The 124,554-nt window shown below is 39.3% G+C and overlaps 1 protein-coding gene across 3 annotated transcripts; it reads right to left on the bottom strand.

The window, feature by feature from the left end:
• Positions 1-57,435: 57,435 nt before the first annotated feature.
• MME (membrane metalloendopeptidase) lies at positions 57,436-115,353 on the bottom strand. 3 transcript variants are annotated; one of them, XM_067302219.1, is made up of 23 exons: positions 115,250-115,353; positions 111,477-111,646; positions 109,996-110,031; positions 100,564-100,725; positions 98,870-98,950; positions 98,012-98,107; positions 97,788-97,906; positions 96,685-96,750; positions 92,750-92,884; positions 90,233-90,334; positions 87,009-87,145; positions 86,816-86,909; positions 83,558-83,686; positions 81,986-82,084; positions 80,561-80,641; positions 79,468-79,571; positions 75,052-75,110; positions 69,664-69,783; positions 68,822-68,955; positions 66,577-66,642; positions 62,992-63,087; positions 62,478-62,554; positions 57,436-58,861 (listed from the first exon to the last, which is right to left on the bottom strand). In XM_067302219.1, exons 2-23 carry the CDS (start codon positions 111,634-111,636, stop codon positions 58,762-58,764), a joined length of 2,253 nt encoding a protein of 750 aa, XP_067158320.1. In that variant the 5' UTR covers positions 111,637-111,646; positions 115,250-115,353; the 3' UTR covers positions 57,436-58,761. The 3 variants fall into 3 exon arrangements, with proteins under 3 accessions (XP_067158320.1, XP_067158319.1, XP_067158321.1); XM_067302218.1 differs by lacking the exon at positions 57,436-58,861 and adding an exon at positions 60,659-61,069; XM_067302220.1 differs by lacking the exon at positions 57,436-58,861 and adding an exon at positions 60,975-61,065.
• Positions 115,354-124,554: the final 9,201 nt, after the last annotated feature.

Raw genomic sequence — 124,554 nt, 5'->3', positions numbered from 1 at the left:
CATTTGTAGCACAGTCATGGGCTGATCCTGGCTCAGCTGCCAGGCCATTGGGGAAGCAGGCTACAGTGAAGAGTTGTAACGATCCAGTTCTGTGAAGTCAATAGAAAGGAAATACTCAGTGGTGTATGGGCACCTGGCCATACAGAGTTCCTCCTCCATGTCCCCCGTGGTCTGGGGTGTCTGCATGACACCGTGCAGCTCCGGGCACAGGGACTAGCTGGAGACAAAGAGCGATGCACTGGCGCTGGACCCAAGCCAGTATGAATGTTGGTAGGCTGGGGAGGTATCTAAGTCAGTAGTTTTTCGCATGGTGCTATCTGGCATTAAAAACATCCACTTGTGTGATGGCCCGGTAGGTCAATGCCATTCTTTATTGCAGTTTCTTCCCAAGAAGCTTTCAGAACTGCGTTATGTAGTAAAAACAGGAGTCTTGTTTCAATAAGGGTCTCACAGATGCAACTGTCTGCTGTTTTGATCATTTGGGAGAGAACAGTCTATTTTCTAACTAAAAAGCACTTTTTCATGGAGGAACGGAACCAGACACTGGCTTCACCCATTTAAACTTTGGGTCTGAATTTCTAGCTTAACGCTTGTGATACATTTGGAAGGAGTGATCCAAACCTTTTCTATCTTTAGGAAAGTTTGGAAGCTCTGTGCCTCGCGGTGGCAGAATTTAGGCTAGTATCTCCTGGGAAATGGATGCTTTCAACCTTCGACTCCCAGTCTGTAGCTTGCGTGTTGACTGCAGTAGCTAGAGAGGGTTTCGAGGCACGAGACTGAATGTGCAGAGGCTGTGATCTGCTCTGCTGAATGCTGCATGTCATAGATGCTCGCACTGCATCCAGGTACATTTATTTGTGTTAGTAGAACCTAGAAATTCTTTAGAAATAACTGCCGTTAAAAGTGCCTTGTAATTAAGCAAGCGGTAGAATCTCCATCACAGGCCATGAGAAAGCTATCTAGGCTTTATACTTAAAGGATGTTTCTAGTTTTAATGGAAATTAATTTAGACAAATTGTATGGCAGGTACAGGAGGTCAGAATAGATAATTACAGTGGTCTCATTTAATAATCTAATAATATCCAAAATTGAGGGGAAGGCACAGTTCAGAGGGGGACTGCTCTTTGTGTGGAAGTGTGACATTTGAGTAGTGAAACTGTCTTCTGGCAAAATTTTCAGGCCAAAGGAAGATCTGGCTTAGTGATTTTTCTATCTCACTGAAGTCCCGCCGAGAGATTCAAATGGCATTTTGCTTGCGTTGCTTCCGTTTTAGTGGTATAGGATCAGTGTGTGCCACAAGCTGTTAGTGGTAGAATATGCTGAGTTTTAAGATCTTGGATGGGAATACTCAGTGTTCAAAGATCTTGTTATCTAGTGCAGGTGAGAAGGTGAAGAGCACTTATGTCAACTGCCGTTGACTTCTGTTCTTGAATAATCTCCAGTGCAGTTTGTGGGCCTGGACAGGGAAAACTGACAAAGACTGTTTTAGATCTATGTGCAAAGGTGATGCTGTAAAAGAACTTTTCAGTCTACAAAACCTTAATTCTGATAGTTTGAAGTCAGAAATTGGTTTGGGTTCTTAAATATATGTACGTCTTCAATGCATGAAGCATGCAGGAAATCACGAATTGTGAGCATGGGAGCATTAAGATGCCTGTGTTACCAGCTGCCTCTGTGTAGAGAAGCTTGAAGATGTGGTAGAGTATTTTAAAGATTGGAAGCAAGCATTCTATTTAAAATTTTTGAATTAGAGAAGGATCTAAGCAAAAGAGATATTACTTCTTGCTTTTATGTTCATAATTATAGAATAAAAAAGACAAGTAAAAAACATAAAATACTGTAAAAGTCAATGGTACTTTTTTGCAATTTTAATGCATCTGGATTAAATTTTTTTTTTTTTCTATTAAAGCAAGTTCACCAGGCAGCTTTACAGAATGACCATTTGACCATCTCTTTTTTAATTCACTAGAATCTCCTTCTCTGGAGATATTCAAAAGCCGCCTGGATGCAATCCTGTGCAATGTGCTCTAGGTGACCCTGGTGGAGCAGGGGGGTTGGACTAGATGATCTCCAGAGGTCCCTTCCAACCTCAGTGATTCTGTGATTCTGTGAAACAGAGAGGATTTGAACTTTGGAAGGAAGAACTTGAGACCCAGAGGAGTTGAGTCCATATTACCCTTGCAAAACAGGGAAGTGAAGAATATTCCCCAAGAGTGCCCTGCGGTCTGTTTTCCTGCCAGGTGGCGTAGGTTCCAGTCCAAGCACAGTGCTGTAAGCCAGTTTCTCTTTTAATACCAGGTTAGAACCTATGTCTAATTCCAGAAGCTGCTGGGGCTATTTCCATGTTTACTGTTAAGTTTGTGGTTAAGATCTTCACAGAATTAGGAACCGTTCTCTAAGTAGATGTCAAAGATGCTTGAGATCTCAGGTCAAATTTCTGTTTCTTTCCCAGATGATAGGCTGTTTGTATAAGCAACAATTTATCCATTGCTCAAAATCATTCATATTGCTTCTAAATCTACAGTTTCTAAACAGTAGGAATCCAGGGCAAGGACAGAAGTGGAACAGAAAGTTAAAGACACTGTTTATCTGATAAATTACAAGCTAGTACTTTTTCTGTGTGCTAAATAAAAGGTTAAGATGAGTCAGAGATGGACAGACATTGCCATCCAGTGAAGTCGTCTGAGAGAAACTCATTATTTTAAAGGAGCTATACTGCATTCCGTACCAGGTAATATTCCTCCTTCTAATGAATTTTATATCTATTTGGGAATTACTATTGTGTCTTTAATTTATTTATTATATATTTATTATGTCTCAGCTTTTAATCTATTTGTTTAACTTAATGAACCTCATTTTCTTCCACTTAATGAAAGGGATATAAACAAGAGTACATTCCTTTGGTGATGAAAACTGTAATTAGGGTGCAATAGCTGTCTGTTGCAGGTGGTGTCTCATAAGTACTAGGCTGAATGCATCCCTCGTATAACTAAAACGTCTCCTCAGAGGAATTATACTAGAGATGAATTTGTCTCATTAGGTACAAATTTTTCTCCACCCTAAAGCAGTATATTTTGGTTAAATACCACCCACTTTCTGCTGTGGAATTTTGATCCTTGGCATAGAAAACTTGAAAATATGAACATAACTATGGTGGCTATTTCTATTGTAATTTGTTTGCTCCTCCTGACTTTTTTTTCTTTGTTGTGTGAAGGCCAAATCATCAAAAAGTAAAAAATAAAGAATGCACTCCTTTGATGCTAAGGAGAAGAGGCAGGTGACAGCCGCATCTGTGAGGGGCTGTCACACTGCAGCCCAGCTGTGTCCATGGCATAGTTGGGCCTCTACAAATCACTGATACTGCTGTGTATGCATCGGAAAGCAACCACGGGAGGCTGGACTGGCTAACAGGGGATGAGGCCAGGCTTGCTGACTGCCACACGACAGTCTGGGATCAGTACGGTTTCTGGAGGAAAATGGGCAACCTCTTTGGGATGCTATAGGGAGCCCAGAAGTGTGCGCTGCCAATCCGGTGGTGATGATCCTGCCATGAAGATGGCCTGGCACATCTAGAAATATGCCATCCTAACAGCTGATCCTCCCATGTCTGGAGGATGGTGTCGTGTCACCAGAGAACATTAGTAATATGAGTCCAGTTCTGGTATGACGTGACAAGTCTGATCTCTGGTCATGGTCTAATGTGATGATACTTTCAGAATTATAGAAAACAGCTTGTCTCATTTTAAATATATTCTGCAGAAATGATTGCAATGTTGCAGTAAATGTAAGCTGGGGTAGTACGCTTTAAATAGCAATGCTAAAACGTGATGCTGATTAGCAGGAGGAGTGGCACAGTTTTGGAGAGCTGAGAATGCTTTCTTCAGTAGGCTTGTGTACTGGATAAAATTTTGAAGGACTATTTCAAGAAATCCAAGCACTTTCTGAAAACGTCTGTCCTTAAACATCTCTGGACATCTGTTACCTAGATTGTGAGCAATATTGTATAGAGCCAGGATTTTTAGGTGTATAGGCGCCTAGTGCAGAACAGCAGTCTGCAATTTAGACATTCATAAGGCCATTCACTTGTAAGTCCTTACCCAAAGTGAATAAAACTCTCTATGAGCAAGGCTGCAGCTTTTTGAAAATCCATCTAGTGAAAGGGTTTTTTTAATTGGTGGAGAATCTGTTGCAAACTTAAACTTGTTCCAGTGCTAATTATTCACAGTGCTTAAACAAACATTTCTAATCTATGCTCATCTAGCTTTAGCTTCCAGCATAGGATCGTGTTTATTTGTTTGCTCAGTTGAAGAGTTTCTCTTATGACATTTATTTCACATAAACATGAAGTTATAGCCTTCTCTTTGGCATTCTACTTGGATCAAAGCCCTGGAGTCTCTTTTTAAATTTTTGTATTCCTTCCTGGAGGTCTTCTGTGAAGGCCATCAAGTTTTCAGCATCTTTCAAGAACTGTACATGCCAGAACCAGTTGCAGTAAGTCAGGAACAGTTATTTCAGTGGAAGACGTAGAGAAAATGTGATTTGCACCAGACTGAATTTATAAATATAATGTGTGAGGGCATTCGATCTTTTTGTCTGCAATATGACACTGGAAGCGTCTGTTCATTTGGATATCCATCATGTCTCCCAACTATTTTTTTGTTGTTGTTGTTAATCCTTTCTTTATAAGGGGGATTTCCACTTTAATAAATAGTTTGCATTATTTTGCCCAATTTTGATATCAATCTCTTAGGTCAAAGCTATCTCTATTGCTGCATTTACTCTTTTAAATATTGGCACGTCCTTGTTTTCTTTCAGCCCAGTGCAACTTTCTAAATTATTGAGAATTCAAAAATTAACTATCAGGGCATCTGTCTCAGCCAGTTCTTTTTAAGCTCTTGGATGAAGGTACCTGTAGATTTGAATGTTTTTCTCTTTGCTAATGCTTCTTTAATATCTTCTCAAGTTGCTGTATGAATGAAATTTCATCATTTGGTAGTATGACTGTCTTCTGGGTTTTTTTGCTAATTCAGAACAGAATAACTGACTGCTGGGGAACTCTTACAAATAATGACAAGCTTTGGTGTATGTCCTTTCCTGATTCCTGAACAGTCAATCAAATGGCAAGGGCCAGGAGTTCTCTAGCACAATGGAGGGGGGGCTCTAGATACATTGCGTGCATGGCTAAATGTTGTTGGAAACTTTGACTGTTGTTAAGATTATACATTCACTGTAAGGAGTGATGTTTATCTCTTTTGCAGAAGACTGAGTGACCTTTATGAAAATGAAAAGCCAGTGCACTGAGAATGATGCGAGTGGTATTATTTCCATTCGTTATTTTATACTCTTCTTATTTCAGAAGCTCAGACATCAATTAGCAGGAAACAAAGCCAAACAAAGATGTTATTCAGTTCAAGTTCTTTCTCTCTTAAAAGAAAAAAAGCTTTTAATAGAGATTTCTAACTTCTGTAGTATTTTGTTTCTTGTACTTTCAATAGCAATTGAAAATGGATTCTTTTTCTCTAAAACTTCCTTTTCAGCTATGTTCTCTCCTAATTGTAAGGAGATATAGATTAAAGAAACAGTTTGTATGTTTTCTTCACTAAGGATCTCTACTTTTCTGGTATGTCTTGCCATGTGTTTTTAAACGCAAAAATGTGTTAGGAATGCTGAAAGATATTTTCACTCTTTCTCATCTAATGCATATATTTATTGCCTAGCAGGAAAAATCAGAGGAGGGAATAAGCAGAAATTTTAGCCCAATAAAGGCTGGCAGTTCACATCCTCGCTTAGCAGGCCTACATTACTTTCTTTTTAATTTATGAAAGACTGCATACATTATAAATCTGTTGAAAAACCTGCAGAGAAAGGTAATAGCAACAAAAATGAAATGGAAATACTACTTTTAATACATCAATTCTTGTTTATTCAGAAGCCAAAAAGGTTTCTCGTTACCTTTATATGATTATTTGCTGGAATATCTGCTGCCCCTGCTTTTAACAACAGTATCAAATATGCTGTTTTATATCTAATGGTATTTATGTTCTTTGCAGAGAAACATATATTCTGATAGAAATGCACTGCAAAGAGTTGAAAAGATTTGGGAGAAAGTTTGTTTCTTCCATTCTTCCTTATTGGCTGAGTAATTTGGGTTTTTGTTTTTTATAGAATCAGATTCATCATTGTATCAAATGTAATGTATCAAATGTGATGTATCAAATAGGAAGTGAAACAATAGCCAAAAGAGTAATTTATGTATGGACAACAAGATGGAGGAGGCATTAACTTTAAGCATTAGACTGTTTGAAACACAGAAGTAAATCTGTTGAACAGTGTTATTTTTAAAAGCATTTGTTCCGGTTTACTTTACTTACCCTGCAGTTTCCAGGCATTCCCCTGCTTCCCCAAGTGCACCCCGTGGCATGAGCAGCACAGGGGAAAGCAGGGCATAACAGCTGCTGTGAGAACAGGCAGCCGGTAGAAGAGGGGTGTTCTCGCATCCTGCCCTTTGCAGGACACGGGATCAGGGGGAGCACGTGGCGGATCACATTCCTGGATTTAGGCACCTGCATCATCCTTTCCAAAAACACAGTTTGAGTCGCTCTTTCTGTCCCTGAACAGTAGCCAGATATTTTAGCAAACTTTTATGTAGGCTTTAGTGCTTATGCAATTATAAATCCTCCTAGTAAAAAATGTATTTTGTAGCCTAAAATGTTTTTGTCAGAGGATTTTCTTGGTTAATTTCCCATTCTCGTCTTAAATAAGATTAAATTATAAAAGAACAAAGCATTTCATTCAAAAAAAGAGTAAAAAACATTGAGAGCAGTCAGAATTCCCCCAGAAGCATGTTGTGTCAGTTTTATTCTTGGACCGACTCTCATTTATATTTGTTTTGATAAGATTTTAACGCAGTTACTATTTGCTATGAGGAAAGCAGTGTTCAGGACCCTCATTCCACATGTATGAGACAGCGCGACAAAGCGATTACACTGGTTACAGATCTGCTCAGACATGCAAGAAATGGAAGCAGAAATAAATTGAATTTCTATCAAAGATTATCTTTTAAAGTCCTATATTAATCAAGACAGAAATAAGAAATGAAAATGGGCATGCCTGCGTTGGCCTGGCTGAGCGTGGATTTTTTTTAATTTTTATTTTTATTGTAAAGAAACATGAGTTTCTTCCGTGGCTCCTCTTGCAGGGCAGAATTTGGCAGGATGAGGGAATACAATCAATTACTAAATCTGTTTTTTTAAGTCAGTGCGGATCTGGGGTGTAACAGCTGAAGTTGACAGAGCTTCTCCAAACGCGTGTGAGCATGGGAGTCGGATTTCTGACTACTTACCAAGAGTCAGTCCATTTAAAGCTAACACTGGAGATAAAGGTTGATTTAAAACGTGCTTCAGGCTTCATATACTTTGCCGTAATATCTGATCTTCTGATAGAGGCAATACTGAGTAAGAAAGATGGTAATTAATACCCTTGTATTTTTTTTGTCTTGAGGCGATGGTATTAAATATGTAAAACGTGTGCATAGTGTCCTCAGGGGTTAGGGATGTGTGCTCTGTTTTGAATTCATTTAAATAAATAGTAGCTATATTGACCTGTAGCGTTCCACCCTTTCTCCTGTAGCTTGAGAACCTAGTTATGCATAGTGTTTGCATAAAATGAAGCTTTTGCATTAATCATCGGTATTTGCTAAACCTAGAAAATAATCTTGTTGTTGCTTTCTGTTTTAATCTGAGAACATTGAAGTGGTTTCAAAAACAATTTTTGCAGCAAACTAAATCAACAAGCTGCTGCCTGACTCTGAATGTTGCTTTACGGTATGGAGCTACAATACTTCTAGTTACTTACATTACTTTTAAAATACATTTACACTGGGCAGTGAAAAAAAGAGAAATACTTCTTGATATGAAATGTGTGATTGTGTTGCTGTGTCCTTGGAGAAACAGCACTTGGCTTGCTACCACGCACATATAAAAATGGAAAATACCATTTTTACTAGTTTAGATTATTTTAAACTGGAGCCTGTTCACTGGAGTGTAACATCTCCCCCAAATTTGATTCATAATAATCTGTGCTGATTTAAGCCAGGTCTTAAGGTGCTGGAAAGGGAGAAAAGCTGCAGCAACATGGAACATTAAGCGGGATAAGAATATGAAAGCTGAAATGGATCATCCGCTAAGGTACTGCGCACCTTTCTTGGTACCTGCCGCCATTTTTCATTAGCTAATAACCTCTTAGCAATGCTGTATGCAAAGAGATGCCTTTCTGATGAAGTACTAAAATTTCAAAATGGGATTTAAACTGGAGGGGGGAGGGACTAATTTCCAAAGAATATTTCAATCAATACTTTGCACAGCATTTAAATAATTATGCTCTGTAAATGAAAATGCTGTGTTTGAGAGAACAGTGATGTTTCTGTGCAGATGAAAATGTTGGCTTTTGCATATGTGGCAGAAGGAATTGAGAGGATGATATTTATCTTTCCTATTCGAGGGAGGAGAAATGTTTTCTGAACTTAGTTGCTGCAGCATGTACCCAACCCGTAAAGCGATGTACAAGAGCCCCTAACAAATGATGTGCGTGCTTGATATGACAGAGCTATAAGCTGCAAAGGCTGCTTAACAGAAGCTGCCCGTAGCCTAACAAAATTTCTGTCCGGTCTGACTCTGAATGACAGCATCTTCTTTCTTTCAAGAAAATCATTAACATTTCTAGATCTCCATGAAGTTATATAATTGTTGTTGTAACCAGTCGTTAGATGTTGTCCAGCTAGGAAAAGCAGTATTTGATGTCTTTAGAGCTGCCCAAAGGTTTAATGTTACAACTTGAGAAACATTGATCAGACTGTGAAAAAACTCCCCCATCCTTCTCTGAAGGCTTTTGTGCTTCATATATGGGCAAGAAGAGTTTTAATTAAAAAAATGAGGAGTTGCATATGCTCTTGTACCCTAAAGAAATATCCTCAGATAACCATTCTGCTGATATAAATGAGGTGAAAAGTAAGGATAAAAAAAGGGATAAAGCGGACAAGGGCAAAAATATTCCAGAGACATGTGAGTAAGGAAGTAAAGAGATAAAGTAAGGAATTGCAGAGGAATTCTTCTTTTTCTGTTTCCATAACCCCAGCATGTGCTTTTAAGGGGGGGGGGAATTACTGGTATATGTAGTTTTTATTTTGAAAAGCAAATCCTCAGCAGTTTCCTTTCTGCGTCTGGCCTCCATGCTGCAGCCTCTCAGTGCCAAGCACAGTACCAAGGCAGCTTTACAGCAGGAATGCTGCTAGACTTGACAGCAGGAGCGAAGGGAAGGAGCTTGATACCCGCGTCCAGTAAATTGTCCCTTTCATTTCCTTGCCTAAATGTACTTCATTTTTTTTTATTCAAAAGAAGCGAAAGTGTGTGTTTCCTTTGCCAGTAATTCAAGCCCAAATATTATCAGGCCAGTAGGATGCAAGCCTTTCTCTGCTGTAGGTCTCTTTGCTGGACTCGTGCAGAGGGATTCACTTCAGTGCTGAGTGAAATGATCTGTATCTCTTAGATGGTTTTGGCAGCAGCTTCTCTTGCACATAACAGAGATGCTAAATGCTTACCAGGATGAATAAATGCAAGCAATGGCCAGGTTCTGCTTCTGAATGCAAAGCTATAAACATGGATAATTTTCTGAATTTCATTTGCGTTACAACAGTTGTAAATGAGACCGAAATTGTTACAATCACTGGTCAGCCATATCAATTACGTTTTCATTTGATTTAAAGTGAAAGAATTGGGAGAAAAATACAGGTGTAACTTGTAGAAAACAATGCCATAATCATGGCAATACCCAATCTGGATTTCTTATCTGTTAAAGCCTTTGCCAGGGTTAACACTGTGTCTGGAGACTGCAATTGCTGAATGGATACGTTCTAGAAAGACCTGTAGTTTCTGTCAACCAAAACTTTTCTGTGTAATTCTGAGTAGTTCGTTAGCCCACAGTTCAGGAGCTGTGCATGTGGAAAATGCTTTGTCAAGGTAGCCAGGACGTTTTCCCATTTCGTATCAGACTGACAGCCCCAGGCTCCATTGGCCTCTAAGGTTCCTCATGGTATTCTGGATAGGTGTTGGAGAGGTACGGTCGTCTTCCCTTATGGCTATGGAGCAGGCCAGCAGGAGGTACTTGTTTTTGTCAGACAAGTAAAATGATTATTCTTTCATTTTGGAAAAAGTCTGTTACAGAATGTATCAGATTTCCTATGCAGCAGGAAAAGACCAGGTAAATCCTATCTTTGCCTTCCGGAGGTAAGGCACCAAAGCCAGTGCTTCTTTATTATGGTCAGGATGTTGGTAGTACAAACTAATGTCATATGGTTCCAAGTGGTTTGAATTTCAGTTCCAGGTATTGCTAAAGGAGGAGTGGGAACACGGTGGGAAAGAGCGAGGGCATCCTCCCAACTTATCCTCCCGACGCCACAGCCAAGATCCTGCCTGCGGGAGAACCCCTAGAAAGTCACCCTCGGGGAGGTATTCAGGCCCCATACAATAACAGCAATTCAGACAGGCTTTGGGTTAGTCTAAAGATGTGCAAAGCTTGCTGCTAAACTCCAGTGAGTTTGGGGCTGGTTCTTATCAAAGCAGGCTATGCTGGAAAATAATGGCTGATGGAGGGATCTGAGAGAAGGAAGTTCACGGGTAATTGTCGCTTTAAAGTAAGGGAGAAGGATGCAATAGTAATAGGTAACAAGAAAACTACTGTGAAGGTGCTAGAGGTTCATTACCTATCTAATGGTTTGTAATTAAGCAACTTGTAGATAGTAGCCACTTTTCTGCATAATAACAATGCAATATTTTGCATTTAATAGCAGAATTATTCTCATCTCCAGGTTCCCAAGGAAAAATAGGATAAATGAGTTACTAGCTCAGGAGCTGTCTGAAAAAAAACTGTCTAAATTGCATAACAGATGAGATGGAGCCTTTGAGACAGCTTCTTTGAAAAATGTGTCTGCTTGCTGAGTGATCTCTAGCCATCCTGGATCTGGGAAGCCAAAAGGCATTCCCTGTGTGCTATAGCAAAGGTGCATGCTTCAACACACTCTGGATGTAGAGACAGACTAGTCAAGTAGAAATGAGACAAGTAATAGATAGCCAGGTCAGCCTTTGCGGACAAAGAAAGAACAAGAGATTTGGGGGAAATTAAAAAAAAAAAAAAAAAAAAAAAGTCTTTGTTTCTGATAAGTATGGAGAGCAAGCTTATTAGAAGACATGGATGTCTTTTTCCAGGAGCTGGACTTTATACAGCTGCCTTCCTTCAGCCGAATGTTGCAGGTTTGTCTATTTTTCCACTGGAAATCAATCCGGCAGATATGCTAATGTACATCTCTGACACTTGTATAGCTGCACGTTGATGACAACAAACTGTATAAATCCAAGTTCCGTGGCAGGTAAATACTTTTGTAGAGGATGTGTGATCAGAGCCAGATCTTTAGGATAAAACTGAATGTAGCACCATTTCTAATGAATACTTCCTGACGTTTCGATGCTCCTCTTATTGGCATGAATTGAATTTGGCTGTTCCGTCAATCAGCTGTAAGATTAAAAAAAAAAAAAAAAAATCCCTTAACTAAAAATGCCTTTGTACAGAGTATCTGCAAAGGCAAGATGCGTCTTCATCAAGCTTTATGAAAAGAATCTAGAGTACTTTGTATTATAATAATATAATATGGGGGGCAGCACAGCCCACAAATGCAAAGAGCCTGCTGCTTCTCTTGCTTAGAACTGATGTAAATGCAGTAAATGAGAGGAGAGCAACCAAATGAAACATGCTCCGCTTGCCAGTGCGAAGAATTAAGTGGCTTGTAGGGCTTTGCATCGAGTCGATTGCTGTTAGTGCTGGCAGCAGCCAGACAAGGAGGGAGAGGCAGATCCTTCTGGCTCTACCCTCTAATGTTAGCATTCACCTGCAGAGACTGTTAGGTCTCTGAAATAAAGGTTCCATGTTTTAAGATTTTATCCTTTCCAGAGATAGAGTAGTGTGGAAAGACTTGAGGGAGCTCATGTGTGTTTTCCTGTACTCTGAGGATGCTAACAGATGGAAGCTTGCTTCTTGCCTATACTTTTTAAGATCAACACTGGTTTAGAGCAACAAGCTTTAATCATGACAAGAGGAGAACAGACTGGTACATAGATGTCAAAAATAATCATAACAGTAAGCACACTTGATATTTTTATCACATTACACTGAACTAAGTAGGATTACTTAATGTGTAAGTCCATTAAAGCCTTTATGGCTTCCTCTGAATGTGAATTATCCTTTTAAAGCTGGAATTAAAACTGAGGGCAGGAGCTGCGTGCTGCAGTACTCTTGTGTTGGAGGACTAAAGAATCACAGAAGGGTTGAGGTTGGAAGGGGCCTTTAGAGATCATCTAGTCCAACCCCCACTGCTCAGGCAGGGTCACCTAGAGCACGTTGCCCAGGCTTGTGTCCCGAAGGCTTTTGACTGTCTCCAAGGATGGAGACTCCGCAACCCCTCTGGGCAACCTGCACCAGCGTTTAGTCACCGTCACGTAAAAAAATTTTTCATCTTCATTTTTTTGTGACCATATATTGTTTCAATATTCTAATATTCCACAGTGTCTCAGTGAATTACAAAAAAATTACCAGTTTTGCAGCCACAGCTGTATTACATTCAGTTAAGTGAATATTCTTGTGCCTGCGTTATGTGCACAATAGATGCATGTATGTAGATGATGGCTTGAATGGTAAATCTAGGAGAGGGGAAAGGCTGGGATGTTCTTAAACAGAAAATAACAAAGAAGGAATAACAAGGTTCATTCTAGACCTAGAACCATGGAAGGATCCAAAAGGATTTGTGTTTAGTTATGCCATTCCAGTAAAACACCAGGGGAGAACATTCTTAAACCTTTTAAAGCTCTTTTTAGACTGCATTGAACATGAATCTTCTGAAAAACAGAGAAAGCACAAGTCAGGAGGAATACCTTCAACTGCGTCATCTGTCAGATTCTAGGCCCTCTGAAATCCTTTTATTTTTGGACTTGGCATTGCTACTATTTTTTAGATAGGAATCTTGACTCTGGTTGAAAGCAAAAGGATACTAAAACAGTTGGTATTTTTTTCTTCCCAAAAAGCAACAAGTTAAGCATGTGTTTTTTGTTTTGAGTTTTCTTTTTCCTTCACTTCAAAAATTGTCTGGTCTTGTCATTTTGCTCTGAATTGCTTCTCTTTATGGATTTAATTCCAAATACTGATCCAGGACAGTGGAAATATTAACAATTTTTTTTTTTTAGTCTAGGAGAAGGCAGCTGCCAATATATTCAGCTGCTGGCAAGTAAAGCATTGTCAGTAAGTCTGAAATATTAGTAAACAAGCACTTATGTTACCGGTAGCCAAGTTTAACAAGATCTCCACTTATAATCCTGTCACTTTTTGTGAAAGAATATGCCATTGCTGTCAGATCCATCTGTTAGATTGCACAGCTTGTGCATACAAATCACTTAGTCTCTCACATACTGAAAGATTTTGGAGAGACAAACTGACAAGGAAAGATGAAGAGAAGATCTGTTAATAAATAGTTTAGAACTTGATTTAGTGTGATTGATTGTCTGGCTGAGAGCAGGCATTTTATTATGTTGTATGTAGTTGCAAAAAATCTGGTTATTTGGCCCAATGCAAACACAATTTGTTGTAGTCTATACAGATCAGATGTTAGCAGCAGCTTGGTTCATCACGAAATGATATGAAAAGGAGGCAGAAGGGAGAAGTTTGGGAAAAAACATGAAAGAAAAGGGTATAAAAAGGCATAAATTTAAACATACTTCTTTCAGAAATAGACAAACTAATCTGATCCCTTGCTGTGGAAATCACTACTGCTGTGGTTGGAATACATTTTTACTGAAGCAGGGGCATGGAAAAATTAACAAACATTAGAGAAATTACAAGGGACAAATATATAACCCTAATAATACTTTATTACTATTTATCCCATTTCATCTAAGGTTGAAGAAAATTTCTTGGGCAAGAGAATTTGAATGTCTTTGAATGTTCTGTTCAGCAGAAACAGGAGAGCATCGGATTCTGATGTACTTAATGGGGGGAGTGTTAAAATTGTGACCTAGCAAGAGGATCATGTTCCTGTTCCTCTTGCAAAAAAGTGAACTTCTCTAGAAAAATAGTTGGGAAATCCACACTGGTTATCATGACATTTCAATTATCATCTTAAAGAAAAAAATGGCTTGACTAATTCTAAAACCAATTCAATAAAAAAATGGATCCTACTGCTGCTTTCCTCCATAGTGGTGAAGTCGTCTCCTGTTGCTGTCAAACCTCTCCGCTCGCTTCCTGGATACGAATGAGCTTAACAGGCATTCAAAGGCCACGCGGAAAGGACTGGCAGTGCAATGGGATCAGCCTGACAGCAGAAGTGTGGTAGGACACTGACAGCATCTGTCCAGGGTTTTAACGTGGCTCTCCGAGCAACGCTAACATGCTTATGGAACTGGGCAGAATAATTAAGCAGCTGCCAAACATACGCTCATTAAACTTGAATAAGTTGCTTGCTCAGACTTTAAGGATATATCCAGCTTTGTAATTTTTGCATAGCAAATTCAAGTTATATCAACTGTCAAACAGCAATGTCTTCACTTGCAGACATTAGCTGTGACAATCGCATATATGCAAAACAGACTTGTGTCAGCAACTGTATTTTCATCCCGGTGCCTTTAGCAGTTTGGGATTTTTACTTATCTGTCAGTGCAGGCCTGACTAATGCTGCTAGCTAGCATAAACTGAAATGGATCCTTTAATTTCCATGGGACCAGTTCAAACCTAAATCTATTTAATCGATCTATTTGGAGTGTCAGGCTTGAAAGATTTAGTGAAGTTGCATGTTCTCCAGTGTCAAAATTTGTTTAGAATTTCTTCTCCCTTGTCTGTGTCCTGGTTTCTCTCCTTTAATTATACTATGCTATTGAGGAAAAATTATTGAGTTATAAAATGCTTTGTAATCCTTTTGTCATGAAACAGACTATTGAGCTAAAAAATATGATTATTGAACAACTTCCATTTGATTTTAGAAAAATAATAGATAAAGCTGTTTTCCAGTCAGATTTCCCCTTCAGCTAACAAACATCCTGCCTGAAAAGACCACATGTGAAGACCTTGTGGGTTTTTTTGTGATACTTGCTTGTCCATATGGCCTCTCTGTGCGCCAGCCCTGGCATATGCTGCTTTGCACTGGTGACTTCATTTTGTTGTCAGCATTTAATACACCTGTTCTTCAGTAGGGATAGCATCAGTTGTAGGAAATCAAAAATCGTCTGTCAAAGCATTCAGCTACTGTCTTCAAGTGCCAGAGACCAAATATACTTGCTTGGTTGGTGTATATGAACCTACCGGATCCTAGTAGGAGACTTCAGGTAGCAGTTCCTCTGTACCTGCCCCTGGGGGAAGCATGTGCCTTTTTGCTTGCCTTCGCACCCCTGGCTGCGGACAGAAAGAGCCAAAGGGGGCTGAATTCGGGACAGTACAGACAAGCCTTACATCGAACCAGGTGTGCTTGCATCTTCAGGAGTTATGGCCAGCCCACCCAGTGGGTGGGGGATTCTTCCCATCCGATCTTCGCCCCTGTTCCAGTTGAGTGAGCAGGTGATTGTGGGTACAACCGGTCTCTGAAGGTTTTTTTTCAGTCTCTAAGTCGGAGACTTCTTCCTGTGTTCTTTTATAAATGGAAACAACTTCGTCTGTGTTGGAGCAAGCTGCAGTCAGTATGGTTTCAGCTCTCAATGGGGTGTATTTTACTTTCTGTTTGATCAACCTAATTAACAGATCACAGCCTCCCATTCTGGTTTTGACAGAGGGCTTTACTGGAGCCTTGAAACTGGTCCCTTAACTTATGTCATTTTTTGCCCCTCAAAGAGTTGTGAATTTGTCTGGCATTTTTTACTTCACCCAAGCAGAGAAGAGGAACTGTTCTGGCTCTGCCTGGTGTGGGTGGGACCTGAGAGGGGGAGGCCTCTGGGAAGACCCAGCTGCCAGGTGTCCAGGTTGCTTGTTAATTTGAGTAAGGACAGCAGCGAGTGCAGAGACAGCACCTGCGTCTGGGCAGGGTTCCTGCTTGCCTCTTGCTAGTTAATGATGTTAGGGTAGGTGTGAAGTTGAAGCTGTCAGCTGTGTGGCTTGAGCCTGCCAAATGAAGCAAGCAATGTTTATTAAAGCCTGGTAAGATTAGCATATGGAAGCATAATTTACATCCTGGATTGCAATGGAGATATGTCAAATACTAGATCTGCTCAGGAAGGAAGAAGGTGATGGAAAGTGTCCAATGTCACCTATTCCACAGAGGAATAACGTCAGCCCATACAGTCATGCTCCAGTGGCTGTTGAGACTGGGAGTTTCTAAGCAATTTTTATTTTATTTATTTTATTTTTTCATTCTGGATTGGAGCATTCAAGGTAAGACTTGATTATTATTTTTCAGCTTCTTTGTAACTATGGAGACCAGAAGCTTTATAAAGCGAAGCAGAAGCTCTCTAGGTACAGCTGGAACTAGCTGAGCCATTTCTGTCTCTTTTGGCCCCTTTTCAAATCTTTTAACTTTCTGAACCCCACCACCCCACCCCTCAAAAAAGGCATATGCAGACTATTATATTTCAGAGAAGTTAAAATACAATGGAATAAACATGAATGAATCTGCATTTGAAACAAAGGCTAACTTTTCCCACAGCCGCTGCTCTGGGTATAGAAGGTATGTGCCAGCAAAATCAGGATGTACGGGAGCTGTTTTGTCAGGCAAGAACCCACTTCTTTTTAAAACAAAAGTAGGAGAACCTGTATCTGGAGATGACAGTAACTGAGGAAATGGGAAAAGTGGTGGAAAATGTCTAGTTTGCCATTTGCATTTGAATCAGTGAACTGTTGGGTAGGGATAGAAAAGTCTAGATTGCATATCTTCCTAGGATTAAATACTATATTACAGTGATAGGATTACAATGTGCCAAGCCCTGTTTGAAGGCAGGAACTTGAGATGGATAAATGCAGTGAAACCTGCACAAGACGCTGCCTTTGTTAAGCATTCTTGTGTCTTGAGTTCAGAATTTCACCCGATGTACTATGTACAGTCTTGCTTTATCTTTCTTAGATAATCAGCTTATATACCTTAATAATTCCCTGAGTACACATTTAAGTACTGTTTAATCACAGAGGATAACCTGTTTCCTTAGCATTTGCTTCAGGGGGTTGTAGTGTGTTTTAATTTTGGGATAAGGGATAAGGCAGCAGAGAAAAATGTTTATTATTCAGAGTAAAAGCTCAGTTTCAATCAGGTATTTGTGAAACAGGCCAGAGAGCCCCTGGTGAGCCCCTCGAGAGGTGGCGAGCGGAGCAGTCCGGGAGTGCACAGCGTTTGCCGATTGAAAGGATGGGGGGCACATAGCCACCGTGGAATAGCTGGAAAATCAGTCCCCTGAGGACAGCCCCTAGGAGTATTTCTCCTCTTAGTCCTTATCTGCATATGTCCAGCAACTGGCTCACTTTTCAGACTGCATCACTGAAGATAGAGCAGTGCCTTTCCCCTGTGCCGGCCAGGAAATGAGTTACTATGCAGTAAAGCATGTTTTGCTAAATTTATATAGTAAATGTGTTTTTTTCCTTGAGAAGGTGATTTGATGGTGCATAAAAAACAGGGAAGGTGCAAATATGATTTGGATGTAGAGAGATTGTTTACACCACACTGTGGCAACAATCCTTAACTAGCTGGGGGTGGGGGGGAAATAAGCTATTAATTCATTGCTATAGAGATGTGTGCAAAGATGCTCCAGAAACACACTGAGGGAGACAAGACAATATCATTTGCCTCACTGAAACCCCATTAATTTGTGATGCAGTGAGTTTTCACATGTCAGGCAATACAAATAATGAATATGGATGACTTTGTATAGGAATGGTTGCCCTCAAAAAAGGGAGGGAAGAAATTATTTGGGAATGATCATCAGTACCTCTGCAGTGCTACAGTTTTGTAAGATTTCAGCCCATGCAGTATTCATCTATTTTTGAAAATTGTTATGCACGAAGTTTTAGTAGCTATGGGAGAATTGTGTTGTTTTCTCTGTATTATACAGAATATTGAATTCTATGATGACGTATATGTGTATGGAATAAATAAATTGCTAGTTCATTGTAGCAGTAGTGCTAGTGCCATAAAACATACGTCAATAAATGATAGAACTGCTTTGACAGACTTGTGCCATGCTTACTCTACTAGCATTTTAACTGTAGAGAATGGGTTTCTTTATTTGTGAAGCCAGAGAACCACTTGCAGTACTGCTGAAGATAAGGCAGGGTGCTGAACTGGTTCACCAAGCAAAGTTGCCTGGTTGTAAAGTTTTGAGTATGGTTAACTACAACCGAGTAAAGACTTGGGGCACTACTATCCCTGTATCTTCTCCTTGGGGAGCTGTCTGCTTCACTTCAGTGTTTTCCAGGTGAACTCTACTGTTTGAGTTATTGTTGACAGAGCTACTAAAATCTTTCTTTTACTGAGAAGACATGAAAATTAACTGCAGTGATGCTGTCAGGTTGTGTAAAACAGGGTGTATGGTGTTTGACATCTTGTTACCCAGTTAGGACTCCTGATTGCCTGAGATTTGTTCTTGACCGAGCTGATGGGAAGGTCCTTGTTTACATTAATTACCCAGCTGTGGGCAGTGTCATGTTAGTGACTTTTTTATTCCAGAGTCATAAAGAGCAATCCCAAGTGTAAGAAATTCTGAATTTTACTGACAAAAGAGCAGCTTGCTGCACTTGTTTAAACATTTGGCTCATCATAGCAAATGCCCATCTTAGGAAGCTGCGTAAACGTGTCAGAGGATGAGGTCTTATCCCACCCATCAGTCCCTGAACTTGATGTCTTCAGTGGTGACATGAGTGACAATGACAAGAGACCCCCAGGAATGTGCCTTGTCTGGCGAGGTAGAGCAATACTTTCTGTAATGTGTTACCTACTGCAACTAGGAATGGCAGTTTCAAGCTCTATATTTTTTAATATTAAAATATTTACAACAGTTTGAGAGTTTCGACGTGTAATAAAATCCTGACCTGTTTTCCACCAAACTGCAATTGTATAGCCTTGGCTTAATAATATATTGCTGTCTGGAATCAGGTCAAAGCAAATCCATGTACATTGTATAACTTGAATAGGTTTATACAAAGAAAAGGGGATATAATATCTTAAGCCTTTTAGATAAGGGATAAGTACAATACCAGGAATTTGCTAATATTGTCTCATGCTAAATTTGGCTAAATGCATTTCAAGGTGCAGTATTTTTAAATGGGGCTGTTTATTTGATTGCCTCATTTGCTTTCATTTATTTGGGAGTTGTAATTGATAGGGATGCTAAGGCACTGTTACCCTGTGGTTGGATTCTGCTGTGGGCAGATAGTATTGGGATGAGCTCAGTGGATATATCAGGGTGAGCAGGGGAAGGAGCTCTTCCTCCTAGCCAGAAAAGCAACCAGGTAAATGATTTGCCAGAGTGAACAGAAATAGTCATGTTTTAAAGGCTGCACTGTTCATGAAAGTTAGTCAAGAACTCTAAAAAAGCTCCTTTTGTTATTTACTGGCCTGGAGACAATTCTCCAAGTGTTTTTATTTTAACAGCAGGAAGTTCCCTCCGGTGCCCCTGTCCCAGCCCCCCAAAAGTCAATAGACTTAATGTCAATAAATGAACTAAGAAAGAAGCTGTCCGTGCAGTGCCAGGGCTTGTGTTTCGTACTCTTCAGAAAGTTACCATTCAGTTCAGGTGTGATTTCACACTTCTCTGTGATTTTTGTCCAATGTAAACCTCACACTGTCGCCTCCCTAGTTTCCCCCCCACCCCCGCTCTCCATCGAATGAACCTGGAGTCTCTTGTAAATGTACAGATACATAGGTCATATTTGACACTGATGTTTCAGCAGCACTTACAGAAGAGGAATTGAACGCTGCTGGAGGTCCATGGGGCCGGTCAAACACGGCTGTGTCGCACAGCAGTGTTACAGGACGCGTGGGGAACACGGGCGTGCTGTGCCCTCGTGCCTGGAATCGCAGCCGCTCCAGCCACAGAGCAGGGAGCCAGTGCAGCCTGCGTGACATTTTCTGGGATAATATTTTTAGGTCTCAGTTGTGAGGGTTTTCTTATTTCATCACTCCACTTTTAGAGTCCAGGGCATAGGATAAAGAGACCAAACCTCTGATCCTACAGAGACTTACATATATACTTAACATTATGTTTTTGGAATAATCTTATTGAAATTAATGGGGTGCAACAGGTGGCGGTGGCAGTACTGCAGTGATGAATGAGCTTCAGGCGTTTTGCAGCAATAAGTGCAGTATGGAAGTTAAATAAAAATAGATCAACTAAAAATACACTGCACATCAGCAAGTCAAACAGGTCTTCTGTGCAAGCCTGACACATGACGCCTTGCCAATTATTAGCCCCATAAAATCATTCGAGGCCTCATGTGCCACGTTGGCTTTGCCAACGAGTAAAAGGAATAGAGCTCTTCTCACCTGTCGCTGCCATGAATGCAGTCCTGCCAAGCACGGGCCGCAAATTGTTTCCATGTGATGACTAGTGCATAGTCAATCTAAGATGAGTTGGTGCCACAAGAGCCCTCTTTATAGCTGGCATCTAGACAGTTGTAAGGCACAGGGCAAAGGCCAAACAAATAGATTTTTAAGACTCTTCTACTCTATGCAAGTCCTTTATGCTGTTGTTGCCATATGTATTGCCACATTTTCTAAGGTCATTGCATGATTTGCCTAAAATCTGAATTTTGTGGTTCTTGCTCTCCTTGTTTTTTCCCTGAGGAGACAATTGCATCTGCAGCATACGGGCTTTTTGGACAGAATTGTTTTTTCATAGGTACCGCTGCTGCGGAGTTGCGTTAGAGAGGACGGTGGGATGCCATGGTCTGTGACAATTCTTCGCTCCTGGGAGAAGTCACAGAAATGATCATCCAAAGAAGATTAAATTAAACTTCGTGTGAAGGATACTGTTACAGTGGGAAGCCTCTGGGATCCTATTTAATGAGCACCAATTCACCTGAGCTTATTTTAAAACGCACACAGAGCCATACTACCAAATCCCACACTGGCAAACAAACTCTTCCTATCCCGCTGATTGAGGTGCAGCACAGCGTTACAGGATGTGGACACCAGTCTCGTTAGACACACTAGGACATGGGCAGTGAGGTTTGCAATCACAGGCTCAAGGGCAAAGGAGCTGTCAGTGCTGCAGAAAGAGTGATCAAGGAAATGATCGGTACATTATAGATCATTAATAATTTTACACAGTTTAGAAAGGGATGTTAATATTTCAGTACTGAAAGATAAAGATATGACATGAGACACAATTAGTATTCAGTGTCATAGTTTGAATCTCGCATAGTATACGCAGTATTTAAAGTCAAAGTAATTACCTACACTACAAATTCAATTAGGATTCATTTAGATGAAAACATCCTTTGGTATTTGACAACATTTAAACTTGGAGTTGCTTGTTCAGAAATAGCTAACAGGAAAAAAAAATCAAATCCACTTAGGGAAGGTCTGAAAATTTCAAACGTATTTGGAACTAAAGTACCTCCTCTATTTCCTTCCTATGTGTATGCTAATATAAAGCGAAGCATTGGAACTTTACAATTCCCATTTTGCATGAATAATTTATTTGCAGGATAGATGAAAATATAGTATTTAAAGAACATGCCTGAATCAATTATCAGTAACATCAATCTCTGTGGGGATGAAAAATAAGTGAATTTGTGCTTCATTTAGGCTTTTAGCATGTTCTAAACTGGAGCTGGCAATTGGTGACACTTGTAATTATGCATGTAACACAGTGGAATATTCTGGCTTTAACATGTTTGGTGGCTGCAAGCTTTGCATTAGAAAAGCTGTTGACTAGTTCAGAGTGTCGGCTGAAGCAGCAAAGGCAGCGGGGCTCTGAGAAAGAATTAGACAAGAACTCGGATGCAGACCCGCAAAACAAACTTCTTCTTGCCAGTACTACACTAGTACATCAGAGGGGCTGCTTGCTTGCACGCGCCCAGGGCAGCTCAAATTCATTCTCTTCATGGATGTTGCTTTATTTTAAATTTAAACTTCAATATATTTTTTCCTGAAAAAGACTGTTTTTAGAGGGGGTTTTCCTCATAAAAATTTCCAAAAATATCTTCCTTCCCTTTTTGTCTTAGCCTTGGCGCTTATCTATGTGTCCTTGTAACTTAAAGCGTGATTTTAAAGCAGTTAGGCCAATGTGAAAGATAACACGCTCTTTATGAGGTTTAGAGAGAGCTTATTTCACTTCAGGATAAATTAAACAAGAATAAACTGTGTCTGACCAAAGCCTCTTCTTGAACTAGGAATTTCTGCATACAGTTTTGCAGCAATTAACTCAAACCAGACTAATTTAAGTGGTGAGTTTGTGTGTGTAAGTGAGGCCTTACAAAAATGGTCATTGGTCTTTATATTTTGGATGTGGATTTTATAAACCCATCTGGCTTGACTGACAAGGGAAAGCCAAATGACACTGCTTCTTTAACCTACACCCCTCCTACCACTTTCATTAACATTATGGATATTTCCTTGATTGTATATACACATACAGAACAAAGTAGAATAATCTAGAAATAAAAATAATAGATGCTTTTTCTTTTCTCTCTCTTTTTTGTTTTTTTTTTGGGGGGGTTGTTACTGTGTGCAACATTTGTTATGAATGTGCCATCAGAAGAGTCTATGTATAATAGATTTTAAAACGGCCAACACTAGCGCTAGTCACCTCGTTTGGGCACAGTTCTAGCATCCTTTCTCATTTGGGTGCTTCACTAAACATGTTGATTTCTTTGAGCAATGACAGATGAATTTTATTGTTTACCTTTTGCTCCATGAAAATAAGTGGAGGCTTAAGAGAAGTGGTATAACAGAAATGTAGAGCATGGAAACGTTTTCCAGGGTAGCAGCGTTGAAGAAATGTGTTGCAAAAGAGCAGTATTCCTAATGTTGATTAAACTGGGATCTTTTCTGGTGCGATTATTTTAAATCGTTTTCTGATGTGTGACTGTGACGTATTATCAAGGGAATGGAAAAGGAGCTGTTCCTCAAGCGTTTAACAAACAAAATCTGGCTAAGCATGTGTATCTGTGCATAGGTGGGTGGGAGAGAGAGGGAGAACTGACACTTTATTTTCCTTCCGTAAGCTGGCTCTCCAAGAGCAGACACTTGTGTCCAAGAGTCCAGAACAGAATAATATTCCTCCCATTTAAATAGTATAATCTTTTCTTAATAAAAACACTTATCTAACTCGCATTATTTTTTATCATTCTGATCTGTTTTCCCCAGGCATTACGTGCATGTCTGAGACCCGCTGGGCTGGCCTGGCCGCCCAGGACTGCGGTGTGGAGTTGCCATCTGCTGGCAGCCCCAGCCCGGGCCAGAGCAGCAGCGCGCACGGTGACGCAGCCTTGTGAGGGCTACTTGAGCAGGAAAGACCATTTTGTGCAGTGGGACCTGACTCTTAAGTCCTGGCAAAAGCTGGTTATCTCATTATGATCCCAGCAGTTCAATCTAGCCTGAGCCGTGCAATCAGTGTCACGAATTTTGTGTGCCCTGGCCAAACCGAGTAGAGATGGTGCAGTGAGGTTTGTGCCTGCTGCTTAGGGAACGGCCTGAACCTACTGCGTTAGTCAGATTTAACTAGCTCCAAACAATCTGTGGCTGCTCTAGAAAAAAGGAGGCTAATTAGACAGCATTGACCCGTGTTCGTTTGTAATAACAGATACTCGTTCTGAGGTATAGAAGGTAAAAGAACATAGATGGCAAATTCTGGGAACTCAGTCTGGAGTAAAATACGTTTTCAATAAAGAACAAACCTGCAGTAATGAGAAAGGAATAAAGTTAAAGGAACACCAAAATCTGTGTTTCTGTTTGTACATATTGCTTCCAGGTACTTAGTGATCTGAGCAGTAGCCAAAGTGCTAGTGCTCAGTCATTTTTGAGTATCTTTTGGCTTGTGTTCACAGGCAACGTGGATTGAGAATAATGCGGCTCTGGTGCCCTACTGAGTTTCATGTAATTGTAGTAAGGTTCTTTTAAATGGATAAAGATGCCCCAGAGTGAGGAAACACTCATCAGCTTTTCAAAGCCCAAGAACAACAAATACATCTTCTTTGAGAGAAGTTCAGCCAGTACAGCATATTTAGTTTCTCAAAATACTTTTTTTGTTCACGCAGCTCCGGTGTCTCAGTTGACTAAGGCAACAGAGCCCAATCTGGATTCCTTGTAGAGCTGAAGTTCCGTCGCCTGTCGCACGAGGGTACTGTAGCACTGGCGCAGGAGCTGCTGCTCTTCATGTTGCCTCTTCTGTAAGGACTTAGTGTTTACAGGTACATATCTAGCATAGTAAAGCTGTTTTTGTTGTTGCAAATGAGATTTTTTAGTCTGTGCACGAAAGTCCTGTAAAAGCTGTCAATTATAAGAGTATACTGCTGAATGTTTTTGAAAAGTTTATTTGTGGTTGGATGAAATTTGGGTGCATTTTAATGGCTTTTCAAGACTTGCAAAGTTTTTTTTGAATGAATGAATGATTTGTTCCGGTAATTTTAAACCACATATTTTCCCAGAACAGAGGATTCATTTAGAAATGAAAAGGTAAGCTATGAAAAAGGAAAGGAACAAAGAACCATTTTTTGTGTTCTCCCACAAGTTAGATGCGCTGCAAAGGATGTAGTTATCTTTACAGATGGTATAGAGTCCAGGCAAATTTATGCAAAAGTCACCTGGAAAAAGAGGGAAGAAATGTCTTTTGACTAGTTGTCTGTAAAATGCAACAGAATGTTAAACTAGTGCCTGCAGGAGCACAGTGTCAAATCTCCCACCGAGACTGTGCGGATTCAGCTCACGTTCTGAAATGGCAACTTTGCAGCGTCTAGAGCTCTTCGCCACTCGTTTGAATGCAGTTTCCTTTCTGCTGAGTCTCAGACGGTACAGTTCATTTCTCTGCTGACCTTACTATATTTTGGCTTTATCAGAACTTGTTTGTCTTCTGGCCTAAAATTTTGTCCCCTTTCACGAACTGCCAACCTTGTGCTTGCTTTTTCCAGTTTTTAGGAAAATGGAATCCTCATCCGTAAGGATAAGAGCAAAGATATCCACAGGATTTTTTGCTGGGGAAGGTGGAGTTTAGGGTGCATGACTTTAGGAAACAAATACTGGGGTTGGCTTACACTCAACTGTGTTGCCTTATTTTATTTTTTATTTTTTTTTTAATACAAGGGAAAACATAGAACAAACTCTCTGGAAAAAGTCCTTCATTTTGTTCTAAAGAGGCGGTGAAATCATCTTGCTCTGTCTTTATCCAATGTTTATGGTTAATCAAAATGATCAGATTAAGAAATAAATTATTTAAATCTTAGTTAAATGCAGCATTTATAAAATCTTTCCTGATTTACGCTAATGAATTTTTTTTTCCCCCCAGTTTGTGTTTTGCCATTGTATTCCTTGCTGGCATGATCTAATGTTCTTTTAGAGGACACGGCAAGACTAAATAAAAATATTTTCAGCCTGCGTATGACTTTGCTTAGCACATGAGCTGAAATCATACAAGCAAGCATTTGTCTTTGAATGCAGTATCTTCAATCTAGTAAGTTGTTTTCAACTAGGAAATTCGGAGCTGAACCAAGAATTGGAGTATGCATCACAGCTGAGCAATTCACAGTTACTGCTTTTGAGGAGTTTAAACAATGGAACAAACAAAAATGTTATTTAATATTCAGCAGATTCCATCTCTTTGTCTAGGTGCTGCCAGGGCATCGTGGCAAAGATCACGGACTTGAGAATAATGATCCCCAGTTACTGGTCTGCTCTAGGTACCCCTTGCTGGAGTGTCCTGTGTTGCTCTTGGCCTCTTCCCACTGCTGCCTCCTGAGCTCATCCACACACTGAAGGAAGCTTTTGCTGCCCATTTGAGTCTGAAATGGTACAAAAGGCTGAAGGGCTAAAGATTTAATCCTGAGCACTAAAGAAAAATAGGAAGGCTGTTTAAACTTTACTTAAAAGAATGATCCCGTTACAAACCAGGGAAAGACGGAAGCAGTGAAGTTACCTGTTGGTTACCTATTTCCCTCACTCTGCTGCCCCGAGGAAGGGGAAGGCCCCACTGCTGCCCTGATGCTCCTCCTGCTTAGCCTGGGAGCAGAGGGCAGGAGGCATCAAGCTGGGGTACTCTCTCCCGGCTCCCCTGAGCAGGGAGAGTACTAGGCATTCAGTTTTTTCCAGGCCAGTTAGACATTGCAAGTGCCTTATTTCAGCTCTGTCTTTGCTACCATTAAATTGGTTGCTAGTCTTCAGTTTGAGAATTTGAAAAAAAAATTTTCCAAAGCAGTGAAAATGGCAGGGTGCCTTATATTTTCTTTTTGCCTGCCACCCTACATCCAGCAGATCTGGAGCCAGAGGAAGATTTTTCAGACCAATATCAATGGAAGGCCAAGAGATGCAGGGTCTTGAACACAGTTGGCTGCTCGAAGATGGCTCATGGCCAGATGTTGCAAAAGAGCGCCAGGGGTCTGTGTCTCTGTTTGGGTTAGCTTGTGGCTTTTGCCAGCAGAATGGGGCAGTGCGAGAGGTTAGAAATCTGGCATCTAGTCTCTGCTGAACGCATCTTCCTGTGCCCACATCACAGTCCTCTGCCTTAGGCTGTTTGCTGTGTACAGGGTGCGCTACAGATTACATTTTCTTATTCTGAGATGTGGAATGGAAATAACTGTTGACTTCATGTTTTTGTAATAGTAGAAAAATCACATAGAAAATACAGCATGATAAAGCTGGAATTTTAACTTGGGCTTAGCAGCTTGGATAGGAAGTTTCAATTCAGTGCAAATCTGACTGACGCATTAAATGCCTTTAAATTATGAGGGAAATGTCAATTTTCTTCAGCTGTCACAGTAAAAGCCACAGCAGCAGGTTGCACTAATGTATAAATCTTATAATTCATCCTCCAGAAAGCTGACATTTTCCAAGTCATAAATCTCATAGTGATTTATAATGTATATGATTGGGTTAGTTTTCCTTCCTGAATAATAATCACTGGAGAGTAAGAAATTCAGCAGAGTTTTTGTATGGAATATCTGAAGCTCGTCCTGTCATTGACCCTGAGTTTAGTAGCTTTGGTTGCTGAGCTATTCCTGGGAGGTGTTTAGTATCCTGCATGCCGCTAAGATCAGTGGCAGGCAAAGGTGCACAGCGATCGGTAGGACAGAACTCCAGAGCTGCTTTCTGTCTCCAAATATCTGCAGTTAAGCATGCCGGGCTCTTTATTCACGTGTTGCGATTCACCCCATGTGATGTGGGGCAGGACAGTTGTCAGCAGTCTCAGCAGAGCGTAAGAACAGGCTGGAAATCTGTCGGGACTGTGCTGCTCATTGAGGCTATAGCTGCTGAAATGGCAGCTTTGCAATCTGGTATTGCCTTGCACTATCATTTCGTGGGGCAGCTTGCCTTCTAGTGATCTAAAGCTCAGCACTAAGAAATCCAGCTGAGATGGTTTTTCATAAATTGTCTGTCGGGCAGATTTATTCACAGCAATTATCCTTCTGCCAGTCAAAAAAGGTATTTACCAATCACACAGCAGCCATCGGAATGAAACTATGCAAAGACAAAAAAACCAAATCTTTATTTGACATTATTTTTACACACCAATGGGGAACCAATCCGGAAATGAAATTGCACGTGTAAATGTGTACATTGATAATGGCATTTCTGCAAGCGGTAATACTCCCCATTACATTTATGGCTTTATTATTAGATATTATTAGTTGAACGCTGAAATATCTGTTAAAGTGTTGTTCTTGACCGTGCCAAGAGAAATATATATATACCATGAGCCCTAGGAAACTGTGTGGATTTAAAGTTTTAATAGGTTAATAAATACAATTTCTTAGTGTCTCAATTTCATAGCTATCAAATAAGTCAACAATCGGTCTTTATTTTCATATGTAAATGTGAGCAGAAGGGAGCGTCTTAAGACTGGTATGACTAATAAGAAAGGCATCTCCCTATACAAGTCTATCCATACATATATATTTTTTGTGAATGCAGTAATCTGATACAGACTCACATATGTTAGTCTGTAGGCCTCAAGAGAGTATGGCAAAGCAATAAAATAATCCAAGGCATATAAATATGGCTTTTGATTTATTAGTAAGTTTTTTTTAAGGAAAATTGCTTTAAAAGAAAAAAATATGATTTTTTTTAAGCAAGTACTAATACTGCAAAACTATAAGGAGTATATTAGTTGGAGCATTCCTTTTGTGCAGATGAGCTGATATTCTCCACAGCGTCCCTCTAATATATTATAAAGCAGCAATGTAGCCTACAGTTATTTGTATGAATCATATGGGATTTCAAAAACTGAAAGCATTCCTTTGCCAGTCTGCTCAATGCTGCATGTAGATTTTCTAATGTTGTTCTAATACTTGATAGCTACATGCTTGATTAAAAATTACATAGATTAGAATGTAGTTAAACATTTTTATACATTTATTTAAACAATAAATACTGCCAATTCCCATAGGAAAATGGTCAGTATTTTTAGAAGGCGTTCTGAGTATTTATTGCTCCTTGAACATCATACTATAAATCACTCAAATGCAGTAGGAGCAGCATGGCAGGTATATCTGTATTGGCTTTACTAAGCTGATTGCATTTGCTTTCCCTGCCGTATTCCTCGCATTCCTCAGAGGGGACTGTATTATGAAGAGATGCTCTATCTGGTACAAAAGGGAAAGAGTTTGCCTCTTGCCGAGGTGATGCATGATTGTTTATAGCTAAATCTTTTCCCTAATGTACTGCCTAGGAAAGCAGCGCTAAGTCGGGGAGAGGATACGTGAAGCTAACAAAGCTCAGCTGTTTATCCGTGGCTCTGTCACAGCCGAATGGAGCAAATGCAGTGCGTTTCTACTTACTGTAGTCAAGTGAGTGTACTAAAATAAGACGGTGGGTGGACTGAGGAATTCGGAGATGTATCGGTTTCTGAGGTTAGATTTGTGCCCACCCTTCTTAAAGGAAAACAAACTGCCAGGAGCACATGGTGGTAATGCATCTGCAGGCCTTGTGGCCCTGGTGTTAAGTCAGCCCACTGGAAAGCCTCAACCTTTCACAGCGCTGTACAAATACGTTTCTGCTAGCATTGGCTTGATTTTTTTCTTTGCGTTCTCTTCTGATTGGAATCTGGCTGTAGCTGCCGCCTTGATGCTCGGCCTCCGTGGCCGCTCAGCTGCTCGGATGTTGGTGCCCAAGGTGGGTCGAGAGCGGACGCCGCGCCTGGGGCTTTTGCACGGCCGGGTGCCAGCTGCCGCTGCAGCAGCAACAGCCCCCCCGCGTCTTCCAGGAAGGTTCTGGTGCAGAAGCAGTTAAATGGCTTGGACGAAGATGTCATCACGTCTTTCTAACGATGGCAGGCGTATAGGATTCCTTTGTGCAAGTGTGGGAATAGCCAAAAGATAGGGATCAGTAGAATAATGCACTTCGGTTTTGTAATATGAGGTAGCATACTTTCGAACACAGCTAGGGACATTGTTCCTTCAAAGCCTTCACCAAAGCTTTGGCACCAAAACAACTAAACAGCCTGCGAAAGGTTCTCGCCCCTCTCCGCAGCTAGCTGTGTGCGCCACTGTGCTGGTGAACACCATGGATTTATGAACAACTGTATTCATAACTTCCAGCCAGACAGTGAATCCAAAAGCAGCCTGTCTTTTTTTTTTTTTTTTTTTTTTTTTTTTGGCAAAGTCCACATTGGTCCCAAGAAGACAGAATTTAATATTTCCTAAAACATTAGTACTGTTTTTCCCTTAAAATTGCTTTCTCTTCTGGAAAGACTCACAGCCGTGCTCAGTTCCTTCTCCTAATTTTGGCCCCAATTCACTTAAAGCACTGAAAATTTTTCAAGTATTTAAAGTGCATTTCTAACTTCGAACAGTTAATAGTACTGAAGTCAACAAGACTGTTCAAAGGATTGCTTTAAGTGAGAAAAAACTGAGTACCTCGGTGAACTGAAGGCTAAAAGAAGATACTCATTCAGCATCTGTGTTATGTGACTGACCACAATTAACCATTGCAGTATAAATCTGAATTTTGAGCATTTCATCATCCCAACACAAACACAGAGAAGAAGAAAACACAAATTATAATGTAATTTGAAACATAAAAATGAAGAAATTTTTTCTTATGTATTCTTCTTCAGCAGGCAAAAAAGCAGACAGTCAGTTATTTGCCATGAATCATTCTCTGACTTTTTTCTTAAGCATTGCATATTGTCCTTTTTTTTTTATGTTTTGAAACATGCTTTTTCTGGCTGTTGGACTGCGATCTATTATAGAATTTGTCTACTGTTGTTTAAAACAATGTGTTGTTTAAAATAATGTCTATATTAAATTGTCACACTACATTTTTATGCAGTTACAACTTTTATATCCTTAATCCTCACACTCTAGACTTGTGGAACAATGCTTATTTTGCGCTATGCTTGCAGCTAAATTAGGGTAGTAGTTATCAAAACTCTTGCAAATAGCAATGACTCTCTGTCCTTGCTTAAAGCAACTAGGCCTGGAAAGATCCCAATTTGCGAAGGTCAAATTGTCTTGTTAGGAATACATGGTTCCTGGTAGAAATTATTTCCATTAGATCAGATGTATATATATAATTAGCAGAACCACAACAGATAGGATTCTTACGGGAACAGCTATGCAGCCAATGAAGTTATTGCATCAGAGAGGATTTTTTTTTATAAATGTATTACGCAAGGAACAGAATCATATTTCTTTTTACAACAGATTGGATCCTATCCCCAAAAGTCTATTGTTCCATACCAAAGCTAGAAAAAGAAAGGAAAGCTCGCATTTTATTCTTGTCTCTCAGAATTACATAATACACTGAATCGTGCATAACACAGTAAAATGTTATATAGCCCTGAGCTCTATTTTAAGAGTATACCCATTCTGGATGAGCAATAACCAAATCAAGTTTCTTTAGGTAGTGCTTGGGGAAAGATGAGCATTTTTAAGGAGAATTGTCTTGCTCAAGAAAGCAGAAGATTGGCAAAAGCCAGCAGTGGAGACGGATGGCATATCCAGTACCAGAAAACTTCAGTACTCAAAGAACTTGCTGTTTCAGTTATTAGCATAATCGTTTGATCAAAATGATTTCTAGAAACCAGTGGAAGTCCTCTGACTAGTTTGAGGAATTTTATTCTTTGAGGGGATTAGTTGAGCCTGTATTGTGAAATATAGAGTTGTGTAGATGCGGTGAGCACTGTCACAAGCTCCAGGAAACCACCAGTGGGAATTTCTATAACAGCTTCACAGTGAAAGTGGCAGATGTCAGAAATTCTGCTGATTTTAAGATGATGCTAAAGCTTCTGAAAAAGATGTCACCGCAGGGTTGCTTTTCCAGCAGGAGAGAGGAGCTTGCAGTCCCAAGAAATCCTTTCCAGTCCTGTGTTCCTGTTGTAGAAAGTGTGAGTTTGATCCTTCCTTCAGATCACTCAAAGATTAAACTCTGCTGGTGGCAGGGACTTGTATGGAGCTCATGTAAGTGGGAAGACAAAGCTCTACGTTTCTGTTGTTTCTGCAGAGCTGAAAATGGTACAATAAAAAGCACTTGTTTTGAAGTATCTCATCATACATACAGAAACACAAGAACCTGAAAACAGAAAGTACAAACTGACTGAGGCACAGGTAGGTTTCAATATTTCTGTTAAGTACTTTCAAAATTATCTCAGGCATGTGCAAAAGGGAAATAGTTATTCACTGATGTCTTGTCTTCATGTACAGGTAGTACCTGCTCTCCTTCCTGACAGTAATGGTAGAGAATGTAGTGCTGGCTGTGGCTAATTTTTCAGGCTTTAGGAAGAGGAAAATAAGGTTTAATAGAAAAGGTCTGAAACAGGTTTGAATTGCAAAAGGAATAGGTAGTAGCTGGATCAGTGGATAAATGTCAGACCAAAATGACTCTTAGCATGGATAAGGACACTTCACTCTGCTCGGCTCTATCGTTTGGAGGAGTGCGACTAGATAATAGGCATATGATGGAAAAGAACAAAACTGGGGACCAAGTCCCCATCACTGCCTCTGAGGTGCAGACAAATCCTTGGTTGTATCATTGAATTTTTTAAGATGTTGGCAAATTGTACCTGGAAGGATGCAACAGTTGAAGTAGACAAACTGGCAATGTTTTTGCTGGAGAAAACACTGCATAATTTGTAGCATATTTGCAGAGCTTTTTTATTTTATTTTTTTTCCCCCTCCAGTTTCCCAAATATATTTGCAAGACCCTTGAGGAATGAAAAAGAACAAAGCCTCAGACAGTGGACAAATAACAGCATGATCTTTTGAATTTTCTGATTATTTATTTATGAAAAATACCTGCTTTTGTAGCAGTTTTTACTTATTTTCAATAAACTTTGTTTGAAAATGCTGGCATTGCATCTTTAAACTGAGGCAGTTTTGTTTTTCAGTTTTATGGAAAATAAAAATGGTTTATTATTATTAATGATCAGTAAATTACTGGGAAGCTCTGCTTCCCTATACCGACCACTATGAGTCTAATGCAATATTACATATGACCGAAGTTTTATGTCCTTAGAATTCTGGTAAATCTATTAGGATTATGGCAGTCTAAAACTGAGTATAGCAGTGATGGATCTGTTTAATATATGTTGAACAAATGAGTGACAGGAGAAATAGGAAAATAAAATATTGATCTTAGAAATTGATGGAAGCTTCATTATGTGACATAACTTGACCTCAGTTATTTTTCCTGTAATCACCTTAGAATTCATGCCAAACTCAAAAGACCAAAAAAATGGGGACTGTTTATAGTACGCAATGAAACCAATCTATACAAAGCTAAATTCATCATTGATGTAAAACAACTGTCTTCAGTAAAGTTTTGCCAGAGTAGAATGCTGCTCAATCACTTTGTGTATGTTAACATGGTTTCTAAGATACTCATCACAGCAATACAAATAATTGTATTTAAAATATTCCACTGCCATCCTTTTTTCCCCCCTCCCTCATTCCAGCTGAAAGTATTCTGCAGATGGATACAAGTTACGTGTAGCTTGGGGCCCGCGGTTTCCCTTCTTGCATATTTTTCCTTTAATAATAACCGGATATTTAATTGCCTTTCATAGGGGTATTTTGAAGGCTGTCTCTCCCAGCTGTTTTGTAGATGTAGCATTCAACGTGTGTCTGCACCCTTCTGCTCGGCCTCTGCAGTCAGCGGGCCCTGGGAGAGGGCAGGGACCTGAAAAGGACGGCGATCCCTGGAAAACAGCACCTGTGTCGAGGAACAGAATCTCCCTTGGTAGGGGCTGGGATTGCATTTCCCTTTTAACCAGCTCTAGTCTGGTTTTAAAAAAAATTAAAATTCAATTAAAATTCAATACTTGGGTTATGAACTTGCTTTAGAACAAGTTAGATCATGTTGGTTTGAAGAGCCAGCATTTTTTCCTCCTCGTACTCTAGAGTCTAACTTCGGTTTAATTCCTTTTCTGCAGGCTGATACAACAGCTCTAAGAAAGATGTGATCTCCACAGCCATTGTAAAAGAGGAACCAATTCTGAAGCAAGATGATAATTGAAATTAAATTTGTTTATATAAACTTTTTCATCAGTAATCAATAAGCACATGAGAAAGGAAAAATCTTTTTTAGATCTGCACAATGTGTTTCTGAGCACTGTCTCATTTTCTGGGAGAACATGATGAATTCCTCTGGACTATGCAAACATCCAGATTAGATCACTTCAAAACATCCTGTGCACCTGTTATATGTAACGGCCTTTGATCAGCAATTTGTGTTCTTCTAAATTTCAAAAACATGCAAGAAGAATCCCTATTTCACTTAATATCTAGGCACAGCTCTGAAACGAGCTTGCTGAAAGTTAAGCAAAACGTGGCTGAAGAAAAGCGTTTGGTTAGTGGTTTTTTGCTAATGTACGATGTGACCTGTGTGCTCCTCTGAATGTTGTGCACAGGATTTTGTTTCCCTAATAAACTTTGAGTGGGTTTCTCATGTTTATTGGTCAGAAACTGCAGCCGATATCACGCCAGGTGATCTCTCTATGGAGCTCCCCTTTCGTGCGATACGAGCTCGTGTGCAGTTCGTCTTTTTGGCACAGAGCTGGCCGTGTTTTTTTCTCTCCTACGTTAGAGACTGCATTTTGCAGTGATTTCTATTAATTCCTGTGCATTATATTCATGACAAAATCATTCTCAGATTATTTTGAGGAATGTGGCCCTTCCACAAATTTTCTTGTCTACTACCCACAGAAGTAAGGAGAACGTGACTGTACACGATAACCTTTCGGAGGGAAGACACTAACTGTATCTCTGTGTTCTGCAGAGTGCAGCATAACTGCTGATGCTTAGCAAATTGCTAATACCATTAACAGAAATACATATGCTAGTATTACTGAACTTGTTACTAGTATTACTGCTTGGTTTTTTGATAGGAGATGGAAGAGAGAAGACCTGGGAAATTAAGAACAGGCTGGATTCCTGTCATGCTTTAAATACGTGGATGCCCATGAATATTACAGGAAGAAACGCACAAACTTACCATACAGTGTTTCATAGCCGTTATGAGACCATAAAGCAACTTTTGCCCTTGTCTCATTGCCCCTTTCAAAAAAATGACCCCTCTTTATTTGGCTTTCTTTAAAATAGACGTGCCACTACAGGAATAGGAAGAGGTAACCTTGAATACCTTGAACTCCTGCCTTTTAAACAATTGAATGCATATAGCCAAAAACTGGCAGCAGTGACCAAGGCAGCTGCAGCACATTCCAAATATTGCTCTATTTAAAGCATCCTAAAGCTCACAAGAACAACTGCAGAGACAAACCCTAAAACCTGACAATAAATCCAGGCAGAGAGAAGAATGGCAGAACCAGGTAAGACGAACAGATAAATGTTAATGTAACAATGTATTCTTAAAATCCATAAACGTGAGTAACGTAACATGAAAATACTCAGCTATTTGTAAGGTACTAGTTCTTGTATGATACGCTATACATTTTACTTTTCAGTAAAAAAGTATGATCAATTTAAAAGCTAATTCTATTAAAAGCAATGAGTTTAAAGTAGCTTGGCTCTTCCTGCACTTCTGAATCATACCTTTTTTTTTGTAGTTGATTTGAAATAATTTTAAAATCATTTTTCCTGATTCTTTTTTGAAGTTTTTCTCCTTCTGAGAGACTAGTAAGAGGTGATTGACTGCATGGGTTAGACACTGAAAATGAGTGTGTGTCACCCATTAGTAGACATATAGCATAAACTTGCATTAAAACACTGAAAAATAGAGAATGTATGTCCTGCGGTTATCTTCAGATACCTTAAAAATAATAACTGCAGTTGGTCAGATGTGCCTTTAAGTTGATTAACACAAATAAACTGGTCTGTGTAAAAATGAGTTATACTTGACAGTATTAAATATACTGTCTGCATAGCTGAAACCCGAGTATAATGCTAGATGAACATTTAGTAACTTAGATTTTAAACCCACAAAGCTCAAGTGGCAGGGCAAAATGAAACTCTGATGAACTTTTCATTATAAGCATGTTTTCACTGAAAAGGAAAACAATGTATTTTATAAAAATGCATTTTATATTCACTGTCACTTTCTATTTACCTCACTCTTAAGCGGTTTGGATGGTAAAATAATGCTTAAATATGGTGTTAGCTGTGTACACAGTTATTCAGGTAGTACTCTTCCTCAAAGAAGTAACTGAAGTAAAACTTTTATACATCTTCATAGGTACACTAAAAGCTTCTAAAAATTCATCTCTCCCTTTTCTTGAACAGTTACCACTGCTATCTGAGAAGTACAGTGGAATTCTACTAAACTCGGATAGAATCGGATACTGAATGTTGACTTTTAATTTTAGTTTCCATAGCTATCCATGGAAATTATACTAGTCTCGATATTCCACTATGAATTAGTACTTGATCACATGCCTCCATAGAGATAGAAATATTTTGCACTGGTAGGATGTGTATCGTTAATTCTGTGTTTAAAAAATAAAATAAAATACTGTGGCCAGAATTTATATAGATGGACAAGGCTGGAGCCAGCTGGGGTGCTGGGACGATGGTGGGTACAACGCCGGCAGGCAGACTTCGTCGCCTCCAGGCACGCGTGCCCCGCACAGAGGGACAAAATGCCTCTGTGGTTACGCCAGACGTGCTTCGGCTGCACCGAAGCACCTGGACTAAGCGCCAGGATCGAATGATTTTAAATATGAAGCTGGCAAATGCCATCAACACAAAGCCCATCCATATTAGTTCTGTTATTAAATTATATTTTAGAGCACCACAGTTTGTAGTGGCAGAACTTATGGAACAAGAAAAAGGTTGCCAGCTGGGGATGGCAGCTGGGACTTGGGCAGCTAGAGTTTCTGACGTGGAGTCCGGGAGGCAATTTAATGTCACCGTCATTATCACAGAATTTGTTCCTAAAAAGCAGATGTGTATTTATTAGAGTTCTAATCCCTGTGCAGCGTATTCATGAACACAGATTTATAAAGTGTATCATCATCTTGTTTAAACCATGGAGTCTAAATGCCTGAACCAAGGAGCCATTTTGACTTGAGCCAACTAAACCAGCAAGTGGATTTTTTTTTTTTTTAAGAGTGATCATTTTCTTGAACAAACACTTCATTCAGTAGACCACTGTCACTTAATTGAATGGACATATTTTAAAGGTTTTAATTTTCTTCTCACATCAGGACCTCTCAGTTTACTGAGTTTTTTTCTTGCAGTGGCTTTTCAATATCACTCTCAGTATATTTTTTACACATTAAAAAACAATGGATGATATTGTCTACAAAACCAAGAAAATAATGCAGCTTACACAGATATAAATATATGCATCATATATTCAGTATATATTAAGTATGCATGTGTATATTTTATATATATTGTAGGGGCAGATACATACAAAGATAAGGAGAGGGAGGTTGCTGCAAGAATTTGCGATAGACGATTCTCTTCAAAGTGCCCCCCTGTAGGCACATAAAACCCCAGAAGAGACCGGGGCACCCTTTACCCCCACCCGCAGAATGAGCTTGCTGCTGCCAGGAGCAGGTGGCCCTGAAGGGTGGTGCAGGAGACAGGGGCACCTCCGCACGGTCGCACCTCCCCTGCTAAGCTTCTGCTGATTAGGTGGTGTCCAAACCACCAGGGGGTTACCAAGGGTTAACATGAGGAGTTCGGTGGTGTGTGTGTGTGCATATATAGCCGATACGAGATAAAATACAAGGAAAACTACCGCAGAATTCTCAGGCATTTTGGAGTAGGGAACTTAAAATTGTGAGAGCAAGCTTGACCAGCTTGTGCAAGGGAAAAATTCAGTTCTTTACCTGCCGAGTCATTATATTTCACCTAAGTTGGAGTCTTTCTGTCCAGTACCTGGGGGCAACTTGCCCTTTTCGGTGCAGTCAGGATCAGACGTTTCAGAGGTGAAGATAGTTCAGTGAGTCCATAGGCTTCATTTTGCTCGTGGAAGTGGGTAGGAGTTTTGACTGAGTAAAGGTGGCAAAACTAACCTATTTATAGTTTTGAATAAAACCTGGTAAAACCCAGACGAAAGAAGGGAGTGATGAGATGAAGTTTATTGCTGCATTTAGCTTGGAAATCTGTGCTGCTATACCCTGTAGCTGAGGGATCCTTGCCTTCATTAGGGTACCTGGGACTCACGTGATGAAAAATTACCAAACCTTCCAAGCTGCAGGAGCACAGAGCTCAGACCAGTTCATTCATCGCATGTGTAGAGGAACTCTGGTGTAGCACAGCACAAGTGCTGTGTGTTTGTCAGCCTGAGCAGTCTCTCTGTATTTATTTTGAGACAAATTCATGTCTGAAGTAGAGAAAAATGACTATAACAGGGGGAAAAGAAAGTAATTTGTAGCTAGAATGCCAACTTACATATATGTGTCACAGTAAGATTCTTTTATTTATTCTTGCTGCCATCCAGAATTGGTCTTTTGATCTCAGCGGGCTTTGGCTCAAACTCCAGAGGCAGGGGTTTGATTCCTTGGGTCTCTTTGAAAGCAATACTTGACTGCTACTCAACAACCCACATTTCCCTCAGTATTCTGCTTTCATTTGCATTCATTAAAACAGTCATTATAATGAAAGCTCATGTTTTAGGATTTTAGCTGGCCACCTGCAGAGATTTCTTTCTTTCCAAAGCACAGTTGCTTAGATGTATTTTGGTCCTCTGGGGTTTATCCCTCTCCCACCCCCCCTCATTCCACCTGAAGCTGAGAACAGGACAATGTGGATGCTCTAAGGCAGTTGAGAAAATCCTCTTTCTGGCTGTTGGTGTGCATGGCCTTGCTCCATGGTGAGGGTAAAGCTGATTGTCAGAGTTAGACTCACAGTAGTTTCCCCCTTAGATCAAATATTCGGACCTTGGAGTTTATCACCTTTTTCTGACGCCTTGCAAATAGGTTATCTGCTTTGATGTCTCACCCAGTCCATCCCCCAGCCTTGTGCGTATGTCATGCTTCAGTCTCTCTTGCTCGTGACATAAAATATAGTCTTGCAGGCAGTTGCTTTACTCTAACTAAAGTCTTGGGGTGTCTGTCCTATGACATACAGGAGATCAGAGCAAATGATCTCATGGTCATTTCTGTTCTTAAGCTATGAAACACAAGTACTCCCAGTGGCTCCCATGAAACACTATCCGTCAGAGCCAGCTGCTTGCTGCCTCATGACAAATGCTCAGCACAACGTTCTTGCTGACCCATCAGTGCTTGCTTGCTCCTCTTATCTTACTGCATTTGAACTGGATCTCATATAACAAAACACCATATTCAGAAGACTCATTGGCAAGACTCAGCAGAGCTCTGTCAAAACTCTTCCATGTACCCTGGTAGGATCCAGCCCTTTATTTGTATTAGGACCTTTAGAAAAAATGGCAAGCAAAGAGAAATCATTCCCCAAAGATGTAGCTTTACCTTATAAAGTATCAAAGGAGTAATGGTCTTTAAAGGAAACAGGTATGGAACTCCCTTGTGGCAAAAGGATACCAAAATTTCAGAGCAGGATTTTATCTTTGTGATATTTGGTTGCTTATCAGTTCTATATTTTATTTGATTTATACATGCAAATTTTCTATCTATATGTTCTCCTTCCCTCTTGGTAGACATAACATGGAATATCATGGTGAGACATACTTGTGTTGTGTGTAGCTTTAAAACAGTAGTGTAGAAAACCTGAAATTATTGAGTATCCCTGCAAGGTCTGTCAACTTGATCCAAACTCTGCAAGGTGTTGTGACTAGTTTTAGGTTATTTATTAATCCTTTCAGAAACCTGCTGGTCTTTTAACTGCAGAAGGATGTGCTTTAAAATGCCCTAACATATTGGTAACAAATATGATCTCAAAGGTTGATATGGCTGCTTTCTAGCAAGCTTCTGCTATTTGCAGAAAACTGATAGAATGATCTTTGAAATTCTGATACTGTACAGAAGCATATTTATATAAAGCTCTATTCTGCTTCCTACATACTTCTTGTAGAACCATCACTCTGCATAAGGCATCAGAATTCTCCATTGTCTCAATGTTATTTATTCGCTTGTCCTAGTAATAGTAGACAGTACAGGCAAAACATCACATGTTTGTGACTGGCCCAATTCAGCCGGATAGATGATACATTCTGCGAGACAAACTCAGAATTGTGGTTACCATGTCATTGGTTTGCACCACACTGGAAACTTTTATGATATTTTCTTACTTGAAGGTGGGGAAAACCCCATCAGCGGATAATTACATTGACTGTAACTACTTCATATCACTCTAGTGACTGGACAGGAGATGACTAAATCAGGCACCCTACACAGAAAGCACAGAGACGAGCTGTAAGCCCCTAGGGCACAGCCCCTGGCAGTCAGTCATCCCTTTGGGATGTGAGAGCTTATACAGCTTCCTCATTGCAGCCCCAGGCATGTTAAGGTTAAATTAAATGGGTATAATGTTAAATAATCACTCTTTTTTTTTTTTTTTTTTTTTTTTACTGTTGCCAACCTAGCAATACTTTTAGAAGGTGCTATACATGTCAGTGGATTGAATCTGCTGAGACAGCTGCTGTCAACAAAGTCCTGTACAGATGTTCTCCTGTATGACCTACGGAGACCAAGGACAGGACCATGCTTCTGTTTCCTCCCTTTACCCTGCTTCTTTTGGAAGTGCTAAGCCTTATACCTATCTGATTGCAGAGACTATAGTGTGGAAATCTTTGGGCTTTTGCTATGTGTTTTCATTAGAAGGCCTGCCAAGATATGGTGACTCCATGTTAAAAATAGTGGTGATAGACTATGTGGCCCAAGCCCACAGGTATCTTTTTGCTCTGTGATAATTAGAGTGCTGACATGTTTAATTTAATGAATTCAGAATCAGTCTGGTGTGACCTTTCTGAAAAAGACCATCTTCTCTCTTTCAGCCGAAGTCCCACTTTCACGTCTTGTTGTACCTATACTGCTTGGAATTGGCTGGATAGTGGGTTGTGCATTAATGGTTTACATTGTCTTCTCTTGATAGAAGTAAGTGACTTGTGTCATATACCATCCATCCTTCCTTTGGTTTGCATTGCTACCTTTTCTAATATAATTTTCTTTGTCCTACAGGAAAGAAGAATTTACAATGAAGCTGATTAAAAGAACCTGGACATTAAATTCCAGAACTTGGAATTGAAATTTCTAACCACTAAAATACATACAAAATATATAAAATGAGTTATTTTTAATATCCATACTGTAGACATGGTATACACTTTTTATCTACAACAAAGGTGTGAGATGCTAATTAGAGTTAGGAAGAATCATCAAACCAATTTCCCGATTTTCATATCATTCAGAATTGAGTGAGTGGTTTTTGGAGCCTGGTGGTAGGTCATATATCTGCCTGTTCTCCAGACTACTTTGTTACTGCCATCTTGTATTCAAGCATTTTTGGAAACTGTTCCCAGAGTTACTGGTGCAATGTAACACAAAAAAGTGCATTGAGCTCATTTGTGGGATGTGCCAAGCTGGGCAAGAAGTACCTCAATGTATTTGGGAAAGTATTAAGTGAGTTAGTCCCCATTTTTAAAGTTTTGTAATAAAAAATCAATTATATTAAACTCTAAAATATTGTGGCAAAATACTCTCCCTCTCCCAAGATCTGGAATGTTACTGTCTAAATAAGTTTTCCAAAACTACATTAATTTTGCTTTTTAGAAAAGCAAACAGTCACACAAACATACTAATATATAAATCAAAAAAGTCCTTTGGAGGATGAAAGGGAGATTGGGAATGCATCTTATAATGCATGACTCAGCCTTTATAAATCCTAAAAGCTTCCGGTTTTATTTAATTATATGTAGAAAATAACAAATTAACCACTGGTCTTTTGTGTTTAAATGGTGTTCAGAGCCAAATCTTAAACTTTTTTAGTTGGAATCCAGTCCGGTTCTCATCAAATTAAATATGGCTAGATTACAGTGGGAACTGAACTGGATCAAGATCGCTCTGAATTCCAGTTCCGCTTTCTGGCATGCTGGCGATCTCCCTCTGATGACACCAAGCAGAGCGCAGTACTAGGATATTGGAGAACAAAGTTAGAATTCAAATTCAAATTAAATAACTAGTCTGGAAAAAAAATGCAATGTAATTGGTGAAAATCCAAGTTCCACACCCAGCAGCAACTGTTAACAGCACAAATACAGGACAGGGAGCAACTGGCTAGATAGCAATTTTTCAGAAAAGAACCTGGGAATTACAGTGTATCACAAGCTGAAGCAATGTTATAATGTTGGTGTGAAAAGGCACGAATAACAGAAAAATAGCCTATAAAACAAATGAAATCATCCTCCTGTTCTATTCAGCAATGATAAGGCCTCCCAAGCCCTCTGATTTTGGCACCACACTTCAGGAACCAGTTGTGGGCCAATGCGAAGGAATGCGGAGGAGAGCAGCAAGAAGGAACTGAGGTGTGTGATGTTTAACCCATGAGAATATGAGCACGCTCCAGAGGTTCAGCCTAAAAAAGAGAAGACTGAGGAAAACATAACTCTTCAGATATATAAAAAACTTTTTGAAAGAGGAAGGGAATAATCTGTTGCCAGTGATGTACAGGGTAGAAGTAATGGGGAATCAGCAAGTGAGATCCAGGCTGTCCTTAGGGAAAAGGTAGAGCAGTACTGGAAGAAATTTTAAGGCATAACTGTAGAATCTTGATTACTGGAAGCCTCTGAGAACAGATGGACAAACATTGAGGCTTGCAGCAGGAATACAGCTAGCCCTGCCTTGGGGCCCGAGGGTGCCCGTTTGATGCACGGTTCTCCATGACTCTGGAAGCACTCCAGTTCAGCAGGGCTGTTTGTAAGAGAAGAGACAGACCTCACTGATGGTAACAACAGGCAAGTACTACTTTCAGCCTTAGGCTTTTTTTAGCATACAAGGAAACTCTCATTTTAATATTGGTTCAACTGAGAGGGAAAGTCTGTATGCAGAACAGCAGGGGAGATGCAGATCATGCATACAGTGCATAGATAAAGCTGTGTGAAGAAAGCCAGCAGCACTATTACAGCAATGAGATTGACCAGGGAGTTTACTGGTCAGGTGTATGCATCACAGTTTAATAATCCCCATCAAAATATGGACTACATATTAAAGAGGACTAAAGCCTTCTGTCACATATTTAGTGCTTTAATTTCACATGTTCTTAAAACCTCATAGATGTTTCCTGAGATACTTAGAGGAGGAATAGATATATGCCCATGAGAAAACCATTTCTTTAGTTTCATCTGTAGGGAAGAAGTGTGGACTGATTCTCTGCATTTCCCAGGTTTTGTGCTCTGTTGTGCAACTATCTGTTCACATGCAACTATCAAGGCAGTTCAGACTCTCACCTATTAAAAGACACAGACGATGGCTGGCAGGATCACATGCTTTTAGGTGAGTTAGACTGTACCATGCAAATAATAGTAGGATATTGCATTACATACCAAGATGTGGTGTAGTGAACTGTTTTCCTTGTATTTTTCTGCAGATACTGCAGTGTAGGCAGCATCAGCCTTGGTACAGTACTCTTATGCTTTCCTTCAGAAACTTGGCCTCACATGAGACATTGTTAAATATCAAACATTTACAATAGCTGATACCGGCTGAGGAACTTCAAACATTTTAGAAACAGGCAGGAATTAATTACTTGAGGGGCTTGGGGAAATATTTTTAGCCTTATTATGGGGAAAATTTCTTGGAGTCTATTGTTATGAAACAGAAACATGTATGTCTTTCAAAAAGAAAACATCAGACTTATTTGAAGTTGGGAGGTCTGTTGTACAGCGTAGCATGTCTAAAATCATAGCTCAGACGCACTGTGGCTATTCTCCAAATGTGAGATGGATGCAGGAAGAGGTGAGCACTCTGATGTGCTTCCATCTGAGTCTGATGCCTTAATAAGGAACAGTTTTTCCTGACGGACAGACCACTGGACTGAGACATGCAAGATCTAGTCTCTATTCCCAGCTCTGCTACCCAGCCTCCTGGTTGATTTTATACCAGGGATTTTGCCTTTTTTTTTTTTTAATTATAATTGGCTATTTTTTATTATATAGTGCCTTGAGAACTTCCAGTGACCTGGTCATTTAAAATCCAAAGTGATCATCAAATCACCCCAGCCACAGCATTCTCCCAGATGGCTCAATTTTGAGCCTGAAAATTTTTATACTAAAAAGTTTCAGTTCTCAGAAGACTAGATCACCAATGATTCAGTCCCCAGTAGCAGTAGAGAATGGATTGGGGGAGGCATGTCTTGAAGATCATAGCAAGGTGCATATTTAATGGAAAGTGAAAACATCTTAATGACCTCTTAACGGGGTTGGATAGAGAAGAGAGTTATTTCATGACTCCTGCTCAAGCAATGTGTATAATCTTGAGTAGATGAGGAAGGCACATCAATCAGACATCCTGTCTCCAGCTGTGGTCAGTGTCTGGTATCCTTTAGGGAGAAGAAAAAAAAAAAAAAGAGAGAAATGTATTTGGTCATGGTGCAACCACAAAAATTCCTTTGCAACTCCTGCGGTTATTAGCTGAAGCACTGAAGCCTGATATTCAGTTTTGGGGATTATCTTAAAACTGAGTTACGTGGTGTGAGTGAACTGACAACAAAGGGGGAAATACTATTTCACTGTGTCCTGAAAAGGAGGGGATAAAACCACAGTCTCCTGTAGAGATGGAGATTTCCAGCCTCCACGGCAGCTGCTTCCATGTGAGGACCTCCAAACTTTCCACAAACTGTCTTCTATTCACTTCCGTATGATACCATCCATTCTAACTCATTCATACACTGAGGCTATATAAGCTGAGACACTAACCTAAGCATATGTTTTAAACAGATACCTTGTCTTATTTTAAGGACCAGTGCCTCATTTTCTGAGACTAAGACTGCCCAGACTGATACTATCCCTGACCGTCCAAACCCTAGATAATAGGAAGGCTGCTTGAAGACACAGAGAAGTAGGCTCACCTTACAGTTCAACTCCTTGGTGCTTTTGCAAATCTCCCAGAAAACACTGTGCTGAGAAAATGACTGCAATTATATTAAGTCCCAATCTACATCTTTTCTCATGAGCTCATTCTTCCTTTTGCAAGTGGACAGAACAAATAGTGATTTTTTTTTTTATCCTGAACATGTCAGCTGTATCTGGTTTGCATTAGGCCAGCGGTGCTACACCGAGCCGACAGCAGTTCTCTGGCAGCTGCCTTGCAGCTTTGATCTCCGCTCTGACCCGCGGCCGCAGCGCACCCCTTCAGCGGCCGCGCACTGGCCCATCCACGAGCCGCTCCGCGGTGCCTCATGCTCACGGCCCGGCCAAAGCTGCTCCGAGCACCCAAGGAAAGGAGGCACAAAACCCGAGTCTGGAAGCATGATGAACTCGTATGTATTTTTACATTTCAGTTTATTCACAAGGCACTGATGAAAATACACAGTTCCAAAAAATCCAAAAGACCCAAAGAGTTTTTTCAGGTGTTTAACAACATTTGGCACAGAATTTTTTAGCAGCTGAACATTTCAAATAAAATGTAAGGAGGTAAAATATAAACATTAAAATATGTTTTAGCTTTATATAATTTTTGAGAGCAGAAAGATCTGATTTAGAAAAGCTAAACAAACACTCCTGTAGATATTCTCTTTAAATTTTTAACTAGTTCTCAGTATCTATCTTTGTTGGTTTTTTTTTAAATATATATTTAACAATGAGATAACGAATTGAAAGCACTGCTCAAAAGGCAATGATGAAGCAAAACAAAACTAAATTTCTAGGGTGGCTCCAATATTGTCAAGCTAACTCATTATACAAAGGAAAAGAGTTTCCTGCCAGTTTTCTAGAGGAATAAAAGACAATTATTCCAGGAAAATATGCATCCCACATGCTGTTAAAGTGCATTGACCACTCTGTAAAGTGGCCTTTTGCAATCATCTTCTGGACGACCCACTCATGTGCCTTTTCATCATTAAACAATAAAATGTACAGCTGAAGCTTCCCACACTTGCAGGGGTGGATTTGGTAAGAAAAGTTTTATTCTCCCTCCCCCCCAGTCACTAGCATACTGCTCCATTTGAGAGAATGAAGAAACTTAGCACCCATCCACTCATTGTACTTTCGGCAAAACACACATAGTCAGATTTCTACCAAAATTAAGGTGCATTGCTTTTGAACTGCAGCAATAGTTTCAGGTTTTCTTTCGCTATGCCAGCATATGGAATATTTGCATTGTTAACAACCCTGGACAGGGCTTCAGTTTGGTTATCAGCATAATGCCATCCAGGTCTCAACAGCTGTATCACATCACCGGAGATCCCGTTCTCTATAAGCAAAGGTGGCCTGCACGAGTTTGGGGTGGACTGCTCTTCAAGCCCCCTTTTCACTATCATAATTGCCTTCCAGATGGGGTGATGGTTTTTGTGCACTGAGATGATTTAAACTGATTATTGCTCATCTTTTCATTTACAAAAGCAAAGCAGCATGTTCCTGTAGCGAGTGGGTCCCAACCGTTCGCACCAAGGTCTCCGCACGGCTTCCCCAGCCCCACGGAGTAACTACAGGCGTACGCAAGCGTTGATCAGGGACGAGTCTCCGTGGGGGGCTTCCTGGCCACTGCTAACCGTTCTGGGCTCTTGTTCATGCTGTTTAATGCTCGTATGCACTTCAGCGATAGCAGCACACGCAGGACCGTGGCTGTGTCCTCACCCGCACGGAGCGGTTGGAGCAGGGCTGCCCGCAGGCCGCTGCCCGTCTCCAGGATACCTCGCTCCAGACCAGCGGCAGTGCCCACGGCTGCACATCCCCCTCGCGTGTCCCCCAGCCCCGACCTCTCACGCCACCGCAGACTATTTTAGCAGGAGCCCAGCAACCCCTACCCGCTCGCCAGCCCTTCTACACCGGGATTTAACCCCATCAGCAATCGCACGCCCTCAGCCTAATCATACGAGTAAAGGCAAGCCGAGAGGTTCTGATTAAGTCCACGTGCACGGGCTAATTCTGTTGTTCTGCTGTCCTGTCACGCCGAACGGGAGAGCTTCCCTCAGCGCCGCTAACGGAGGGCGCGCTCTCGCTGGCTCACGTACAGGCCGTCCTTGGTGAGCGCTTCCAGACGCGCTGCAAGCCAAAGCCCGCCCGTGGCCGCAGGCCCGACCCGTAACCGCCACCAGCTGCTCGCGCCTGTGCCTGATCCCTTGGCAGCACAGAACAGGGCTGGTGCAGCGCCGCGACGTGACCCGCCATGGCCCCCTCGCAGGAGCCGTGCTGCCCGCCGCTACCCCTTTAAGGGGCGTGGCCGGCCGGGAACCTTCTGGAAGGGGGCGGGGCGGTTCCCTCGGGCCGGGCTTCGTAAAATGGCGGCGGGGGTGGAGGGGTGTTGTTCTACCGGTGCGTGAAATGGCGGCGGCCGCGCCCGCCCGGGTGTCGCTCCAGCCGCCTTCCGCCAGCGGTGGAAGCGGCAGCTCCCTGACACCGGGAGCCAGGCCAGCCCTAGGGAGACGGGCCCTGCGGTGAGGGCCGGCCTCGTCGGCGGCGCCAGCCCTGCCGCCATCTCGAAGTGCCTCGAGCCCTGTTCTGGCTTTCCTTCACTGCGCATCAGAAGCTAAACCACAGGTGGTAAGCTAGCCGCAGCAACGCTTCTGCATTACTCCTAAATCTGGCTGGGTGGCTCTTTGACATTATTTTTAACAGAAACTTTATCAGTCTCTTTAGGCCTATGATGCTTGTAAATACATCCTTAATTGCATTTCTTTCTCCGTGGAAAAAAACCTCACTCTAACTTGGCTTTGATCCGAGTTTACAGACCCATTCTGTGCTCCTATCCAAAGGATGAAATGGAGGCTTTGCAGCGTTATTCCTTAACCAGTGTTAGTAGTACATGATTAATAACACCTGCTTTAAAATTTTTTTTTTTTCGTACACAGTTGCAAAGAACATTGGTTTGTGCGTATGAAAATACAGTGCATTTAAGTGTTGTGTGTCATCCACCCTGCCCCCCCCCCCCCTTATTCATTTAAGGTTTTTTTCTGTTTAAAGCAATATTCATTTGTCAAGATCGTGTTTTGTTGCAGTCTTTGTTTACTGACCTTTAAGAAAGGGACACTAGGGAGCTGGCGGGTTGTTTTGGGTCGGTTGACTTGCAGTACGTCATCGTGCTCCGCACGCTGTGGGACCTGGCGGTGAATCCGACCGTGCAGCGATCCGGCTCAGAAGGACTGGCATCCGTGTGCAGCTGCGTAGGCACATCCAAAACCGAGTGCTTCATCTTACTCCCAGTAGTCATCTGAGGGTTGGACTTAAATATGACCCCTTGCTCTTGACAGTCCTGCAAGATTTGGGGGTGATAGGCAAGCAGCCTTTACGGAAAAGTAGAAGGGCACAGTAAAATCACTCTGAGGGGTGGGGTTCCTCGTTTAATCTCGTTAACCATCTCTTCACAGTGCTTACTCTGCTCCCATTGTCTGAAAAGATCATTGAGGCTCCGCAGCCATGTGAAGGAAGGTCAACTTGCACCTGTTTTCAGTCACAGCAAGTTGACTTAAAATCTGTTAGTATTTAACATTTTTACAGCAACAGCGCCAGGAGGCCCTCCAAACGCATCCTCTTGAGTTGGGTGCTATACAAGCATATATAGTCAGTGACAGTTTCACTGCCAGTGATTTATGAGTTAAGACGTAATAGTTGGTGGGAGGGCAAGTAGGATTCACACCAATAGTAGCCTTTTTTATTGATGTGTATGAAGCTGTGCAATCTAATGATTGTAACCCCTTATATAATGAGATAGTCTTAAAAGGATGAAGAGTCACTCTCCCAATATTACATGCTTCAAGCTGAACTACTTTAAAACTGACCTAATAGTTTATTGATTTTTAATAATCAAATGGTGGCTACTTGTGCTCTGTATAAGTATCTTATTCTGGGTGGTAATGGAGGGAGAAGGTCACCAAGGAGGCTCAATACTTGGATGAGGTGACCTCCTGGAGAACAGCAGTTAACTGGAATTAGGAAGATAGGGCTGACAAACACATCTGGTTTGCTGAGTCCAGTCCCAAAAGCTGATCATGACAAAGGTAGGAAGTGTTTCTTGTAGATAGGTGAAAGCATTTTGGTGAGTCTGTAGCCTTCTGTAGTTTCATTTGGTTGAAGGTGCACCAAATAACTGGTTTATTTGGTGAAGAGCCTGGCAATTACTGCGGGCTTCCTCACTAACACAAGCTCATCTGTAACAGCAGTTGTGAATAATGCTTTCTGCTATCCATTTTGTCTAGGTTACCATAACTCATTGTGGTGATTAATGACTTTGCCTCATTTCATCACCTCTTAGTTGGACTACAGGCATGTAATACACTTGGGCATGGAGCCCAGTCTGTAAGAAACTCCAGCTAGTGTAGGAGGTTTCCTACCAGCAGGACATCTGTCTTCTGCTTCTACATTAGTTTCCCATAAAATACTCAATCAAATTGCAGGTGGCAGTCTTTATCTTCAAGGCTCTAGTTGAAACAGGACCAGAATATCTAAAAAATTATGCGTGAAGAATTAAATTGACAAGCTTATTTTTGAAGCAGAGTGTAACTACTTCAAGGTGATTTGTGGAGGAGAAAGATTGTTCTTGGGACCTGGCTGAACTCTGGAATGAATTCTGAAATCTAAGGTCCAGCAGAAACATTATCATATGGTTTTATATATATGCCATACTTGCTTCTTTGACCTTGTCTTTGCCAACATGAATGTGTAGTGATGTGTGTGCATAAATAAACAAAAACAGATGCTGTATTGGATGTCTGCTGTCATAGTGAGGACAAATGTGAGCTTACTCTCATTTAGTATTCTGCGAGCGTATCATGGTTGAGGCACAGGATTGGAATAGAGGTGGGAGAACTGATATCAGCTAAGTGGAAATGGCTTAGAGTCCTTTCAGCTAAAATAAAGTCCTCATGGAAGAAAGGAAGCTTTAGAACAATAAAATGATCCACTTAATAGCCTTAAATGTGTCATCTCCCAAAGGATTATTCCAAGCTATTTTAGTATTTTCTGTTGTTCCCATTATTATAGTATCTAATTGCTACTTGAGTGGCTGCATGGGCAGTGAAGGACCTACTGAATGGTAGTGTCTTTCATCAGGAGGCCAATGTAAAACAGCAGATGTGAATAGAAGGACTGAATCTTTCCAGCATGAGAAATTTTATCACAAAGGTGTGATAGATGTTTACAGATTCTGTTACCCTTGGAATATTTTGTATAGTGCCTATAAAGGCTATAAGGGGGTTGCATTATCTGTAAGTCAGTGCATATATTCCTTTCCAGAGTGCAAGGAACACTTCTTACCTGAGATGCTCATGTTTGGTGTACATGTGCTAAACCTCTTTCATTACACAAGAGTCCCAGAGACAGTGGATAATATAATATCCAGCAGAACCTGCATGAGGGAATGACTATAATTTCATAACATAGGAGATGATTAGTCCTCTAAGGGCACTAATCCAAGCCTTCTGCACTCTGCTGATTCTGAGACCTTGGTCTGAGCTCATTTCGGCTCACTTCTATTAAACACTGTTTTTATGAGGAAAACTTTCTTCTGTTTTGAGTCACTACCATTGCTTCCTCTCATTTGCGTCTGGTATCTTAATATGTGAACAGCTTGAGATAATGCAGATCAAGTGAGACATTGAGGCACATGGGATCTGAATAATTTGGGGAAAATCTGCTTGCTCTCAAACCTCTCAGTAGTGCTGTATATTCTTTTATTATGCTTGTTGTTTCATTTGTTTTCTGAACTGAATGTTTGTTGTTCTGTGAAACGTTGCTTCAGCAGTGTTAAAAATGATTGTATTATACAAAGTAATTCCAAATTCTACCTTGCTCACACTGTGACTGACTCAATAGGTGTATCTTGTATTCTTCTGGAGGAGAGCTTAATCCAGTGCCTCATGATAAAATAACAGTTTTGGCCTTTTTTTAGGTTAGAGGAGAGATTTAATTCTCAGTAGATAACTTTTGAGAAACTTCATTTAATATCCTTTCATGAATAAATTATTTACTGAATTTCACTTGTTACTTTCTGAATTGAAATCTTAACTTCTAGTAGAGCTCTATAATGTCTTTTTGGAAGGCACTTACATTCTAATTTACAGACTTTAAATCAAAACTATTGCATCTCTAGATGAATTCTAAGTAATTATCTTCACTTACTGAAATATCTTTATCAGCCATACTTGTACGTCAAGATTGAATTGCATCTTCATCTTTTTTATAAAGTAGATAGATCAAATGTCTTAAAATTTTTCATTGCAAAGTAATTTTCAACATCTAGAATTTTTTCTTTTTTTTCACACTTCAGTAGTATGGACACTGTAAGTGGGCTCTATTCCTGTCGCAGTCTTTCATTGCATTTCTCAAAGTCAGTCAGAGCCCGAACTTGTCACTTGTAAGTGTGACAGGGCAATAAACTTACCCAGTGATTTTAGTGAAACACTAGTAATTAGCCACGTACTTTACACAGGTATCTACATGAGCTCAGTGTATGATTGTCTGTTTCTTTGTTGGTATAAAATAATAAAGATCAGTGTGTGGAGGAGCTTCAGTCTGAGAGTAGGACATATTCCAGGGCAGCTGGGAAGAGTTTTGCTTCACTGAAGCTTAACAATTCTCTGATGACTCAGCTAAGAAAATGAATACTGTATTTAGTAGTCTTTGTCAGCTAGCTGGTCAAGTAAAAAAAAGCACTGGGGCATATCAAAGGGATTATTAACAAATACAGTGATGTATTGCTGTAAGATCAAAACTTTCCTGTGTTAATTTAAAGACTAAGAAGCCCTGGAGAGAGGGGAAAGAATGAGGAATTCTGAGCCTGAATAAATCCCGAAGAAAGAAAGAGCTCCTCAGTGCTAGGCTCCTTCTGGGAAGGCAATCTGGCAATGCAAAGGTTACTGTGGTGCTAGGAAGACTGTGAAGCATCCTCTGGGTTTATTGGCTGAACTATACAGTGTGAAAGAAAGTTATCCTCAGTTCCAAATCAATATAGCTTTAAATTCTTTTCATTTCTGTACATCTGTGTTTGATAAATCTTTCATGCTACGTTATCTTTCTTTGGTTATCTGTTTGCTTTCATCTGAATTTGGCACGAGTGAAAGGTGACTCTGAGGTAAATGACTAACATGAAGACACTCCAGCCCTATGAAAAATGAAGCCAAGGTATGGTAGTCTTTGAATCTGAATGTCTTCATTTAAACTCTGGAGTGCTTTAAGATGTGGTGGTGCTAGGATCTGGAAGGAACAATACACTTTACTAACTATGCTTGACTGATAAAGCTCTTCGATACTTGGGATGAGCTCCAAGTGTGTGTTGCTGCCTTCATGTGTTGCTTTGCACTGGTAAGAGATCTTGGTGCGCAGGCAGGGAATGCAGTGTTGTGCACAGTCTGCTCTGGAAGACCAAGGGCCAGGGCTGTGATTTGCACCAGCGTCTCTGACCTAAGACACAGCCAATAGGATGTGGGGGTGAATCACTTCAAAATTTTTCTTACGTCTGCAGATATACTTCTCTTTGTGGTTCAGCACAATGTTGGAGAAAATCCTTTTTTTGGGCAGTAAGTGAAATTACTCATTAGCTGTTAGGGTAAATAGCCCTTCTAACAATCTGATAGAAGATGCATGAGTCCATTATGATTCTTCTGAACACTGTATATGCGATATTTTATTTCTTGCTGTATTGTTGTGATTTTCCACTGGATGTCATGAAACACATTGAGAAAACTCACCACTCCCATATTTTGGAAGTAATTTAAAGGCCTGTGAGTCTCTATCTAAAACTGTTAGATTCCCCCCCCCCAAAAAAAAAAAAAAGAAAAAAAAAAAGTAAATGTAGCATGCGTAGGAAAACAGGTTACACTTGGTAAGGAAGAAATTGTGATTAAGGAGTCATTTGTCAGGAAGAAAGTCTGTAAGAGCCATTAATAGCAGCATCTTCGCCATTGGAGCTTTTCTGTGGGTTCTGAGTCCAGATTTATGAGTGTCACTCGAGAGTTGCTAAGCACATCTCAGAAGAGGTGTAGTCCTATTGCCATAGGTGTCATAGGAGACTTGCCATCGACTTTAATTAGGGAGCGTTTAGCCCTGGGCAGTTAAAGTGAAGCTGTTTGACTATGAATTGGAGCACCTCAATATTACTTAGATGTATTTCTTAGTTATGGTTGGATATTATGTATGTTTGGTAGCTGTTTCATTAATGCATTGTCAATGAACTGACTAATGTCAGTGTTTACATAATTTTTATGTAATTCCTAAAGTTTCATCAGCCTGCCACTATAGAAAGTAAAGTTAAATCAACAGTAACAATCAAAAGGTGCCTATATAAGCTATAGTGACTGACTCTTAGATTTTGCAGAAGCTGTCGGGGATACTGTAACTTATTCATAATTTTCTTGTTAGGCAGAATTAAAATTTTTCCCCCAGAAATATGAATAAACACAGCCCACTGGATCGTACTGTATCTCTGTCTCCCAGTTTCTTAAACTTATTTTTGAATCTAACTCTGCCCTTTTTTTACACTGGTGTAGATCAGGAGAAAGCCATTAAATAAAAATGTTTTTATATCTGTAAATTTTTTTCTGTAGATTTCATTGGTGTTAATAGAGATACTGTGATAAAGAGAAAACTAAGTCTGACACTTCAGGTGAAAAGAAAAAAATGAGAAACATGTCATGAGCAAGTTATCTTACTCCTTCCAACTTTTCCCTTAATGTTCTGTTGCTTTCCGTGGAACTCTAACCCTTTCAGAAGGCTAGGTGGGATATGCCAAAGAGCAAGCTTTCCAGGGAGAGGAACTATAGTATTCCTCAGGTGACTCCTCCTAAATGGGCAGGAAATGAGGGGAAAACGCTGAAGATGGTTACTTGCAAGAATTGATACCTCTAAGGCAATACAGAAAGAAGGTGAGTTAAGTATCTGGAAGATACATGCCAAGAATGAAACTGTCAAGGGCAAGTGAAATAGAGGAATCTAACAAGGAGGGGATAGCTCATTGATTGCCACCCACAAATCAAAAGCAATTTGAATACTCCTCAGATATATTTATATTTTTCTTGCAGGTATGGAATATGCCCCCATGCTTTCCTTGCAGAATGTCCTTGCCTTCCATTAAGGTAATACTTTTTTTTTTTTTTTACTTTTGAACATTGACAAGCAAGCACTGATGCACACTTCATAGGGTACTAGGTTTTTTGTACATGTTGTTACAGATCGTTCCTTTCTCTGTTGTTCATGCCTACTTGATTGTAATTGTCTTTGTCAGTAAAATGAAAACAAATAGTCTTTGGCAACACAGCGGAGGCATGTGAAATTTACAGAAAATACAAGTGCTTTAGCAGCACAGTTTTTCCATTCCTGATACTATGTTTATTGTTGCTACAACTTTTCAGCAGTGAATTTAGGTGCTTTGTGCTGAGTTCATGGAAATGCTAGAAAGAACCAGTACATTTTCACACAAGTTGAACTCCAACTGTGAAATTTGTTGGAGTGTTTAAATGTGGACTTGAAGAAGCAATAAAATACAAATGTTGGATTAAGAGTGATGTGTCCTTCAACCTTGTTTGTTGTTTTTGAGGTCTTTGGTAAACACTTTCCCTGTCATATCTATAAATACTTCCCTGACATACTGACACTTGGAGAAGGAAAAGCCTTGCTAGCTTTAATTAGTTTGCAAGCTGTGATGAAAGGTATGTTCTGATCGTCACTGCTTGTTTAATGTCAAATAACTCACCTCTGAATGCGTGTTATGTTTCTTTTATGAAGACCAGAATTTCACTTTTGTATGAGTGTGGAAATCTCAATTACTGCTGGCTAAGGTTTGGTTTCTGAGACATATTTTACATTTTAGTTTTGTATTAAATGCTGATATGTATCTATTGTCCCCAGGTGACAGCACAAATTAAATAGAAAATCTGTTTTAAAACTTTGGGCCAAAATCTGTTTTGGTGCTTAAAAATGACTTCTTTACCAAATCAAGCAGATGAGATGATTTTCCTTTAGATGTGAAAGGCACTGGGAGACCCTTCCTTCCAGGACAACCAATCTCCAGTTTAGGAAAGTGCCCAAGGGCTTTCCTTCAGTGCTTGTCCTTTTAGACCATTTTTCTTGTTCATTAAGAACAGGTGGTATAAATTTCATCTCCCTAATGAACCCCAGTAACACCTGCCTCTAGAGCTATTGTCTTTCATTAAAAGTCCTTAATGCATTCTTAAAAGTTCCTGGCCTGTGCTTTCAAATGCTCTTTTATGGTTAATTCTGTGGAACTCTGAGATTCAGATAGGGCCCTACAGTTAAGGTGGCATTACAGCAAGTCAGTGGATTTATAGTCCTAGCTTGCTAGAGATTTCTCATTTGGGCTATCAGGGCAGTACACTTCTAATGTTGAATTCCCACTGAACTCATCAGTTTACAAATAGTGGAGGGCAAGAAGGACAGGCAATGCACAAATTTAGGAAAGATGATGGAAGCCATGGATTTTTAGCATGTCTGGATATTTTGAAATGACACCATTCACCTTTGCTAAACTTAGCTGATATGCTAAATGACTTCTAGGTAAAAATGTTGAAGACTGAATTGATGATGTGTTGTATGATACTACTTCTGGGGCAGGGCATATCAGGAAACACTGAGATTCAGACGTGTGCTGCAGAGTCCTGATGACTTCTCTGATTCTTCTTGGCTCTAGAGTGTGATAATTTCCTGCTAGGGCTTATTTCAGTAGTCATAACTCCATGTAGTTCTGATTCAGTTGCTTTGATGAGGAGTGGAGCCAAGGGTGCTTCTATTTTCCCACCTCTGCTCCAAAGAGTAAATGAGTAGCCTCCTTTGCTCCTAAATGTTTGAGCCGGTGGTTAGTATAGCCAACATAGTTGTGTAGAGCAGTGAAGGAGGAGATCTCTTACAGTGTGGTGTGTGTGTTTTGTTTTGTGTGTGTGTGTGTTTGTTTTAAGTATTTAGATGTAGAGACATATGTGAATGTGACTTTTGCAGTTAAGAGTATTTAGGTTCCTACCTTGTCCACATCTCCCTCTCCCCTTTTTTAAACCCTTCTTAGTCTCAAAAATACTTAGATCAAATCAGAGTCTTCATAGGTTATTTTCTAGATGTCCGTTTGGTTGATTTCATGTAATGAAAGCAGTATACTTGTGCCCTCTTAGCACAGTCAACAATGACTAGTGAAACTGTGCTGTTTCACTTTTGTCATATGTCTTATGTTTGGTTTATATTTCACACACACCCTTCCAAACTCCTAGCTCATTGTTATAAGTGGATAGTCTGTAATAAATTAGATGAGGAGAGGGAAAGGGGGGAGGGGAAAAAAGGCAGACAGTGAAATGGGGGCTTGTGGGAGGGAGTCTTGTCATTTGTGAATGTAAAAGCTGGCTTCAGAGGTTTGCCTAACCTAGCTGTCAAATGTACGGTTTGCTTCATCAAACAGTATCTGGCCAGGGCTTTGTTGGATACTTTCTGTAAGGGAAGCTTTATTTCTGACTGAAAGAAGTGACCTTATCTTTGGTAGTATATATGAATTCACCTTTCCTGCTCCATTAAAAGAACTAAGATCAGGAGCTAACATGAAACAAGATGAAGCTATTTTTATGTGTGTATAGGTCATACACAGGTGAAAATCTTGGCTGTATGCTGTGCCTGCTGTCGAAAATGAGGCAGAAATATGTATCTTCAGCAACAATAAATGTTCTCTCCCAGCTTTTTAGCTGTCTAGCAGGCAGTGGGGAAAAAAAAGTATTATCAGAAAAGCTAGCTCAGCCATTGCTGATCCATTCTTAAACAGTGCTTAGAACTTATCTACCTGTATCGACTCATCCATGTTTTTATACAGAATATATTATATTTGCTATTCTATTCACAAGTTAGTCTATATTTAGTGATTTAGTTGCATTTAACATTAATTATTTTGTATTTAGTAATTCACTGGTTATTCTATTACTCTTTGAATTTCTTTTGTATCCTTGGTAAATGTTACTATATCTGTCTGTAAAATGGGTATAATATTTCCTGTCTCATAGTTTTGTGGCCCTGAATATGTAAAGGACTAAATTTCATTTGGACATAATCAAGTTATTGATGAAGAGTGTAAAAAGACCTATGACAAATAGACGGAGAGGAGTGAAGAAAGGGGTCCAGCAGAGGGGGGAAAAAAAGCCTGTTAAACATCTTCTTGTTCTTCCTTCCACTTCTGTAACTCCTGGTCCTTTTCACTATTTGTTGCACTTTTGTGGTCAGGAGGGGCTTAGAGAACAGTGAGTAGACGAAGAATAGTGTGGGTGTGAGGCCCTTGAAAGCAGTCTCTGTGCTCTGGACATCATGTGCATTCAGAGAGGCCTGCAGGAGCTTGCTTTGTGGCCAGTCTTGGCCACTTGAACTGTCAGGGATGCACCGCAAGCAAAGATCCTTCTATTGCTGCTTAGAAACTGCAGATACAGCTGCCAGCAGCAATGGAACTGTAGGGGCTGCTACCGAATGCCTTTGCTATTGCTCCTGCGTTACACATGGCTCTTCCTGCTGGGAATTCCTGACAAGGATTCAGTTTTCTGTGTTTTCTTTACCAGACTGTTGGGGCAAATTCTTGTAAGAGCAGGTTTATTGCAGGCAATTTTAGCATAATTCCCTTGAGTACTATATAACCTATAAACATCTAGTTTTTAAACTAGGGTGAAATGATTTGAATTCTCCTTTTGTCAGCTGTTACAGATGTTGGCATGTAGTGCTTGGGGCAGGTATAGGAATTTATTTACAGATAATGTATTTATTTTATACTTTCTAAAGGAACACACGTAACATGACTCAATTTCAGTTTATTATCAAAATGTTTTTATCAGATGACAAACTCGGAAAGCTAAAAGGAACATAGGTTTTTAAATATACCTGTTGTAGCAGTCATCTGAGGTATCTGGTACCTATTTTTGGAAGTCTCAATTTGCTTTGATACACAAAGCAGTAAGTTCCTTTGCAATCTGCATGAGGATGTTCAGTACCTGTTATTGCAGATTTAAAGCCTTTTACCTGTCTTGTTTAAAGCTCCATTCTTGCAAGTAGCTGTGCAAATTTACTGATGTGAGGACTGACATCAATCAGAACATGTACAAAGTATGTGCAGGATTGGGTCCCAAACACTGAGAAGGTCAGTCTGAAAACTTGTAAGTTGGTATACTCAGCTGGAGAGCTCAGTTTTGTAGACTTTATCTTATTGCCTGATACCATGATTAACTTAAATTTCCCAATTCTGTGCAGCCACTGATAAAATATATTACAATACTTCAAGTCAAAAGTGTAGCTCAATTAAATATAAAAACTATGATTTATACATTACTAGAAACTTTAAAAAAGACCAACCTTCAGAGAAAGCAAGAAAAAGCTTAGAAAATTATGAAAGGGTCTTTGAGCACAATATTACAGGTTATATGATGAAAAATTAATAAATTACCTACAACTTTAGTTTGGCTGGAAAGCAGTAAATAAACTCATGTAAATAGCAACTTTAGTTAATACGCAGTGGAATAATTACTGAGAAGTTACTTAATTACAATGGGTCTTTGGACTCCTCTTGTATAAATGGTTTCAAGTGCAAATGAAAACATTTGGTAGAACTGATCTATCGTAACAGCAGAGGGTACAAAGTCTGACACTTTTGATATAAACTGTTACCTCTTTGTCATATTACGATGTCTAAAGCCATGCGTTACCTAATATTTCCTTCCTCTGTCTGATCAGAAATGCACGTTCTCAGAGCAGTGAGAGATAGTGTTCTACTTTGACACTAAAAGAAAAAAACAAATACCCCCCCACCCCAACCTGCTGACCAGTGGGGAACAGGATTAATTGAGTGAAACATTACTGTACAGTGTCAAGTGATTTCGATTCTGCAAGGTTCAGTCATAGGAAGAGCAGCCAATCAGCTAGAGCAGCTAATTGCTGCTTTGGTATTAGTTGTTCATTTGAGAAATAGATTGTTTTGATGTGTCATTGTTTTACGTTTGTCTGTTTGCCAGCAATTACCCTGACTTTTGTAGTATATTTCCCTCAATTTTCTTCCCTCCTCCCGTTCTCAAAATGAGTTTAGAATTTCTTTTTCTGGAAAGCTTCTTGAGATGCAAGGTTTACTTCCATCACCAAACTCGGCACTTGTTAGCAGGGTCCATGTAGTTTGTCTTGGTGCATGAGAATGCTTCAGAAAACTCTGGAGAGTTTTGCAATGATCCTATGACCCTTTAAAACAAAACAGGAACATTTTGGCCTTATTAATTCTCTTTGTTTAGAACAAAGAAAAAACCCCCACATTTTGTAACTTTTTTGCTTCATCCAAAGTACTGTGGGAAACGCTTGTATTTCTAAGCTCTGACTATTGCTTTCCTTTCACCTAAAATGGTGGCAGTATTCTGTTTTCGGTCTGTATGTTTTCTGTTGCAAACCCCAAAACCATAGGGCCTGTCCCTTTTTCATTGATGGCTCTTACAAAACTTCCATTTATTTTACTAGCAACAGGTTTATTGCCTGTCATTAGTTTCCACTGAGAATTTTTCGTAGCTCTGTTTGTGTGACAGGTCCCCTGGGAAAGGAGAGCAAAACTCTGAGGTAGAGGGAGGAACACTGTAAACTTTCCAGTGAATACTCATTTGTATTTTCAAATCACTCAAGTTTAACCAAGATCATACTGCTTCTCTGGATAGTCTCCACAAATATTCCAGTGAATAAATTTCCTGGAAAAAACACTCATACAAACAGCAGATTTCAAGTGATTATGAAGACTATCCAGCTAAAGTAGTTTTTAAATGTTTTAACTGTGAGTATATCTGAATATATATGCTGGGAATTGCTCCTCCCTTGAGGAAGGGAGATACACCATGCACATACCTATGTGGGAAAACAACTTTAGCTTTAAATGTCAAATACAGATACTGATCCATATTGATTGTGGATCAGGAATTATTTGAAGAACTGATTCTGTGAATAATTCATGATTATTTTGTGAATAATTGTAATGATAAGATTCAGCAGAACCAGGAAGTGTCCACAGAGTGGTGAGCAGAAACAGGTGAAGTTCAGCAGCTGATGTGTAACAATTTGACTGGTTCTAAAAGATCAAATCCAAAAATATTTGCTAACTGGCCTCAGAAGTCAGCTGCAGCAGAGGAGATGGCACAGAGAAATGATGAAAAAACCTCATATGTTTAAGTGATGCAGCAAGCCTTTAGCATTCCTGGGACTAGGACCCCTAGACCGGGATTTTGCCAGAAACAGAGCAGAAAAGTATTTTGTATTTAATAAAACACTATTTACATCTGTTATAAAAAAAGTAAGTGTCACTAGAATACGAATTCTGCTTCCTTCACTAATGTCCCTAGGACCATAGCGGTTTGGTAAATAAGCAGGCCTTGACCTGTGACTGTTACTGCACTTGTTATGTTTTAACACTGAATGTTACCACTCAAGTACACCACATTTTCTGAAAAATTACTTAAATTCTTTCACCTTCCTTTGATTACCTAATCTAAGGTATCTTCCTGTTAGGGTGTGTGTTTTGTGGGTTTGTGGGTTTTTTTAGTGGATAAAAGCTTCTACCTGTCCAGTACTCGGAGCTGTCAGTCCATAAAATAAAATTTTACTATGCAAATAACAATATTCATGAACAATGGCCTGTCCTACCTGTAAAGAGAAATAGTTTGCAGTTGGTGTAGCAGGTGTAAAATAAAATTAAGCGCATTGGGGGCCGCTGTGACTGTTTAATACCCACAAAATTACTGCTTAATGACATAGTATGTCTCATGTACTGAAACATTTTCTATTTTAGACCTCTAAGGTGGTCTAAAAGTCCTAAGTCTGAAAATTGAAAAGTTCTAAAAATATTAGTATGACTTGTCATGAATAGTTGTGTAATTGGATATAAAGTTTATAGCCTTTCATGTTGATGCAAGGACAGTGCAATACATAACATTATATATCCAAAATATACACAAATTTAATTACAGAAAGATGTACAACTAGTGAACTTAAAGGGCTCATGAAATAATACAAATGAGTTATGCAAAGAGGAGGCAAAGTTCTGAAGAATTGCTGCAGAGCCTCATTAGCACTGTGACCAAATTCAGCTGATTGTAGGACCTCATGCATAGACTGCCTCTGGGAGAGATCTGCAGATAGCACAAAACCCACCCACAGTGAAGTGCCAGTCAGATGGCAACTGAAGGAACAGTCACTGCTTTCACCAAATATTCGAGCATGTGGGATAAGCAGAATAACTCTTCGGTGAAAAGCCGTTGAAAGAAAGATATTGGAATTAATGTACTGGATTGTATCAGAAAAGAAGTCAGCCACTGTGTATGTGAATCCTGGAGATGACACAGCCTTTCAAAGCCAGCTGATGTTGTGATGTCTCCTGTGCTACTTGATCTCATGGGACTTGTCCAAACAGACTTACTAGAGCAAAAACAGTTACATTACTGCTGAACAGGTTGTTCTGGCTTAAGTTAAAATGAAAAGATCCTAATCTGGCAAGAAGACTTCCATACTGGACCACTAAGCATCCTATATTCGTGTCTCTATTGACATTAAGCCCACCTATTCTGGGGAAGACTGATGGATATGCAAGGCAGAGTATACAAATTTGCTTACTGCACTACAGCATATAGGTTTGTTACTGTTGAAGGTGAGTGATCTTCTACCTACAACTCACTTCTGCTAGTCTTGCAAGAGAGAACAAATAGTGATCTTGTGTAATACGTGGCACAGCAGTGCCCCAGTTTCGGGGCTGCAGACATTGTGAAGTAATGCACCAAAGACACACCAACCCTCTGCTAAAACAAAAGAACATTTCTAGCTCTAGATGGCAGGGGGGTTTCTAATTTTAACTAAGCATCTTTAGGCAAAGGCTGTCAACAGAAGGACCTTTCTCTCATGTCTATATTCTTGTTTATGGGAAGATGAATCATTTCTCATGCTTGGCAGAGTAAAATCCTTCCAAATTAACTAGAGATCTTGCCTTTATCTTTAGCAGAGGACACTGGATCCCAGGCACAGTGACTGGACTCTGTTGTAGCTCTCACGCATATTAGGTAACAGAAGTCAGGTGATGTTTGTATCCCTGTGACAAGGACTATTCAAAGCTTCTCAATATTGTGGTCAGAATTAAGTTATACTGCCTCATGGGTTAGGACACCCCCCCCCCCCCCCAATTCTGCTTTGGAGATCTTTGGGAAGGATTGTGCCTGTTTCTGTCAGCACAAAGCTATGCTAAGACTGCAAAGATGATTAGGGGACTGGAGCATCTCTCTTATGAGGAAAGGCTGAGAGAGCTGGGCCTGTTCAACCTGGAGAAGAGAAGGCTGAGAGGGGATCTGATCAATGTGTCGAGAGGATGGGGCCAGACTCTTTTCAGTGGTGCCCAGTGACAGGACGCGAGGCAACGGGCACAAACTGAAACACAGACACTTCCATCTGAACATGAGGAAAAACTTTTTCACTGTGAGTGTGACAGAGCACTGGAACAGGTTGCCCAGAGAGGTTGTGGAGTTTCCTTCTCTGGAGATATTCAAAAGCCGCCTGGACGCGATCCTGTGCAACGTGCTCTAGGTGACCCTGCTTGAGCAGTGGGGTTGGACTAGATGATCTCCTGAGGTCCTTTCCAACCTCAACCATTCTGTGATTCTGTAATGCTGTGACGTCTAGAGGGTCAGCCTCTGTCTCAACTGTTTTCCGAGTGCCATCCTAGTACACTTTGTATATGCTGAAATCCACCCTGGTAAATTGGCATAGGGTTCTTTGAAATCTATAGCTAAAAGCTGTGCTGCACTTAGAATTTATGCTGAAGATTATTATACATGCTGACCTGAATTTGCCTGGGCTGTGTACATCAGTTTTGATGGAGTTGACAGCATATTCTGGTCTGTATGTTCCACACCATACCTGTGCATGTAACAAAGAAAAGGATTTGTTAGGAGTAAGATTTTCCAGGAAGAGACCTGCTTTCATTTCACTATGAAATACTTAATGCTGTGAGAATAAATTTCACATTAGAACATAGTGAGGAAAAAATGTATTTTCTATTTTTAAAAAAAAGAACACTGTCATCAAAACTCTCAGAGGTGCTTGGGCACAAGAAACTGCCTACCAGACTTATTCCTGGATGTATTCATGTATGGAGGAAGAACTAAAATTACCTAACAGGACTTTGTTTTCTGTACTTTGCAGTGAACGCTGTTCAGCTTAGCAACTCGGCCAGCTCTCACTAAAATTGAAAGAGTCAGCCTACTCTTTCTGATTTACTGTTAAAAACATGAGGGTTTTTTTTTTTTTTTTTTTTTTTTTTTTTTTACAGCCTTCAATCAAGAAGTGTAAAATACCTGTGCGAAGTTCAGAAAAAACAGCTGTTTATGGTTCATTTCAAGGCCAGGAAGAAGTTTTTCATTCCCATTCTTTTTCACAAAGTTTTCATAGGCCTGCAAAATGAATTGAGTAGAAACGTTACAGCTTCCTGTCTACACTGTTAAAATGAAATGATGACAAGGAGGAACACTGATTCTTTGACACAACTCAGCATGGACTACAATGTTGGTCATCCATCTTACTGCATGCAACCTTAAGCAGGAAAAAAAGGGGTCATTTTGTAGTATTGGAATACCAGTGGCCTGATTGTATCAAGAAAGATTTCTCACCGAATGGACTTTATAGTCGTGTTTTATACTGGGTTTAGTGAAACTGCCTGATTTGTATTGGAATAAATGATAGGAGAAACAAGCTTAAAGAAGGCAATCTACTATAGTGCAAAAAAAAAAAAAGTTAATGGAGTAATTTTAGAAAGATGGAGTGATTTTAGACCAGATAACTAGACTATGCATCTTTTCATAGGGGAAAAACTTAAGAATGCAAAGGAGGAGAATTGTGTTCTGAAGTATAATAGCTACAGAGTTTTTACTGTACTTCAGCTTTATAATAATGTATCCAATTCCTTTGAACTGTTATATATTTTCTGGAAAATCACAGGATTAATGATTAATTAATGACTGTATAAGGCAAGACTGTTCCATGTTTTTAAAAAAAAAAAACACACAACACTATCTTCTATAATGAAAATGGCTGTGAGATTCTCTGTTATCATCATAAAGGTAGATGTAGTGAGGCATCAGCAAGCTCTGTGATTAAACCAGCCTCCAAATCCATCGTTAGTTCAGAGCTAACTGCCTATATGAAGATTCATCCTCAGCAGCTCTTTCACCTGATCCACAGAATCTGCAGGAATTACTGTCAATTGCCCTCAATATGCACCTTGCACAGTAAAGACCTCCATGGGAAAGCACGGTGGTCAACTGCTTCTTAAGGCCCAGAGCCTAGCATAGTTGAGATGTCTCACATAATTCTGTAACACCCTGCCTACAGACCCCACAGTGTGCTGAGTTCCTCTGGGCTGCCTCTGCTTGAGGAGGAGCAAGTGATCTCCAAGACAACTAATGTGACCAGAGGATTTTTTTCCTCCTCTATTTATTCATCTTTCTTTCCTACCCTCATTCTTTCCATTAGAGTTAAGACGTGTGGGTTAACAAGGTTCAACTGTGGCAAAAATCTCTCTCTTCACTTACTCTATAAAACGTGTGTTGTTCTGTTTCCAGATAATTTTTCTCTCAAAAGTTAATTATATAAATGAATTTCATATGCTTTTGCCACCTATTGGGTTAGAGTCTAAAATAATACACTTATGATAATGTATACTTTTCCTGTATGCAATGTAGAATTCCAATTTTACAGGAATGCAATGCAGGATCCAGTTTTACTAGCATAAAACTCATTCTGCAGTGAAGAAGGGAGTTTTGTTATTTATCTAATGCTGCATTATGAAAAGGAGAATTTTTATCCTTGCAAAATTTTGAATTTTTTTAATGGACTAGAAGTAAACCTACAGGTTTTGTTCTTTTTTAATAAATTGCAGAAGACTTCAAAACCTTTCAACAGTGAGAACAGCAGCTTTCGCGTATTTCTCATGAAGACCATGTGTCAATGTATTGTTAGTATATCATTACTGATAGAAAAATGCTGACAAATTGGATAAGTGTTCAGGCTAAAGATGGTGCTGAACAACTGCACAAGACCAATCAATTGCACAAGTACAAGGTGAGGAGTGAATGGTTAACAGGCCTTCTGGAAGTTCTGGTGGCTCACAAGCCAAACAATAGCCGGCAGTGCCATGGTATTGCAAAAAAGGCAAAGATCATACTGGGAAGTACAAACAGGACTGTCTTGTATAAGACACATGAAATAATCCTTCCACTCTACTTGGCACTGGCTAGGTCTCAGCTGGAGCACTGTGTCCAGTTTTGGGCACTATACTTCAAGAAAGATGTGGATCAACTGGAGAGAGTCCAAAGGAAAGTGGTAAGAATGAGCAGAGGTCTAGCAAACATGACCTGTGAGGAAAGACTGAAAGAACTGGGTTTGTTTAGTCTAAAGGAGAGAAGTCTTGGCCTTCAAGTATGTAAGAGTCTTCAAATATGTAAAAGGTTGCAGAAAAGAAAGGAATAAATTGCTCTCTATTTCCACTGTCAAAAGCAAAGATGTAATGGCACTTGACTTGTACGCAGGAGGTACTGGAACCTCTCACTGTTTGTTTGAATGGTACAGATGTAGCTGATTCTGCCTACTGGGGGGGAGTGGACTAGATGAGCTCTCAAGATTCTTTCTGGACCTTTTTTCTGTTACTTAAATGATGTCGTAATAATTCTGAATGTCTTCTTCTTTTTTTTTTTTGTAGTAACTTCTGACTTTATAATTTTCCTCTGGCTACTCCCATTCCTTTCAGACAGGGTATACTTTTTCATAGGTTTGGACTATTTTGTTTATGCACAAATGTTCTCGTAATTGAAGGTCAGACTAATATAATATGCCATATTGACACCTCCTTTAGGCTGCCAAATCATACTTTAAATTCTCATTAATAATTGTATTTGTCTTCACACACTTATATTTCTAGTAAACTAAGTGTTGCTGATGGCTTTGTTTGCAGAAGTTGTGGTGATACCTTTGAGAAGTGTGAGTTGACCCATGCGTCCCGGGGGCACTCTGTTGCGGAATCATAGCACTCCAATTGTCAAAAGTGTTGAATATTTCACTACTGAACAAAGGGTTCGGGGAAGGAGGGGGAAGATCATGTTACAAAGGCCTGCGCCATCAGATTGATACAGTTCTGTCTGACAGCAGATGGTCATGGAAAAGCTGACTGCTTCCCACCTCTCAGCCTGCTGTCCCAAAGAGAAGACCTCTACTTGTTTTTACTTCCAGTCTCAGAAGAGGCAAATCTAAGAAGCTAAGTATCTATTTTGGGAAGACAGTGAAAGGAAAACCAAAAAGCATACAGGCTCCCCATGGAAGGCTTAGCACGAGGAGTCCAGCAGCAGTCACTGACATCTCTGGATACCTGCACAGGTGACCCAAGCCCCTTGCATGAGATGATATTTTGAACAGGCTGTGGTAAATAGTGTCCCATGTAGGCAGAGACTGTTCTATGGATAGAGCTTGGAACAGCATCATTCTGTCCCTCCTTCCTGGAGTAAACAAAAACTGGTGAAGACAGCCAGAGGCAGACAGCTGTTCTGTATCATCAGTTTAGTTAGGTGAAGGTCCAAATGTGACACTGATTCATTAAATGTTTTCATTCTACAAATTCCCTATTCACAAAGGGAAACAATAAAAAAAAAAAGAGAAAGCAAGTGAGCTGAAAAAGCCAGTGTGTGCTAGGAACAGATAATACCTATTCTGAAGTAATTAATAGGATGAAAGAAATAAAACAGCTGGTCATGATTTTAAACTATGCCTCAGTGACAAAGTAGGTATAGTCCTGTCGCTAATGCAAAAACCTTGCTTCTTCTTCAAAGGCTCTGGAAAGAATTTTCTGAATCTGTGTTGGTTTCAGCTGAGATAGAAAAATGGGTATTTCTTACCTTATATGCTTGTCTAATACCCCCATTATCAGCAATGTTTTCTCCCAGTGTGTTGATTCCACTCAGCTGTAAAGACAGAAAGGAAAAATGTAATTTTCTCAAAATAAGAGCTTGTCCAGTACGTGTAATGCCAAATCTTGCACTTTTTTTCACTTTTTTAAAGGGGAGAATTTTCTTAAAGTCTTAAGTTTTAGCAGAAGATTATGTTCTGAAAAGTCTTTGCCTCCCCTGTCTCAAAACCCAAGCAGATACTACTATTTTCCCTAATCCTCTTCCTTCCCATACAGGCAGCTTTCTAGGCTTTCATATCTCTTTTGCTCATACTTTCTGATGCTTATTCATTTGTTCATTCTTCCTATTTTCTCCATGTCTTTAACCCTCAGCTTCTTATCACAGTTTCAGTTAGAGGAAAAGGGCAGAATCTGTACAAATTACATGAAACAAGTTAAATCCAAACTCCGGATAGTTTAAATTATTAGTTAACAGACATCAGCAAATCTGCTGTAAAGTCACTAAGTATTTTGCTGTTTTTGAGGCAAATTAAGTAGATCTTTAGTAGCACGATACTTAGAACATAACTCTGTAGCTGGTATAGTATTAGTAAATCAGGTATAGTATTAGCAAATCAGTAAAGTATCACTGAAGATGATGAAGCTTTGGCAATGGAGAATCTGTCGTTTTACTTTTAAGAAATTATATTTTTGACCTTTAGCCCAAACATTGGGCTATGATATTTAAAGCTATAAAACCTATGAGTCATCATTAGATTAAATTTGATGTGTGGCAAAATGGCAGAAGAATAAAAGAATGTTGAAATACTCTTCTCCTTTATTTTTAATAGACTCTGGTGACCCCAGCAACTTAGCAAACCGACTCAGGGTAGGGAGTTTTATCTTTTCCCTATTCTGTATGACCGAATGTATTGTCAGCCTCTAAAAAATAGACTGCAGTAGTTGGAGAAATATTTCCCGTATGTGTCTTCTCGTTCAGCATGTACTGCAGAAGGTCCAACCCAAGAGAAATTTTGTTCCTTACAGATTTAGGTGGTGTCACAGTTCAGTGCTGCAGGGTTCTTTAGTGAACTCCAAAATAAACAAGGTGGATGTTGAAAGTAACTGGTCTTTCACAATGCAATGCAGTTGAGTGCTGTTGCAGTAAACTTCTTTCCTTTCTTTACTGTGCAGTAATGATCCCAGGGGTTGGTATTTACTTGCTGTGTGGAAGATGCAGCGATGTGAAATAAAAACTGCACTGGTGTAATATGTACCTATGCTGATAGAATATAGGCACCTCAGCTAGCAACTGTGGTTGAAATCATGCTATCTGTAGCTTTGAAATATATGCAGTGCCAGCCTGGAACAGTAAAATCACTATGGTACCAGAGTGGGAGCACTGTAGAGATAATTAAGCTATCCATAAATGATTAAAGCTAGAGCATGTACTACAAACAATGAGGATGCATTAGCAGAACGTTTGGTCGTTCCCCAAAATGACATGGCTGTGAAGTGTGTTATGCAGACGTACCTGTCTCTTTCTAATGGCAATTTTGCAGCTTGTATTCAGTAGGAATCAGACAGGGCTCTTGTTCAGCACGAATAATTCCAACATAACTATTACCTGTTGCTGTGAGTTAATGGAATATTGATCTTATTGGGACATAAAACAGACGTGATTCTGCAAACTGTACTTGTGATGTTAGAGCTTCCAGAAACAGATACTCCACTGAAAGCTTAATGATTTTAAGTGTGCAGAATGCCATAAATGCAGTCACATTTAGATTGACTGCCTCTCCTGCCATATCATCTTTTCCTCTCCTGCTGTACCCTGATTCTTCTCATACCTTCTTGCTGTGTGGTCCAGATGATTGTCTTGGGGAAAGTGCAAGAAACTTTTGAATGGAGGAAAGCAGCAGGCAGATGTTTCAATGGGGATATATATTATTTGCGCATCAAGCTTCAGAGAACTCAGGTTCAACCTTATAAATTATTTTTTCTGTTCTCTCAGGGAATTAGCCTTTGAGGGCCAAAGTCAGTGCAAAGGCTTCAAGGACTGTCACTCATACAGAATGTAAATCCTGCCTCTTCCACAACAGTCAGCATCTGTGTGGATTTTTTACCGTTATCTTTAGGAATCTCTTCTGCTCTTTTCTCCTTTGAGAAAATGGACTCCTTTGTGTATAAGGACTTAAGATTTTGTGTTTTCTCATTTAAAATAGCATTGATAGCTACAAACAAATATGGCATACATGCTGTCCACCTGCTAGGTCCCATGAAAAGTTTCCATACTGGTACACCATACACTGAGATTGCTCCTTAAAATTGCGTGCTGATTCTTCAGTCCACCAGTCTAGGAGGTCTCCATTCTCATTAAAATTTCTGCCTGTAATAATGCATTAACAGAATTATGTATACAAGAAAAGAGGTTTTTGATGCAGTAAGAGGGGTACCAAGTAAAGTATACTAACTCATGCAAAAATTTTCTGTAATGAGGCAGTCACAGATGATGCTCTTTTATTTTTCTTTTTTCTAAAAGGGCTGTATTCCAGCTAAGGAGGAAAAGAAACCAATTCACACTGGATTACAAGATAGAATTAAGGCTCTCTTAGGAAGCCTGGCATGTTCTACCTGTGACTGGATGCCAAATTGATCGTAGTGTGGGTCTAGAAATGAAACGTGACTGAAGAGCAGGTCTGATGGCTTGACTTTTGAATTCAGACCTAGGCTGGCCTAGTAATACACCCTGTTCGCAGTCACTCACAGCTTCTGATCATTTCTACCCTCTAATGAGTATGCTTTTGATGGAACCTTTGGGAAAAGTAAGGGACCTTCAACTAAATTAAAAGCCCTTGAGTGCAGCCATATCCTGTGCTGCTGCTGCAGCCTTGCAGCTACAGTAGCATCTGTGGAATTCTTTGGCTGATACTTTTGGAAATCATCAGGGGGAACAATACTATAAACCCTAATAAACCCAGATTTGGTCCGATATTTGGCAACTTCACTTTATCTGTTCTCTGGAATGATTAAGCACTAAAGTATGTAAAACATGCTATCTACCAAAAGTTTTGTGATTAGAAACTCAGTGCCTTACCATTATCATCAAAACCATGTGTAATTTCATGACCGATGACCATGCCTATGCCACCATAATTCAGTGATTTGGACTGGGTTGCACTGAAGAAAGGGGGTTGCAAAATGCCAGCAGGGAAGACTGCAAAAAAACAACATGGTTAAGGTACTGTTTTATTATTCTGCGTGCACAGTGTAAACAGGCCATTTTTATAGGCTTCTACAGAATAAAGTCAGGCCATTCCCTCAGATTTTTCAGCAACAGTATGTGAATTTACACATCATAGTGCCTGTAGTAGAAACAGTTCAGCGAGACCATTCCCCTCATTCCCCCTGCACTCCCAGCCTAGGGTAAAGCAAAATAGCTCTTCAAATACTTAGAAAATTGTGATCAGCTTTTGCTTTATGTCTTTGTTACTATTTTGCTTTGCAAAGAAGCAGTTATAATCTTTCAGTTTACAGCACTTAGCATTGTCAGACTTATGTATCTTTATTAAATAAACCTCACAATATCATGAAAGGTGGGAGGGTGTTCCCCTAGAAGGAATAAATTATTTGATCATTGCCCCTGCCAGAAGTCAATGTCAGAGGAATTTATTCTCCCACTAGAATCAATAAAAATAGGTCATGCTGGCAGTGGAAGAATTGGAACAAAGAACTGCTTTTCACCCACTTCTGTGCTCATTTTTCTAGGCCTTTAAAAAATCAAATAAGCAAAAAGAAATCATGTTGTAATTGTGATCTTTCTTTAAATGAAGAATTAACACAAAATAAACTTTGTTCTTAAGTATAAAATAAAGAGTTCTGTTAAACTTTATATCTCATGTAGGCCTTTTCCCTATACTTTACTCTTGCAGCAATACAAAGTATTAATTTTTATCATGAGTGAGATGTTTATAACATCACAAAACTTGAATAAAAAGAGAAATTAAATGACAGGTTTCACATAGAAAAATAAAGAAAACAAATACTTTTTGCATTTTTGTATAAATCCCAGTGTGGCTCTAACCTTTTCTCTCATGAGGAGAAAGAACCATGGGAAAATTGAAATTTAATAAACAGGTTGGAAAAGAAACTGTTACTGCTGTCCTGTGCAAACTGCTGCCTGCTGACATAGTCATTCTATCACATTGCTACTTTGACATGGAATTAAATGTCTAAATGTTTTGATGCCAATTGTTATCGGGAAATACTGATAGTAAAGACAAGAGTGCAAATGCCATACTGTGTGATAAGCCATTTTAATGACTGGCAATATGGAGCAATATCTAGAGTACAGCATCAGAAGACTCTTTTTTGGAGATTATTGTTTATATAGTGAGGCACTTAGTATGGTACACATCAATCCTGGTGGCTTGGAATACTACAACCGTAACTCTGGTAGCTCAGCTTATCCTTTGCTTGATAACATAAGACCATCTTCCCTTTCTGAAGGCAGGCAGTTCCCCAGGTTTTCAGTTCAGTTTAATTAACACTCTGTCACCTCATCCATTTTTAGAGTAAGCTGTCAGAATTCTTTTTTTTTTTTTTTTAATCTGCCCTTTGAAAACAATACTCCATGACTGCTTTTACATAATACAGGTCCAAGTGGATAGGTATTCTTCCTATGTGATAAATTTCAGTGATTTAAAGAAGAAAGAGGTAAGCACAACTATTTGGGGATTTAAAAGGCAGATTGTACTCTTCAACTTTGAGAACATCCAAGGCAGAAAATGGCACAAAGTATTTCCCTCAAACCCTGTGCACCCCTGGACAAAAGAACAACATGTTACTTTTCTTCTTGAAGAACTGTTTGAAAACAGTAATGCTTTTACCAGGAATGACTGTGTTGCACAGGGTCCCCCAAACAGCCAGGAACATGGGTCAGCTCAATTTTCACACCTGCCTGTGGGGTCAGAGGTAGCTGGATCCCTATAGGAACATATGATGGGCTAATTTACCAGCAGCAGCTCTGCTGATTTTCCTTGAGGTTGAGTGCCTTCCTTGCGATCAGTGCTGCTGATGTGACAGTGAGGATCAGGGCCATACTAAAATATAACAGCAGGGCTCTAGATTTGCTACACGTCCTGCAGAAAACTCCTTTTTAGAGGGAATTCGTTTTAAGGGTGTTACTAAGCTATTTCGGACATCGACTCTAAAGATCATACTGCTTTAATTATCCTGTGACATGCCATAGCTAAAGGATGAGATAAGAATTTATGGCTCATGTTAACTGCCAGTCATCAGCTTTAGTCTTCCAAATAGTAATTCCTTTTCTACAAGTTACTGACCAAAGCTATTTTAAACAAAGCCTTGTGAGCAGATTTTTATACCGAAAGTTGAATAATATTTTCATAATACGTGCTTAGCCTCACCACCTGCCTGACAGCCCTGTCTTGCCATCCCTAACCAAACAGCACTGGTCAGTTAAGTCAACACAATTTTGTCTCTTTTAAGCCTATCCTGGATTTCACAGTGCTTATTTCATGTTTTGCCTTTAGAACCCACTGCAAAGCCAGAGCAGTTTGGGTTAACTGTGAAAGTTCAGGAACCTTAGCAAACCACCAAAGTTTTGACTAGGACGTGAAACCTAAAAATAGGAGTTTTGTATGCTACTGAATTCCTGTGCAAACAGCATTATACTAGTAATCCATGCATAGTGGGCTGTATTTTCATGTTCCTTGAAAGATTGTACCAATATGAAGAGTTTTCTCCATGCCTCCTCATTCTTGCCTGCCTGTTGGTGACACTGATAATGCTGCAATCCCTGTGTGTTCAAACCATTACTCTGTGCTTCTGCAAGTGCAAGCTATTGCAAAGCACTGGAGACTAGTGGGAGAAGTCAGCACCACATTTGCAGGAGTCTGTTTAATATATCACCTAATTGACTAAAATCTGAAAATCTAGGACTGCATGGCTATTTTTAGCTTTTTTAACTCTTCAGTGGGGACAGGAGAAATTTAAAAAGGAAAAAAAATAGAAATCCTTTGGAAAATCTGACTTTACTCTATTGATTTCTTCCATTATAAATTGATGCTATTCCTTTAAATCTGCAGCAGTAGTATCACAACCTATGTGATCAAGGGTACTAAATAAATATTAGTTTATTTATTTGCACAGAAAAATACCTACCATGAAAATGTTAGTATACCGTATTAAGCGCACCCTATAAAAGTTTGAAGAAAACTGCATCCATTTGGCCTAGTGCAGCTGTGCTAAGTCTACATAGGAGGGAGTGCTTCTTGCAATGAAATAAAGTATGATATATAGTCCCAAAATAAAGCTTCAGATTACCTCTGGTGCTACTGAAACGCCTGCTGGTAGTGGCAATTTTGCAGAGTAGTGACATCATTTTTGACACTAACATTGTGAGAGTCGAGTGGAGGAGAGGGCCTGACACTTTTTACCTTGGTTTAATGGTCCGTTTGATAAGAGAAGTAGGACTATATAGGCAGCTATTATTAAAGTCTGAAAAGAAATGGTAATTTCATCCAGTGGCATCACTGGCAATGAAAATAGTATGTCTCCGCCAATTATTTTCTTTGGAAGCCTTCATAAATAAACAAATAATATTGTTTCATTTCTGTGCAAAGGCCTGCAGGACAAGGTCGTTCATTTTTCACATTTTTTTCGGGAGTTATACATGGGTCATAGTGTCTCACGAATGGTTTAGAAATGACATTGCAGTTTATGAAATGTGGATAATACTTGCAGAACTGATATAATAGGAAGATTGTCAGGCATAATTAACATTATAAAATGCTTTGAGACTCTTGGAAAGACTTTGCAGCACTGTGAAGAGAGCTGGTACTGTTCACAAGAGGAGAAACCCCAGAGGTTTCTGGTGCTTCTATGCAGTACTAGTCTTTAGCTATAACTGATTTTTTTATTTCTTTAAAAGCATTTTTAATACTTTCTCTTTTATTCTAAGTTATTTTTAACCCTGGTTTTGGGTAGGCTGACATTAGAAATGTTCATACCTAAAAGCATTACTAAAACTATGTCATTGTTACTGAACTTTTCCCTTCTTTTTTAAACTTGCTTTGTTCTTGGTTTAATTTGCCAGGCTCACATTTTCATTTTTCCAACACAAAAGAAGCAGAAATAAGTAGAGATGACACATCTTTCAAACCATGAACTTGAAGTCATCTAGCACACTTTACACCATGAGAACAGCAATTAAGGATGCCTCAAAATTCCTTAAGCTTTTACTAAGCCATATATAAAAGAATATAGATTAGAACTTTGCATTTAAGATAGGCAATGCTAACAATTGAGAATGTTGCAATTTAAACATGACTACTTAAAGTAATACTGGTGTGGAGCTCTGATGTGCTGTGGTTCATCAATAGATCTTGAAGTGCTAAACATAGGATAGGTGGGGAGAAATTTTCTGAGAAAACTGTTTTCACTGAGCTGATTTCACTGAGCCCCAAATGTTTTGTTCAAACTGTCTTGATCATTTTTACTTAGAGAAGGCGCTGACAGAATCATGTAGGATTTTTGTCAGATGGCCTGGGACTCGAAGCAGCTCTGGAACTGTGAACATATGCTCCAGGAGCACTGACTCCTGGTCCCGTGGGGCCTGGGACAGTTTGCTCAGCATAGCTCCTGTGAGGCTGCATCCCTGGAGTCTGTCTTCTGAGCACTAGATCTTACAGCTGTGTGTGGGAAGCTGCTGGAGATGAGGAAAACAGAAAATGAGGATAAGCTGTCTTTGCACTAATATTTCAGCATTACTTAGTCATCAAGTGCAGAGCATATTTGGTTGCCTTGATAAAAGGACATTTGTTTTAGACTTGCCTGATTGCTTTCCATAAGGGTAATTACAGAGGAAAGGTACTGCTTCATGAGAACAAGCATGGGACTTCGTGGTTCTGGCCTGAACATGCAAAATGTTACAGGATTTTAAGTTCAGTCAGTGAATTGGTGTATTCACCAATTCATTCACCAGCAGGATGTAATTCAGCATCCTTCCCAAAGCCATACTAAATAAGCTTGTACAAAGGGGTTCTGAAGGGGCTATAAGGAACAGAATCCACATTTACTGCATGGCAGGGAAGTGCTGTAGTTTTCTTTTAATCACTTTTCCCTTTAGGTAAAAGACTTAGTGCAACTCCTGCTCATCCCATAGAAAATGGCTAGCACAACCAAATTTACTTGGTCAGTGAACTTCTAGCTACACCACACTGCTGTTGCTTTCACAGCTGAATCCCAGGCTTTTTTCCTTGTTCTGCACAGAGGCAATACAGAAAATGAGATGAAAATGCTAGTCACTGCTCTCAAGCAGTGGGACCTCTGATTTTGCTGTACTGAGGCCCTTTTGCAACCCCAATAATACTAAGTTCATTTCACTTCTTGTGTTTAGAAAATATATATGTATAATTTGGCCATTAAAGCTGTATCCAGTTAATAAATTGGTAAACCTTACCTATCTGATTTCTACTTGCAGAATAAAAGGCATTGACAACAGCAGCTCCACTTATCCACCTAATGATAATACAGAAGAATGCATGTTAGAAATTCAGTTCTTAATGGCAGGGTTAACTGAATACTTCAACAAACCTAGAAACTGAATCACAGAATAACTGAGGTTGGAAGGGTCCTCTGGAGATTGTCTAGTGCAATCCCCCTGCTCAAATCAGGGTCAGCTAGACAAGGTTTCTCAGGGCCACATCCAATTGGGCTTTGGTTATCTCCAAAAATGGAGACTTCACAACCTCTCTGGACAATCTGTTCCAGTGTTTCACCACCCTTACAGTAAAAAATTTTTTTCTTATGTTTAAATACAATTTCCTGTATTTCAGTTTGTGCCCATTGCCTTTCATTCCATCACTGGCCACCACTGAGAGGAGTCTGTTCCATCTGCTTTATACACCCTCCCATCAGCTGTTTATACACATTGGTAAGATCCCCCCTGAGCCTTCTCTCCTCAAGGCTAAACAACCCCAGCTCCCTCAGCCTCTCCTCATATGTCAGACACTCTGATCCATTGATCATCTTAGTGGCGCTTCTTCATTATCCACGCTGGTTAGTAATGCTACTTAGTTTTTTGTTTCTATTTCTGCTCACATTACAGCGTTGTACAGGCAAAATTCCCCACACAAAGAAATTGAAACACAGAAGCTGAGGTTATACTGGTATCTTAATGTTTGGGGATGATGGGACTTTTATTTATGATATACTAATAATTGGAGACCCCCACCATCAAAGAAAAATCAACAAATCTGCAATGGAGCAAAATTTCCAATCTAACCAATGAAAACTTACTACAAAGTGTAAAAGAGCTATTAAGAGCTATAAAAGAGAGATGATTCTGTACCCTAAACTGTCATTGACTAAACGGAGAATTAAAGTTGTTCAGCATCTTACTTAATTACATGGATTTCAGTGTCACCTATCATTGTCATATATCCAGCTATATGAAATACCAATGCACTGTAAGTATCAGACTGGAAACTATTATAGTTTTCTCCTTATCACCATTTTTTGAGGAATGAAAGCACGTACAAAGATCATCCTGAGATCTGTGGCAGAAGCAGGCCTTGATTAGCAGTCCTATAGGTTCAGCTTCACTAATATCTCCCTTCCTTGCAGAAGTCCCTTAGCATCCTTTTTGGGTCTGGCCAAAAGCAGGGGAAATACCTGAAGAGTCTTAACCCGTTTTTTGGCTTACAATTTTACTGGCTTTCATCACTGATCACCCGATGAAACTCCTAGAATCACATGCAGGGGTAGAGTTATGATGTGGGTCAGTCATTATTAGATGCATTTAATAATATTTCAGAAAAGATCTCAGTGAAAATGAGGCACCTGTTCTGCAGAATACAATGGTTAGGCCTTACATGACTGAAGTCATATTTTTTGGCTTCATGTTCTCTGAGTGAAATTCATTTTTATAATAAGGCAAGCAAAGAACTAACTGCAGTGGAAGAAGAATTGGCTTCTGTTTGCGCTTCACCTTGCTTTTATTGAATTTTGATTCTAGTTATAGAAAGCAATCAACAACTTGAATAGTAAGACATCAGCATAGATCCCCTCATTTTCCTGATTCATATCTTCTGCTTCTCAAAAGGAAGGCCAGAAGAGCCAAATCAAGTTCCAGTGAGACCTCAAAATGGAGTTCAGAAGGTTGCTTTTTCTAATCCTTTGCGCAAGGATTTATCAATAATTAAAATTATTGATACTGATGTTTACCTAAATTACTGATTGAAAATATATTTTTGCCAAAATATTTCAAATGATAAGGAAGACACAAGAGTGTCTATTTTGGGGGGACAGCTACTAAGTTATCCGTAGTGGCAGGTGATTCAGCTGGCAAAAACTGCCTACTACTGACTGCAGGAAGTCCATGCTAAATATAAAGGTTTAATTTACGGAATCAGGAAGCAGAACCAAGAAATATAGAGGCTGCAGGGTTTTTGCATTGTTAATAGGAGACCAGTTTCTTTTCTCTCATTTCATAATGTTCTTACTGTTCATTGTGTTTTACCATGTACAGCTGTCCCTGCTTTATCTGCTTAATCTGCCTCTGTGGGCCTCCTGGCCTATGGGTCTTGTCCGCACTAGTACAATACTGCGACATAGTCACTAATCAAGGAACTGTTAGGAATAAAAAAGTAAAAATAAAGTCTTGCATCTCGGTTTTAGATTAAAGGCTGAAGGTCTTAGCAATTTGGAGGATATGAGCCAATATGCTGATTTGTGATGAACAGGTTTTTCCTTTTACATAAATAGCTTAGCAAGAGCTGTATGAGTCTGGAGAGTTTTATTATACTTAACAAACAGTATCTGTAAGTATGCTGAAAGCATGAAAGTATGTCTTTTCATAGCAGACTTTGGAATAACAGGATGAAGCTGTAAATGATTTATTTGATAACTGTATTGCATATGCCAGTCATAAAAAATGATGAAAAGTATTCTGACAGTGTCTATTACTTAAACTAGAAAAAAAGTCTATTGTGTGGAAGATTCTGATTTGTGATTAGGTGAAAATTCATTGCAGAACAAATGATAACTATTAGAAAATAATCACTTGTGGTTGATACTTCCAGGTTCACTTACGTAATCTTTGAATGCAATTAAATTTATGATAGTTACTCCTAGCTGATATACTGTTGTGAGAACAAAACAGGAATTGTGTTAAATTAAGCTGAAGCAACTCAACAAGCCCAGCTCAAGGCTTGAAGTTAAAATAGGACAGAAATGAGGTGGCTGTTAGGTGGAGCGTACATTTTCAAATAATGGTATGTAAGTACAGAACAGCAAAAGCAATAACTGGAATTGTTTATCCAAAATCATGACTATAGTTGTGAAAAGCTATTAACTACAAGCCACATGTTCAACAAAGCAGACACCAGTGACCATCGCTTGTAGGTCTGTGTGTTTGATCAGGTGTAATAAACTTTCTGAAAGCATGGGAAGTCTAGAAAAAAAACGAGAGGAAGATCCTCCAGTCCTCTTACATTCTGATCCGCTTGAGTGATTAAAGGAAGAGAGTCACAAGGGTACGTGTATGTGTACTTTGGCTTTTGTTCTGGTATTTTTGTCTCTGTTCTTAGAGATTTTTATTTCTAGTTAAACTACTTCAGCAATATAATATTTGGGAATTTCATAGTGGCCATTCCAGAGGTGTGAAGTATACTTCATCTTCTAAAAAGTTGAAAGCTTGAAGATGCAAGATGGCAGACTGGAAGGAGTCTGAACAGTTGTAGGGTTGGGTTTTTTTTCTTAAAAAAAGTCCAGAAATAGGACAGTGAAAACTATAAAGTAATTACAAACACAAACATAGAATAGTTTAGGTAAAAGGAACCTCTAGATGTCATCTGGTCCAACACCCCCCCCTGTGAAGCAGGGACAACTAAATCAGATTGCTTAGAGGCTTGTCCGTAAAAGGTTTGAGTATCTCCAGGGGTGGAGATACCACAAGCTCTCTGGGCCTTGTTCAACCACCTACATGGTGAAAAAGTTTTCCCTAATATCTAGTCAGAATTTTCCATGTTTCAACTTGTGTATTCTTTTGCCACTTGCCCTACCACTGTGCACCTCCAAGAAGAGTCAGCTGTTCTATATACCCTTCCATGAGGTAGGTGAAGACAGCAATAAGACTTTCCCTTAGTCTTCTTTTAAGACTGAAAAAGCCACTTCTGTCATCCTCTCCCCAATATAAATCCAGCTCTGTGGCCCTGATTCAAAAGAACAGTCCTGTAAAGTTAATATGGCTGATGGTGACTACAGTCTTTTTTCTGATTTGGCTGACTTAACTTCCAAATGGGTCAGAACTGAGACGGGAAGAGTAGCCAGTACAGCTAGGGAATGTGCCGTTTCAGTCTTTTGGTACATCTGCATCAGTATTTTAATTCAGAGCAGGAATGCATTTTTGAAGTAAATTCCTGATCATCCTCATTTATTCTTGCTTTGATTGGCATTGCACAGCAGTCTCTGTGCAAGAGAAGTGAAATTCGCCTAGATGAAATTCGTCTTCCAGATGAACTTAATTCAAAAGGTGCACTATGGGAGTCCACCTAACACACTCCAGCAGCTAAGGGACCAGACTAGAGCCACTCCAGAATACTCAACCTTCTGTCCTGTCTCCGGAAACGGGAACAGTGTGGATACTGGGTCTTTGGCACCAACTGTTTTGCTCTAAACAGCTGCTCCTATTTTGTTGCACTACTTGCTAACATAGATCCAGCCTTTGAAAAAAGAGCAATGCCCTCCTACCTTCCCTCTTCAAGGAAGAGAAAGTGCAGAAGAAAGGTGATGAAACCGTCACTGATTACCCTCCAGATAGCTCTTACTGTGGAAACTGGGTGAAAAACTATACGCAGTATTTTTAAATACTTACTCCTCTTTGTCCACCTTTTCTCTAAGCTTTTTCAACCTTTTCTTCTGGCTAAATACCAAATTTTGAATAATGTTTTCAAAGTATTCGTCTTCTTTGTAATTCAACTAAAAAGAAGGAGGGGAGAAAAAAGACTTAATAGTAGTGTTATTGATTTGCTGCAGAAGACAGATGTGGAAAATCTAGTCTTGAGCATGCTGATCTAAGCAATGCATTTTTACGAGTATTTTTTGATCTACAGTTAGAACTTGGTTTACAGTGCTCTGCTACATCACTGAGTGGATACTGTAGCTAGGTATGCGTTACTGGCTTTATGATCTTTTTCAGAGTCTCTATTCCCTCTTTATATGTATTGAGTGGAGTTCAACACTAGCTAGTTTTGACCCTGACCTTGAGAGTTGCTTGCTTGAAACCAGTATGCAACAGCCTGGTAAGGTGCTATTCCACATTAGAAAGAACACCTGAAAAACAAGGCCCAGACGTTGTTTTAAAAACATGTTTTTGTTATACCTCTTGATACTTTTCAAAATTAAAACTGTTAGTCTCTTGGATGGCTAAGGCATGTTCTACCTGAATGTGCATGTCTATTACATATGTTAGTGGAGTTATTCTTAAAATGAACCTGCAAGGTAGAAGAATACTGAGATCACATTTTGCATTGAAAAAATTAAGATGCAGTTTGAATTATATGATTTGTCCAATGTCACACATCAGGGGCCAGTTCCGATCCATGGAAAAAACAGCACATTAACTAAATTATGTATACTTGTATCCACTTAAACCAGTGTTAAATCAGTCCATGCTGATTTAGAAGTACCGGACTGAACACCATTTGCTACATGTTTTATTCTCGTCCAGTTCCACTAGAAACCGTACATTCCCATGAAATACCATCAAATATGTATCACCTTCTATCTCTATTGGATCGGCTGTACTACAGTGGGTTTTAATTCACTTTTATTTACACCTCTTCAACTGAGCACAAGATTGAATTACTCTGTACAAATGCAGATGATTCTGCGTGGGTGTGAAGGCAAAATCACAGTTTTTATCTTAAGTTCCCTTTCTAATCATGCTGCCTATTGTGGATACTTACCTCCTGGTACTCGCTGTTCAGCTTATTGTTATCAGTCATGATCTCATCTGGATAACCAATCCTCTCTCTAATGGCTGTTGCCTAAGAAAAAAATAATTTGATTTCCATAGCAAATCCAGCCATATTTTTAAATTAATTATATATTAGATAATGAATGCAATATGGAAGCAACTGCAGAGAAGCCAGTACTTTAGCTATGTATAGCTTTTATTAACATTTCTTTATTCATTGAAAGCACTGTAAAGCTTAATGGTTTACTTTATAACAATGGAAGATTGTAGAAAATATGTTCTGTTTCTTGTCCTTTTAAGTAAACTTATAGAAATGTGCACAGTGCAGCCAAAACACAGACTTCAGCTATGCTTTTCAGTTGGAAGTCTGGTTTAAACAAGTAGTCGATCTCCTGAAATATTTGATATATCTCATAGCATTTAAAATAAAAATCATTACTGGAAGTTTTTTAACTTCAATATATTATGGGAAGGTATATTTTCAAATTTCCAGAACCTCAGTTTGCATCTGTATCCAAATTTCTTAACTAGCTCACACATTTATATTGGAGTAAAGCAATACATTTAAATGTCCCCAGATTTTGAGATATTTGAAATCTTGAACAAAGTCTTTTTAACACAAACCTTACTCTGTTTCTTTGGAAAGCTAAATGTTCGTTTTATTTGATGGCAATGTCAGAAATAATTAAAAAAAAACAAATAGCAAATAATTCTATGGCAGTTTTTTCTGATATTTCCATATAAATATGTCTTAATATATTTAGCACTTAAATCACATTATACAAGTAGTTCTCTGATTTAGGCTATTCCCATAAAAAAAAGTGAACATTATAAGCAACTTCTAGAGTGTATGTGGGTTTCTGATACTAGCTTTTCAGATGGTTTGCATCTGATTTTACCCATTAAATTGTTCTTAACAATGCAAGTATTTGATAGATTTTGTACATATACTGTCTATGTCTAATTATAGCACAGAATTCATTTAGGTTTTGCAGTGCACTACCTCACTTTGTTTTGGTTTTTGTCCCATTGATCCTAATAGCTGGTCAAATCACCATAAATCATTCCTTCCCATTTTCAGTATTTCTTTCTTGTAGATTTTCATTATCTTCCCCCTTAATCACTGATTTGCCTGGAAGGGCTTTATCTCTTACATAGATTTCTCCTGTTTTGTGTGCTTATCTCCACAGAGGCCATTTCCCACGTAATTCATTTCTGATATAGGAAGTCTGTAAGCTGCAGGTGCTTACATAAACACACATAAATGGATAATATAAGTTTTTAAGTGTGACACTTAGATCACAATAAATGCAGTGAAAGATGTGACTGCTCATTTTTTTCAGGAAAACTAACAATTGAAATATTGATTTTTATAGAAATATACAGTATTTCAAATCTCTAAGATTTCACTTACTTTTTGTTCTGCTTTCTTTTTGGTTTCTACATCCATCCAGGTAAGTTCATCTAAGGTTTTTATAAAAACCTCACGTATATCAGCAATCATTTCTTGAACCTTGGAAAAACCATCAATATGTTACAAAATCACATAAAATGATCCAGTTATTTTTCCAAAGACATAGTTTGTTTACTACAGGTATGTTTTCCTTGCACTAGTAGCTTGAGTGTATGCTGTTTACAGGCCACACACAAAATCTGGAGATCAAGTTAAGTAGTGCTTTTGCCTGTCTTGGGGGAGGAAAGGGGATGGATATGAGCTAATAAGGCAGTGCAAATTAGTGTTACTCAGGTTGCAAAAATTCTGTCAGCTACCCATCCTCTCTTACGCATCTGATCAAATTACTATGTGTATGTCAGCAACAAAAAATGGTGTATTTTAAGCTTGGATTGCAATGGGAATGATAGGAAGCAACAGAGGTTTAACTTCAGGTTAGAAGCAATTTTTTGTGCAGCTGAAGTCAAACAGAAATAACGAGGTTCTGACTGCCCCTGTGCCCCATGTCGGCAGGCTGTGTAGTGTCAGGCTCAAAGAACAAGCTATGACTGTGTTTGTTCTAGTAAGAATGAACAGTTCTGACAGACTGTTCCGTAAGACCAATAATCCTAGAGAATAGGGATATATATAATATATAAATAATAGGGATAGAGAATAGAGAATAGGGAATAGAGAATAGGACAGGGAATTCATGACTACACACAGACCCTAGTAATGACAGTCAAACTGTGAAGTGTGTATTAGCACAGTATTAGCAGTAATAAGATATAATTTCAAATATTTAAGCTAAGTATGTTTTCTCTGAAAAACATGCCTTATAAAATAGTTTTATTGAAAAATACTATATTATGGTGATCTAAAACATTATCTTTTAAATAAAGGCAATCAAATTTAATGTCTTATCTTTTAATCCTGTCTGCTTTAAGAAGCCTTCCACAGTATTTTTAGTGCTTTCTTCTAATCTTAAGTGACATCCGTTCATAGTACCATTCGCTAATTGCCTGTCTTGCTATCCTATGCAAAACATCTAATCCCATCATTGCAGATTGCTGACGCTCATGTTTACTGACACATTGGTGAAAAGTAATTTCTACCCTGATTCTCAAATGAGCCTTAAAAAGCCTGAATATAATAATGTGCTTTTTTAACTACTGGTTCTCTTTGTGTTGAAACATCACTTAGGTGATTATTCTGTTACGATATACTCTACAACATTTATTCTATACAACAGAAGGATTCACTTGTGCTGAGAAGTTTCTGAAAAGAATGGGTCTTTAGAGAGTGGTTAGATTTTTTAATTGATCCATTCACACTGGATGTAGTAATGGAACAGCTTCCAGTTACGTCAAGTGGGACAGCTTATAACCATTTCCAAGACAGACTTTTCACTATAATTAGACATCTGTGTTGACATTAGAATGAAATGAGATTGGGTTTCTACACTTTAATAGGAAACTAATCTCTACTAAATCTTTGTCCAGTAAAACTTAGCCACTTGGATGGCAGACAGGTTAAGTGCGTTGAAAGCTTTACCACATGTTTACTCTCTCCAGCAAATGCTTCTTCTACATATAATCGTCCCACTGCATTCTCCATGTTGCCATTGACATAGTTTGCACAACGACGCCAAACAGCAGTTTCTGATGTTGTGCCATAAAGTGCCTGTGAAACATAAACATTAGATAAAACAATGACATCAGGGCCAGCACAAGGTGAAGGAGAATGATGACTGACAGATACACATTTCAGAGGAACCTAACTGACCTTAAATACATGCATTTAATTCACTTACTATTTATGGAAATTAGGTGGACTCGTTCAGTAAAGGGAGCATCAGTCACAGGTTGAGGAAATATAAGAATCATTAGCAATTCTTTATCCCTCCCAGACACAGAAAGGTAGAGAGAAGAAAACTACTCTTAAAAGTCAAGAATGGAAGAAGTTAAAGAGAAATACACTGACACCCAACTTTCACTGTTGTGGGGATCTGAATTGCAATTCCGGCTCTGACAGGACCATTGTGATTATGCAGTGAATTTATTCCTTCAGGGTTAAGACTGTGTTTTCCACCCACCCAGCCGTTCTACCAGTGTGTTCCCCAGCTGTACAGCTTCTTCTACCAGAGCCTCCCACATCTGGTAGCTTGCAGGAACCATTGTAGAGAGGGTAGAAGCTTGTTTACTCTAGGTGATGTTGATACAAGGTGTTCAAGGATTTTGTCATGATAATTTATAAATAAGTGATAATGCTGAGAGAATAAGATAATGGTATGACACCTGAATGCAAGGAATATAACAGAAGGTTATCATATTACAGGGGAACACTGAAATCGTATTCCATAATGAAGTTGTTCGTATTCCGTAATGAAGTAGTTACCCATCTCTTCAGAGACACAGACCAGTGACTTTCAGTGTTAAAAGCTCCATAACTGCTACACCTTGAACTGAATTGTATTGAAAAGGAAAATTACTAATTTTTCTTTTCACCCTAATAAATGTTTAAAGTATTACAGACACAAGAAGGGTCTTTTGAAAATGTTACCAGTAGAACACAATACAGAAGTATCTACTGCAGGCCTCCCTTAAGAGCCTGTAATGTAGGAGCTTTTTTTGGACTTTTATAATTCATTACTGATGAAGAATAGCTGAATAGAGTAGAGAATCTGCCAATCCTTAATCCATTTCTTTCTCTTTTAGATACTCCCTGCACATGTACAGGCTGCATCAGAAGTCATATCTTGTCTAGCAAAAGTAAATGCAACCCCTCTCTGTCAAAACTTGCAAACAAAGCAAAACCAGTAATAAACATTAGCAATATTAAGCTTAATTAAATCACAAAATCAGAATGGCTATGCAACTGAGATTGTGGTAGATCACTTCATGCTGCTCAGACTTCCCTTAGTTGTTTGCAACTGAAAAAAATCAGTGTTAATCAATTATAGTTCACTGGTCTCAGCATGACATGTGTGGGAAGGTTGGCTGAGACCACGGTGGACGTTTATCAGACCACGACTGCCCTTCACAGGAATCGTCGGTTAGATTCTTTCAAAGTATGTAGTGTCCCCAGAGGTGCACAACAAAAAAAAAGTGATGTTTTCTACAGCAGCAAAACTTATCTGCGTTCCTTATTGGTAAAAGTAGCAGGCAGTTGCAGGGCATTGCTATAGATTTGTGTGTCTACTGTGGTGATCAATTAGAAATTACCCTTCTTGATCTCACTGGGCATAAATTCTCAATTACACTAGTTCTTCCTCTTTAAATAAATCTTGAAAAAAATATACCAATGTGTTTCTTTGGCAGGAGGGATTGTATCCTCAGGATACAGTTCCAGTAGCTGTAAGTATTAAACCAGCTCATCAGACTACTGTGCATGCTCTTCCACCCCAGTATCTGGGCTTCTTGATGGAAGAGCTGCTGGAAGGGCAGAATTTTGAAGAAATTTTATAGTGCAAACTGACAATTTGGCCTTGAGATGCAGAAAAAAACATGAGTGATTTAGAGACACAGTATAGCCTCAATAACGCATGTAGGCTTGTCTAAATGTGCAGTCTAGTAATCTGTTCAGATCTTTTTGCTAATTTCTCAGAGGACTGGTTGCAGATCCAGTGATCTTTTTGCTAGGACACTGGCACTTCTGTACCGCATTTTAAGCATTCTGTGTTTAAAACTAATGGACTTTTAAATGAGTAAGGGACCAGTTAGCCACACATTCGAGCAAAGACATTATGGGAGATTCAGGGAATGCCATAACTGCGCAAAAATGGTTATATTTGAAGGCAAACTAACAAAACAAATACTGATTTACTTACACTACCATCTGTTATTAATCAATTATTAGAAAATTATATGTTTTTATACACAGACTATGGTAAATCTTTTCTGTTGTTGTTTCAAACATTGAATTTTTTCTAAAGAAACTTCCTCATTGAAGTCCTAAGATGTAGTGGGGGATGTCTTTAGTTTATACATTATAGACTGCAAAATACTGTATTCCTTGATGATGCTTACTAAACAAATATGGAGCTTTACAGTAAAACAGTTTTATACTTTACATGACTAGGGAAAATAGCCTAACAATTAATGAATAAGACTATCATGTTCCGATGTATAAAACCAACCAAACTGAACATTCATTGACTCTCTCCCGTGATTATACTCTTTTTCTGTAACAAACATGATCCCCTTAAAAAGCTATGTATGTGTGTTTAAATGTTTCTTCTGTCACTAACAGATATAACAAAATAGCCTTAAACCTTTTTTAAAGGGGGCTTAACATATCTACAATGTAGAAAGTTCTACCTGTGAAATACTAAAGGCTTTCATCTTCAGTCTGTATGTTTGTGAGATTGCTCAGCATTTCCTTAAAAGCACTAAAATAACTGCAGGATTAAATCACTGAATAACTGCATTGGGCCCATAATGTTTGACTATGAATCTATTACTTCTGATGCCGAAGAGTTTGTAACAAGTCAGTCAGAACTGTAGAGTAATCATTTGCAAACAGATGGTACTCCTCTATTACCAAAATGGCCATATCATCAGAGGATTAACTTAGATTCAGAAAAACAGACCGAGTACCAGAACAGTGCTTTTCAAATCCATTCCAACAATCAAACACGTATGATATAAATTATATGTGCCTTCCAGCAGAAGCTTCAGCAGACATCTCTAGTTTTTGTGCACAAAATTCAAAACATAATAAATTTTTATATAGTATGGCTATATAAAACATTTATCTTCTGTGCTTCATAAAGGTCATCTTTACAATTTAAAAAGAGATGAATTTCTGCACCTTACGAAAAGCATTCCTTGTGTCCTTGTAGTTTCGGCTTAGACTGTTTACAAGATCCATTACGAATCGCCAGATCATGTAATTTTGAATTTCTCTGTGTAACGAAACAACAATAATAAGCTGGTAATGTTTTTAGGATTTTGAGGTGTACTGGAAATAAAATGTAAATAAAAAGACGACCTATGATACCTACCTGGGAGTATATTTGTTAAGAATAGACTTCAGCCTAATAAGGTATTCTGGGTCATAAACAACCACTTGTTCCGTATTCTCAACAGAAATTTGTACAGTTGACATTATAGTATTTATGAATTTTGACCAGTTGAATACCTGGAAAAGCAATATTCATTACTGTATGGTTAATCATAAAGAAACAGTCTTTAGCCATTTTTTCCAGTTTGAATATATTTGAATGAAACAAATGCTCTGTCCTTAGTTTTCCCAATAGTTTCAATACTTGTAAATGGAGTTATCATAATAATAACTGATCTGGGATAATTTATCCTTCTTTGCTCTAAAATCCTATGAAAACAAAGATAGTATTTAGCAGAAAGGGTCCAGACATTGCTTTGTTTTCAAAGTAACACAATTAAAAATGTTACAATCTTTTCCTTTAGCCTGGAAGAGCAGAAATGTTATTTTAAGCAAAATTTCAGTTGCCTTTTTGTTAAGAACTTTTAAATCAAAGCATGACTAAAAGCCTGATTTTCATTAAACTATGGCTCTGTAGCTATGGGGCAATAAGACATTCTTGGTGTATGAGAATCCATTCTGAAGCATATGGTAAGGGCTCGTTCCGAAGTACATGGAAGTACATAAAAGGATTTATTTCAATAGGCTTTAAAACACTCGCACTAATTCTGCTATCTGTAATGAAACTTCCTCTGCATGCCATATTACTGGAAAAGAAACTGAGTTGATAGCAGCTCAGTCTGCAGTACACTGTGACAGAGAAATCTCAGGCTAAGAATAGTTTTCTCTTTGGTTTTCTTTCTCTTTGTTCCTAAACCCCCAGTTTCTTTATGATAGTATACACCTCTGCAAGAAGCCCACATAATTTCTATGAACCAGTACGTATCAAAATTATTTTCTGTTAAGTTTTTATTTGTTAGTGCCCATCTAGTCTGAATGGGACATTATTTTAATGCTTGGGCACTCTCAACTGGAAATTTTTACTGGTTTTCTGCTAAGAGAAGTAATTTCCCTGTGATAATTCTTTGGTTAATACTATGTGCCTCAGAAAATAGATGGGTAAAAGGACTGATAGGAGAACACAGAATCATTCTCTTGCTTCTGGACTAAGAGAATGTAGAGTGTGGTCACTATTAAGCCATGCAGCACTGGAATTTGACCCATGCAGCTATGCTGTAAATGGGTAAGGAGGCTAGACTGAGTGCAGCCACATGGCTGTTCCTCCATCACATAAACCAAAGCGCTAAAGTAATATTAATGGGAACCCCCTACCCAAGAAGTTTGCACCTGCAGCTGGTGGCAATCTAAGTATTTACACAAGTTTTAAATGTGTTATTTGTCTTGCTCTATATGGTACCGGCTGAGACAAATAGATCCTTCAGCTTGGAGTACTGACACTGTACAGTGTTAGATACTCCTCCAGCAATTTCTTCATTCACTTTTAAAGTGAATGATATTATGGCTGGTTCTACGTACATTGCTTTTAATTCTCCATATTGGCCCACAGTTTCCTAATCCATGGCCACAAGAGGCAAGCCTCTGTGGGCCACGGTGTGACCGAGAAAATGATCCAGAGCAGAAGCTGAAAATCATCAGGGATGATGTCAAAACTCTCCAGCTACTCAGTACTTCTTCCAGATCAGGTAGGTACTCTTTTTAAGTAAAGGAAGGTGTTATGTTTAAGAAAGACAGATCATCTTTGTACTTTATTTGAAGAAAGAAAATTTTGTTAATTTAAAAACTTTGTGTTATGCCTGTTAGTTTGCGAAGTATTGGTGATTTTCCCAGTCTGTATCTTTTGAGAAGAAAGCTTTTCTGGGAGAGGTAACACCTTTTATCAGACAAACCTATGGAGCTGGGGAAAGCAGATAAGCTTTCAGGCATACAATCTTTTCAGGTTTGAAAGAGAAGCAGCAATCTTCTAGCTAAGTTTAGGAATAATTGCTGTTCTATCCTTAGAACCATTACAACAACACTACCAACTCCCATTATGTGTCTTTTAAGCATTTTTTGGATAAATTTAGAGCAGATGATTATTGCTGATCTGCAGCACTCTCCAGGAACTAAAAATAACCAGGGCAATACTGTTTTTTGAACAAGAGAAGTTTGTTTCTGACATTATGAGTGCATTATAACATTACGACTGTAATGATAATTATTCGAGTAAGATCTATGGGAGAAGGTAAATTATAAAATGAGGAATTGGGTAAACTAGGCAGAATGGAACTTTCATATAATTCAAGGTTGAAGAATTTAAAGTCAATAAAATGGCAGTGATAAGAAACTGTGGTAAGAATAATAATATTTCATAGTACCTTACTGGCCTCAAAAGGCTCAGTAATACACTCCTGCCAGTCAGACTGCAGTGTCTGTTATTTGACACATAAGTTAGCCTGCTTGTGTGCAAGATACTGAAGTAGAAGTTGTTTATGATAAAAATACCCATGTCTAGCAAGATATGATCTGTTACTGAGGAGGCACACCCATGTTATCAAATCCCTGGATATTCTTTAGCTGGACTTTACGGTACCATGAATTAAAGGTTATAGTCTGCAAACAGCACGTGGCTTAGGGTAAGAGAAAATGCAGAGCTGAAACATCAAGTGGGAGGGAGGGGGGAAATTTTCTTGTTTCATGGGCTGCTTTCTGCTTGCTTTGGGAGCCCGTCCTACAGATGGAATGGTGGAAAAACAGGACTTTGTTCTGAATCTGCAGCTCTGGGTAAACAGACAGGCCCTAAATTGTTACACTACAAAATATTTGAATAAATCGGTAGCTGCAGTCTCAACTTTTGTCCTGGGCCTGCTGGATCTTCTGTAAAGCACACTGCTGTGGTAATACATTATAGGAAGGGGATTTCTTTGAATTCTGCAAATAATACTGTCCTGATTTCTAGCAAGGGTTAAGTGTGCGCAAGTGTTGCAAGATTCACCATCCTGAATCCATTAGGGTAGGTCAAGCTCACAGTATTTATTTTTTTCCTTCCTTCTTTTCCATCTCTTTATATTGAAGCAGAGGGGCAAGATCTGCCATGGAGTAAGGACAAATGGTACAGAAGCACAGTATTCAGGTAATACTCTGTTCACTTCAGGTATCCTGTTTAATTTCAAATGTGTCTAAGCCCAAGAAAAAAAATGTCTTTAAAATACATCTATTTGTCTGACTTCACAGTTTAATCTCATCAGCCATACATCAGTTTAAAATATTAGATTATTGATCACTCACCTTATGATTAATTTCCACTGAGAAGTTGTTTTGGAGTTGTGCCAGTGTCATTTTATTGTACAGCAGAATTGGATCATTTCTGTCTTCAGCTTTTGTTGTTGCCTATCAGAATTGTACATTAGAAAATTACTCTGTACATTGAGTCAGTTCACAAGAATTTTGGTAAGTGGAAGTAAAAAGAAAAAAATGTTTTTAGCTTGATACATTACTATGTGAAGTTCACATAACTGTGAAGCTTCTTGCACATATATCTGGACAGCATTTTATAGACAAGCAAATAAAAGGATAGATTAAATGAACTAAATTTCTGATAATAATATGGAGCTTTACTTTTGGATTGTTTTGTGTTAAAGCATCAATAGCGCAGGCGGTGCAGGAACATTAATTGGAACATAGACACATAGCACTCAAAGCACTAGTTAAAGTAGGCCTTGCAGAAGCTGTTACCGATAGATTCAATTAACACAAGAATGTGCGTGTAATGTCTATGGGATGATGCAAGGTGCAAAATCCTGAGAGAAGGGAATAAAGGAGATAGATGTATGTATTGAGTACAGGGTGACCAGCATGCTGTGATAGGGATGTAATGTGAACATTCTGATCAGGATGCGTGCGCTATCTAATATGTACCTACTTGAACCACTATATAGAAAGGGAGTCATAACTCACATAAGCTTTGTATTAGTCTAGGGAATACAGTTTTGTACCAGCATGTTGTGAAGAATGTGCATACATTAATGCCTTGATGAAATGCCTGTATTAGGGCCATTTCTTACAGACAGTCAAACTGGCTAACTGCCAGCTAACTGGTACTGTGGTGGTACTTTATGAGACAGGTTTAGCACTGGAGTCTCTGGACAGCACAGAGATCTCTGGGATTACGGTGCAGACAATACAGATGTACTAAGAACAGACAAAAACAAGGTCTAATGGTAACTACTGCATCCAAATTACTCCCTTGGTCTTTAAATACTGTCTTGAATAGGTTTCTGTTCTTTTCTTCAAACATCAGTGCGTCCTCTGCTAAGATGCTACTGCAGGTGTCTGACCTACATTCTTGTGTCCCATTTCATACCATTGTTCTCATGCAGAAGTGCCTGTGACAGCATCAGCACTCTCTCCTCACAACTGCCGCTCCCTTTTACCTTGACTTTTTTTGAGAGCAAGAAGAGAAAATGCAGGCACACAAATGACTGTGGGAGAAGACTGCTTTTGTAATCCAGGAGAGTAATTCATGGGAGAATCCACACCAATACTGCCTGCCCCCTGCCTGGGATACTCCAACTGACTTGTTAAGAGCAAGAATAGCAGATTTCACTCATTCCATCTGTGCTGAAAAATGAGAAATCTCTGCTCTTGTTCTGTCTCTTTCTCCATCCTTTTTAAAAACAGATTTCTCTTCCACTCCCTCTTTCCTACTCTTCTTTCTAATCTATTGTGCATTAAATATTTTTCTCTGTATTTTCCTTAAAAATTCCTGTGAGCACAATGCCATCTCTCTTCCACTAACATTCAGGCTGGTGCTGAATTTTCAAGCTTTGGTGAAAGAGGTTAAAAACCTATTAGGCAACAGCAGCTTACCCATCACCTGCTGTAGCCTTGACCAGCAGCAACTGCTGTAGAAAAGCTTCAGTTGCAGTTTCCTTTCTTATTCCCTTTCAAATTGTTCTCCATTAAATCCCTTTTAATTATTTTCCATCTCTGATCTAGGTCCACAGGTATATTTCTCAGGAAAATGTGAAGATAATCAGATGGTTATAATTTATATAAATGGGGAAAATTCTCCCTCTACCAAACACATGCCATTACTGCAAGTATAACTTGAAAAATAACTGAAGCTAGAAGATTTGTATTTGACTTGTTTTACAGTCATACTCAACTTCAGGCAGGTGCTTCTGAAATGTTTAATAATCATAGGCTGTGTTTTTGCTCATGAATGTTTGAATTTCCATTTGTTTTTCTCCATGCATTTTTAAAGGCTAACTATTTCTCCAAGGCATACTTTCTTGGAGAACAGCGTTTGATTAAAAATGCACTTGGAACAATCAGCAGTGTGGAACAGCTTGTGTGGGACAAAGATTACTTTGTGTTGTATGGCAGGCCAAGGGTTGGGAATCTACTGCTCTGACAACCAAACTGCAGAAGTAGAGAAAAGGACAAAGAGAAAAGAGGCCCCCAAAACGTCTTCCAGACCACTTTCTAAAACGGACTGCACATAACCAAGTCTGTCTCTCTCTTGCTCACTCTTTTTTCTCTTGAAGGACTTTAGTGCACAGGTTAGGATAATGCATTTTGCTGCTTGGAAGACAGCTAACTCAAGTATTTTCCCTTGCTCATTAGAAGGCATCTCTTGTTATGTGTTCTTTTTAGGTGTGCCAGGCTCCACACATGCTTGATCAGCATTTGGCCCCACAAAATAACATTAGCAAGTAACTTAAATCAGTTTACAACTAGCTTTCTTAGGTATGAAAAAGTCAGTCAGTTATTTAAAGGATACTTTTAAAATGTTTTTCTTACATTGGCAATCTCTTTCTCCAGGTCCATAACTCTTTTCATTTCTTCAGAAATTTTGCTCTCATTGAAAGAAATGTTTCTTTCTTGGAGGATTAGTTTAGCTACAGAAATCATGAAATCAACATAGGCAGAACATGCCTGCAAGAAAGAATATACATAATTTAAAGACAAAACTCTTCAAAGTATAGTGTACCTTGAATACTTGAAGATCTCATCATCATTTTTATGCACTATTTTTCTTCTGCCCTTTCTTAGATTTGTAGTAATTTATTCTGAAATACTGTTTTATCACAAATGGAAATTAACTTTGAAAATTCTCTCATGGAAAATTGCTGTATGATTTTTAGTACTGTTCTAAGCTAAACACTGTCAACCACTGCACTGTTTTCATTATTTAAAATGAGACATTTGGACATCCATATTTAAACCATCACCCATGTTTTGCTAGCTCACTTTAATTGTAACTTCCAAAAATACTGCTTCCAAAGAGCAGTGTTCCCAGAAACATAAAACCAAGAGAAATGCTGATGGAATTGTGTTGCATCGGCATTGTGGGAAAATTAACTCCCAGAAGCAGCGCAGCTCCTCTGTTGCTCCTTGGCACATTTAGAAATCATTTTCCTGTATCTAGATTTAGTATATCTAAATATACTGTAGGTAGTATTGTATATATTAAATTTAATATATCTGAATTTACCAAGGATAGGAATAGAAATATAGAAGTATGTTCTATTAAATGTTACACTGTAAAATATCTACAGATCTCTCATTATATTTTAAAGAATTTAATATTGTTGTAATGCCTGTGATAATCCACAGTCTATCTTCAACAGAAATGCTGTTTTCAGTATGCTTTTTAAATGCAAATAAATATATATATTAGATTTTATGCAAAATAGCTTATATTTTAAAGAATTTAATATTGTTGTAATGCCTGTGATAATCCACAGTCTATCTTCAACAGAAATGCTGTTTTCAGTATGCTTTTTAAATGCAAATAAATATATATATTAGATTTTATGCAAAATAGCTTATATTTTAAAGAATTTAATATTGTTGTAATGCCTGTGATAATCCACAGTCTATCTTCAACAGAAATGCTGTTTTCAGTATGCTTTTTAAATGCAAATAAATATATATATTAGATTTTATGCAAAATAGCTTAATCTACTAAAAAATTACAGAAAAATAATTGGATTATTAAAGGATGCATGTAATCAACTTTATTAAAAGAGATATTTTGGTATGTTCAGGTCTTAAGGCAGTAAGACCCATCCCCTGAAATGAATGATATATTTGTACACCTCCGTTGCCATGCATCTCTCGTCAGCCTCTCCTACCTCCCAGCGATGCTGTGCTGTAACAGGCTGTGCGCACTGGAAGCCTCTGAGCAGCTCATGAAGAGTACTGACAGCTGACTTCAGGAAGAAAGGTGGCTCACAGCACCTCGAAGGACTAAACTCTCAGTGCTGTTTTTAATCCAGATAGGGTATTTTACTAGAGAGAAAAGGCTATGAAACCCCTGACCGCTAGAATGAGGAGTCACAAAAGAGAGTGCCTACCAGGACTGCAAATACCATCTGAAGTATCCAAATCAGTAAACAGTTTTTAAAAAATTCAATACAGACATGACCGAAAACCAGTAAGTCAACAGAGATCCTCAGGTACCATAAATGAACTTTATTTTTGGCCTAATGTGAAGATCATTACATGGTCAATCAGCAGACAAAGAATTAAGTCAGCTAATTTCAGATGGATTCTATAAATACTTTTGGATATTTTAATAGGAACTTAGATGTCAGAATAACTCCTGCATGAGCTCAGGTGTGATAGCTCTTCCAAGAGAAAATGATTTTTAAAAACCTCTATTTTCAGATTCCATTTGTAGCTTTGTGGTGAGAAGTCCTGACAAAGCCAGAGATTAAAGTACAGGAGGCAGCTGTCTTGTTTGCTACATACAGCTCAAAGAGTAGAATGACACAGCAGGAAACAGAGCCAAGAAAAGGCTGCTATCAGAGTGCAAGGACTGAAGGGAGGAATGCCTCTCTCTTTAAGTATTCATGCTTGTAAGAATAGTATGAATCTGCCTTCCAGTGATCAATCTTTGTTTTTTAAAATATTTCCTTCTCTACTTTCCAGTAGTAGAAAGTAGTATAATATTTTCTGGTAGGTCAGAAGATTAGAGCAAGAATTGTCTTTTTGTGCTGTAGAGGATGTAGTAGGAGGGGAGGGAATCATGATATATGAGCAGGCTCCTAGAGGCTGTTATGATATGTAATAATAAATTAACTGAACAGTTAATTTGTGAATGATTGCTGTTGCTAGCGTATGATCTGTAATTAAATGTAACCAGTTTTAATTATAGCATTAACAGTTAGCATGTCAGCAAAATAGCTACAAAACCAAAAGGTTCTGTATGCTTTATTATCACTTCTGCATCTAAGGTAGGTAGAAAGGTAGGTAGAAAACTAGCTAATTGAAAGCATGGTTTCAGCTACTACTTGACTTCAGCAAGAACATATACTTAAGCCCTCAAGGACTTAAAGCGTATCTGTGACTAGCAATGAGGGCTACACCATGTCAGTGCTAAAAGATTAATGAAAATACCTATGAATAATAAGTAAACATAAATTAAAGAAATACATATGAGATTATAGGTATCTGAAGTGTTTTATATGACATCATATACTTTAGCTGCTGCATTTTGATTTAGAAATTGACTTTAGGGGACTGTGATCTTTTCAGATCTATCATGCAGAAAAGTGTTATCTTTGGTTCTGAATAGTTCTTGTTGTCTTTTTTCCTTTCTGAGCCTATTAGTGATAAAAATCATTTCCTAGGATGATTAGATTGTGTTTTCCTGTTTAATAAGTTAACTCAAATAAGTAAATAAAATTTAGTGGATCAGTTCACTTTGGTGATGCACCCCCATTCTAGGGGAAACATGGTATGAGAGCAGCAGTGCCTGGACTCCACTGACATCCTCAGCATCTTCCAATCGATGCATCACAGATCATAGTTGAGAAATGGCATCCTTCTTGTAGCGACAGAACAGTAGTGATCCATTAGCACTCATAATTTATCTACCTTAATATACATTTTTGCCTTTGACAGTTACAAGGTACCTCTTGATTCAGCTGTGAAGCCTGGCAGAAGCTGTGTTACAAAGCTAAATTGTGTCATACTTATTTCCTTCCAAGAGATCCTAAAAAGTCAAATAGCTGCTCTTTGTCTAACCTGCAGAATCATACAGGAATTGTGTGGAAAAGCCACTACTTTTCTTCCACATCATTATGTTCAGTGATTACAAGAGACCATGAAGGGGAGTGATAGGGGAAAGGGAAGGGAAGCGGAGGGAAGGGAAAGGGAAGGGAAACAGGTTGGGATTTCTGGTGTGTGTGAGGCCAGAGGAACATGCATCCTTCTTATCCAGCGCAGAGACAATTGGTACATACTAACAACTGGAGCCCAGAAAAAAAACACTTGGCTCCCGGTGCAGCCAGGAGGATCAAACCAGGTCTCTGATATCTATGGCATGATATTAGAACACCTCACCTTCAGGACACTTGGTCCACTTTGCTTTCATTCTTTGCTCATTTATTTCTACTTGCCCTTAATCTTATCCCTCCTTTTCTTTAGTTCCTAATCTCTTGCCTTCTTGCACACTTATCCATGTTAGAGCTTCTGTTTCCAATCTGTGACACATTCTCTTCTCACCTATAGATCAATCTTTTTTAAATGTTTGTCATTATTACCAACCTCTCTACTCCCATTTCCCCCAGTGATTTTTCCCAGTGGTAGCATTAGAATCTCTTTGGGGAAGGACTGTTCCTCTGAGTGTCATCTTTGCATATTCTGACTCCTGAGGATATGCCTGCCTTGAAAATACAGATAAAAGCTTTTAAAATGTAGTTAGTGATCTGTTAGCTCCATCTTACCTCTTTGTATACACCAGTGCATTCATAGTAGTCACGGGAAGGCAGGCCAAGTCCAGGTTGATCGATCTATAAATTCAAATAAGAATTAAAATGTGCTTAGAGACAAAATGGCATGGCACTGTGCTATTCTTTCATCAATTATGGGTCGCTGATGCTTCACTCTTGCAAGATTATCTTCTGCTCACGGCTGGCTGGCCAAAAGGGATTTTCTCTTCCATCCTGTTGCCCTCCTTTAATTCTTTTCACTCTCCTTATACTTTTTGTCTTTCTTTTCAGTCTTTCCTTCTGTTGGTGAACAATGCATGCTGTGTATAACAGTGCTAAAATACTGGATGTACAGAAGACAAAACAGTCCACAGACAAGCAAGGCAGTTACTGCATCTTTGAAATTCATACATGCAAAGTAGTGAAGGATCTATCCACCCATCTCCATGAAAGATTAGCTCATCACAGCTCTTGCAGCAGTTGCATCTCAAGAGTAGCTGGTGAAGATTCACCACCTGCAATGCTGTCTTCCTTGGGATTTTCCATCATCAGAGATCATCTTAGGTTTACAGGCAGGGCACTCTAGACATGCTCCTTACACAATGTCCTCAGCCACTTTCATATCTGTGCCAGCTGACTGCAGGTCCCATTAGTAATCTGGCATTTGAACACCTTGAAAAACCCCTTTCTTTGAGGGCTTTTGGCCATTCGGACTATAGCCCATGTTTTCAGTAATGGAGCTTTCTTCCCAGTGCACGGAAATCAGCTTTGTATTTGTTTCCTTCCATGCACATATAAGTAGATCATGTCTGTCTTCTGTCCAGTGTACATATATATTGTGTCTGTAGGTCTCTGTATGTCTCAGTTATTCTAACCTTACTGAGAATAACAATGTATGAGTGCCAGGAATAAAGATGTTTATCCTGAGAATGGATAGTACACTGTAAAACTGATAATTAAGTTTGAGAACTACAGAGATTCTCAAATTCATCTACTAGTGGCTAACTAGTAAAATTCAACTCACTAATTTTCCTCCTGGTTACCATTTATAGTTGTGATTGTAGTTATTTTGCTGCACTTTTATGATCAACAAGGCTATGGCACCCAGGGAGACTTACATGAATGATGTGTGTTGTGGAATTTTTATCATCTGTGCCAACAAAAAAATTAATAAGGACCTTTTTCCCGTATCTAGAGGTCAGCTGTGCAATAGCTGTCTCAGCTGTCCACATGGCACCTAGGCAAATGAAAGATGTACTCAGTCTCTGGTTTTGGTAAACAATGAAAAGTACAGTAATTTAGAAATTTTAACTGAAAAGTGAATAAACACAGATTAACTTACCATAGGAAGACTCCCAGTTATCTGTTGCTACAGGCCAGTCAGATACATTTGGTAGTAAACTGATTAAAGGCATTCCACCTCTGCTATCAATGGTAGCTTTTGGAGAAAATAAAATGAGTTACCAGGACATTTTAAAGCATACAAATAATACTATTATAATGAGTTCAAAATACTGAAGCTGAGAAATCTATTTTTACCATCACCACAATAGGATCACGCTCTATGTATGATTATACTTTAACATTTAATTTTTAAAATATGTTTCAGTCATTACTGCAAACAGTTTATGCAAATCCTTGGGACAATGACATTGAAGAACTATTGTATTTTGACTCAGCAGAAAGCTTGAAATAATAGCTTTGAGAAGTACTAACTACTTTATGGAAACTATAAAAATAAGTGATTTAGGCAGCACTGCTAACTATTTTACTGTTCCTCTTTCTAAAGGCAGCATCTAGCTCAGATTGTTGGAATAAATTATCTCCTATGTCTTTCCAGAAGCTTGGTATTCCAGTTGTTTTCTAACTCTTTCCCGATAATTTCTACAAAAGATGTCAACTCAAAAGAAATTTAACTGAAAAGATTTGAGTTAAAATATCAGCAGCAATTGGATAATTTAAGTAATGTAATCTCACCTAAAATACCAAAATAAGTAAAATAAGAGATACAGTACATTGACATTTAACTCTATAAAACTGGTATATTTTAATTTTCAGAAAGAAGGGTAAGAATTTCTTCTCTGTCTTACTGGAATTGCCACAGAAACTAAGAGAATATAGGTACTGCTGACTGTGGAAGATGTGAATCTTTGGATGATATTTACATACCCTATATGCAATAAATTCAGGAGGAACTTACTTTCATTTATACATGATCTGTATAGAGTTTTTGCCTTCTGCACTGCTGTTATATCATTACTGTTTGGTTTGTCCAGGACATCTGAAATACAGAGAGAACAATATATCTTAATATCTGATCTATATTGGAAAGATACTGAAGAAACCATAGAGGATACCATCCTAAGGACCAGAGGGAAGAGGATCAGTGCTCCCTGTCCATCACAAATTCCAGGGAAGCTTCTGCATTCAAAAGCTGAGGGGAAAGAGCTCTGGAGATGACATGCCTGAATATCATATGCGTGACACACCTTGCAGTTATATTCGTCTGTGGTAGCATGTTGGGCCTAAAGCAGTCAGGTAGATACTCTGTAGATCATCCTCTGCAAAATAGAAATGCCCTGACTTTACAGCGACAGTTTTTAGTGACCAAGCTAAGAAAGGTTTCACCAAGGGTGAAGAGAATTGCTTTCAGGGCCCTAAGTGCACCAACAGGCTCTAATTGCACTGACCAGCCTGTAACTTTTTTTTTTTTCTGTAATCCTAATCCCCAGTCTCTTCCCTGCAGCAAGGAATTTAGCTGTCTGTGTCCGGGGTCTGCTCTGATATGGCACAGCTATGTAACCTGGGATCAGACTTCTGTGAAAATAGCTAAATTGTAAGGAATTGCTGTGAAAAGCCTCATCTGGAGCCTCCACTCGAGCACTCTCTGCTTGTTGGCCCAGGCGCAGCAGTTAAGCTCACCCCTTGCCCACGGTCCTTGCCTGAGCTCCGCTGTAGTTAAGCTGGACTTGGCCTTGTACCATGCTGGGCCTGACCTTGCCTTGCTGACTTGCTTGCAGCCCTGCAGCATCACTGTGGACTTATCTGGTCAACATGGGACTGTCGGCTGAACCTGGTCACCATCCCCAGACCTGCTCTGCTCTTCTGGTTTGGGTCCTGTGGGACTGAGCCCCTGGTCTGTGAGGCCTCTGCCCCTGCCTGCCTTGCTGTCACCTTCGGCTTCTGGCTCACCTCCCCTTGTGGGGCAGCCCACTCTTGCCGCTCCTTTAAAATTGATTTGCTCCACAGAAACGGAAGCCTAAGGAACACCTTGACATCCATGAATTGCAAACCTGGCAAAATCAGAAGCTATACAGAGTAGAGAAAAGGTGTTCACTCTGGAGAGAATGATTTGGAGACTGCTTCATGAATATAAACTCAGGAACTTCTTTGTGTTATTTTCATCTGAAAAAGGGGAGTATGGAGAATTTGACCTTATTACATTTTGTAGAAAAAGTAATATTGGTAAGTCTACAATGTGCCTAGTTAGAAAAGTGCTTGTCTGCCCTCTGACATGTAGCTGATGGAATACAGATATACAGAATACAGGGCTGCCAGAGAGCAACTTCCAGCATTTCAGCTGACTTGGACAGAGGCGGATCTCTTTCTTCTTCACCTGGTTTGGCTGCTATTGTTAGTTCATGAGGGTAGTGTGGATTTCAGCTGTTACAATATGCAGGTGAGCACACGGAGTTCAGATATCAGAAAGGTCCTAACAAGAGCGTATCTTCCAAAGCATTCTCCAAGCAAAAAGTTTGTGCTGGATTTATCCTGAACTGAATACAAACTGAAATCAGTAATATTTTAAGCTTTGCTAGATAGTATATCTTGTTAGGATTACATGTAAGCCAAAGAAGAAACTTTATATAGTCCACAAACGTAAACTCCACTGACCTTTTAAAACAACTTCTAGTTCGTCTCTTAAAATGTCAAAGTTACTATAACGGGAGCTGGTTTCTGGAATGACATTCCTCTTTAGCCATCCTCCACAGGCATATTGGTAAAAATCTTTACAAGGCTCTGCAGTGGTGTCCATGTTCTCAATAATTCGGGCTGCTGTAATATGAGACAAATCAATACATGAAGAATCTTTAAAGGCAATAAATGAATACATTTTTTGCTCTGAGCAGGGAAGTAATAAATACACTTCCTTTAGTTTAGAATAGGCTCAAGCCTACTTTAATATTCTAGACTGAGCAAAGTACTACTCAGTAAACAAAAAAATTATTTTACTTTCAGTAAATTTTATATTTTTCTGTTGCCTGTATTTACTGATGGGTAAACTGACTCTAATGTTCCTACTTATCATTCTGAGTGGTAACTAGGTTTTTTAAATGTAAAATATAACTATTAGAAATTCCTGGAGAGCAGGATATTTGAGTGCCTGCACATGTAAAGTTCTCACCACACCTTGTTATACACGGCTCAATATAAGACCACAACATGATGTCACAAACTGCAGTCATTTTATCTAAAGGAGAAAAAACCAGCAACAAACAATGAAAAGACTGCATTATTCTTTGCATATGTTTTCCTTTTCCAGGGATATACCTATCATCCAACATATTTCACTTAGGGGCATTGTGAAATACTCCTAAGACCCGTATCAGAAGGAATGAAAGGCCATCTGCTTCCCCCCTCCCCTTGAAGAAAGAAAGCAAAAAAGGAAGACAGGAGAATGGTTTCCAACACAAGTCTCCTGCAAAGAACAATCCAATCTGGTCAAGGCATGTATTCAGCAAGTAGCAGTGGTCTTTCACTTCAGCACACAATAACCTGATGATTTAGGTTAATAATTAAAAATCTTTTTAAGTGTAAGGATGGTAGAGCTCTAGAAACAGATAATCTCCAAACTGTAGAGACTTCAGTACTGGCAGCCTCTAAGAACAGGTGAGATAAGTACTGCCATTGGTATAGTTAACTCTGCTTGAACAGGGGGATGAAGTAGATGTTTTCTGTAGTCTGTTCCAACTCCACAGTGTTTTGATTCCCTAAGGATTTGGGATTATGGAGCAAGGAACAACTACAATCTGAAACTGTAGAGACAATATCTGAAAAGGGGGGAAAAGGATATTAGAAACAGAGAAATGGTCACTAAAAATGAAAAACTAAAATACATTCAACCCTGAAGGAGCTTTTAAAGCAGAATTGTGCAAATAACATGTTTTTCTACATTTATGCTTGGCAAGTAAAAGCTTTTTAAAAACCCCACTGTAGTAACATATAAAGTTTAAGTTTTCAAATGAGACTATGTATCATGTTGCCAGTTATCTAAAAAGTCCCTGCTATTCAAATATTTCTTCATAAAAGCATAAACAGAAGACTCATAACTGAGAAATTATGATAAAATATTCATTGCATTTCTCTGAATGAGCAACATGCCCTGAAAAACCCTCAGACATTCACAACAGTTCAAAGACATACACTCAGAATTTTCAAAATTGAGAAGTGAAGTATGGATACCGCTTTTGGGCATGCTGTTGTGAGGTGTTAGGGGATTACAATTAAAATCCCTGTCCTAAAAGTACGTACATAATTGGAATCTATATGATTTGTTATGTATGTAAAGTTAAGGGCACATGTTTAGGATGAGATCAGCTAAAATATAATGTTATTGTATTTAATGTAGAAAATTAGTTTAAAAGTCCTTATGGCCTCTGAAGGCATAAATTCAGACTTAGTTTGCCATAATGAATCCTTTTACCTTTAAAGTTGCTGAACAGCTGGTACAGAGCAGTATGTCTTTGCTAAATTATATGCAAGTAGGTTGATCTACATCAGCTGAAGGTGTTACAGCTCTTAATTTGTAGCCAGACCCTCGGCCCAAGCCTGTTGAGATGCATCTTGACACACCTGAAATTTTTAGCTAATGCCTCAAAATTCAAATATTTTCTCATTTGAGGTTGCTCAGTTTTGGCACAAAAGTCATTTGTAGCTTTTGAATACCAGGCCATTATGGCCCTAAGGCTTTTAGAAATAGTATCAAGTATGTTGTGCCTTTCAAGCTGGTTAGAATTTTGTTCTGGAAGGATATTTTCATGATTGCTGGGGTTCAGCTGATTGGCATTCCTTATGACCATCATCTTAAGTCTAACTATGATGAGAAGTATTCTAGAAGATATACAAAAAGAAACTTATACAATTCATTTACATTTTATCCAAGAAACCATTTAATACATAGCCCACAGTAAATTGTTTAGAACAGACATTTAGACACTACTTTCAATTGGTGATACAAGTGAAACACTGAGAACAAAAACATACCATGCAAATTGATGCATGCTGGAGCTGGTATTCTGTGCTCTGGAAATTGCATATAGCAAAACCGAACAAAAACATCCACCCACAACACCATCCCTGCCCTATTATTCCCCATGGACAATATGCCTATTGTGCAGAGGTGGACCCAAGTCAAAGTACTTGCAGCAGACAAATCTGGGAATTGCTTGCAATCTAGACACTACAATTAAGTAATATAATGTATTTTCAGTAATAATTAAATATGTTGGCTCAGCTGAATCAAATATATTTCAACAATTAATGATTATGTTTTACCATTTAAGTTCTTGTCAGGAAAGTTTTCCTATGTTTTCCTGACTCATTATAATTGCACACCATTTGCATCCTCTCACTAATATTTACAGCAGTTACTATCTCTTCTACATTTGATTTTCTGGACCTACTCCACATTTTCTCTTAGAACTAGTACTGCCTCTTGGTATCTCTGTTGACCCTATTAAAGTGGCTAGTCAGAGACCTCATAGTCATTGACTAATCCTGACATGGGATTCTCAAGCTAAATCTTTTCTTGATGACAGTTTCCCAGCTGCTGTTATTAAACCTTCTGCCCTTTTTCCTTTTTGTATTCTTAAACCACTAGTTTTTTCTAGCTTTTCTCCACTACTGTTCTAGCACTAAGTCTGTCAAGGAAGGGAGAGATGCCAAGAGCTAAGCAACAGCTACTGATATGTCTGAATTTGCCAGAATACTGAGCATCCTTCCCTTTTTTCAAACATTATTTTTAGTAAATGGTGAGACTTGTGATTACAAGTGTTCATTCCTCCCACATGGGTGAGTCAAATATTTATAGTTATTTCCCCAGTACTTTCAATATTTTCCACGTCTGTTGCGCTGGTGGAAATGAGAGGTGTAGGCAGGCTATAGTATTTACGTTTACTTGCTTTTTATTTTCTGTTTTTCTTGGAATCCTCAGTTTGCTTAGGAAAGTTATATTTGAGGCCAACATCTGATGGTTTTACAATGTTGCAGTGTTTGGAAGATGGAAAAAAACATGAACACAACACATTTTCAATTTTGGACTGCCTAAGGAGCATTAAAAAATACCATGGAAATAGGTGCAAAGTCTAGCACCTGATTCTTTTCTTTCTGAAGTCAATGGCAGGCTGACTTCAATTTGGAAGGATACAGAATCATGCCAACAGCCAGAAACTGTGGAATTCAATCATGTTTTCACCAAGTATGACACTTGTTTTTTTACCAGTTCTTGAGAAATCCAATAACCATCATGTCCGTTAGAGCAAGGGGTTTCCTTTCTGCCTATAAACTTGGACAAGAGGCAATGGGCACAAACTGAAATACAAGAAAATCCATTTAAACATAAGAACAATTTTTTTACTGTAAGAGTGGTTGAACACTGACACAGGTTGTCCAGAGGGGTTGTGGAGTCTCCATCTTTGTAGATAATTAAAACCTGACTGGACACGGCCCTGAGCAACCTGCCCTAGGGGACCCTGCCTGAGCAGGGGGATTGGCCAAGGTGATCTCCAGAGGTGCCTTCCAACCTCTGTGATTCTGTAAACCCTGGTATCTTGATCTTTGTCTAGTTTGTCCTATTTCATTTAAGGGAAGATAAATGTTTTCAATGGTTCATTTTATTCCTGTCCTAACTCCAGCTTTTTGCTGTAATACAGGTAGTTTGGTAATTATTATCAAACTCTTCTGTTTTAAGGGTATACTTATGAGTCTCTCTGCTAGGCTGGATCGAAAGGGCAACATTGTCCCTTGGATTATTTTGGCATGTGTTAGTCCAACAACAGTGACTCTAATAGCCAGGACTGGACATCACAGCTGACTTGTTCAGTGTGGTGTGCCAGCTCTGTCATAAGGTAATGATAGCATGGAAGAATCTTCTGATGCCAAGAAAAGATGGTTTTTATCCACTGTCACTTTTGCAAAAAAACAGGAAAAAATCCCTGTCTTGTGTACATCTGGCAAATTATTAACAATCTATGTAATATCAAACCTTGCTTTAACCTTGGAATCAGATTGTTTTGTTTGTAGTCAGCATCTGTGCAACTTTTCTTGCTTACTACTGTGATACAAAAATAATTATCATAACATTTCTGTTTTAAAGTCCATATTAGCTAATATTAATTAGAATATATGCTAATCAAATATTAATCAAAACTTTAAGTACTGTGAACATATGAGAGCTCAGTCATGGAAACTGTAGTCCTTCACTTAGGTCTTCAGAACATATGTATTAGGTATTCTCCTCACCCCTTTGAAGTCAGCAGGACCAGACAAGCTGTGCAGAATCCTGAACATGCTCTAAGTTATTTATGAGATGATACCTGTGCCCAGAGCAGCTTTATGATATGTTCATGGCTGTATATACTGAGACATTTTTGCTCTGGAAATAATCAGTGTGAGACTGATGAATATTTTGTTATTTTAATTATAATATCAGATTATTCATACCTATACAAATGCAGATAATGCATGGTATAGTTTTCATTAGTCTTCCGTATTGCTTTGATGAACAAGTTTTGGGGTTTGTTCCTTTTCTCAATTGTTTATTCAGTTTCCTAGCTATTACTGAAGAATGTAGAGCCTTGTCACAATTACTTTTAATAATTAATTTTATTGCAGTAATCATAACTCCCAGTTGTTGCTTTTAATAGCTTACAAATAAAGTAATACAAGCTGATATAACAACCAGTGACCTGGGGAGGATATGGGAGGGAAAAAAAAAAGTGCTTACCTAGGTGAAATTGGTATGAGAGATATTGAAATTCCCTATTCTCATCAGTTTGTCCTATCTAAGCTCAAGAAAATTAAGAGAGAATGTGTTAGTGTATTTAAAAAATGCTCAAATGTACAAATTACCTAGTATCTTCGTATATTGCAGTACAGTGGATTTCACCAACATTGATAACATTTTCATGCAATTACTGATATTTTACCTTAGGTATAACCAGTCAAATTCTGATTACATTTTTGACTGGTCATTAATTTGAAACTCCTCTATTAAATGTAATATAAAACAATCTCTTAGTATCTTTATTCTTTTCAGTGGCTTGTAGCTATTGCAAATTTCTGAAATTCATTGCAAAAACTGTTCTAATATTGTTCAGGTCTGGTTTAAGGCATTACCATTTCCCTTAATGTCTACTCCTAATTATATTTCTTGAAAGACTTCAGTATATTTTCCAGACTTAATATTTCTAGCTTTCTAGCTATATAATTTTGCCTACATTTTATCCTACATTGTCTGGAAGAAAAGTTCCAATTAAACATGAAACTGTTATGAAATCTTGACTTGAAGCAGTATTAAACTTGTGGACTCATCCTAGTTAAGAATACTATTAAACACTAATAATATAGGTTATTTCTTGGGTTTAAGCACTTTATATTTTTTATACTAAAGTTGATTTAAATGATGTAACTCTGACAAACTCATTGAACTATATTGCAAAATTCTTTGGGCACTGAATGGCCGGAGCAGATGCTGGCTAACCGTTCTGGACCCCTGATTCGCAGGGTTCTGATTCTGGAGCTGAGAACCCACTCACACCAGTGGCCATTAATCAAACAAGTCCTTTAGGTGCGTAAATCCTTACCGACAGTTGCCTCCCATTTAACAGAATCTGATAATTATATTTTGTTTAGTGGCCATGTAAGCGTGAAGGAAGCCCAGCACTTTCATAGCAATTTCTACCTTAAATGCATTATATCATGGTATGACAAAGAACTCCTGGCTCAGTTAACAAATATTTCAGCAATCTGAAATTCAAACTGGTCATTCCCAGCTTTGCTTTGAGCTATCCATTCTAAAACATTTACAGTTGGATGCAGCATGTGGAACTGAATTAGAGTTCTGTAATGGCTAGCACATCTGAGCTTCATGTGGTGGCTCCCTGATTGTAACTGCCTCCTTTGTTGTAAAGGAAACAAAAACATTATTGCTACAGCAGTCTGATAGACCATACAGATTTTTAGCTGCTTCTGATAATTGACCCTTGCTAGGCAGAAACTCATACTAACTCTACAGATTATAATATGGTCAGAAGTAGGTGTTCCAATTTGGCATCACTGCTTTTGCATGCGTTTGTATCTTATTTGAGGTATAGTCCCACAGCTAAAACTTACTCAGGCACACTGGCTGCCTCCCAAAATGTTTACAGTATGGTGTATAAATATCAAATATTAATACCTGGTAAAATGCAAGAGCTGTCTTTTCCCCTGTTGGAAGTTTTATTTGTTCCAAACCAGAATGTGCAGTTCTTGCATATGTAGTAGTATTTACTCACAAGAATAGTTCCACTGCCTGCAGTGGATCAGGTTATATATCCTATACAGGGACAGCAGAACATGGATTACAGAAAGCTCCGTTATGTCAATTGGCTCATTTTCCTGTCATTAGAAAACACTTCCATAGAATACATTTATAGCACCACATAGCAAAACTGCCATTTTACATGTTTTGAGACAGAACTATCACCCTTTCTCTAAGATGTATTCTTTCAATGTTCAGATAAGATAATCTGTAGAATACAGGGCAGATAATAATAAATGAAGATAAATGTGTGGATAAAATACAGATGTATTTCATGAAAAATGAAAAGAGACTATGGTATTAGAACAACACAGTACATTTCTAATTTGGGGAAGTTTTAGTCTAGCTACCCTTTCTTCTCATTTTGTATTTTGTCACTATCTCTGCTGAATTGAGGCAATTTATATTCCTTTTTTTAAAAAGTTCTTTCTTCATCCTGTTACATACCTTTGTAAACTTGCCATTTTCCCCCATCAGTGTCCTTACTGCAGTCCTTTCATGAGTTTACTTCTGTATTTGCAATCTAGCATTCAGTATTTTTACTCATCCTCTTAAATCTTTGCACGCTGTTAAAACTTTGAATGGAAGCATGAAAGAATAAAACTGTTCCACTTAATTAATTTAATCACGTCTTACTAGTTCTTTAGTTTACATTATGCATTATTACTCCAAACCATTTACCACTTTTCCTTTTTGAGTTCATTAATCATTAGGTAAAGAGTTTAGCTAAACTTATTTTAAACAGATTTTCAAAAGTACTGAGTCGAAAAGTTGTAAGAAGTTGAGAAGTATTATGTTGAAAATGGGAATCTTGTAGGTTGAAAAAGCTGTAATCAAATTAGGTATCTAATTTGATCACTTTTCAAACCACAGTATGAGCTTTCAGGTGGCAGAGAAAAACCTTGGAGGCGTAACTAAGACATGGTGATTACCACCTGAAATAACTCCCGAGATATCTAGACTATGCAGACAGCAACATGCAGGTACTGAGACAATGGACTACACCGGGGCACCACTAGTGAATGATTCCACTGGGAAGTGTTGTAAATAGAATGGGGAAATTTAAAAGTAGATTGGGCAAAAAAGGGAGACCAGCATTAATTGATGGGGAGAAGAAAACAGAAAGGATAAGAGAACTACAGAGGAAGGGGAAGGGACAGGATATGTAATATGGAGCTCAGCATTTCTTTGAGGCTTTTTAGTAGCTTTCTAGTAGAGTTTAGACGAGGATATAAGCAAGAATTTTTTATGCAGTTATTACTGAAGTATGAAGTTACCTTGGCAGACTATGAAATCTGTTTTTTTTCCTGGACATTAAGATTAATACTGCATCTCCTCAAACAGTAGCAAGGCACCTTTAATGGCTATCAGTGATCAAGACTTTCTCTTTATGTCTTACCTTCTTCCATGACAGAGCCTCTCAGCACCATGCCATGGCACCACTTGAATTCTGACTGAGAGGGGGAAGAGCCACCTTCTAATTCAATTAAATCATTTTCTGCAGCTGGTGACATTCCTTGGCAAGTCTGTAGTATTAAACTAGCCTGACCCTGATGACTTTGTAAGATCACAGAATCACAGAATGGTTGAGGTTGGAAGGGACCTCAGGAGATCATCTAGTCCAACCCCACTGCTCAAGCAGGGTCACCTAGAGCACGTTGCACAGGATCGCGTCCAGGTGGGTTTTGAATATCTCCAGAGAAGGAGACTCCACAACCTCTCTGGGCAACCTGTGCCAGTGTGCTGTCACCCTCACAGTGAAGTTTTTCCCTCATGTTCAGATGGAACTTCCTGTGTTTCAGTTTGTGCCCGTTGCCTCGCATCCTGTCACTGGGCACCACTGAAAAGAGTCTGGCCCCATCCTCTTGACACCCTCCCTTCAGATAGTTATACACATTGATAAGATCCCCTCTCAGTGTTCTCTCCTCCAGGCTAAACAGGCCCAGCTCTCTCAGCCTTTCCTCATAAGAGAGATGCTCCAGTCCCTTCATCATCTTTGCAGCCCTCTGCTGGACTCTCTCCAGTAGTGCCATGTCTCTCTTGTACTGGAGAGCTCAGAATTGGACACAGTATTCCAGCTGTGGTACTCCAGATGTGGCCTCACCAGGGCTGAGTAGAGGGGGAGGATCACATCCCTCGACCTGCTGGCAACACTCTTCCTGATGCACCCCAGCATACCATTGGCCTTCTTGGCCACAAGGACACATTGCTGCCTCATGATCAACTTGTTGTCCACCAGCACTCCCAGGTCCTTCTCAGCAGAGCTGCTTTCCAGCAGGTCAGCCCCCAACCTGTACTGGTGCATGGGGTTATTCCTCCCCAGGTGCAGGACCCTGCACTTGCCTTTGTTGAACTTCATGAGGTTCCTCTCTGCCCACCTCTCCAGCCTCCCAGTTTTGTCTCATTAGCAATCTCGCTGAGGGTGCCCTCTGTCCCTTCATCCAGGTCATTGATAAGTTGAACAAGACTGGACCCAGTACTGACCTCTGGGGGACACTGCTATCTGCAGGCCTCCAACTAGACTCTGCGTCGCTGATCACAACCCTCTGAGCTCTGCCATTCAGCCAGATCTGATAATATCACATTGCAAGATTTTACATTTGTAGAAATATGTTAAGAAAATTGTTTGGGTTAGCAGATCTCATGCCTCAATTTGCCATATTTGTTTGCAGTTAGCATTACATGGTGATAATAGATAATTTTTTAAAAAGTATATCCATTTAGAAGGTATATATTTTCATTCTTACCTGATTTTATACAGTCTGATGTCTTGCAGACCCCATCTAAAAAAGGAGACAATCATGCCCTTAATTTCTACTGAAACTCAATGTAATAAATGCTACTCTAAGTTTTATTTTCACTCACACAGTCAGAATTGCATTTAACTGTAGTATACAGTAAGATAAAGAAAAAAGCACACCTTACATTCAGTAAGTGAATATTTATAGGACCAGGCTCTACAAATAACATCATTTTCATCGTTTTAGGGTCATTCAGTGCTAGGTGACTACCATCATATGGAATTTTTGTAGTCATCACAGGAAAATGTTTGTCATTCAGTTTAGAGCTGGGCAAAATATTATTTTTATGAAAAATAAGAAATATGAAGAAAAACAGTTCATGTGGACTGAAGACAGTTGCAAATTCAGTTTGAATTTAGGAATTCACTACAATGAGAAGATTTTGGGGGAATTATATGATAATTCTGAGACATTCACTCTGAAGTCTTCTAAACAAAATACAAGGTTCAGGAATATGAAAATGTTTCCTTTTGAGAAATTAAAAATACAACAATTTTTATTTTTCATTTCAGAATGGCATTTTCCCATTCTATAATTGAACTAGACCATAATAAAGTTTAAACAAAATCATTAAGTACTTTAAAATGAAACAAAGCATTTCATTTCTAATGTAATGAAACTGCCTAGTTTGATCCAAAATGTGAATTATCAGCTTCTCTGTATTGTATTTTGCAAAAATTACCAAAGTATTTCTGCCTGAAATGAATTATTTTCAAATGTTTTGATATGACTACAGAATCAGAAAACCCATTAGTATGACTATACTCACTAAGAGTCTTTGCCTCAATATCCTGAAAAAGGATAGGAAAAAATAGGATTTTCTTATATGGACAGGAATATGAAGGACGCATTGTAGTTTGGTTTTCTTCAGAAGAGTGTGGTATATTGTAGAGTTTTTTGCTTACTGAAGCTCTAATTGCAAACAGAAGTATAGCTAAGTCAGAACAAACAGATATTTTGTTTACCACAACTTTTCATGAACAAATGAATTTATAGAATCCCTGTTGGAAAAAAGCAGTTTTGTGTCAATCTCCAGCAATAAGTGTGGATGCAGTTTTACATTTCAGGTAACTGTGTCATACTGTCTAGTGATATATATATATATATATATATGAAATATGATTATGATGGAGCAGCTATTACCATCTAATTTTATATACTAGGTAAGGTACAGTATTGTATTATCAGGTGAGTAATTCTCAGCTGAACTCAGATACTTTCTATTATCTGAATGTTTTCTGTAATGCAGCTATATATACCATGCAACATACTGTCTTTTCCAACACCTTTTAATATACTGCAACTTCAATACTATCTTTTACTCAAACAATTGGATTTTATTTGTTAAAACATTTTTGTGTAATTTCTTAAAATACTTTCATATTCAAATGCATTTATTAATTCGAGGACAGTTTAAATGTACTCACCGTCATATGTTGCATACAGAACTATCATTGTGATAGCTACAATAGTTAGCAGAATCACTACAACAGCTAGCCCTATTTCCACGGCACTCCATCGCAGTTTTTTCTTTGGTTTTGGAGTATTCATTTCAGTTATATCCATCTGGCTTTCTGACTTGCCCATAACCCAGAATCTGAAAAAGAAAGGGGAAAATTCACTGAGGACTTCCTCAACTACACAGTAACAAAGATGTTTCCTGAGTGAGTTCTGAGGCTTACAAAAACAAAGTTTACTACTTTATAACACTCAGAAGAATGTCAGTCATGAAATTAAAAATATACAGATACGTACTACTTAGGGATGCTTCCTTCACATGAAGAGGCCACCAAATGCAAAAGGAAGGCCAGCAAACCAACACCTGTTTTTAATACTTGCCCATGTAATTTAATCTCTTTTACAATGGTACAGGAGTTCACAGGCAAGCAAAAGGCAAGTTTTACTGCTTGAATAAAAATTAACTTAATCTCACAATTGCTGATCTAATGCCAAAGGTCAAAATATGCCATTGTGCTTTGCTGTCATTTTAAAAATCATGTAAGCAATTCTTGACTGTAGCTTTAAAGCTGTCACTAAAAATGGGGCGGGGGGGGGGAACAGGCTCTGCTGAGATCCTGTCAGATTCACACTGAAGATAATGAGTCTTTACGCTGATTTTAAAAGAAGTATGACCACGTCCTCTTTATTTGAGGTTAGACCAATGTAAATTAGAAGTAACCACAATACATACATCCAGAACTGGTGGGAGTGAGAACAGGCTCATTCATGCTCACTCACAGAACATATATGCAGTAGTAGATTTTGAGATAGCATTTCTGCCATTCTGTAAAGATTATTTTGGCTATTTTTTCAGTACTGCTGTTCTAAAATTCTTTGTCCTGTCCTTGTACACTCTCACTTGCTTAGGACCAGACCATTTCCTCTGCTGATACAGATTCCAGTTCCTATACATATAGCAACAAATGGAAATTCTTGACAGTTCCAGTTCACAGCATTCACAGAGATGGAGTTTCCCCTGTCTTTTCCATTCCACAGGGAAGAATATGAGTGTTCCACTGGGATGAATAATGGAAACACCTATATTGACCAGGCTCACTCACAGGAAGCTCAACCAGTGGTGCAGGGCATTTAAGTCCTCTTGTATTCATCACACCCTTTATTTCCCATTTTCTGTAAGCAGCAATAGCAGCAGTAAGAAAGGAACCCTTCTCAAGCTGGTACATATCATACATTCAGGTCCAAGACTCGAACTACAGCTATTTTAAACTGTTTTAAGTTGTGTGTTGCTGGCCTTGTGTTCACCTTTGTCTTTTCAAGTTCCTATGCTCTTTCAGATATCTAGTCCTTGCTTTTCCTCTGCACCTTCTACCTGATTCCCATTCCTTAGTTTCAATAAGCTCTTTCAATCTTTAATGTCCACCTTACGAGCTAGCTGCTCCACTGAAAAAAACATATAATTAAAGTGTGTATGTTTATTAATGAACACCTCTATTAGATGTCAGATAATTCAGTTTCATGGACCTAAGTAAAGAGAGATTTTGTATTCCACGAGTTTGTGCAGTACCTGGCTCAGTGGATCCCTGACCCTTTCAAAGCAACAGTATTTACTTAAATGAATGAGAGAACATTGTTATTTCAGTGTCTCCTCTCCATTTTTGTCACTACTCTCAGGACATCGAGATGCATTAAGCAATAGGTGGTCCCAGAATCATAGGTCTTCTGTAGGTCAGGAGGCTGGAGTCCTGCAAGGCCTGGCCAGCCTCTATCTTTGCAAGCTTATAGGGAACATTAGACCTTTCCTGATAAGCCACTATTTTGCTCTAAAGAGTAAGTTTTTGGTCCAGTCAGGAAGTGGTTTCTGAGACGCAGAGTTGAAATATCACACAAACAGATAAAGGTGAGAGCTATTCAGAGAAACTGGCCCTGCATTAACTGTGAACTAGAAAATCACAGATAATATAAAAGCAAATTAACCATTACAGCCTTCTCACTTCCAGTCATAATAAGGAGCAAAAAATGTCTTCGTATTGACTAAATGCTGACCAGTCCCCAGAATCTTCTGAAACTTGAAGCCTAATTTAAAAAGTGATGCTTGTCTTCTGACTCTGCAAGTGTCTTTAAAGCACTGAAAATAGTTTATTAGAGCGACAAGAAATATTGTACTTTTCATGTGTAAATATGCTCCTTACAGTCAACTGAGTTTTTCCAAGTGAGCTAATCTTTCTGTTTCTGCAGGAGCATTCCTCATATTTAAAGGCATTCCACTGACTAGTTTTTTGGAGAGTTTGGAGAGTTATTTGGAGAGCCTACTGTGTCTGCATTAACGAACACCTAGTAAAAGCTTCTTTATGTGCTAATTGCAAGCACAGCAAAAATGTAATAATTTAAGCAGATAAAAACTGACACATTATGGCTTTCTTCCCTTTCTCTTAGTGCTCCTGTGATCCCTTCTACCAGCTGCCTACTAAAGCTTAGATACAACAGACAGCTGTAATTTTTTGACTTATCCTGGCCTAGGTGGCACAGGGAGTTAATTAATGCATAGCTTTTCCTTCTGGAATGTGTATGTTAAAAATTGACTTGTGAATTACCTAGTTCTGAGCCTAGTCTCTACAGAAAAATGTAGCATGTCACAAAATCACTATATATACATATATATATACACACATTTTTTACTTTCACAGAGTGTATGCATGTGGATGAGCTACACCAGGACTATTTCTGCAAGAGCAAGACACAGCTGTTCGGGATGACTAACAAGTGCCACCCGGCATCACTCTGGTAAGCCGAAGTGTGGGCTGCGGTCTCCTCCTGCCGCTCCCCCCACCTCAACGAGTCTCCGCGCAGGCTGGCGACGAGCCTGAAGCGGCGCTCGGCGCACAGGTCTCTTCCCTGGAAGCGGACAGGCGCCGGCGTCCCCAACACGGCCTCGAGCCGGGCCGGCGGGGGGCCGCGCCCGTCGCCGTTAGGTGGCGCCCGGGCCGCGGCGGGGGGGCGCCCGCGGCTGTGCCGTGCCGAGCCGGGCGCGGGCGCTGGGCTCCGGCTGCGGAGCCGCAGCACCGGGCGGTTCAGCGCGGCGAGGGGTCCCGGGCAGGAGGGCGGCGGAGACCCAACTTCCCGGCGCCCGGAGCACGCGCGTTAGAGAGTCTCGTAACTTAGGGACGGAGCCAATTCGGGACGGGCTGGAAATCCCAGCGTGACGGCTGGGGCAGGAAGGCAGCTGCCGGCCGCGTCCCGTGCCGTGCCGTGCCGCCGCGCCCGCCCCGCTCCCGCCGCGCTCGCGGCCCCGCACTCACCGGCTGGCGCTCGGAGCGGTCCGGCCCCGGGGCCGCCACGCACGTGCCCCAGCAGCGCCGGGCGGAGGCGGCGCGGGGCGCCCCGAGCCGGCGGGGCAGCGGCGCGCGGGCTAGGCTGGCGGGGCGCCGGGCGGCCGCCGGCGGGGCTCAGCGCTCTGCCCGCCCGCGGGCAACGGCGGGGCCGCGGGGCGCCGGCATCGCCGGGACATCAAAGCCCGGGCGCTCCCTGCTCCCCGCGCCGGCCGCGGCGGGAGCTGGGCTGCTGCTCGCCGCCGCCGAGCAAAGCTGCTTGCAGTCAAAGGAGTCCTTGTCCCCGGGCTGCCGGACGAGCAGTTCTCCGGGTGACCTGAAGGCTTCTTCCTCTTTGCGATCACAGAAAAGCGATGGGGCAGGAACAAACAAACAACCCCCCCGCTCCGACAGCAATAAGCCACGCTCTTCACCTCGCAAAGCTCCCGCCGAGCGCCTAGGTAGAAGAGAGAGAAGGGGCTGCAGCCTGGACAGAGGCAGTGCGGGCGGGCATTATGCCCGATGGAGCTGCCCCGTTCTCGACGTGGGACTGCAGGCTTGGGAGGCCACCTCTGCGCTGCGCTCTCGCCAGAGGAGGGTGAAAGGCAACCGGCCGTATGCAAAGCGACAGCTGAGCTGGAGTGCAAAAGCAGGCTGCACCTTCCTGCTTTCTCGGGCTTTTCATTTCTTTCCGCTCAGTTCAAGAGAGGGAAGGAGAGGATGCACACGGAACGTTAATGGTCTAATTTCTGCAATGCTTGGTGTCTGTCCCCATGTAAACTCACTGCCTTTGTCAAAATAATGCAGACGCGTATTCTCTGCAAGATCGTATGCCCTCATTCTCTTAATGATTTCTTCTCAAGAGAGAGAGATAGCTGTGACTTTCTGCATGGAGAGGCAGCCCTGAACTCTGCTTTAACATTTAACAGCAAACCAAGTATCAAGAGACCTCTCTTCCCTAAGTTTCACTCTTACTGACAAACTGGCAAACATGGGAAGAAGCAAGACAAATTGCTGTCATCCCTCTATCCCAAACCAGATATCACATGCTTCTCCTGCCTTCCTCAGGGCACCTATATTACCTCTAAGATACAAATGGCAGCTGAAATTTCTGCAATCTTTTATTACCAGCCATACACTAAAATGTTTGCTACTTGAGAGGTGCACCCTTTCTCCTCTCTAAGGTGGAAACTGGGAACTCATTTCCTAGAATTTGCACAGCAAATGATCCACAGAGCAGATGCAATTAAGAGGGGAGGGTGATAAAGGCATCAACTGAGAAGATAATGTTAAAATGAAGCATATTTGCAAAATGACCACCTGAAAAAGGAGTGAGAACAAAGAAGTGTTTTATTCACTGAACAGAAAAGGCAATAAAAGTAGCAAACATAGGAAAAACATTCTGAAAAAGGCTACAGAACAAAAATACAGCATTTTCTTACAGTTAAGGGTGGAGAAAATGCTGTTTCTATCATTTCCAGAATCAATGTTCAAATTAGTACTACTACCTCAGTTTCAACCTACCCTGCATTAATTCTTGTAAACTTCCATTTCGGTTAGAAGAACAAGCCATCTGCTCCTGCGGTCCTGACAGTTAGCTAGTGCCTTAAAGTCATCCCTGACACAAATAATACAAAGTCTCACCACTCAGCATAAAAATAGATGATCATTAAAAATACATATGCAGTTTTGTAACTAGATGCCTATTCTGTGGCCTTAAATATGGCAAAGCTTGGAAAGTAAAGGATGAGGTGAATAGTCTGAACTAAATGGCAGAAGAGGATTTGTTTCAGAATTTTTAAATAAATCAAAAACGTGCAACTGCCAGTTCCAAGAGAGAGAAAGGGGGGACACTCAATTGGAAGTCTGTAAATAGTTCAAAGAAGGCTAATATGCCTCACACACAGTGTGAGAATTTCCACTCTTGCAGAACCTTGTGCTTGGAAAAGAAGTATTGGACATTTGTATATACACAGGCTAAAAGATGTGTGATCTGTGAGTCAAATACTGTAATTCCTGTTTAGACCTTCTTTAGAGAAAACTCCCGTCAAGTAAACAGTGTAATCTTCTGTCTCAGAAATAAACAAAAACCTATCATCTATGCTCTTGTGAACAATCAGAGGAGCAAGATTTGTAGCAGGAGACAGTATGTTACATTAGGCCTATGATATAGCTGAAAAATCCTTAGATCAACATAGTCATAACACTATTGCTACAAGATGGCTCTTCATTAACAGCTATTTACTGCTGTGCAATGTATGCTGCTTACTCAGTGAAGTGTCTTTCAGCTGACCAGAAGGTTTTCAGTAGGCTGTATACACATTAAGTTCCTTCTTTCACTGACAAGCTCAGCATATGAGCAACTTAATTCTTGATCTCTTCTTGACTAAGAATTTACATTGGTGTGTCTGCTCATTTTTTATGCCCTATAATTTTAGAGACAATGAGACTTACAGCTTCACTCTGTTAGTGGAGATATTCTGTACATTGATTTAAGTGCAAGCTAAGAGAAAAACAAAACAAAAATTCACAACAGAAGATTCTCCCCTGAACTGACAATGTAATTAAACCCTCCCATTTAGAGATTATAATAAATAATTCGTCCTCATAAACCCTTCCAAGTTGTCTTAATGCTTCCTTGAGTAGTCTTACTGCTTTCAGTGAGAAAGAGAGCAGGAGTATGAGTTTGTAGGATCAGCCATTAGGGATAAATGGAATCTGGCACTACTATGTGACAATTCTCTATACTTCTCTGTACAATTCTCTATGCTTCTCTATACTTCTCATGGACAACCACCAGGTTAAATAAATAGTAAATTTATAGAACCAAATAAAACGGCAGACCATTTACAGAGTCAGAAGATGAAAAAAGAGTTAATGCGAGAGTACACTGTCATTAAATTAGTATCTGACCTTGAAAAATAAAGGTTTCTGCCCAATACTAATTTAAGAGCATATGATAATACCTTGATATCAGTAATACCGTTTCTTTAAAATCTGTAGCTAGAGATGTATGCGTCTTGAAAAACTGCTCCCAGGTAGTTCAGAACAACATACAAAAATGGATGCAGTCACTGTCCAGCATTCTGAAAAACAAATTGTGACACGATAGCCTGACTTCAGTTCACAGGCTGTTAAGTGAAGAAAAGCCGATAACCCATTCAATATTGTTTTCTCCAGTTGGTCCAAACTGACAACAGTAAGGCTTTTTATTGTCAATATGACCTCTGGATGACATTTAGGAAATTAGGAATCATTTACATTACCATGAAACATTGTTGACTGTGATTGTTGTATTTTGTTTTGGGAAAGCTCACTTTCCCAAAGTAACAAAGTCAACACTTAAGAGGCAAATAACTACCAATGTTAATGTTGCCTGTGTGATTCTGACTGTCTTTTTTAATCCTGTAATATTCTTCTGTCACCTCCTATGTCATAGGCAGAAAAAGAAATCGCCTGGAAAATCTCTTTCTGCCTAACTTCCTTGGTCCGGTGTGTGTTCAGTGCAGTTGGACTGAGAGAATTTAGATGCTGAAGTCTTAACACACTGAGCGTATGCTCAGTTTTTTTCAGTAGGTTTATAATGAATCCAACTTTGGGTGATTTCTTACTGCAGAAAGTAAGCAGCCTAGGTCTCAAAATATTTGCTACACTGCCTAAATTTTTCATATCTAATCATATAATATTACAAAGCTTTATCATTGTTAGTTGACAAGCTTCATACTGTAACTGATTTGCAGGAGTTTGCAAGTTTGAAGAAATACTTGGTTGAAATGAAACATTTTTTCCTATTTTTAGGCTTGCCTAAAACCCACATTAAATGCTTTAGTTAATATGGGCTAACAGGCTTTTTGGGGTCCTGAATTTCTCTGCAAACATAACAGCAATCATGGTTTTAAGGGTTATTGAGAAAAAAATTGGGGGTTTTTTTTGGAAATGGGTGAAAATTAAAACCAGGTAAAACTTTATGTGACATATGCAGAAAACATAATAGTTGATAACAGTGTAAATACAGAAGTAAGGCAGAAGAGACAGAATTCCAATGAATTAACTGCAAGATTTCCTGCACAGTTCAAACATGACTACGCAAAGCTTAGTCACACTTGGCTTTTCCTGTTAACATTAAAACTGCAGGGTTGCAAAAAGAGTAAGGTCAAGCAAGGAGAGACAGAGAGGCCTTCACTGCGAGAACTACCAGACCAGGAACAACTACAGATACACAAAACCTAAGGAGTCAGTCGGTACCACACAGTGCTCCCCGCTGCTTATCTGAACGTGGGCTCCGACGCGCCATTTCCTCAGCGGGTGAAGCTTCTCCACACGTTAACAACTCGGTAACACCCACACAGAACAATGCCACCACCACTCCTCCGCCTCCACAGTGTAGAACGTTCTGGAAGGGGCGGGGCAGGGCGAGGCGGCAGCCACCAGGTGGCGCCCAGGAATGTTCTGGAAGGGGAGGGGCGGGGCAGGGCAGGCGGCAACCGCCAGGGGGCGCCCGGGTACGTTCTGGAAGGGGCGGGGCAGGGTGGGGCAGCAGCCACCAGGGGGCGCCCGGGAACGTTCTGGAAGGGGTGGGGCGGGGCAGGCGGCAACCGCCAGGGGGCGCCCGGGTACGTTCTGGAAGGGGCGGGGCAGGGTGGGGCAGCAGCCACCAGGGGGCGCCCGGGAACGTTCTGGAAGGGGTGGGGTGGGGCAGGCGGCAACCGCCAGGGGGCGCCCGGGTACGTTCTGGAAGGGGCGGAGCGGGAGGACCCTGGCGGGGAAGGATGGTTTGTGCTGCTCGGGAGGTGGTGGGACGCCCTGCAGCAACTGAGGTAATATTTCTGCGTGTCCTGGACTTTCCCCTTTTGGAAAAGTTCCCTCGTTTTGGGTTTTACTTGGCGCTGTGGTGGGGGAGTGGGGGCCTGCCCCTCATCCCTCAGAGGAGAGGGCCAGCCCATGGCCGGGGCCGGGGCAGGCTCAGTTACAACCCTCCTGTGCCTCAGGGCGCTCTTCAGTGTGAGTTAATTCTTGTGCAAGTCTAAATAGCGCTGTAGTAAATGCTGCTTTAGCAGTTAGTCGTTGTTAATAATTATCAGCGTTATTGCACTTAGGAAAATGGTGAACCATAATTGCCATTCATGCTTCTTTTGAGAATATTTCATTTTAAATATGCACGTTTCTTTTTCTGAGATGTTATGTGCTTATATCGTCTCGAGTGCCTAACTTTGTTTTTTGTTAACTTTGTTAGCCTTTATATGGCCTTAGTTATTCTTAGGCCTTGGGGCTAGTAATTTCCTATTTGCTTTTACTGCGTGGCTTGTTGCCAGAGAGCCTTGTGGTAGGGAGGTGGAGTGACACGCCAGGAAATGGGCCTTGTGTGGTGGAGGTCAGATCGTAATGTGGGGTGTGTTTTGGGGTTGTTTTTCTACGGGAAATGACAAAGAGTCAATAGCAGTTGCTAACCAAAGAGTGAACCACGAGCAGGAAGATATGTGGAGACCACAAATGTAGAGAATATTTTGAATTAGAAACTTCAGAAGCATGTGTTTGGTCTGTATTACTCCAGGCTAAATGATAGCAGCTAGGTTCTACTAAATAATGAGGTTAAGGCTAACGGTATATTGGATTGTGCCACTGTTTGAAGCTGAATTGTAATGTCTGGTGTGTCTGCACAAGATAATTAAAGTTAAGTCCAAGAAATAAAGGAACACAGCTTTTTTTGATCTCATTGATAATCTACAGATGACTTGGCCATCTAGTAATCTAGTTATTTGACCAGCCTTAGTCCATGCTGCAGAGGACTTTAGCCTGTAAGCTATGGAGTGAGCTTATGAAAGCTGTTATCGTTGTTGACAGAGGGGACATGAATTCAAGCCAATTAATGCAAATTATTGTACTAAAATACAAAACAGCTATTTTGGGTGCCTGCAAGGTTCCAACTGACTGTGATGCATAGTCCTCAGAGGCATCAGTATTGGTATAAAATCTGATGCCAGAAATAAAACTGGCTGTGCGTCCATGAGAGGTGCTTGTTCCACCTCTCTCCTATTTTCTGCTTCTGACTTTGGCATGTGAGCCAGGGTAGATATGAAGCATTTGGCAGCACAGTAACCAGTCTTTGGAAGTTTTGCTTCTCGCCATTAATAGGTAGAAAATTTAAGATAGAAGTTATATATTTCTTATAGAAGTCATGGTGGTATCAAGCCTTTCTGCTTCTAAGCTGATATCTGAATGACTAGAAGTACTTTACATATACAATAATTTCATTCAAGGTGATTTTGGATTGTAAAATTTCTTAATAGTTTACTATTGTTTTTTCTGAAGGTATGTTTCACACTTGAATTGAAATTTGTCCAAATATGTAAGCTTTAAACTCCATCAGCCTCTAGCACCATGTTAAGAGACTCCATGTCTGCAAATCCAATTATTCAGCAAAGCAGGGAACCTTTTGTAAGATTCATGAGACTAGTGGCTATCCCATTCAGGTGACACTTTGTACCTGCTAGACATGAAGATGGTCTGGCAATGGAGCACTGAAGATCTTAGTTCCATTAACCAATCTGAGAAGGGAGAAACTGGATGTCTGTTGGAGTTTTCTAGTGAAAGGGATTTACAGGGTGTCACAGAAAGGTGAAGTCGGGTAGACTGAAGAGGCAGCTTGTGTAGGATGTAAGGAAGGGTTTCATTGATGCTGCCTTGAGTTTGGCACTGTGGCCATGCATGGTTGGACTTTGTAATATTGCAATTATATTGCAATATTGCGTGCTGTACATTTGAATAAGGAGAGTGATCTTTTTTTTTTCATTAACATTGTGGGTAAAGCTGCTTGGTATTCCCATAGATGTGTTTAATGTTTTTCAGTATTAGTGTTTTGTTATTCTACAATATATTGCAATGTTTTCGGCAGCTTCATTTTCTTTTTCTGGGTTTGAAGGGTTTTTTTTCCTCTCACAAAAAATGTTAAGTTTGTGGCTATACACTAACAGACTGGGAACAAAGGCATTGACTTTTCTTTTTAACTGAATAGAAAGTTTATGGTTTATCAATTTTGTGAAGAAATGTTGATTCTTTTAAAGAAATGTGGTATTCTCTTTTTTTTTTTTTTTTTTTTAATTAGCTGACTTTTACAGGCTAAATGGCTGATGCTAGCTTAGAGATACAAGCAGTGTTTCTTTTTTATTTGTGGTGCCTGGCATATTAGAGTTCCATTTGTTTCTTGTTTAGTTATGCAATGCTTGACTGAATTTTTATAATATAGTTCCTCTGTTTCATGCAGAGACTATTATTGCATCAATGTTAGGATTCTTTACTGCATTAAAAAATATGAGATGATCTATCAGAATTGTATTTGAGCTGTTTTGAAAGACTGTATGTGCTAAAAAGTCAAGAGGTGATATTTAAAAAAGAAAATGCTAGATTCCCCTTTGCTTAAAACTTGAGTAAGTGGAAATAGAAACATCACGTGTATTTTCTGTCACACATTTTTATTGCTATTTTTTGCAGTCGTCTTTAGTATTTTCATTGTCTATAAAGTGCATTAATAATTTCCATGGCTCCTGTTTCTTGTGAAATCTTTAAATCTGGTAGATACTATGCTCACTTTCTGTAATGCTTAATTCCATTTGAAGTATGGCACTTTTCAAGGGCTTGGGCTGTATTCCTTGCTTGTGGAATCTGACTTTGCTCTCTCATGGGAGAGATCTGCTTCTCTGTGCTGCAGCCTCAATCAGACTACCAATGAACATTTACAAAATCTAGAGTGGGAACTGCTTTACTGCTGCCTCCTTAAATAGTTCCCCTAGATCTATTTTTTAAGGCAGGCCTGTTGAGCCACACAGGTTATGTTGATAGAGTAATTCTCTCAGTGCATCACTGAATGCCTGAGAAACTCAATTCAAAGAACAAGCCCAGCAAGTAGAGTTTGGCTCAGAATAAATTCTGGCCCGACAACAATCCTTAGGTTAGGTTCTTTTCTTTGTTGCACCAGAATGTATTTCAAGAAATAATACAAATACTTCCAATTTAACTAAAAGCTGGATTTGGCTACTTTAGATTCACATCATTGCAGCATCATTCAGCTCAAAAAAAATTCAAAATTCTTACTACATTTTCTTATTTAATGAAGTACACAACACAGTTTACCAAAATGGCTTCTAGTAGGGTAGTAATTGGTGGAATATGCAGCAGGAACAATCTAATAGTGATATCAATGAAAACAAAAATACCCACAATATGGAGTGGCCTGGCAGCAGTAAATCAAAAGCCTGCTCCTAGTCCAGGTGTTATCTTAAGGGTGAGTAGCCCTGAGTTTTGCAGGAAATATTCTTGTATTGTAATTTGAATATTGGTATTTCAAAGAAAGGAAGCAATACAACAGAAATTGTAAAGAGAGGAAAAATGAGTGTATTTTTGAGCTTTTGTTTTTAATAAGAGCTGCAAAGACAGGCAGACATTAGCCAGTTAAAATGTTCATGAAGCTATTCGTGACTTTGTTAGCCCATAAAGATATCGGCAGTCTTATTCTTTCTTTTTCTTTCCTTTATGAGATGGAGATTAACATCATCCATTCTCTCACCAACAGAATAACCTCTTCTTGCTTTCATAATCAAGTATCAGGATATTTAGTCTTTTTGTTGTTTGCTGGAAGACTGCTTGAATGGTTGGAGAAATTCAGTGGAGTGTCTTAAATTACCAACAGAACTAGGGATGTTGAAACCTTCATAGAGGACTCTTTCTCCCAAAAGAGTAACAATATTTGGAGTTAATCAAATATAGTCCAAAACTAGTGCTTGGTTAATAAAATTCATTTCTCACTCCAGTTGCTGAGGTATTAGTTCTTTTTTTTTGTCATAATTGACTAAATGGCTGTTAATCCGTAGGATTTTTTTCTAGAAGTAATGAAAGAAAAAGCCTTTTTCATTTAATGGAAAAAAATTACAGCAGAAAAAAATCAAAAACAGAAGCCTGTTCTTACTTGCTTGCAAGCTGCCTTTGCACAGTGTTTAAGGGGCATCTTAAAACATCAAATAAATTGTAAGAAGTCAAATTCAAAAGAGAGCAACAAATAAGTGTGTTTTATACTAATTGATCTACTTTTTTCATAGATTTCATGCTATGACATTTTTATTGCAAATAGATGGCTATGAAGGCTTCTAGTAAGGATAGTAATTAGTGGAATATACAACAGGAACAATCTAATAGTGATATCAATGAAAACAAAAAATACTCACAATATGAAGTGGGTATTCCTTTTTTTTTTCTTGATCTCTGCATACCTATTATTTTTATTTGTATGTAGTGAAACTTCAACCACCAGCCATGAATATGTGCCTTTGCCTTTGAACTCAATCTTGTTTACAAGGTGGAAGGGTAGATTAAAGGCCGTGTTTTGCCGAACTTGTATAGAAAAAAGGAAGGTCTCAGAGATGATCTATTACATGAAAAAGGGCACTCAGAGACTTAGTTATCAGAGGAGGAGGAAAGAATGGAATGGAGAAAGAGATGTCAAAAGTAAAGCAGATGGGTAGTATCACCTGATCTGTCAAATGCCTTGCCAAGTTGCCTCAGACCTGGAGCAGCCTCCAGATGGCACAAGCAATCTGCTTTCGGAATAGTATGCCTCCCTTACTTTCCTGTTCGTCCCTGGACAGTGAGTCAGACTTCACACCTGGTGCCAGGAAGGTGGCATGTCTTTCATGGAAGTTCTGGAAGCACTGTTGGCCATCCAAGGTCCTCCTTCCAGGCCCTGATAGCA

Source organism: Apteryx mantelli, chromosome 9, assembly GCF_036417845.1.
Source record: "Apteryx mantelli isolate bAptMan1 chromosome 9, bAptMan1.hap1, whole genome shotgun sequence".
NCBI lineage: Eukaryota > Metazoa > Chordata > Aves > Apterygiformes > Apterygidae > Apteryx > Apteryx mantelli.
Note: the sequence above shows the minus strand (reverse complement) of the source record. Positions and strands in the feature narration are given on the sequence as shown.

Coding starts and splice junctions, on each gene's coding strand:
- MME (XM_067302218.1), bottom strand. CDS start 111,636: ATGGGCAAGTCAGAAAGCCAGATGGATATAACTGAAATGAATACTCCA. Junction 92,885..96,684: donor GCACTGGTGTATACAAAGAG/GTAAGATGGAGC, acceptor TCTTTCTTGCAG/GCATGTTCTGCCTATGTTGA. Junction 87,146..90,232: donor CAGTGGAAATTAATCATAAG/GTGAGTGATCAA, acceptor TTGCTTTTCCAG/GTATTCAACTGGTCAAAATT.